The 144,179-nt window shown below is 36.9% G+C and overlaps 3 protein-coding genes across 5 annotated transcripts; 1 reads left to right on the forward strand and 2 right to left on the reverse strand.

Annotated features, from left to right (window-relative positions):
• Window positions 1-24,980: 24,980 nt before the first annotated feature.
• On the reverse strand, window positions 24,981-65,034 carry gabra4 (gamma-aminobutyric acid type A receptor subunit alpha4). Of its 2 annotated transcripts, XM_052573551.1 has the most exons (9): window positions 60,650-61,713; window positions 60,345-60,463; window positions 56,656-56,723; window positions 54,800-55,020; window positions 54,366-54,448; window positions 48,815-48,958; window positions 46,599-46,751; window positions 39,841-40,112; window positions 24,981-29,771 (listed from the first exon to the last, which is right to left on the reverse strand). In XM_052573551.1, exons 1-9 carry the CDS (start codon window positions 60,733-60,735, stop codon window positions 29,238-29,240), a joined length of 1,680 nt encoding a protein of 559 aa, XP_052429511.1. In that variant the 5' UTR covers window positions 60,736-61,713; the 3' UTR covers window positions 24,981-29,237. The 2 variants fall into 2 exon arrangements, with proteins under 2 accessions (XP_052429511.1, XP_052429512.1); XM_052573552.1 differs by lacking the exons at window positions 60,345-60,463; window positions 60,650-61,713 and adding an exon at window positions 64,961-65,034.
• An 18,270-nt stretch (window positions 65,035-83,304) lies between these two features.
• On the reverse strand, window positions 83,305-86,618 carry LOC127970883 (uncharacterized). The gene is made up of 2 exons (XM_052573582.1): window positions 84,086-86,618; window positions 83,305-84,021 (listed from the first exon to the last, which is right to left on the reverse strand). The coding sequence occupies exons 1-2, from the start codon at window positions 86,477-86,479 to the stop codon at window positions 84,010-84,012; spliced, it is 2,406 nt and encodes an 801-aa protein (XP_052429542.1). The 5' UTR covers window positions 86,480-86,618; the 3' UTR covers window positions 83,305-84,009.
• Window positions 86,619-113,999: 27,381 nt separating this feature from the next.
• On the forward strand, window positions 114,000-122,461 carry ap1ar (adaptor related protein complex 1 associated regulatory protein). Of its 2 annotated transcripts, XM_052574914.1 has the most exons (10): window positions 114,003-114,326; window positions 115,286-115,334; window positions 115,436-115,462; window positions 115,549-115,574; window positions 116,071-116,167; window positions 116,387-116,485; window positions 117,129-117,196; window positions 118,023-118,096; window positions 118,209-118,316; window positions 119,289-122,461. In XM_052574914.1, the coding sequence occupies exons 1-10, from the start codon at window positions 114,256-114,258 to the stop codon at window positions 119,567-119,569; spliced, it is 900 nt and encodes a 299-aa protein (XP_052430874.1). In that variant the 5' UTR covers window positions 114,003-114,255; the 3' UTR covers window positions 119,570-122,461. The 2 variants fall into 2 exon arrangements, with proteins under 2 accessions (XP_052430875.1, XP_052430874.1); XM_052574915.1 differs by lacking the exon at window positions 116,387-116,485 and having other exon boundaries at window positions 114,000-114,326.
• The last annotated feature ends 21,718 nt before the right edge of the window (window positions 122,462-144,179 follow it).

Here is a 144,179-nt window from a genome sequence, read left to right on the forward strand (position 1 = left end):
TACTCGCACAGGTGTGATTGTATTAAAATTAATAAAATCTTAATCGGCTATTGTTTTGTCTTTTGGAAGCTGCATTCAACTTGACTCCCCTCTGTTATAAGCCACGTACAACAAACTAATGTCACAGTGGTATCGTGTACTGTAATCGAATGTAGCCCAAGTTATTACCTGTTAAACAGTAGACAGCACACGCGGTGTTAATCTAATAAGGATCTCCATCGCAAGCAAATAATAGCCTTTGCAGATTTGCTTTCAATTCAGTGCAGTTCCATAGCCCCGTTTTCAGCGCTGCTGATATTCTTAAACGTTACAACTCTGAGTGAACCGCTTCAGACGCTCAGCTCGTGAGGCAGGGAGCTGAACGACTCATTCAAACTGATTCATGAACCAATTCACCAATTGGTTTGATCAAGCCTTTGAACAGAATTGACTCAAAAGAATGAATCATTCGCGAACGGGCATCGCTCGTTGCCCAGAGAAAAGTAGACGGCGTGTTTGGAATAAACTGAAGCATTTATAACATTTATTGCTTTAAGATAAAGTAACGAGAGGGGCGTCGGCCACAGTAACGAAGTAAAAGTACAGATTTTTCCCAAAAAATTTACTCAAGTAAGAGTATAAAGTACCCATCTTTAAATATACTCCGAAAAGTATTAGTTACCCCGAAAAATTACTCAAGTAAATGTAACGAAGTAAATGTAACTCGTTACTACCCACCTCTGCATATTGCATATTGTTTTTATGGCAGCAGGGTAATTTCTAGCTTTTTACCATTTTCATAATTCGGATCACTTTATGGATATAAGGTTAGTGTATTTTAAATGTTTTTACCTGCAGTATAGCCTAGTCGTTCCCTGTTAGCAGGATTAACAACTTTTAGAAAACACAATGAATCTCTTTTCATGAAAATGAATCTCGGGTTGTTACAGTAAAGCCTATGATACATTTATTGAAGCATTTTTAGGTCAATATGGAAAATGGGTAAAAATTGGGCCTATAAAAGACAATCTAAAACAGCTTATCCATTTATTAAATGAGCTCCAAAATGTGCCTCAGTTTTTAGAGTGTTTTCCCAGATAGTACACCCCTGATAGCACCCCTGATGTCTATATGATGTCTGCATTTATGCATTTATCTGCAAGACGTATTTTTTAGAGTGTTTGCTCATCTGCAATACGTCTATAGGGTATTTCCTATCAGATGTCAAATATATATTTCTTAGATGTCTTTAAGTTTTTTATGATTTAGAATGTACAGGTATGTAAAACTGACATCTTGCAGATGTCGGTCAGATGTTTACACAGCAGGAACTTTCCAGATCAAGCGATCTTTAACAGACATCTTGCAGACATACGTGTGCTATCTGGGTAACGATTAACTTTCATCAGTCGACAAGAATTGTGAAAAAACAGTGTACTTAAAGGTATAATAACTGCTATGTTGTCTTATTAGCTTCTTTCCTCTCAGTTTTGTCTCCCATTCAGCTCTCATAATCGCACTCCTATTGTGTCACGAATCAAGTTGTCTCCATTAGAGACATCAAGTGTCCCATAAGAGTGATGATGACACTTAATTGATGCAGTTAGTAGGGTGGAATTTGCCTGGTTGTGAGTGATTAACCTAGAAAATGCATGTGCTTAGACTGTACATAACAAAGCATGACCTGAGGACCTTTCCCTCACAACACCTTCTCGGCAGAAAGCTAATGTCTGACTTCGCAGAACAAAACGGGTGGCGTTTTGACTAAATTCGATTACAGGAGACACTCCAGTTCTGCTTTGTCGCCTCAGTGGAGGTAATTCAAAAGTGTGATCTGAAATGAAACAGGCCTGTATTTACAAGTGGTGGTCAAATGCTCTCTTTTGGTGCAGCGAGTCAAAATGATTATATACAGTCACCTGGAAACTGAGTACGAAGCTCTGCACTTGAGAAAATAAATGTGATCTTCTGTGAGCGTGGGTCCCATCAGGTCTGGCATGAGCGCTCAGGTGTTCAGCTTCACACCGTTATGCACATGTCATGGCTGGCACCGAGCATCAGACCCGCAGTGCCAGACAGACTCCAGCAGAGCCACTCGCTGACCACTAAAATGCTACGGGCCGTGCTCTTCCGGGCATTTTCGAAGAGATAGAGGCACCTGGAACACAACAGAAAGGTTTAATTAGAATTTATGAGGTTGTGTGTATCAGGTACACTGCTGCTTAATAACATTCTTTTTTTGGATCCTTTACCTTTGCAACACGATCAAGGTTGGTAGGAGGTGTTCTGCTGTAGCGCTCACACAGACACATTATATAAAAAGTGCAATGAGTCACATAGTTATTAGCCTAACATCCAGTCTTTTGAGTCACATTTGAGGATTAGATTTGAGAGTTGCAGTGAATAATGTCTATTTTTTCCTACATAAAGCAATAAGACTTTTAGTGCACCCTTTTAGAATTTAGTGCACATGTTCAGGTTTTAGTGATGCTTTTCTTTGCAGCTGTACAGCATGTTGTCAGTTTAAGAACATGAATTTATGAACATGACATGCTTTTATTCACCAAGAATGCAACTGATTAAAAAGGGACAATAAATACATTTCATATTGTCTTAAAAATCTAGTCTATTCATCAAACAATCTTGAACAAAAAAATCAGAAATGATATGTTTCCAAAAAATACTAAGCAGCACAATTGTTAACAGCTTATAATCAGAAATGTTTCCTGAGCAGCAAACAAATATTGGAATGATTTCTGAAGATCATGTGACACTGAAGACTGGAAATTCAGCTTTGCATCACAGGAATAAACTACATTTTAAAATGTATTCAAATAGAAAACAGTTGCTTTAAAGTGTAGTAATATTCCACATTATTACTGTTTTTTACTGTACATTTACTGTAGTATTTATCAAATAAATGCAGCCTTTGTGAGAATAAGAGATTTAAGAAATTAAAAAAATCTTACCAACCCTAAACCTTTGAACTGTAGTGTATTATGAAACAAACAACTTAAAAATCATTGGCACTAGGAAAGTTCTAATTATAAGCTGAAAATGAATGTTCCATGTGGGTGAACAATACAAATCCTGTCATGTATTTAAAATGCATGAGCTCTGATCATTGCACACCTTTCCACCTTTCTGCTGGAGTGAGCAGTGATACTTAAACTCACTATTACCCTCTGAGTAATGCTCAGGAATACAGGAGACGTGCCGTTGTAAACCACTGGAATCCTTCATGCTATCTAGACAATACATATGTCAGTTTTCAATCTGATATTCCTTTATGACCATATGGACACATTTGTTCAGCTTTTAACAGCCCTCATAAGATTTGTTTTGAGATGATTTACTGAAAGCCATTTGAGAGCACGTTTGGTGTATGTCTTCATCCAATTCCAGCTTCTATATTTCAGCTTAAATCCCACAGGAGCTGTTTTTCTGCACGACTCGATGCAAACGTCTTGTCGTGCCTCTGTAGTATGGTAACACACATGCTCCTTGGTTCCTGTGAGAACCGTGGGCGTCCAAACATCATCTCCTTGGCTAATAAGGTTTTCTCTTCCTCAAGCTCAGATGCAATTTTGATCTTTCCCTAATTGCATTCTCTGGTTTTCCCCCGTCTCTCCCTGAGCAATACCTCTTATCAGCAAAATCTGAAGACTAATATATGAAATCTTTTATTGGTTTCTGTCTCACGTAACGGTTTGAAATCATGGATTTTCTGTGCCTGCACAGTTTTGGACTGATGAGATGAAAGATTTTCTTCGGTGAAGTCATATGCATACACAGGCCAAAAGGTTCTTTGTGTTGTTGCTATTTTGAAGTGGAGCTCATCTGCATGTAGGCGGGCGAGTTAATTTTAGAGGTTAAAAAGAAAAAGTTAACTGAAATGGCAAACTAACACTAACCCGAATTATTTACTAGTTGTGTTTGCTATTGTTATAACTCATAAAGGTTAAAAATTCATTAAATCCTAAGCATTTTAGCATGTAACTCATCGTGTATCATTTGTCCTACCAGTGTTGTGTTAGTATTATTTATACACTAGAATTTATTAATATTTATATTTGCTTTTATTTTTATACTACTAGTACTAGGAATAATTCCACTTTTTAAATGTGTTTTTGAAATAAGTTCATTATGCACCTTAAGGCTGCATAAGGATATAAATACAGTAAAAACAGTAATATTGTGAAATATGATTACAATTTAAAGGGGGGGTGAAATGCTCATTTTCACTCAATATCCTGTTAATCTTGAGTACCTATAGAGTAGTACTGCATCCTTCATAACTCCAAAAAGTCTTTAGTTTTATTATATTCATAAGAGAAAGATAGTCTGTACCGATTTTCCCGGAAAAACACGACCGACTGGAGGCGTGACGTGTGGGCGGAGCTAAAGAATCATGAGCGCGAGTAAGCTTTTGCATTGAAAGCGTTTGAAAGCTGTGACTTTACCTTGAGGAAAAAACCATCATCCAAAACAAACCATGGCTAACAATCAGATTCAGCCGTTTATTTATGATCCAGAATCAGATCCCGAGGCTGAAACTGAACGAGAGCAGCAGCAGCAACGACTCGCTCCGAGGGGGCCCGAACCGGGGTCTCCTATGGGAGGGGACGCACTAACAAGGAGGCAAAGATATTTTAAGCAGTTTTACTCACCACCTGTGGTTCCACACAATCGTGACCCTTTTTCGTTGGGATTGCATCATCCTTAAGAAATAAACGATACACAAATCCGTCGTCAAACTGGGCCTTGTTTGTAAAACAAGCATTTTCGAAATGCAGGGAACAAACACAAACACTTGCATCAACACAACGTTAATGCTCTGTAAAAATAAACTCCATCCACTGGTCCCTTAATGCTGTTTTTTTTTTTGGTAATCTGTGCAGGGTTGTCTTGCCCTGGCAACTAAAAACACACTCCTTTTGTTATATTTCGCGACGCTCTCGCTCTGATCAGTGAAGTCTGTTGTGCTCTCAGTGCTCTGCTATACGGGAGCGCGCGCTCTTCCGGCAGAAGTGCCTCAGGACCCATATAAGGAAATTCCGCTCCATCTAACGTCACACAGAGCCAAACTCGAAAAAAACTTTCCGAAACTTGTGACAAACCGGAAGGAGTATTTTTGGAACAGAAATACTCCTTCAAACGTACAACTTAATTTTTTAAACTTTGTCCATGTTTAGCATGGGAATCCAACTCTTTAACAGTGTAAAAAACTCAGTATGCATGAAATAGCATTTCACCCCCCCTTTAAAATAACGGTGATCTATATGAATATGTTGTAAAATGTCATTTATTACTGTGATGTAAAGCTGAGTTTTCAGCATCATTAGTCCAATCTTTAGCGTCACGTGATCTTTCAGAAATCATTCTAATATCTGCTCATAAATAAATAAATGAATAAATGAATAAATATTATCTAATTTTAGACTATTTTAAGTTTTTATTTTTATTTTAGATTTTTTTTATTTGTATTTTGTTATTTTATTTTTTTATATTCTTTTGGCATTAAATTTCTATTAACAAAGTAAACTTATTTTATTTCAGTTAGTTGCTATTGGAATTTTTAAAATATAATTTTGGTATAATATTTATATTTTATTTTATTTCAGTTAATATAAATGATTTTCATTGTATTAGTTAACAATAACAGATGTGAGCTTATGATTTATCATTGTCGTAATAGATTCAAACAATTTGCCAGTGTTTATGCATCGTAGAGACTTAGAATCCACCTAGCAACCATATAGCACTCACAACACTTAAATGTGCTATTCAATAAGAGTAGACGAGGGACAGTTATTGAAGCAGAAGAAAATATATAGTGTCTTTAGGTGCCAGGATTAACCCAGAGCTCCTTCACTTCAATCAATGAATCAATAGCAGCCATGACACACACACACACACACACACACACACACACACATTACAGTCATTCCTCAGGACTTCACGTTTGTGTCACAATTTTGTCTTCATATTTAACTGTATATCTATTGTTCCTACCATTTAAACCAACCAAACTTCTTTCTTTGTGACATGTTTGGCTTGAAAAGCATTGCAGTTTCACTGCTGGTTATATGCTCTCCATATAACCATGTATGTGACAAATAAAAATCTTGAATCTCTTGAATCACTTGAGTTAAAGACATTCAAAACACTTTTGGAGCCACTGCACTGATTATCCGGTACTGGTCCTGGTCCTGGTCCTGTAATGCATGTGTGTGTGTGTGTGTGTGTGTGTGTGTGTTGTTGTGTTGTGTTGTCTGTGCTTTACCTGAAGGCTGTCTTTGCCCTCAGGATGTGATGCACCGACCCCGAACCTTCATTCCAAATGCTGTCAGTCATGATTCAATCAGTTCTCATGCTCCACTACATCAGTTCTGAGTTTAGCTTGACCACTAAATCTCACAATTACACCCTCTTTCATATGAGCAGATGCCCTGTGTGACATGAGCAGCAGAAGAATCAAGTAAATAAAACATGCACCCACAGCGGATGGGGATGTTATTCTTGCATTCATATCAAGTGAATCTCTAGAAACCTGTCAAGAAGAGTCCAGGTTACAATTGCAAGCAAAAAAAATTAAATAAATATAAATATAAATATAAATATAAATACATAGATAAAAAAATAATAGAATGAATGAATGAATCAATCAATATTTTAGGACCAATAAGTTAATCAATAGTTTCATGCAAAATATTACTAGAGGTAGAAAAAGAATAACATTATTAATGCTTAATAATAAATAGTGCACCCAACAATAACAACAACAATAATAGTAAATATGTGTAAAATATAAAGTTCCTTTTTTCTTGAATCAAATTACAACTTCTTATAGTTTATTAAACATACTCTATTAAATTCATACATACATACACACCTAGCAACCAGCAAGAACACCCTCTCCACCAGCTAGAACACCCTAATAATAATAATAATAATAATAATAATAATAATAATAATAATAATAATAATAATAATAATAAAATTCAAGGCTTCAGTTTCTTTATGCAACATTTCTTCAGATTTTTCTATTTTCATTTTTTTATATTGAACATGAAACATTTTAATACATAAACTAACACATACACACAACATTTTTGTGACATTTACACATGGCATTCTTACTTTCCAATAAATGCAGATCTCCTGAAGAACAGCCACACCTGACATATTTGCTTGATTGTAATGTTTCTCTTTTATTTTAATACTGGCTCAGATGAGTCATATTCCCACTCTGTTGCACACATATCAATAGACTGCATAAGCAAACACTGAATGTGAAATTATCAGTTATGTATGAAATGTTCTAATCATCCAATTACCCTAATTCACAGTGAGACAGGCTGCTTGACATCACTCAGGCTTTCTGTTGCTGTAAACGATAACAGGGGTGTTTTCAGGGTCCAAGCCCCTACCTGAGAGCCAAGGCCCCTGCTGAGCGCATACGGTACCTGAATACAAACACTTTGTTTGTGATCATAAGCGTTCAACTCTCCACATTGCACCACATTACATCACCGGCTGCACCACTTAACACACCTGTTTGGAATGATAATGTGGAAACTATAAAATGCTTTGTATAGCGGCAAGGGTCACGTCTGAAATAATGGCCCACATTTCTCATTTTAGTTTCATACACTGAACTGCTTCATGCAAATGACTGTAAATCACAAACCAAGCTCCTCCGCTGATGCAGCTACCAGTTATTAGGAAACAGTGACCTCTAGTGGTTTCATTAAAAAGTGCATATTAAATACAGACGGGCTTAAACTTGATGGACAGTGAAATAGGTAAAAAAAATATCCCATAGACTTATACTAAAGGAGGAACCTGAGTAATAACTAACATTATAAAGACATTAAACAACCACCTAGCAACAAATCAGATGCCAAAACACTCAAGCATTCACCCCAAACACCCTAGCCACCATGTAACAACCATCCAAAACAACCTACTGTAGCATCCACCTAACAACCAACCAAAACACTTTAACAAGTTACCACATAGCAACCAGCCTGGAGAAACAATCCAATAAACACCCTAATATCCACCTAGCAACTAACAGAACATCCTAGCAACCACCTGGGACATCCTAGCAACAAAATAACAAACATATAAAACACCCTAACAACCATCAAGCAACGAACAGTTCACCTTAGCAAATATTTAACAATAACCCAAGACACCTTAATAACCAAAAAATATCCAAACACTAACTTAGCAGCCAATAAAAACATCCTAGCAACCACCCAAAACACAGTGACATCCACAGAGCAACCAGCGGGAACACCCTAACAACCACCCAAAACACAGTGACATCCACAGAACAACCAGTGGGAACACCCTAACAACCACCCAAAACACCCTAACAACCACCCAAAACACAGCGACATCCACAGAGCAACCAGCGGGAACACCCTAACAACCACTCAAAACACAACAATATCCACAGAGCAACCAGCGGGAACACCTTAACAACCACCCAAAACACAGCAACATCCATAGAGCAACCAGCGGGAACACCCTAACAACCACCCAAAACACAGTGACATCCAAAGGGTAACCAGCGGGAACACCCTAACAACCACCCAAAACACAGTGACATCCACAGAGCAACCAGCGGGAACACCGTAACAACCACCCAAAACACCCTAACAACCACTCAAAACACAGCGACATCAACAGAGCAACCAGCAGGAACACCCTGGGCCCTATCTTGCACCCAGCGCAATTGACTTTGTACACCGACGCATGTGTCATTCCTATTTTGCACCCGCGCAAAGCGCGCTTTTCCCTCCACAGAAGCACGTCGCTAAACTAGTGAATGAACTTGCGCTCCCTGGGCGGATCAGCGCAAAAAAAGAGGCGTGTTCCGGCGCAAACAATCCCTGGTGCTATTTTGCTGTTCCATTAAGCAATTGCGCCACTGACCAGAAAAAACCTAGTCTAAAGTCAGTGGCGCGTTGCGCGCTGTTCATTATGCTATTTTAAGGGCGCATGCTTGACCTTAATCAAGTATATAGCGTGCACAACGCGCATACACTTTGCTCATATAATCTACACAGATTTTTATTAAGATTCATAAATTGTTACACTAAAAAAATATTAACACATGAGATGACGGAAATCATTGTGGTGTGCCACGAAGATGTGAAAAAATAGGCATAAATCTTGCTTACAAATTATTCAGGCTAATTGTAGTAATTAAGGATCAGACCTGTTTGCCCAATAGTGGCAATACATATATGTATATAAGGACATCTGACAAATTGGTTTGTCCGTCAAGAACCAGGAAAAAAAATCGATGAAACAGTTGTGGCTATTTCCTCCCACGCCTGTTTAACCGACGCTATTTTGGGTGGGTTTCTCCCATCCCCATACAACACAATTTCTCTGTCTTTCATTGCTTTTACAAGAACATCAGTCTCCTCGGCTGTGAACCGCTCCTGGCGTGCGCCTGGTAAATACGCCATAATAATAGCAATCCATAATGGAACTTGCGCACCTGCTCTTAAAGGGAATGTTGGATGACGCTCTGATTGGTTTATTTCACGTTACGCCCAAACCACACCTATGAATAATGAAGCTACTTCAGACCCACCCATTTTAGATTTGCGCCGGGCGCAAGAGCCATTTATCCCGCCGGGAAAATAGCAACAGCGCCGAGACCCGCCCACAAACTTACTTGCGCTTCGCGCTTTGACACTTGCGTTTCAGATCGTTTAAATAGGGCCCCCTAACAACCACCCTAAACACCCTAACAACCACCCAAAACACAGCAACATCCATCGAGCAACCAGCGGGAACACCCTAACAACCACCCTAAACACCCTAACAACCACCCAAAACACAGCAACATCCATAGAGCAACCAGCGGGAACACCCTAACAACCACCCAAAACACAGTGACATCCACAGAGTAACCAGGGGGAAAACCCTAACAACCACCCAAAACACAGTGACATCCACAAAGTAACCAGTGGGAACACCCTAACAACCACCCAAAACACCCTAACAACCACCCAAAACACAGCGACATCCACAGAGCAACCAGGGGGAAAACCCTAACAACCACCCAAAACACAGTGACATCCACAGAGTAACCAGCGGGAACACCCTAACAACCACCCAAAACACCCTAACAACCACCCAAAACACAGCGACATCCACAGAGCAACCAGCGTGAACACCCTAACAACTAGAGTTGTTCCGATTCCGATACTAGTATCGGAAATATCTCCGATACCACAACAAATTCTGGCATCGGCATCGGCGAGTACATGAACCCATATACCGATCCGATACCATTTTCTTAAAAAAGACCTAGTTATGACCGCAAGCTTTGCCTAACCGCTGCACGGTTCTTCTTCGCTGCTCAAAATGCATTGAAAACACAGGAAGTTGTGCTGTGTTGCCACAAGCAACCCCTGTTTAGAGCAGCGAAGAAGAAATGAAAACGCGTTAGCAGCCCTTATCTATATATGACTGGATCACTCATCACATTCTAAACTGCCAAAAGACAGTGAAGCCGCTACTATATTATAGATCAGTGGTTAGCAGTATGTCTCTGTAGTACCGGTAGTTACAGACTCTCGAGTATATTCAGTACCGGCAACTGCGTTCAGTCGCTTCCGTGTAAGTCAAAACGCAGGGCTCCAGACAGTAGCCGAATATATACTAGTGTCTGTGAATATTAAACTGCAAAATACTATTTAAATATTACTCCCGCAAAATCTACATCTCTGTGGGTGACTGGCACAGATGCGCGAGAGCTCGCTGTTTTGTAGTCTCTGCTGTGTGTCATGAGGACACGAACGCATAAACCGTCACTTCATGAGAATTTACCGTTTCATTTGAGAATACTGTCATATCATAAACACAGACACTCAAAGATCTTCATGGCAGCCCATTAAAATAAATGTTTGGTTTACATGAGTAAATTGACAATATATAAAGCTACTGTTGTAGCCTACAGTAATAATAATACATCTCTATAATAATAATAATTATGCCTAGATGGTTGCTTGTTTTTTACTTGTTTTTTACTTGTTAGAGATTATCTGATTAATAGATCTTTTTTTATATTCCTAGACTTATTTGTTGCAGTTTTTTTATACAGTTATATTGTAAAACTTAAATACCTTTTTTAGTTTGCGGTGTTAGATTTTTGGCTGCATTTGAAGTTCTTTTTTGCATAAGAAAATAAATAATACTGTCAAATTCATGTTAGATAATAAAAATACTGTAATAAATACAGTAGTTCACCATGTATTTGTTCATGTTTTATTGAGGGATCTGTCTGAAGCACACCATAAAAAAATTCTAGCAATTTACACAGGGCTAGTAGTATATACAGCTGTATATACAGATATACACCCAGGTATCGGATCAGTACTCGGTATCGGCCGATACCCTGAGCCCAGGTATCGGAATCGGTATCGGGAAGAGAAAAAGGGTATCGGAACATCTCTACTAACAACCACCCAAAACACCCTAACAACCACTCAAAACACAGCAATATCCACAGAGCAACCAGCGGGAACACCCTAACAACCACCCAAAACACAGCAACATCCATAGAGCAACCAGCGGGAACACCCTAACAACCACCCAAAACACCCTAACAACCACTCAAAACACAGCAATATCCACAGAGCAACCAACGGGAACACCTTAACAACCACCCAAAACACAGCAACATCCATAGAGCAACTAGAAGGAACACGCTAACAACCACCCTAAACACCCTAACAACCACCCAAAACACAGCAACATCCATAGAGAAACCAGCAGGAACACCCTAACGACCACCCTAAACACCCTGACAACCATCATTGCAACCAACCATAATCACCCTTGCAACAATCAAACAACCAATAAAAATACGCTTAAAACCCCCTAACAACCACCCTTGAACACATAGCAACAATTTACAACCAAAACACTCTTACCCTGGTTAACAGCCAGAGTACCCCAGCAACCACCCTGAACACTTTAACAACAATCTAAGAACACGAAACACGTAGCAACCAGTCAGAACAATCTAACAATCACCAAGAACACCCTAGCAACCTGCTATATCACTTTAGCAACCCCCACAGTGACACTGTGTTGGTCTTTGCATGAACAGTATGTTTCTTCAGCCAGTTGGTTTGATTCAGTGGTGTTCTGGCAGACTGCCACACATATATTCACGGAGAGCCACACTGCATTCACTCGGTTACTTGGAGACTGGTGGACTACAAAATGGACTTCAGCTGCTTCAATATATTAAACACTCATGAATAAACTCACGTGTAATACAGACAGAATGCTTTGCATTACAAAAGAATCACATCAGGACAAATGTGAAGGATACAGTGTGTCTGTCTCTCATCACATGCTCATGTGAACAGCATGGCAATCAGCTGATCTCTGCTACTGATGCTGCAGTTTCCAGCTCTGTTGCCCAGGTAACAGCATCACTCCGAGAGTGAAGGAGGAGGGGGGAGAAATAAAGAATCACTCATGCATTATCTCCCATTTAACTACTGTTAGATAAACTATACCATTATCAAATAACCATAACGGCCCTTCTGCTCAAAACCTAGTACTTAACAAAAGCTATAAATCATCATTAGAAATAATGGTCTGTGTTCATTCAAGACACATGCGTACTTTGTCATTTTAATGCATTACATAAAGTAGGAATAAAAGGTAGTGATAAAATGGAGCAGGGAATTTTGGTTAGTCACTGAAGAGAACAAGGAAGGGCAGGGGACTGGGGATAGTTGTCACGGACTGGAATCAAAAATGCAATAAATGCTTTTCTCTAGCAGTGGTTTTGTATGTTGGTTTCTAGTTCAAAATTATATAGATGACCTTCTGTGACATATGCCGGTTGTTATTTATTATTATTATAATTATTATTATTATTATTATTATTCATGGTGCATTGCTTTATAAATAATCATTCTCCACACAAAATAACACTTAGCATACTCTCATATGCGGAAGGACACTTGGTTAAACTTTATTTCAAGGTGTTCTTGTTACAGTGTAGTTATACACTGAGTAATATTAATTAACTACATGTACTTACTATATGGTTAGGGTTAGGATTAGGCTTTGCTTTAGGGTTACTTGCATGTAATTATGCATAAATAATTGTTATCATAATAGTAAGTACATGTGACGTGTAACAAGGACATCTTAATGTCCTTGTTAGTGGATCACCAGCTTTCTGACAGATAGGCAACAGTTAGTGAGACTGAGGAAATTCACATCAAACAGCTGCTCCACCACCACTGGTGCCCCTCAGGGATGTGTTCTCTCCCCTCTGCTCTTCTCCCTGTACACCAACGACTGCACCTCTAAAGACCCCTCTGTCAAGCTCCTAAAGTTTGCAGACGACACTACAGTCCTCGGCCTCATCCAGGACGGTGATGAGTCTGCTTACAGACAAGAGGTTGAGCAGCTGGCTGTCTGGTGCAGTCTTAACAACCTGGAGCTGAACACGCTCAAAACAGTGGAGATGATCGTGGACTTTAGGAGAAACCCACCTGCACTTTCCCCACTCACCATCATGAACAGCACTGTGACTGCAGTGGAGTCATTCAGATTCCTGGGCACCACCATCTCTCAGGACCTGAAGTGGGACAATCACATTGACTACATTGTGAAAAAGGCCCAGCAGAGGTTGTACTTCCTCCGCCAGCTGAGGAAGTTTAACCTGCCACAGGAGCTGCTAAAACAGTTCTACTCGGCCGTCATTGAGTCTGTCCTCTGTACTTCAATAACTGTCTGGTTTGGTTCAGCAACAAAATCAGACATCAGAAGACTTCAGAGAACTGTTCGGACTGCTGAAAGGATTATTGGTGCTCCCCTGCCCACCCTTCAAGAACTGTATACATCCAGAGTGAGGGCTCAGAAAATCACTCTGGATCCCTCACATCCAAGTCACCCCATCTTTGAACTTTTGTCATCTGGCCGGCGCCTCAGAGCCGCAAACACCAGAACAGCAAGGCACAAGAACAGTTTCTTCCCCCAGGCAATCTACCTCATGAACAGTTAAATGTTCCCTACTTATGCTTATAAACGTGCAATATCCTTATATTTATTTGTTAACCCTCCATCCTAGAACATTCCCGCATCTCACTCAATCCTATTCCATTATCATTTATAGCACAATTGTTTATACACTTATTTATTTGTCAATTTGTAAATCTCTTTTTTTTTTTTTTTGTGTTGTTGTCTCTGTGTACTGGAAGCTTATGTCACTAAAACAAATTCCTTGTATGCGTAAGCATACTTGGCAATAAAGCTCTTTCTGATTCTCTGATTCTGATTCTGATTAAAATAGTGTTACTGGACACTTTTTAAAGAAGAGGTAATTCAGCACAGAGTTCAAACTGTACTCAAGAGGAACAAATGGCAATAATATTTCAGTCAATTAAACTGAAATAACTTTATTTGCTTAATACAACAAGCATCTTAAAAGTGCCCTGACAGGCTTCAGTGATCACAAGTTTAAATGTAACTTTTTTTTTTGAAGCAAGCAGAATTGTGATTTTTGCCTAAATCCTTACTAACTAATAACTAACTAACTGAAATAGTACTTTTTTATTTTTGTAAAACATACTCCTGTATTGTTTATTTACAACTTGGGAAAAAAATCACTTTTAGTTTAAATTTAACTAACTAACTAACAAAATAACAATATAAATTGTAATTATTGAATTACTGTACATTTACAGATTATTGAAGTACAATTTACAAAGAAAAATACAATTAAGCTTTTTCTATACACTGAAAATTTGGTGTTTAATTTTGGCTCAGAAATTGGATACAAAGCAATTACAAAGAAGAACAATTACAAAGAAACAATTTTGAGAAATCGAAATGAAGTACAAAAAAAAAAAAAATATTTAATCTACGTTTTTGAAATCATAATTTTCTTGTAAAACATATTCCCACAATCTTTACCATTTAAGAAAAGTGAGACTTTCACTGTAGTTCAATGTGTTGAACTATGTTTCTTTGTAATTAATGCTTAAATATTTCTGATTAAAACTTGGATCCTTACAAAGTACATCTATACACCAAATTATGTATCATATGACATACAGAAAAACCAGGTAAAGCAAAGAAAAACATGAAAAACATGAAATCATCCCTGCATCTCCAGCAATGGTGACTGATTGGTCAGAATCACAGAACAATTCCTTATTGTTAGCTAATAAAAGCCACGTCCATCCACACAAACAATACACAGGCCCTATTCACTGATGGTGCTTTCTCAGCATTTTTAATTAATTAAATTCACTTCAGAGTGGTTTCCAGGGAAACAGTTACTATGGACTCACTGCGACTGTCAGAGTTTATGGAGCTTTGCTGCACGTTGCATCACATGATAGCAACAGACCGTCAGAAACAAACATGCTCACATATACAGTACTGTAAAACATTAGAATATCACAATTTCTGACACATCTTCTGCTGTATTATAGATCTTACTGAAATACGCATTACACATTAATATGGTTTTATGCACAAGTGTTGCCATGGAGATGCAATTCAATGGAATGAGTAGAAAGGAGATACATGAGCTGTCTTGTGTGTGTGGGTAGTTGACTGCATGTGTGTGTGAGTAGGGTTATCCTAAAGAATATGTATGTATGAAGGGGGAGAATGTGAGAACATGTGCTTGAATGTGTGTGTGTGTGTGTGTGTGTGTGTGTGTGTGTGTGTGCGTGCGTAATTCATGCACTTGTGCAAGAAGCCACATCAAACATTTCCCGCATAGAGCATAATTACCGTAAGTGAGTTGAGATTCAGACACAATCTGAAGTGCAGCCAACCTGCGCCTACTCTTGACAGCTCAGCATATGATCTAACAGAGGCAAACGCCCACCACTCTCCTCTCCCTCAGATGCCTGAACCAAGAGCATTTATAGCACAAAAATAACTTTCACAGCTGTATCCCAAGAGCCCTTTAACATCTAAATGTACAGCCAAATTTCTGTCATGGCCTGTGTGAGAAAACATGCTTTCAGGGAAACTTTAGCCTGTACGGTTAACTAGCGTTTTTTGGTCTTAATATATTTACAGATCTTAATGTATATTCTAGAGGTCAACTGTTTCACATGTCAGGCATGAAATTAGGATATAGTATACTATATATAAGTTATATGTATGAGAAAAAAATAAATCAATCAAAAATATGATGTACTAAGTCAGAAATTAGATTACAAAAAAAAAAAAAAAACATTATGAGATTAAAAAATGTCTTAATGAGATAAGGTTTAAATGGTAACTATGACATACATCTAAATTAAGATATAAAGGGCATAATCTTGGGCAAAATTATGAGACATTAAGTAATAATTATGTAATAATTCTGACTTTTTTCATAAGCAAATGTTTCATAAATGTAAAAAGTCAGATTTATGAGATAAAACGTCAAAATTATGAGATACTAAAGCATAATTATGATATAAAAAATCAGATTTTTGAAATAAAACTAAGATTGAGAAAAAGTCAAAATGATGAGAAGTAATTGTAATTGTAATTAAGACTTATGATTTAATTATGATTTTCTTATGTGGCCAAAAATACACAAAGGTAAATTATAATTATTATTATCTTCCATTGTCTTAAAGACTGAACTATGATTTCTAATTTTTTACTGAACTAATGTTGTTGCAATGCTTAGTTGTTTACATTTGTGTAAACTGAACTGCAGTGTGAAACATCTAACTCATAGCCTCTAAAATAAAACACTCATAGAACGGAAGAAATAAAAAAGGATGTTCAGTAAAACAGTCATTGGAACATAGTGCTAGCATGCTATCTTACTACTTCTGTGTTTGTATATTAGTTTGAACAACACTTGGCCCACTGTTCCAATGTTCCATTTTAATCACCGGTGTTTACAAATTAATTTTTTTACAGGCACCTTAAAATAAAAGGTTATTATCGCACATGTTCACATGTTTTTTCAGAACAGAAAACATTACAAAAGCAATACAGCACTCAAAGCTGTAGCAATGTGAAGATCAAGCTCTTTAATGTGTTTATTATCCACTATAGCACATCCACATCCTCATCTTATTACTTAATTTGCCTAATTTATGGTCATACCGGTACTGTTTAGATTATATAGTAAAAAAAAACAAAAAAAAAAACCATAAAACAAGGGAGGACAAAAGGCCTTTCTTGGCAGAATTAAGGTTGTTGCAGTACCAACTTTCACCAGTAGAGCTCTCACTGCTTTGTAAACTGTAATGCAGTGATATCAGGCACCATATACATGAAAATTCTTAGAGAGGTGGACGTTTCCTCTTCAGTTAATGGATGGCAGTGATTTAGTAAGACACTAGATTAGTTCGTGCAGGGTTCATGTTTGTGACCAATCTTATTAAAGATAGCAACATCTATATAGATACACAAAAGTTTTAACAAAATCTGAGAGCAGTTCTGAGTGAGGAAAAGACTTTCATCTTACTGAGGAGGATGGGGTTGACCCTGTTGCTAGGATATGACACATTCTTTTGAAGACTGTGATTGTTTGTCCAAGAAGAAGAAAAAAAAAACTTTTAAATACAGCCTATTTATTTCTATTTCACCCTAATCACACATCACAAGAGCTTGAATTCTTGCTGCCATTGTTTTTGTGTATTTTACACAGTTATATATACCTTATTCATATTACTGTTGACCTGATTTATTTTTCTCATTGATTTAAATTGGACAATCTTGTACCCTGTATATATATCTGTGTGTATGTGTGTGTGTGTGTGTATATGTGTGTGTATATATATATACACCTATTAGTTGCTTATTAACATGCATATTACTAGATTATTAGCCATGTATTAGTGCTAATTAAGAACATATTAATGCCTTATACTACTTGACCTTATTCTGCATCACTTATCTTACTAACTATTAATACGCAGCAAATTAAGAATTTATTGAGAAAAATGTCATAGTTAATAGTTAACAAGTGTTACCTATTCTAAATGGTTACTGAAACGGAGGATATGAAAATAAAACACTCATAATAATTAACACATTTATTTGTATATATATATATATATATATATATATATATATATATATATATATATATATATATATATATATATTAGCATTAGAAACTACTGTGACTGAAGAACTTACACATACTGATGGATTACAGATATAGAAAAAAAGTATTTTGGTAATCATCAATAGTTAGTTTAGGGCAGCTGTGGCACAAACGCTGCATTGGGTTGTGTTCTAATCAATTCGTTAAGCACTGTGTGGATAGATATCTTAACTAGGATCTTCTCTTTATTTTCTAAGGGGAAATGCCCAGAATTAGACATCTCGTCAAAATCTTTTACTATAGGGGAAATCCTTTAGACTAAGAATTTTCATGAAGGCCCTGATCGGTCAGGTTGAACATCAAACTCATATTCTCCAAGACAATAAACTCATTCAGCGGAAGAAATCATGGTGATTGTTCAGTATAGTCACAAGAACTCATTAAACCGCACTGAGGTGTACTGTATATCACTCACTAGCGCTGATGCTGAGATACTGTCACATTCAATTCATTATTAGAGTAATTACACTTACACTGAGCCAGAGAGAGAGAGAGAGAGAGAGAGAGAGAGAGAGAACAATAAACACAAGGAAGCGGCTGCAGTCCGTACAGTATGTGTATGTGTCCAGTCCTCCGCTGTCCGAATCTGAGCCCAAATCATATTATCAGAGTATAATTGCATGGCTTAAAATTGCCTCCTGCAAACTGTCCATTCAAAACAGTCACAATAAAAGCTATTTACTGTTATTACTTTGAAGCAGCTGTTGCCATGGCAGCAGCGGTTATTTTTGGAGAGGCTGACTGTAATAAAGAGGCCAGATTTGCCTGAGAATATTTTTAATGTGATAATTCTTCTCCAGGAATTATGATAGATGCTGATTGTTTGATTAATGTCTCTTTACGGAGGTGAAGCGCGCTTCTGTTGAAAGCTTGATGCCGTGAACATGCTCGTCTGTCTGGTTTCATCAGATAAAATGGTTCGCTTCTCTACATGAACTCTAATTTGTCAAATCCTTGTCTTCTTTTCTTGTCGTAACTCCCCAGAGGCACATTTTGTTGCTCAGAGGTCGTTCTTTCATTTCTCCTGAGGCTTAATGGAGTTCTCAATTAAGTTTCTGTGAAGTTACAAGATGTTACTTCTAAAATTTCTTTGGAGGAATAAAAATAGACTCAAATGAGGCAATTGTTGACGTACATTAAGAGTAGGCTACGTGTGGATACCAGCTCAGATAATTTTGGATGAATTTGAAGAGAGATGCTTGAGATCAAATCTCTGAATTATGAAAGTTTGAAATGTTGTTGAAATAAATATACAGAAACCTTTTCTTTTTTTATGGGCATTGCCCATTAAGTTACATGACAACAGTATTTTGGGGACCTTAAAAATGCAAACTTTTTAAAACAGGATTCAAAGTGTACTGTACCATTATCGTCTCCATGTAAGCTTAAAAAATAGATATAACTTGATTTTGCAAACTTTAAAAAATAAAAAGATTTTTAAACGGTAAATAAACAAAGATTATTGCACAAAATTTTACAACAACAACAACAAAAATGTATTCAAGTGTCTTCTTATTTCTCAAATTCATGTTTAAAATAATGTGTTACTTGCTGTTTCTTTGTAATTACATTGTTTCTCAGTTGCTTTGGCACACTTTTCGAAGCTTTAACATTATCTAAGCTGTAATTGCAAGTGTCTCAACTGTTCACTGAAACGTCAGAACTCTGTTGCATGTTTGCAAAATGTAGTAACTCATCTAAAACATTTAATTCACACTATGTGTCAGTGACTTGGCCAATGCTACCAAAATTGACATTGACTACTGCAATGGTCTTCTAGCTGGGGTATCTAAATCATCACTGGATAAATTGCAATATCTTCAAAACTCAGCTGCTAGAGTACTATCTGGGGTCAAGACCAGGGACCATATAACTCGAGTCTTGGACTCCCTGCACTGGCTACCTGTTAGGTACCGTATTGATTTTAAAATCCTTATGCTGGCCAATAAATCTCTGCACAGTCTGGCACCTGAGTATTTGACTGACTTATTAATCCCCTACACACCACTTCGCAATCTGCGCTCCTCTCAGAGTGTTCTATTGGTTGTTCCGAAGACACGGCTTCATACGTGGGGTGACCGAGCATTCTCTGTCTATGCTCCTAAGCTCTGGAATTCTCTCCCGGCCGACATCAGGGAAGCAAATTCATTAGTGACTTTTAAATCTCTTCTTAAAACATTTTATTTTAGGATTGCTTTTACATGAACTTGATTTTATGTGTTTATTTTCTTGTACTTACATTGTGTTTCTTCATTTGGAGTTATGCTTGTATGTAAAGTGCTTTGAGAAAGCTACTTTTAAAGGCACTATACAAAATAAATATATTATTATTATTATTAAAATAAATTATTATTATTATTTTCATTGTGTGAACCACACTGCTCAAGTATGTTAAGATGGTTTTTCACCATAGAAATATTTGTTAAATGAAATATAAATATTCATTTCAAGTTATATGTAAATTTAATTTAGTTATATTTAATTATATTTAAAGGGTTACTCCACTCCAAAATGAACATTTTGTCATTAATCACTAACCCACATGTTATTTAAAATCTGTAAAAGCTTAGTTCGTCTTCGGAACACAATTTAAGATATTTTGGATAAAAACCTGTAGGCTTGTGACTAATAGTAAATAACAGTGTCAAGGTCCAGAAAATTATGAAAGGCATCATCAGAATAGTCCATCTGCCATCAGTGATTCAACAGTAACATTATGAGGCGATGAGAATACTTTTTGTATGCAAAGAAAACAAGAATTATGACTTTATTCAACAATTCGTAATTTTGGAGAACTGATGCTCTTCTGTGTTAGCCTTCGATATGTTTTCTATGTGTATAAACACTTTGGTTTGAATGAAAACAGTGCATCTGTGTAGTGCAGCTGACACAGAAGAGCGTACTCTGCATGCATTCAGCTCATATTCTCCAAAATGGTGCTATGGTAATGTGGAGAGACACAGAGGAAATTATGTCTTTCATCCTTTTCTAACAGTGTTATTTAATTGGCAGTCTATGTGATAGTCACAAGCCTCAAGGTTTTCATTCAGAATATCTTAAATTGTGTTCTGAATATGAACAAAGCTTTTACAGATTTGAAACGACATGGGGGTAAGTGATTAATGACAAAATGTTCATTTTGGGGTGGAGTATCCCTTTAATATTTGTTATATGAATTTTTATTTATATTATTATTTTTTAAAGAACCTCTTTGTATGCTTTACAAGAATGTCAATCTCTTGTTCATATCAGATTTGAAATTCTTATTGATTTAGGCAAATTCCATGTGTTTTGGCATTCGTGCAAATGATTATGTACAACTGCTTACAGTTTGCACAATAACTAAAGGTGCATGGTTTGTTGATCAAAACAGGGTTAATTCCAGTTAATTCCTGGATTAATTCTCAGTGAAATTGGCAAACTCTTCATAAATTCTAAACCTTCTTTCATTGTTTGAGCCATCACATGCAAAATGACCCAATTCAGTTATTCAAATCTTTCAGATATGTGCGTATGCTCCATAAATATCTGATTTGGAATGGTTGTAATATCTGCTAAGTTGGCAGATGGCTTGCCATTGGGATCACAAGGGGGCAGAACATTTCCTGAAAATTTCCAGATTTAAAAAAAAAAAAAAAAAAAAAATTCTAGGAATTTTGGGAAATCTGACTTTTGCGAATTAACCAAGTTTAAAAGAACAAAGGTATATAGAGTTTGCCCAGCACAATCATTACTATTTTTGAACAAGGAGGAACATCACAACCCTAAACAGCTGCAGCTACAGCAGTGCTGTATAAATACATTTATATTTGTACATCACATTTATCTGTAGAAATGTGTTACATGTAAACTGAGAATTCATGTCGTGTTGTGGAAGAGCAGTAGTGTGTAAAAATGAACAAGCAATGGTGAGATTTCAGTTGATATAACACATTCCTACAAAATAAATGTACTGTATGAATAAAATTTCTTTACACTCAGCATTGACTTTTCTCAGTACATTTACTCTTGAAATATGTATCTAAAATGCTCAGTGTGATCCACAAACATTATAACATCTCAAGTTTAGACATCTGAACTTATTGTTTTGAGGGAAAAACTCTCATTCAAGAATTGAGCCAAAGCGATTGAGAAAAATGGTCATTGTGGAATTCAATTTCAACAGCTATTATTTTTTTTTCCAAAACAGTCTCTAGAGAATAAATCTCAGCACACAAGCTCGCGTTGAAATGAAAAATATAGAAATAAGGATCATTTAAAGACACAAGGACGTTTTGATTATACAAGACAGGTGTATGTTTATTTTTTTCTCCTTCCTCATTGGACCGTGAGCGATGACCTCATCATCGCGAGATCACAGGCACCTGTTCATCAGTTCTGAAGTAGTTTTCTTGCATAGGGCAGTAAGTTAAGAATATTATTAATAATAATATATACACTACAAAACACTGATTGTATATTTTCTCCATTTTTATAAACAGACATTCATCTACTTATATGAATTATATACAGAGGAAGCAGTGTGATTTTTTTTTCCTCCTGGTTGGAGCTTGACAAATGAATCCATTTCCGACTCAATAGCTGTTAGTCCATGTTTTCTTCCCTGTCTTTGTGTTACATCTCTCTTCTTCTTGGGCTCCATCCAGAGGAAGATTATGGATATTTGTTCTTATCACCGCCAACATGATAAACTCTGTAGGGCATGATAAACACAATCACTCTGCCTCTCTGTCTCCAGCAATACATGATGTACTCTAGTTTATCAGTTTAGACAGCTACTGGCCCCGAGACACTCATCCACTCCGTGGAGGCTTTTGAGCGGCAATACAAATGATTTCTTTTCCTGTGTTCAAAAAGTCTCATAAAACCAATTTTTCTTTGTGATAATAAGCAATAATAAGAAAATGACTGATCACAATGGTTTTGCAGATTAAACAAAGACAACGAAACTGAATAATAATAATAATTAAAAAAAAAAGTAAGCCTGTTGAAGTTTCCTTTCTAGATGCACGTGGCACACTCAGATCTGTGTTCACTGGATTTACTCTTAAAATAAAGCGTCCACTTAGAACAAATAAGGGTTTTGCAGTCTGATGCCATAGAAGAACGTTTCTAAGAAGAAACTCCTAAATTCCTCAAATAACTTTTAACTGTCTGGGTAAATCGCACAAAGCCATGAACATGTCTTTCATATTTCATAAAATAAAAATTAAAAATTAAAAAAATGCTGTCATTATGATTTTTGTGTGACCCCCCCCCCCCCCCCCCCAAAAAAGGAATTGTAGTTAATTAATTAATAATAATAATAATAATAATAATAATAATAATAATAATAATAATAATACATCTAATATTTACCTATACATACATTCTATTTATTTGTACTGCCTTTTTAAATTCATGCTGACTTAAAAAGAACAAAATAACAACATAATGAGAATCAACATATTAGGAATTACCTCAAAATAAATTATAAAAAAATGAATGAATGAATGAATGAATGATCAGGATATATGACTTACATTTACACATTCTTTTATCCTAAGTGTCTTACAAAAGATGAAAAAAAGCAATTTATCACAATTACAGCAGTGAGAATAATGTCTAACTGCAAAGGTCTTAAAAACAGGTTTTATTTTCTTAATGCAAAATGTAATTCTTAATTTTTGCCCTGTGATATTGAGGTGAATGTGACCTGAAAGTTTTTTTCCTGTCTTGCAACTGTAACTATGTAGCAACTCATAAACAACCATACAGCGAAAAGGGCTGTTTTTTTTGTTTTTTTTTTCTCAGACAAATGTTCTTTGTTGTACCTCAGATGAACTTTATCTTTGAAACTCTTAGGTTTTTCTTAAGGGTATTAGTGTGCTCAGTACGGGCCGGGACATTTCTGGTCTCTGGGTGTCTCACGTAACATGTCTAATAAAGCAATGCCTCACTGGAGCGAAAGAGTTTTCTGTGTTTGAACGATAAGCTGCGGTGTGCCGGAGGAGATGTGTTCAGGCAAATGGCCCGTGGGGACACAAAGTGGAAAGTTAACAGTCACGCATTTCTACACACACTCAAACCTAAACCACAAACCTAAATACAGACCCACACTTAATTTATATGTTATATTTAAGCCTAATTTCAATATTTTATGTATTTGATTTGCATATTAATTTCCAACCCATCAGGATCAAAGAGCTTTAGCATAAACAAACCAATAAGCATGAGGTGACACATATTTGTCAGCCAAACATAAATTAAATGGGTTAGAAACAGCCAAGATTTCTGAACTCATAAAATCAGGAAATATTTTAGAATTTATTTGATTTTATTTAAATAATCATATTTTTCAAATTTCAAAACATTTAGAATCAACATAAATCTCTTCATTGTGAAAACAATCACATTTGTTCCGTTAAAAAGAATTACTATCATTAAAATATGGCTAACTGGGGAAAAAGCGATATCCAAGTAGTTAAAATGTATGTGATTTAAACAAATTGGATTCACTGATGATAAATATATAAATCTGGTTATTTTAAAACACATTCTGTTTATTAGTACTATTAAATAAATCTTACCTGTATCATTTATGGTATGACTTGACAAATATGCATCACTCTCAGTGTATTAGTTTATGTTAAAACCGGATGGAAAATTTAAATACACCTTAAATTTAAGCCTAAATATATTTTAAATGTAAAACTGCAGCTCCAGTTAGCTCTTATTTCAGCTACTGCTGGTAATTGGACTGAGATACACATGTATGTATGAATGTATATAAACACATATTAATCATTCTGAATTGGTAATGTTGTCAGAGAGAGAACAATATATAGGACCATTAAAGTGGCAGGTTAATGAGGTGTGTGTGTGTGTGTGTGTGTGTGTGTGTGTGTGTGTGTGTGTGATGGAGGATGAAGGTACAAAGTCAGTTTCACACTAGGCTGAGTTTCCAGGGAAGCCAGACATTTTGATCACTCCATCTCACTGCTGATAGCCTGTCACTCCCTTTCTCTCTCTCTCCCTCTCCCTCTCATTCCCTCTCTCTAACACACAGTGTGTCACATTAAAACATAGACCAAAAGTGAGAAATTAATATGCAACAGTATGCAGTATACTGTGCACAGTATGCAAATTTTCAACTGACCTTTTGTAAAGACCCGCCCACTTTCATTACTATTGCTATGTCTGACAAACCATGGCACTCTCACACCACATACCATGTTATCACGCAGTGAAAAATACATCGCGGAGCAAAGAGAAAACTGACAACGTGCTGAAATAGAAGACAAGAGCAGGTTTTTGTTGGTATGAAACAAAGTCTCAGCTTTCAAATTTTGTCATTTTGTAAGACATTCCAGCAATACCGTTTTGTGGATTGACACCGAGTGGTTGAACTAGGTATTGCAGTCTAAATTCAAATATTGGAGTGTTTTTTTTTTCACCCAGCACCTCCTCCTCAGACTCAACACACAGGTTGCCGGATTGCTGACACCAACAGGAACGAGCGCGCTTGACGAAGCATGAAATTAAATTCACTGTGTATTCCGATAACTGGCAACCCTGGGTGCCGAAATACATTGGGTAAACTGGCAGTGGGTGGGTTTCACAAACCTAACAGAGTCCGACATTCCGACTGAATCCAACTGACACTGTTTTTCAAATAAACAAGTATGTTACCTTAGCATGTTTCTTAAATATCTGGAAACATATTATGGTGTTTTTATGCTTTAGTAGAGTCCAAAACTGACATACATCACCTTTAATGTGTCATGACAGATCACTGTAGCACTTCTGTAGTTCAAGCTGCAAGTGAAACAATCATGCCTTCATATTAACTAGTATAGCATGAAATAAACATGAATGAACATCAGAAGGTATCTTGTTTCAACAGCGGAAATACGTCAGTACACACCATTTTTCATGATTTTTCACCATTTTTCAAGTTCACTGATGTTAATCTACTCTTCTATTATTTATTTGTCAGACAAAATGGCAGATTAACCATTATGATGGTATAACTGACCTGTCAATCAAACTCCTGGTGAAACGTCAGTTGGTCTACTACATTTAAAAATGTGCAGTTCCATCCCATAATGAAACACACTATGAAACTACTAGTGTGCCAAAAGAACTTGTAGCAAAGTCAGCCACAAATACAACCAGCCTGATTCAGCCACAATGGATCTACCAACGGTGTCATTATTTCTGCAATTCCACTTGGTGATAATACTTGCACAAAAATGGACTGGAAAAGCAAAATAACCATATTTAGGCCAAATTCTGAGATTACAGTACAGTATGTATTCATGCAAAATAGTGAGAACATGCATTATTTATTTTCTGTCTTGCTTTCTTGAGATCTACTCACTATTTCTCAAAGCATTAGATCAGCATCTTTCAAATATTAATTATTAAGCACACAGACATTCCCAGTCTCTCATGATGTATGACAAAAAATGTAGTTGCTTGAAGCAAAACGAGACAAGATAAGAAAAGACAAGACATCCATATACACTACCAGCCAAAAACATTAATTGATTACATTTTCTTAATGTTTTTGAAAGACGTTTACCAAGGTTGCATTTATTTGATCAAAAATACAGTAAAACTGCAATATTGTGAAATAATATTACAACTTAAAATAACTGTTTTCTATTTTAATATATTTTAAAATGTACTTTATTCCAGTGATTCAAAGCAGAATTTTCAGCATCATCACTCCAGTCTTCAGTGCCACATGATCCTTTAAAATCATTTCAATATGCTGATTTGCTACTCAAATAAAAATTTTAGCTTCTTAATATCTTGTGTAAAATTCTTTCAAAAACATAAAACTTGCAATTATTCCAAACCTTTCTATAGTAGTGTATGTATTTCAAATAAAATAGACAATATACAGTATATAATGAGCAACTAGTAATACATTTTATGAGAGTAAAGTTAATGATTCATTCGATGAACTCTGATGCTTTCTTAACATGTGGAGTGATCATTCAAATTTGAGTCTAATCAGTGAGACTGTCTGTATCTCCATATGAACTCACACACAGAAACACCACCCAGAGTCGTGCACGGGTATAATAATACACATGTACCTTTGTTCTAAGTAATCAAATGATAATTTAATTAATTTTATAGATTCAATTGAATCAAACAAAATGTAGCCATATACGCTATGTTTTATGTCGTATTTCAACAGAATGGTGGAATGGATTCGTTGAAAAGCCGAATATCATGGAATCAGTTCAGCAGTTTCCAGCACATTAATACTAAACAGCAAAACACCATGAGTCAAATAAATCGAACTTTAGAGGGACAGTTCACCCAAAAATGAACTGGCTTCATGCTGTTACAAACCCGTATGACTTTCTTCACAGGAGATTTTCTTTTTTGTCACCTTTTCAGTATAAAAAAAACATGTGGCCATCCTAAATAATAAAGGTTCTTTGTTGGGATCTATGGTTCTATGAAGAACATTTAACATCCAAGGAACCTTTCCAATGCACCAAAGGTAATTTATAGTGCAAAAATGTACAATATTAAAAACTTTGTCACACTAAGATTTTTTTTTCTTTTTATAAACGTTCACTGGTTCATTGGGGAAGCAAATATGGTTCTTCTGTGACATTGCTGAGAAACCCCCTTTTTGGCACCTTAAGTTTTAAGAGCTGTTATTAAGCTCAGAGAGCAAAAAAAAAAAAAGTATGAATTTTTCATATCCGGTACTATATACTGTATACTCAGTTTCCTAAAAGCATACAATAGCTTTGTGTGATAAACAAGCCAACATTTAATTTATTTGTTGATGAAGATCTTATACCCATTCACATCTTAAAAAAAAAGGCAATGCAAAAAATGACAACTCACACAAAGCTATCATATGACTTTTTTAATGGTGCTTTTTTGTTGTTGTTGTTGTCATTTTTGGACAAACATTCGACTAAATATGTTATTTTCTTGTTCCATGGAACCATTTTTGAGTCATCATTATCTTTAACACAGATTTTAGTTTTTATTTTTGTGGAAACTAACGACTGGTGGATAATGAAAGACCTCGACCAATCACTGTTTGTATCCAATTTACACATACAGTACAAAAACAGCCCTATGTGGATCGGTGGAGGTTTTCATCATCCTCTGGCGCTTGTATGACAACATCAGTCAGTTTAACCCTCTTACTGTTCTAAATGACTCCAGAACCATCTGGCCCCTGTGGGGTTGCCACGGCACCAGGCTCCAGGGGGCCCGTCGGCACATGCTGCGTGCTGAGAACATATCAGCTATAAGACCAAAAATACTGCAATAATGAAAACGAAACCCAAATCGAACTGAACTAAAAACAAGCCATTCAACTTCAGAAACAAAGAGAAAATCATAACTTATGCTTTAACGACTTAATTTGTAACGACGTAAATTCTTATAGTCTGTTTAAAAAATAAAAGACATGCATATGTGTTTTCCCCCGATCAGGACGTGCTCCGTTCCATCATTTTCTCTCGGTGAGAGAACACGGGATAGATACCATTCATGCCTGATAGTTTACATACACCATGATGTGGTTTAAAATAGATTTCATCACAACTGAAAGAAATATGTCAGAAATACGTCTTCTTGGCAGACATCGGCAAGGTCAGTTAAGATCTGTCAGATTTCTGAAAATTACGCTTCTCCGAATGAAGGATATTTTCCGGAAGTGTCTCTATATAAAAATAGACTAAACGACACTAATATTGTTTTTTCTACTCAGTGGCATTGTTCGTTCTTCAGTGTGTCCGGTGATAAAAAGGACAAACTGGAAATATGGCTATTCAAACAGACAACAGATAAATCTATGATTCATTCCTGTGAGATTGCTTGGATTGTTTTTTTAATTGAATTATTTTGACTTATTATAATATATCCACATGCTTAATCTTGTGAACGGCCCTTTTGATTACCAACAAAAGAAGTTTTATTATTATTCAACCCAGATAATCTCTTCTGTGCGCTTGTGCAGTTTTGTCTGCTGTAGTATAATTTAGTTTCTTGGAATTGCTTGTTGACGTAATCCTTAAGAGGGCTCTTTATTTCATCTGAGTTGGAAAAAAAAGGGTGCAAACAACCAATCCTGTTCTTGTTAGCCTCCCTTTGCCTCCATGGTGTCTTTGGATAAGTAAACCACCCAGTACACCATGTTGAACGCCCCAAAGGACACTGGGAATAAAATACGTGCGTATTCATCGATCTTGCTGGCTCCTCCGGTTGGAGGAGCGGCAGGTTGAGGTGCAGCCTTGGCTTCCTTCTTTTTAATATTCTCTAATTTAGGCCCGAGGAGATGGTGAAGAGGGGCGGAGCCTGTGGGTGCACTAGGCGACGGTTTCTCGGGAACTGTTGGTGTAGAGGGCGGGGCTGGTGGCGTTGTCTTTGAGGCCGAGGACAAATTGGCTGCGTTTGATTGGCTGGCGGAACTCGGGCTGAGACGTGATTGGCTGGAGAAACTGCTGGTACCCTCTGAGGTGGAAGATGATTGGCTGGTTAAGGTTGGTTTGGATGCAGCTGATGCACCGGTCTTGCTAGATGTTTCGGTTCTTTGGGTTTTCTTGGAGTCTGGTTGAGACTGGACATTGGAGTTGACGCGTTTTCTTAAGTTTCCATTGGTGTCTGAGTTTTGCTGTTGGGTAAAAGGGAGAAAAACATAAGTATAATGCACAACAGATGTTCTCAGCTAATGCTGTTTTAGTAGCAATACAAATTTGATAAAAATACCAAAAAAATAAAAAATAAATTAGCTGAAAATATTCTCAGTCCATCCAATTTGTACAAATTTGTTTCTTCATTGAACAGATTTGGAGAAATTTAGCATTACATCACTTACTTACCAATGGATTCTCTGCAGTAAATGGGTGCCATCAGAATGAGAGTCGGAACAGCTGATAAAAACAATAATCCACAAGTAATCCACACCACTCCAGTCCATCAATTATTGCCTTGAAGTGAAGTGAAGAGCTGCATTTTTGTCGTAAACAACTATTAATTATTAAAGTGTTTTAATTTTAAACTGAAGCTTCTGGCCAAGTCCATAAAACCATGATAATGCGTTCGCCAGTAGTTAAGTCCATTCCCTGTTGTCCATTCACATCAAAATCCACCAACATATGTGTTTAGAACCGTTTTGGCTTGTAAATGGTGAGTTATCTTTGCATATTTCTCTCCTGATTCAGACGCAATTCTTTTTTCACTGGAGAAAGCAATATAATGGAAAGTTTGAAGTTAAAAACATCTCACAGTTTTTCTCAGTTGCTTTGGTGCATTCGTCAAAATAATTTATACAAACAGCACCACGCAATGGATAACCTGCAAAAGCCTGTATCTCTCAAAAGTAAGTATTGATGTCAGTGAACACATCTGTGACATCAGAATAAAAAAGTCCTTGTGTCATTGTTCACAAACAAGATATGTTAGTCATGTTGTCAATTGTACTCTGTTAGTATTGCCTGATGTAATCTATGGCAACCATTTGGATGACAGTTACTCTAGAAATGCAGAAGGCTGCACTAATTTATGTCATATATCCATTTCAAAAGTACAAATTTACACACGACTGTATGTAAGTTGTGTATTGATCGAAAGAGACTGGATAGGATACACAGTTACCCTTTTTACTAGTAAAAAAAAAACACACATTGTCATGTTACTGTCATAAAGGAAAAATAAACAAATAATAGAATGTCCATTGTCAGAATTTGTAACTCTTGTGTTGTCCTCTGTCTAAATATGTTTTCCAAATGAAGGTCCATGAGATATTTTGGTGAGCTATTTCAGATAACAAGTTTTTCATTGGTTGATCTACATACTCTTCATTAGTGAAAGTCATGATTCACCTGCACAATTCATCGCAAATTAGTAAAACGTCTAATAGAAATGTGTAGAAAATTAGTTTGACAGTTTATAACAACTAGATCAACCATTTTGCATTTAATGACTCATACAATGAACAAATGACTAGATTTTTTGAGAGATTATTGCACAGAAAACTATATAATACATTTTGAACAACATGACATTAGCAACTGATAATGTAGGAAGTTGCTGACAAATGTACATAATCATTTGCATGAATGTACAAAAGCAATCACAACTTGTTCAAAAGAATGAGAAACTGCTTTTATGATGTGCACAAGCGATTAGATGAAGTGGAAGTTGAACAAGAGTTTTGAGAATTTCATTTCTGAATTGAAAAATGCACCAAAGCGACTGAGAAAATCTGTGATTATAGATTTGTTTCTTACAAACAAGCAGCTTTTCACTTTACAAAATGTTAGAGGGACTGGAGTCGTGTGGATTCTGGGATGTTTTTATCAGCTTTTTAGACTCACATTCTGACGGCACCCATTCACTGAAAATGATCCACTGATGAGCAATTGATGTAATGCTACATTTCCTCAGCTCTGTTCTGATGAAGAAACAAACTCATATACATATTGGATGGCCTGAGGGTGAGTTTAGTTGTAAACTATTCCTTTAAAATAAACACTGACAGTCATTTTAAAACATTAAAGCAAGTAGTCCTACAAAAAAAAAAAAAAGAAAAACACACACACAAAAAACTTTGTCTTTTGTAATATGAAGCAATATGAAACCCAGTTTTGGTTTAATAATCTTTTCTAAATGTGTTGATGACACTATTGCAGAGCAAAATCTGAGCTGCCAAACTTGTGTTTTTAATGAGAAGACACGTAAGAGTCTCGCAACAGCTTCTGAATCAAACCGGTCAAAGCAAATCCATAACCCATTTGAAGAAGCAATTTTACTGCAGTCTGAATAACAACACTATATTTATTTACATAAATAATATTTATGTACATGACACGATTGAAACCATTTTAAATAAGATATTTGTAACCGAATGAAGTGAACCGTGCAGTGAGCATGTGCCTGTAATGTGCAAATGAACAGACGTCACGCTTGCAGTAACGTTCAGGGCTATAAGGAGCTTTTATGATCAGATGGTTTGCTGTTTGTGGGTGTATGGAGGAGGAGGAGGGTGGAGCTATTCTATAAACAGCTTTTTTAATATAAACAAGGACAAGAGAGATGAGTCCACTCAGTGTGTGCGTGTGTGTGTGTGTGTGTGTGCGCACGCATGCACAAGTGTTACAGATCCCAGTGATATCAAGGGAGGAGATTTTACAGCAGGGACTGATGGGAATTCATGGATGAAAGTGAATAACAGATAACACATGTATTATATATATATATATATATATATATATATATATATATATATATATATATATATATATATATATATATATATATATATATTTACATTTAATTTACTTCATTCAGTCCTAAATTAAATACTGTACATTTCTACAGATTCTCACTCAAAGTCAGCATATAAAATGTGAATAGAAAATGCAGAGGTGGATGTGTGTTTTTTATTTTTTATACTGAGTGCGGTTCTGTACATGAGATAAACATGTATACTGAGATTATAATGAAGAGAGATCTTTCTTTTTCTCACTGGACCTGATAGCCCAGTTTCACCCTGATATTTTTTTCACCATTTCCTCTGAGAAATGTACAGTTGGCAAAGTGTAATTGGTGTCTCGCGGTGTGTGGACAATATGTTAGCACAAGCTGTGAGGAGAGACAGAAAGAGACAGCTCTGAGGGACATAAACTGCGTCCGAATTCCTGCACCTTCATTCAATATACATTTCATGAAGACTTTCTTGTTTGTTGATATACATTCTGTAGGTATGAATGAATGCAACATAAATACACACTCCAGACCCACAAAAAACAATTCCACTTTTCTCAGAGCAAAATCTGTGGTGCTGTTAAATAAACAACGTCCTTTCTAACTTCAAGAAACAACTTCCCCGGTATCTACAGCCACTTACTGTACATTTATAAAGAACCCCCTGGTTCACAATACTTCATATTTTACAACTAGATACTCAGTTTTGATGGCCTCATGGGATAGCAAAGTGTTGCAAAGTTCAAATCTCAGCATACTGTATGTAGTACTCGTACACAGGGATTGAAAATGGATGCTGGGATCAAACCAATAATGCTGCGGTCAAGTTATTTCCCTGATAATTTGTATACTATACTTCATTTTTCTCTCTCTCAACTCTGTTTGTCTAGGAAAATAATATTTTCTCTTCTGTTCTTTTTTTCCAGAACAGAAAAAACCTATTAAAGGCGGCTCATTAATCCGTGGCCGTGCTATGGTCAGCATGTACGCACACAGACTTATATTGCTCCATTTTGGGATTTTCTCTTAATGTTCCTTAATGGGTTCAGATCAAGCATATAAAAACCCAAGAGGGAATTTGATAAGAATGAATTGCGCTTGACGATAGTGCCATATTGCAAGCACTGTCTTAAAATAATACAAATCCACGATAAGATGCAACAGATACAAATCCTTAAAAAAACATCCATTAAAACTTACACAAAACACTTTATTATTATTATTCTCCCAAAGGCTGTATTTCTGATCAAAAATAAAGTAAAAACAATAACACTGTAAAACATCATTATAATTTATAATAACAGCTTTCTATTCAAATATATTTTAAAATCTAATTTATTCCTCTGTTGGCGAAGCTGAATTTTCAGCATCATTACTTCAGTCTCACATGATCCTTCAGAAATCATTTGAATATGATAATTTGGAGTTCAGTTGATATTAATTATCACTGGTGCTCAATTACTTATAATGGCTCTTATTTCCAATAAAAATGATCAAAACAATTCTGCTCCATATTTTTTATGAGAAATGTAATTCCGGCTCGTCAGTATTCTTTCATGAATAGAAAGTTCAAAAGAACAGAATTTGTTTCAGATATAAATCTTTGGGGATCTGGAAAGCCGCGGTGGAGCCGGAGGGAAGGAGGAGCCTGACATAGCCTGAGGGATAGAGGGATAAGCCGGAGCCAGAGGAGTGGAGTCCCGGGCAGGGGCGATTCTAGGCACAAGAGGGGCCACGAATAATACAGAGGGGCCAATCTTGTGTTGTTTGAACGGTATATCCAAATCATTTCAAGAGTTCAGTAACCTTTAAAATCAGTAATAAACAGTGATACCCTATTATATTTTAATAGCAGTTATTCACTGCTCTAAATCAAAACAATCAAATACAATTTGTATTAACTTTTCACTTTACAAAATTGAAAGAAAAACTGCAATAAATAAAATAATCCAATGTATGAATAGTGTACAACTCACAAATAATAATAATAGCATTTATTTATAATAGCCTTATTTATATAAATGCAGAATAACATTAATAATTCATAGAAATAAATACACAATTAATATAATATAAATTTAATATAATAAATTGTTTTTGTTTATTATCCACATCCCATTCAATTTGCATAGCATCAGTTGCAGTAAATTTGCATTGACGAATAAACAAAATCTACTTATGTCAAGGCTAATTAATCTTGAGCATATTGATTTAAAAATATCATATAACCATACTTTGTTAGAAAGCTACTTGTTCAAAAAGGTAGCTTTAGTTTAACATGTAAAATATGTGGATCCTATAAAACAGTTTACAATAGCTTAATTAGTCCAGTGTTATTTTAGTATTAGTTATTTATTTTGCTATTTAATCATGCATTAAATATTTATGTATGACTTTTAATTTGAGAATGTTTCTGGGTGTCATCAAATGACCTTTTGTCAATAACGTCTTTGAAGGGGGGGAGGGGTGGGGGGTTAGCTTTCCAGGGTGCAGACAACAATCGCGGAGCACCATGGTGATTTTAGAACGGCAACTGAATTTATGAGAAATCTACAGACGCAAATAGATTAAAGGTGTAGAAAAATAAAGACCTATATGTGTATTTTGGACGTTTTTTTCACCACAAGTCTGAAAGAAGACATGTTATTGAAGACAAACAGCCCCAAATCTCAAAATTGACCAGTAAAAAAACGATTGTTTTTGCATGTGTCTCACCCATAGACTATAAAAAAAAGTCTCAAGTGTGGGGCGTTAGATAAACATTATACGATTTGTTTCGTCACCTCACTTAAGTGAAAAAAGTCGCTAATCGACTGCATGATTCAATAATGACTTTATTAGAATTGCTATAATACTTTTTTTAAACCATTGCTTTAAATTTCGTTGTTGCCTATATCGGTGCGTTTGGCCGAAAAAAAAAAGTAAATCGTAACGCAGTAAACCCCTTTTACATTCAGCATCAGAGGAGCATAGTAAGTATAATGATTAGCATCTTGGTCTGCTCTAGGAGATAACATCGTCATCGAACCTGGTCTGTCTAACACTGAAAGACATTAACGTTAGTACCAAACACTTCTTGCACTGCAACAACTCGCTAATCGAAGATTATGATTTGAATTTGTGAGTGACAGACAAGTAGAAGGGTGGGGGCACACTGGGGGGCCAATCAGTTTTCAGGAGGGGCCAGTGCCCCCATGGCCCCTCCCCTGGCTACGCCACTGGTCCCGGGGCAGCGGATGGTTGATGACAGACCAAGGCCAGAGCTGGAGGGACGGGGGAGCCTGGAGGAGCTGGTGGACTGACGGGCCATGGTGAGAGGAGGGAGCTAGGAGCCATGGTGGAGCCACTGGGTCTAAGGGCCAAGGCGGAGTCCGGGACTCAGAGGCTTGAGGCGGAGACAAGGGATCCTCTAGCCACAATGCCGATGGAGAGTGGCAGACCCACAGCGAATTCAGCACATAGATGGTGGGCTAAAGGTGAGCAGAGGGGCTGCCAGATGACAGCAGTGGAGAAGGCTGGAGCGGGTGGGAGGGCGGGCATTTTCAAGGATTGGGCAATCGAGGGCACATTCTAGGAGCTGGCACTGGAGGATTGGAAGCCATCTCAGGGCTGAACGGGACCAGCAGAGGCGATGGAGAGAAGAGGAGGCAGTTCGATCTCCAGATCAGATTCCCAGTCACTAAGATCCTCCTCCTCATTTTGGCCCTTTTGGCATTCCACAGCTCACCCGCGGTGCAGGGGGTGGAGCTCTTCAACACACCTTGACTGAGATCTTCACCAGCTCTGGCTCTGCGGTGATCTTCAGCTCTGTCGCTCAATGAGCCGATGGCTCGTCGGTCACGGCAGGCGATGGCTCTCTGTCAGCGGTGGGCTCAAGCATGAGCTCCACGCATCTGGGAGATGGTGGGCTGGACTCACAGTCAGAGGCAGTGCACAAGACACCAGCACCCACTCCACAAAGGCGGCAAAATTTCCCCGAGGGCCATCTCTAGACAACTGCGCTCTGCACTCGTCATTCAGGCTGGTCTTATAGAAAGTGTAGAGGCAGTAGTCCGGGTAGTGGGTTTTTTGGCAATTTCCACAAATAGTTGTGTGTGATGCTCAAGGTAAAGGCTCCTCTGCTCCAGCAGGAGGAGGGAGACTGTATGATCCAATGTGAGGTTAAGCAAAAACTGATAAAAAGGAAAAACAAAACGTGGGGAAACACGCTGCTTTACTTTTCACGGTCCGGACTTCTGTAACGGTGTGGTGTGGGAGAGAAGCACGTGAACGAGGCAGATGATGATAATGATGATGATACAAAGTCTTTAATAATCCACATAGGGGTAATCCAAGGATAGGCAGCAGAACCACACATACACATCGATGAGACTAGACAACCAAACACTGAATAGAATGCAACTTAGAAGGAGAATGTTAATGAGGGTAATTACAAGACACACCTGAACATAATGACACAATAACCAATGGACACGGAACACATGGAGGGAAAACACAATCTGATGAGTCCAGCCGCGTGACAGTCACTATGTGGAAATATTTGCGTAATGCCGCCGAAATGTTCACAGACAGAAAGAAGGTTTCAGTAACCGCAGTTAGTCATGAAGCAGCCATGTCAGGGAGATGCTGTGTGTATCTAGGCGAAAGCAAAAGCACTATATTTGGCCTCCCGAAACTGATGCATTTAGTAATTTTTAAGATTACTTATTACAGAACAGCAACGCATTTTATGGACAACCATTTCATGAACCTAAGAGAGGAGGAAATTTTGACTTTGCTATGACAATCTGGAACTTCTGAATCAGCGACTGGAAGTATTTCACAAGTTCACACTTACATATTAATTTACTGAAGTATTATAATGCATATTTGGAGTGCTGTCCGGGGAAGGGGCTCCGAGCTTGGGAATGGCCTGAACCTAGAGTACCCCCCCCCCCCCCCTATATAAAAGTGTAAAATGAACTCTAGTGGAGGAGATGGGGTGGAGGGGGATGCTGATAAACCGTCAATGGAGACAGGTAGGCTAATTCAGCTGTATTTATACCCTAAGGTTGATTATATTAAGTGGTTCCACCTGTGCTAATTAGGCTAAGTATCTGACGTGCTCCTCCCGAACCTTGTTATGAAACTACGTTTTGTTATTGTGTGTGTGTGTGTGAGAGAGAGAGAGAGAGAGAGAGAGAGGTGTTACATTTCCAACGAGTGCTTGCAGTGTTTGTCCAATCACAATGCACTGGGTCAGTTGGCCAATTAGAGCAGACTGTGCTTGTTGGAATGAAGGACTTCGTAAAAAACGGTGCGACTGACAGAGGTGGGGCGTAGAGGACCTACAATAATGTACAGTATTTGTAAAATAATGTGTTTTTTGAGCATTAAAGCATGTCAACATATTCTATTACACCAAATACACAAAATAATGATCTTTAAAAGAGCATCATATGACCCCTTTAATGAAACTCTAGCAGCACTGAACATTTGGAAAGTAAGCACTGAAAAATGTTGTGAATTCCCAGGTTGGATTATTTGTAACGTATATGAAGTGTACAGTAGCTCCTGCTGCGCTGTGCTCACTGCCTGAGTCATTCGAGCTCCGTTAACCTGCATCTGCTGAGACTTTCACTGTAAAGATCCTCTTCCTTCTACTCGGCAAATAGAAATGTGTGTTATGATGAGCGGAAGACAGAGAGGAAGAAAAGGGGGAAGAGAAATATTGGTGATTTGAAAGAATTACAGAGAGCCACCATTAGATAAGGGACATTAACATCTTTAACAGCCTGTAGAAATAAACGACATAAAAAACAGGCCCATAATACATCACGTCAACAGTCTGACAGACACACTCTCACTTAATCTCACAGCTGTCAGCATGTGCCACTTCTAATCCGCCATCGCAGCTTACGCACAATGTCCCAGCAAAAGACCAAATCCACAGCTCACATGCACACTCTCAGTGTGCTGTCCCGTCAGCTGTAATTAAACTTATATACGATTTCCGATGCAAAACTCCCATGATGAATCTCTAGCTGTGAACGTTCTTCTTACTCGGTGCAAAAACACAAAGATCTGAAAACAAATGACTTAACTTGGTGTTATTCCTTCTTTTTTGGATTTTACTTTTACACATCATCATACAAATAAAGCTAATGGAATAAAAGTTATAAATAAAAGTTAACTGAAATTATAAGATAAAACCAGGGGCCTTTTTTTGGCTGAATCTCATGAAAACCTGTCATGAACAGGTCCATTTCAAAATCAACCCCCCCCCCCCCCCCCCCCAAAAAAAAAATAAATAAATAAAAAGAAATAAAAAAAATACACACACACACACACACTAACACACACACACACACACACATATACATATGTGTATATATATATATATATATATATATATATATATATATATATATATATATATATATATATGTGTGTGTGTGTGTGTGTGTGTAATGTAATCACATTTTGCATTAAAAAAAACCCCAAAACAAGCCTATTTAAAGATATCAACACTCTTTGAACTGTGACATTATTTTTATTTACAAATTGTCAATAATGTACTGTGGATAAAAATAATAATACATTATTTAAAGTTTGAAGTATTTCTAAATCATGTTATATTTGATATACTGCTTTTAATTTATGGGGATTCAAAAACAAAATACCGTTAATTAAAATAGATTTTATATATAAATACTGTAACAAAATACTATTATGCACTGTAATTATGGTAAAACAAAGTATGTAATAAAAAAAAATAGTTTATGTAATAAAAAATTTTTTTTGAAATAATGAGACTCACCACTGAGAATAATATTACATCCCCCCAAAAAAGGACAAAAAAAGTTGCATTACATTGTGCATTACATTAATGATAATTTTTTAATTGTCATGTCAGTAAGGCAAATAAAAATATGAATGGCTCATGAAATGAATTTCATTGTCTTAATGCAAAATAAAAATATTGCTTATTGATTTTCATACTTATTTTAACAAATGCAATTATTTTTGTGTGCTGCTGATGAAAAATAGCGATTAATCTTGCCATAAAATACTTAATATATAGGCCGTAACAAGCTGACAGACTTGGGTGAGCGGGCTACACTTCCATCCGTCTTATTTGGCAGAATAATAAAATACATAAAGCATCAATTACAAATCTAATGCACATTTTTTTATTTTTAATGGAATTTGTCAAAGCATCTGCTTTTTCTACTGAAAATATCTTTCACGCTTTCTAAGTACCGGTATGCAGCACCTGAAGGCAGCATTGAAGGCTTGGGAAGTGAAAAGAAAAAATAAATAAATACATTTGCCAATGCGTCCACTTTTTTGACTGAAAATGTCTTTGGAGCTCGTAAGTAAGGAACCTCTCAAGAGGACCTGAAGGCAGCATTAAAACTGTGCAATGTGGTGCATAAATAATCAAATTCAATATGTCTGTAAAATAATGTATATGTAGTGTAACATCATCTCACCTGTAGAACCTCCTCTGTGTCTTTAGCTTTGCCTGACGCTGTGGAGCTCTTGGCAGTGGCTGCGGCGGCAGCGGCTTTGGCCTGTTTTCTCTTGGCTCTCTCTGCTTGAGCGTTAGTGAAGTAGTTCACAGCCGCAAACTCGATGAGAGCAGAGAAGACGAAAGCAAAGCACACGGCGATGAACCAATCCATGGCTGTGGCGTACGAGACCTTGGGCAAAGAGTGCCGTGCGCTGATGCTGAGGGTCGTCATCGTGAGAACAGTGGTGATTCCTGTGAGAAACACACATTAAGAATATGAATGAAAATAATGACTAACAACAAAGTTACTAGTGTGTGTTATGTATGAATATATGTATTGAACCACTTTATTTGATGTGCTTTTGGTGGTCTGTGATGAGCATACTGCTTTTTAATGGTAATTTCTACTAAATGATAGTACGTAATGTGTTTTTCAAAATCTTTATTGCTTATAACCAGGTTAAAATACTTCACCTCTGACTGAAAATCATGAATGTAAACAAACTCTTTGAGTATCACTCCAATCGTCCATAAGTGTCCATTAGTGATTATGCTGTTATTCTCTTTATTCCCTCGGGAGTGCTTTATAAAACTGACCACCGCACAAGAGCGTCATTTGCTGAGAGTTTAACATCAAGGAAATTTGATGAGCAAAACTATTAGCGCCCCAAAGTCCAAAACATTAGGCTAACAGAAGCATTCGGTTATTAAGACACATTAAGCTGCAGTGTAACAATAATTAAAAGAAAGCCACTCTATAGAAGTGATCTTCCACATAAACGTAAAAGGTATATTAGAACAAGGTTCTTTAGATTGTTTTATTTAAAAAATGTCCTTCTCAACAATACTTAATATTTTCAAGTTCATTCATTATTCGTAGCAGGCCAGCCACCTCTGCTTCACATTAAGAAAGAAAAAAATCTTTTATGAATACAAAGGCTCTTTAGGGCACCAAAAAATGCTTCTTCTATGGCACTGTGAAAATCCGCCTTTGATAAATAAATGCTAAAGGCCAAATGCAAAAACAAAGTCGATTTCTCCCGCAGTAACACTTCGAACCACCAGGGGGAGTCAGGAATTCATTCTTAACCTGAATGTCTTGAGTTGGAACAGAAACTCAACCCTGCCACAGAGCAGTGAGCATGCCAGACGTGAGTCACACATATACACCAACACACAGATACACACAATCACGGAGGCAGCCAGTATCCCTTCTCCTCCCACACACACACACACACACACACACACACACACACATACAGAATCTCTTTCGACTCACACATACACCCACACGCACACGCGAACAAAACATAAGAAAACACACACAAACCTCTCGCACATCAAGCCAACCCCGCACACAAGACAAACAAGCTCTCCTACATATTTTCTCTGTATTTTGGAGTTTGCAAGATGTTAGAAATAAACATGGACATAAAAAGGCACCTTCACACTATAAATTTGTTAGTTGTTAGTTGGCGTGTCAGCTGTCTTCTGTCCACTTGAAATTAATAATGAAGTCAATAATGTCAGATTTCACCTCAAAATCATTAACATTAGCATTAATCCATAAACATTACATTTTGTATCAATATGTGGGAAAGTGTTACATTTTCTTTTTTTTTAATTCTTAGAATTTCAAATTTTATTTAAATAAACTCTCTCTCTCTCTCTCTCTCTCTCTCTCTCTCTATATATATATATATATAAAATAAATAAAAAATATACATTTGTGGGAACTATGTTCCATTTTCATAAATACTGAGAAATAATAACAACATAAAATAGGATTAATTTTTCCTAATATTTCAAATTGTAAATTATTCAAAAACAAAAAAAAATATTTAATTAAAATAAGATATTAATTTCATTACATTTATTTTTTTATTACATTTTTTTATTTAAATTTATTTTATTATTAATCTATTTAATTTCATTTATTTTGATTAAAACAAGATAGATAGATTTTGAATTTGGGGTAACACATAACCTTGGCATGATATCTCTATATATACACCCTATTATATTTAAAAATACATGTCTCAAAGCTGCTCGCCTCTGCAGAATATGCCTTGGGCGAGCAGCATTCTTTGCATCTCTTTCCTCACACCTGTGGTAGACAAACACAAGTGTCACTACATGTATGTTAATTTTTGGACAAAACCATGAATAAAACAGTGAAGTTAACATCTCCACCTGAGTTACCTAGCTACAGCGGGAAACAGGTGCTGCTAGTGCTAACGGTGGATCTTAGACCTGCGGGGGCAGGCCTCGGGTTCAAACCAAATCAAACCTATAGTAGAACTGCCAATGAAATGAGCATACAGCTCTGGAGAATAATCCACACTCTCTGGAAAAATTCACACGAACACAGCGCACTCACAAACGCCCACGTGCAGACCGATCTGGAACGATCAATAGGTACATCACAGGCTACATTTAGCCAGGGGTGCTGGATGTGTTTTGCACTGCCGAAATCCACTGTGTTGTGAGAGCTTTGCTGTAGTGCTCTTGTGTGACTGGCTGAGGAGAACGAGAGAGCTCTGTCACCGAAATGAGCAAAGACGGATAATGGAGCAAACAGAAGAGGTTACAAAGCAGGACACGGCCTTCAATCAGCTGCTAACTAAGAGAAAGAGTAACAAATTTAAAGTAAAAGTTCACCTTAAAAGACAATTCTGTCAATATTTACTAGCACTTATATTATAACACCTTTTTTTTCTTTGGTATTCTGTGAACTTGGCATATGAAGATGCACCATGACAGATTTGATGTTCATGACACCAAACGACACTGGATCTCGTGTTTAGGAACTGATCGGTATAAATATAGAAAAACACAAATGACATTTGAGAGCTACTGCAGATTGCAAGATTTTTTGCCCATTATCATTTAAAATTGGATCCATTCCGCACAAAAAGCTCCCTTAATGATTGCTTTTACAGTGTTTTTGTCATTTTATGAGACTGACAGCACCTTTTCACCATACAATATATGTTTTCATTATATCATTACATTTAATTTGCTTTGAACAGAAGAATGAAAGTCAAACAAGTTTGGAACAACTTAAAGGTAGTAAATGATGAGGAAATAATGACAGCATGACATTTACATTTCTAGGTGAACTATTATTAAATGCTTTATTTTGTGCAAAAAAAATAAAAATAAAATAAAAATAAACAAATCTTCTTCAGTATTTTTGCCTTCTTTTTTTCTAGTACAAATATCTAAACATTCTTAAATCAAGATATATTTACCTGAGACGCGTAATGATTAAAATATTAAAAGGATAGTTCACCCAAAAATGAAAATTAACCCATGATTTACTCACCCTCAAAACCACCCTAGATGTATATGTATTTATTTCAGATGAATACAATCGTAATTATATTTCAAAAATGTCCAGGGTCTTCCAAGCTTTTTAATGGCAGTGAATGGGTGTTCATATTTTGAAGCCCAAAAAGTGCATTCATCCATCATTAAAAGTGCTCCATATGGCTCCGGGGGTTAATAAAGACATTCTGAAGCGAGCTGATGCATTTGTGTAAGAAATCAATATCAATATTTAAAACTTTTTAAACTTCCGCAAACTGTTGTATGCACGTTGTAAAGTACTAATGGATGACATATGTTTAGCATAAGCTCTGGTGAGAATATGCTAGTCTTGTGAAAAAAATGTTTTTTTAAAGCAAATTATGAAAAATTATGAATGGATGGACTTCTTTGGGCTTCGAAATCTTGACCACAATTCACCGTCGTTATAAAGCTTGGAAGAACCAGGACATATTTTTTTAGATAACTCTGATTGTATTTGTCTGAAAGAAGAAAATCATAAACACCTGTCTTGAGGGTGAGTAAATCATGAGGTAATTTTCATTTTCGGGTGAACTATCCCTTTAAGTCTCGTTATATTTTTTTAAGCTTAAAATAAGAAACAATGGGTTAAGAAAAAAAAAAAAAATAATGCACAGGGAAAACAAGCTTATTTTATTACAACACTTGAAGATATTTGGTGTTGTTTTAAGCATATACTTAATTATTTAATTAATAATTTTTAGAAAACATAATGTTGAAGGTAATTTACCTTCCCCAGTAAATGGATTTTGATTTAAGAATGTTTATTTATTTGTACTACAAAACAAGCCCATTAATACTGAGTTAGAAAAACTTTTTTTTTTTTTTTTTTTTTTTGCAATGTATGGTATGATTATGCAATTATTGGTCTTCATATGCTAATGTCCTAATGGTTCTGACATCATAACTTTGACTATTTCTGAACCTGACCCATTTTTCCATCTTTAACAGTCTGAGTAGACAAAAAACAAAACAAAAAACAAAGCAAATCCTTTTATTAAACACACCCAAACTAATTTCAAACTACATTGTGCTGACAAAAGTAGTAAAAACAAATCAGTAACGGAGCCATTTGGAAGCCAGCATCCTTCCAAAATACACTAGAGCCATGTGTAGAGAAAGCGAAATATGGAAGCCATCCCAGAACAGATAAACAACAGATCATTGTGGTCTCCTGCTGTGTCCATTCTGAACATGCACCGGCCATCAAAAACCCACTCTGTCATTACCCAGAAACCCCTTCACTAAGCACACTTCCATCTAGGACATGAAAATCCGCTCCTCTGGCCCGGGTCCAAGCGCACCGTTCTGTTAGTAGCCATCTGAAGGTGGGTCATTGTTACACTTTTCCAGTGGAGAATGAGAGCGTGCTATTCTCAGCATCTCTAGTGCCCCAGGTGAAGTGTGGAAGGAAACAGGAGGTGCGTGCACGAGTGTGAACGAGTGTTTGTGGATATAAAAGTATTATGTCATGTTTGCAGCCGACAGATAAGGTCACAGCACATAAGGGCGTTCAGCACTGATCAGGCACATGGTGCTAAAATGTCTGACTCTGGAAATGAACGGGACACTTCAGTGCGAAGACTAGTAGTGTAAAACTCCAAACATGCACCACAAACAAGAATGGCCTTTTCTTTTTCGGTTGTCCTTTTGGCTGCTCACAGAATAAGTCATTCTTGTGTGTTTTGTGAATGTGACAAGCTATGTCAATTATATTTACATTTACACAAATAACAACATACTATGGCTAAACTAAAGATTAAGCAAATAATTACTGCTAAAATAATGTTCTTACTTAATATTTTTAAGTTGTTTTCCAGTACATATATCTAAACCTTCTTTAATCAAGATACATTTACTGGAAAAGCAAAATGACAGAGATATTAAGTCTTGTTTTGTGAAAAGAAAGACCCCAAATTAAGTGGGTTAATGTTTAAAACATGAGAAAATAGCTGTCAGCGAGGTAAGAAAATTAGACTTAATTCAAAGAGAAAACAAGATTATTTTTCTTGTTTTAAGCATAAATTCTAATTAATTTTCATAAACTGTTGAAAAAAAAAAAGATTTAATTTATTTCTTCATTTAAGAAAGTTTAGATATTTGTACTGAAAAAAGAGTACAATGAGTATTTTTGCAGTGATTAAAACCATTTTTTGAAAATATGTTTCAAAATCTTTCACTGAATAAGATAAATTTTTTTTTTATGAAACGTGTAACTCAGTTAGAAAGTCGTATAATAGTTATAATAGTCGTATGCTTGCTTACATTGTGTTCATTTGATCCTTCAACATACAAACAAGATAATTCTCTTGTTTTCATAGTTCTGGGAATCGCCAATTACCTCATGATACGACACACATGGTGACACACGTTATGATTCAGTAGCTCGGGAGGCATCGCAGCATCGTAATTGGATCAGGACTAAAGTCGCAACAAACTAACACTTTAAAACAAACAAAATTCCTTCGGATATATAGTTGGTTATCTTGTTTCACACTTATTCTGTGTTTAAAAGAGTCTATTATGCTCACCAAGGCTGCATTTATTTGATTAAAAATACAATAAAAACAACAATATTGTGAAATATTATTAAAATTGAAAATAACTGTTTTCTATTTAAACATAATTTAAAATTAAATTTATTCCTTTGATGCAAAGCTGAATTTCCAGCATCATTACTCCAGTCTTCAGTGTCACATGAGCCTTCAGAAACTATTCTAATATGCAGATTGATGCTCAAGAAACATTTCTCACTATTATCAATGTTGAAAACAGTTGTGCTGTGTAATATTTTTGTGAACTATGATATATATTTTTTTCAGGATTCTCTAATGAATAGAAAAAAAAAAAAAAACAGTCTAACCCTAAACCTTGAACAACAGTGAACCTATTGACTTGCGAATGTGAGCATGTAAATCTGCTCTAGTTGTCATAAGATCATACTATAGAAAAATGCAAAAAAAGAAATTAAATATCCTAAACTTTTAACCACTTTGTGAAAGTGTTAAAGTTTCTGTGACTGTACAAAGTGCATGAATATTTAACGATGCCAGCTTTAAGGCAGGCTGTCATTTGCTAAACAATTTATCATTGCATTTCACGCACCACACTGAATAACTTTAGCACTGCATATCTTGGTAAAAACTGACGCTAACCCACTTTCAAAAGTGGCTTTTACCCAGGGTTAAACAGACATTAACCCAGGGTTACGCGCAGTAGAATAAAACAAAAAGAAAAAAGGAAGAGAAGCATAAAGAAAGAAAAACGGATAGAGGGAGGGAGGAAGATATGACAGAAGGAAGCAGCTCTTTTCTCCGTATTTGCATGAAAATGGTGTTGGCGGCTCAGAGGGGGAAACGGTGCAGAAGATTTGAGAGTAACACGTACCAAAGACAGTTCTGGCGGGCACGGATTCCTTATTTATCCAGAAAGACACTTGAGAAAGGATTACAGTCATGATGCAGGGGATGTACGTCTGAATCATGAAGTAGCCCATTTTCCGTTTCAAGTGGAAGTAGACCGTCATCACCACATATTCACCTGAAAGAGCAGAGAAAAAGAAACAGGAAGTGCCTTATTAGCCCGAAAGCGGACACGCAAAGGAACAAGGTCAGAATGACAGTCTGTCACAACGGCAGACTTATTTTGGCTGAACAGCAAAGTTTTCTGGCTGTTAAGCTGCTCTGGCAGATTCATCTTATTTTAACAGAATGAGGCTCACAGCCGTATTGGGAAACAGCGCTCCAGTAATCAAAACACACACTGAATGCTCCAAATCTCTTATGTAATTTTGATCAAAAAGACGTAATAAATAAACAAATGCCATTGTCTCTCCCCCCACCACCTTCTGTTTAACTGAGTGCTCTATAAAAATCAAGCCAATCTGCAAGCACTCAAGCTGACCTTTGCGTTTAAGCAGACATTAGGCCTTGTAGCATGAGTGAAAAAGGTTTTTCTTTTAATCTAGCTTACATCACTATATCAGATATTTTCCATATGCATTGATCAGGTGACTCCTGGTATCTCTCAACAGTACGAACTGTAACATAGCCTAAAGAGCCGGTTGGCCAGATGTATTTGTTACGCGCAGGATAAACTGTTAAGACATCAAATCTGTGGTAGCTTGATGTTTAAATGTAATTCTTCCTTTAGAGTTTGTGTGGATTATCATTCTAATATGAGTATAGATATAAGATATTTTATATATATATATATATATATATATATATACAGTACAGACCAAAAGTTTGGAAACATTACTATTTTTAATGTTTTTGAAAGAAGTTTCTTCTGCTCATCAAGCCTGCATTTATTTGATCAAAAATACAGAAAAAAATGTAATATTGTGATATATTATTACAATTTAAAATAATTGTTTTTAAATTTATTATACTTTAAATTATCATTTATTTCTGTAATGCAAAGCTGAATTTTTAGGATCATTGTCACATGATCCTTTAGAAATCATTCTAATATGATGATTCATTATCAAAGTTGGAAACAGTTCTGCTGCTTAATATTTTCTTCAGAACATGTGATACTTTTTTAGGATACTTTGATGAATAAAAAAAAGAAAAAAAAAAGAAGCTTTGTTTTTAAAATATAAATCTTTTGTAATAACAATATACACTACTGGTCAGTAATTTGGGGTCAGTAATTTTTTTCTTTCTTTAAAAATAAAATAAAATCAATACTTTTATTCAGCAAGGATGTCTTAATTTGATAAAAAAAATATTAGAATGATTTCTAAATGATCATGTGATCATGCGACTGGATGTTACATGTGACACTGAAGGCTGGAGTTATGATGCTGGAAATTCAGCTTTGCATCACAGGAAGTATATTCAAATAGAAAACTATTATTTTAAGTTGTAATAATATTTCACAATATTACTGTTTTTTTTCTGTATTTTTGATCAAAAACTTTAAAAATAGTAATGTTTCCAAACTTTTGTTCTTTTACTATATATATATATATATATATATATATATATATATATATATATATATATATATATATATATATATATATATATATATATATAGATTATTATTATTTTTTTTTTTTAAATGACCTATACATTTGACCTAAATTAATCCAAGAAATTTAACATATTGTAGAGTTGAGGTTTAGACCAAATCCCAGCCACATTGTTTGAGGAATATTAATACACTGCAAGCACTACACTACTGGTCAATAGTTTGGGCTTTAATAGTTAGGATACATTAAATTGATCAAAACTAGAAGAATATAAGAAATGTTTCTTAACCAGTAAATCAGCATATCCAAATGTTTTTTTTGTTTTTTTTTTAAGGATTAAGTCACACTGATGACTGGAGAAATGATGCTTTCATCACAGGAATAAATCACAGTTTAAAATATATTCAAATAGAAAACAGTTATTTTAAATTGTAAGAATATTTCCGAATATAACTGTTTTTACTACATTTCTGATCAAATAAATGCAAACTTGGAGAAGATAAGAGGCTTCTTTCCAAACATAGGAATTCATAAAGACCCCAAACATCGTATACTGTATATTTCAAGTTATTTGCAGCAAAAATGTTGGTGTCACTGTTATATGTTATGAGTGTGTCTGTACCTGTGATGGACTTCACAGTCTCGCTCGACACAGTCTGTCCGATCAGGTCGTACTGTACCAGGCTGGACGACTCTGGTGGGACCTCCACAGAATGCTGCGGCCCTTTAGTCCAGGTATAGACCATCTCAGTCTTTGGGTAGGCATCTGACACAAAAAACAGAGCCATCACAACAACACCTTCCATATATGTTCTATATCTATAGAATATATTTGTGCATAACACTGACAACCAGACCATATCTGTGGCATTATGTGTATCCCAGTGGAAATGAAAAAGACTAATAAGATTAAACAGAGAGTAAATGGACACTTCTGCTGCAGTCTCCTGATGCTCAGAAAAAAAAGCCTTAGGTAAAACGGAAACAAATGAGGCAATTGCTGGCATATTGCTGGAAACTAGAGATCAGAGGAAAATATTTGTTTGCACTGAGATTTATGATCGCAGATTTTGGTAACTTCTCAAACAAATCTGAGCGCAGTTTGCGACATCGTTGAGATTGGTCTATAGTTACATGTGAGATTAGAGTTTCATAACATTTTTAAACGACAAGCATTTTTATTATTTTGTCTTAATTTTCAGAACAAATATCTAAACATTCTTAAATAACAATGCATTTACAATTAGGATTAAGTTTATGCTTAAACTAAGAACAATTATCTTCCATTGGGGTAAGAAATTACCTGACTGACATATTTCGTCATTAGTTTGATGCTTTTTTCAGAAAACAAGACTTAATACCTTTAATATCTTGATTTAAGAAATTTAGATAATTGTACTAAAAAAAAAGACAAAAAATTGAGGACAAACAAATAAAATATGAAAAAGTTCCCATTTGTGTTTTTTCTTTCTAAGAACCAGTGCAATTTGGCAATCAGAAGACCAAAGTCGAACATTAATGATACTAATTATACTTCTTCCATGTTTTGATTTTTCTATTATTATTTCACTAAAGGAAATAAAGTTGTTAATAGTTCAATTAAACATATCTGAGAACTTCATTATGTCTCCTGAGCGATGAAAGAGCAATCTTTGAGCAATAAATCTTCCTCTGGGTATGCCTACGCATGGAACTGTGTGTATTAGTCTGCGAGCTCAGGGTCGAACGGTCGCTGCTAAGACACTGATCTTTCCTCACTGCTGCCCACTTCCTCTACTGTGCGTGCCAATCTCAAATCCGAGCCAAGCAGAACAATCATCCTGAAACAGAAATCAAATCTGCTGAGATGTTCTCCTGCTTGGAATCAGACAGATTTCATTTATGTAGGAGAAATCCATACATCAAACAGTGAGTAGAAACTGACTGCACATCCAGTAGTCCATCGGCACATTCCCTGCGCTCCTGTCCTCCTTTGAGATCGTCATCATCTCTATCTTCCTTAATACTATTTTTTTTTTCTCTCCTCCTCACTGTCTCTTTCTCCATTTCTGTTTCTGAACCCCCACACACTGGGAAATAGAGCAAAGGAAGGGCTTCCAAGACACCCACCAACAACCCCATGAAAATAGAAAGAGAGCGCGCAAGAGAGAAGAGAGAGGGGACAGAGAGACTAAGCTAGTTTTGATCCAAAGTCACGCTGGGCATAACAAAATCTTTTGAGGGGAATTGAACGAACCCAATGCAGGCAAAGAGAACGATCAGTAAAACATGAGTATAATTACAAACCATTTTCTGATGACTCAAACTTGTCAGCTTTTTTTGTCAGCAAAACTTTCTGTCACGATGCTTATGTTTGGTTTCTAGCTGCCAGGCCATTGCTAAGTGGTTTCCATGGTTAACTAAAAATAAAGCCATTTTCATTACTTGGAATAAAATAAACATTAACTGAAACCAAACAAAAACCAATCAAAACTTAACAAAACAAAACACAAAACAAGACAAGACAAGACAAGACAAGACAAGACGAAACACAAAACACAAAACACAAAACACAAAACACAAAACACAAAACACAAAACAAAACAAAACAAAACAAAACAAAACAAAACAAAACAAAACTTTTATTTCAGCTAGTTGCCAAGGCAACAATTCTCTTTCATGTTTTGTTTAACTTAAAGTGCAAAAGCAACTCAAACATAAACCAATACATCTAAATTAGTAAAAATTGTATAAAAAAAGATAATGCAAATGAAGAAAAAAAAACATATCAAATATAAAATTAAGCTTAAAAATAATATTATTTGATCAATGTTAAAAAGATAATACTGGTGGTTTCTAAAATGCCCAGACAAAATCCAGCCATTTCAAAAGGATGTTATGCAATCAGGGGTTCTGTGGGTTTTTGTCCTATTACAAAACGATATTGTAATTTAAAAAAATATTCATGTTTGTTGTGCTTGTTTGCAGGAGTGTAATTTTGTAATTGTAATTGCATTTCAGTATGACAATAAATAATAATAATTTACTGTACAGTAAAATGTCATTATTAGTCAGTTTATTTTTATATTTTATTACTAAATTAAAACATTAAACAAAATAAATACGACCTATTACTACTGAATTATATTACTGTAACACAAATAGATTTAGTACTAAATAATAATAATATTACTAATAATAGTAACAACATCAAAAATAAGATTAATAATAATAAATATTTACATTTTCATTACAACTGTAAAATAAAAATACCAATATTAATGGCTGCCTTAACTTCTTCATTTTCAAATATTAAACCAATTTGTTTTTGTTGCAGTGGAAAGAAAGAACTCAGAAGAAAGGAAGTAAGGAAGTACAGTAAACGGCAAACCTATTAACGCTACAAACCAGTGTGTTTATAATTGTGACAACATTAAACTAGTATGATAAAGACCAGTTTGCAATATCAAGCAGCATAACAAGCTGTTTTGTAAGTCTAAAAATAACTGGAAGTGGATGACACAGAAAGCCTTGCACGTTAAAGTTACAAACAGCTGCACCACTCTTCCATTAAAAATAAGGTGGATAAGTGCTTCTTATTACAAGTTTAGGAAGATGGATGTGTATAGTTGCATTCATAAATGTACATTAATGCACATTATAAGCATTCAAGTAGTGCAACATTTACTGCAAACTGCAAACACTGAAGACACCTGACTATAAGCTGCGTGTTAACACAGTGCCGCACTTCACTCTGCAACACGCAAGACAACATTTATTTAATTAAATCTCACTCTTTGTGATCTGATCACTCAGCACTTTTATTTCAATGAATCGTGCAGAATAAGCTACACAATAAGATTTAGTGTTGTTCAGATCACTAACCCCTAAGTGATTGTGACCCAGGCAAACATCACTAATACAGTACACGAATACAGAAGAAAGAGAATGACATGACATGAGAGAGCAGCAGAAAACTGTAAAGAGTGCAAAGGAAAGAGTGTAAAGTAAGAACGAGATCTGTTATAGGTCTGCTCTGTCCCGGGGCAGGAGGGAAAGCTGTGGTGACCTTCTCGGCTCTACAGGGGACGAACAGCTCTCTGTCTAGATGCTTCCCCTCCGGCCCAAAGAAAGGACAGGAATATGTATAAGACAAAGAAGAGAGAGCGAGATATCCGTCAGCACATTAGCCCAGCCGATACTAAAAAGCCAAAACATCGAGATCGTCCTCAATCACAATGTCACATTGCGCCAGCAGGAGCTCTCTGGACTGATTTTATCTCCAGATCTTCCAGCAGTCTCTATAAAAGAGCCCTACCCACCTGCCACATATTCCCATTTGAGATTACGACTTCTTTTCAGATTTCCCTTTCTGTTCTTCAACTTTTTTTCACGTTTTCGTTTTCATTTTTGCTGACCGACTGTCATGACATTCCTGCTGATATAGAGATTCTTTGTACAGTTTTTAGAAAATGAACCAACTCTGTATTTACACACTTGGAGGAAAAAGTAATTTCTCCTTGTGGGGAAAAGCTGTTTTTCAGTCCTCTAAGGTATTGGCTCTTAAATTAAACTTGTAGCTTATATCCTGTGTATATATTTATATGTATTTTTTGTATTTTTTCTCCCAAAGAAAATAATGAACGTCATGAGTTTACATTTGCTTAGCCGACTATGAAAAAGTAATTCTACATTACTATTCAGTGTTTAAACTAGCAGCCAGGGCAACATTATTGTGTTATGTTGAAATCATTTTTTGTACCATAAATTCTCAAAGATTCTATGTTAAGAAGGCAATACTAGCCTACTGCTTACTGGATGCTACACATTGTACATTGAATACCGCCTGCTATTTACATTTAAATAAATACAACTATTTGTTTATTTGTTAAATGTTTCAAAAATTATGTTTAACTTGTAAAATTACTTTAAGTGTCAAGTTGAGTGCATTGCATTGTGGGATGAAATATCCCATGCAGTATGCTCCGCTGAACACTACAAATTTAGACAAATATAGTGAACAATTTAGCTATTCCACACATAAAATGTATATACACTATTGTTCAAAGGATTGGGGTCGGTAAAGAAACTAATACATTTATTCAGACACATTCAAAAGTGACAGTAAAGATATTAATAATATTTCAAATAAATCCTGCTCTTTTGAACATTTTTCTAAATTATATATATATATATATATATATATATATATATATATATATATATATATATATATATATATATATATATATATATATATATATATTTTTTTTTTTTTTTTTTTTTTTTTTTTTACATGATTAAAATGTTAAAATTATTTCTGTAGGATCACGTGACACTGAAGACTGGAGTAATGATGCTGAAAATTCAGCTTTGCTTCGCAACATTAGATTATATTCTACAATAAACAAAACAGTTATTTTAAATTTTCATAATAATTGCAGTATTACTGTATTTGGTCAAATAAACGCAGCCTTGGTGAGCGTAAGAGACTTCTTTTAAACACATAAAACATCTAAAGGATTCATTTGCTTATATACTATGCAGCAGATATAGTATGTGCAGTGTGCTTTTCTGAATATAGCCATGTTTTGACAAACACAGTCTCAGTTTAGAATAGCATACTACTCTTACTATTTCTGCAATATAAAGATTTGTCAGAAACAGTTAGTGTATTATGGTGGTATCTTATTCTGAATCAGCCACCTTTCCAAAATGTGTTTATTGTGTGTCATAAGCTGAAGTGACATTTGCATTTGATTGGACAAATATAAATGCAATGAAATTCAAACAAGTCATTAACAGTTTTGGCCTTTTTCTGCTACAGAAAGTGAATTAAAAACTTGTATGCTAGAAGTGAATTTTGTCAGCTTTTTGGGAGCATACTAGCATATAGATGAACTGTAATTCTGAATTTGTAGGGTCTCTACACACAAAAGAAACCCTTTAATAATCAATTCTGTTTCTCGTTTGAATTGTTCAGTCATCTGACAGGGAAGAGAGAGAAAAATCCATTTTTAAAGGAGGGATTATGTCGTGCTCTTCAAGAAACGCTTCATAAGTAATGTGCTTCTCCTCACTCCAAACACGCCATTTAAACTGCCATGTTCCTTTACTCTGAAATACTGGCACAAATCATGCTTTAATGTTCTGTAGGATGAAAAAAATCAACATATATAAAGTGTAATCCTCACAGCTGCCGAACTTCAGAGGGCAGGAGTGGCCGTCCATGGGGAAATCGACGAGTTTCATTGGACATTCTGCAATGATTGTCAACCTATCAAGAACAAAAAACAAAAAAACAAAAAAACAGATGAAATGGTTAAAATATTGGTGATGTGATGTCCACCAATGCCTTCAAAGTACTTTACACCAAGTAGGACATGTTCCTGGATCAACATCCATTTCTATCAAGCAGCTCGTATTGTAGTGTTAGCCTTAGAGCAGCGTTTGAGGCTTCAACATCATCCATATCAACCACTGAACACAAGTTCTGTTGCAGGACCAACAAAAGATGATCCAGGAACACATCCTACTTGGCAAAACTCGGTCACCCACAAGCAGTCATAGCCTGCCAAAGTCTTTTCAGCATAAATCGGACTCAGGACTGCAAGGATGCGTGCTGTACCTCATGGTGTACAGGATGGTGCCGTTCTTCATGATTCGGAAGAGTCTGTTGGGTGCCGTCATGTTGTGAGCCACAGATCTTTTTCCGTTTCTGAAGAACGTGTCGGGGGTCCAGACTTTGGTCACCATCAGGTTATTTAGCCGGAGGATCTCCACCGGGCCGTCATACTTCAACCGCCTATCCACCCATGTCTGGCGGAAGAACACATCCATGGTGTACTCCTGGAGAAAACAGACAAAGGGCAGTCAAAAGTGCACGCAAATCAATCTGACTTACTCACGACAGAACGCTTCATTAAAGTGGTTCTGTAAAAAGCAACTTCTTAAATCAAAAACAAAAAAATCCACCATAATCTTGCAATAACTCTGTCTAGGCATTTACATAAACACTTCTTATGCTGACAAACTGTGCTCCTGCCAAATTCCCCTGTAACCCTTAAAAACAACATGACATCAAACCCTATTCACAGTTTAATCTTGATATGAACTCAAGGATTTCTCATCAAATTCTTCAAAGAAAGACATTTCTTGTAAAAAAAAAAAAAAAAAAAAAAAACCTCTGTAACCTGTAACCCCTTAAAAAAACGGCATAAATGCACCCTAAAAATTATTAAACTGTGCCGATTCACCAGAAAAAAGCAAAGTATGCATCTCATGAACTCTAGCATTTTCATATTCCTCCAAGAAGAATTTCCTTGTATAAAATTCCCCTGTAACTCTTAAAACATAAAATCAAAATGAAGTATTATTACTTTTTAAAGACATTCTTGTATTGCCTTGTAAAACATTCCCCTGTTGTACATTGTAAAATCATTTATTTTTTATTTACTTTTTAAAGAAATCTCTGTTATAGTATTCTACACCATTAATCAGTAGATTTTATTCTGCTAAATAACGTTTATTTTCATAATCTCACAGCAAACATCAAACTTTCTACACATATTTTTCTCCGATAAAAAGAAGCTGTAAATAAAATAAAAAGTTTGACGGAATATATTTTACAAGAAAATACCACTGAATTTATTTTACTTCAAATCTATGCATTGAATTAAATGTTTTAGGCTACCTGCCGTTTCTTTGTAATTATTTGAGACAATTGTTTTTAGTTAAAAGTGTTTCTACAATTATTTTTGTGTGTGTACTGCACTGAAGAAAACCAGCTGAATATTTAGTTTCACTTCTGGAAATATATGATGTTTTATTAACAAGGTTCGGGAGGAGCGCGTCAGATATTTAGCCTAATTAACACTCAGATGAATCAACACCATGGTATAAATACAGCTGACTTACCTCTATCCACTGAGGGTTTATCAGCATCCCTCCTCCTCCCCATTTCCTCACTTCGAGTTCATACTACACTCTCATGGGGGTACTCTTTGAGCCGTTCCTGAGCTTAGAGCCCTTCCCCGGACAGTACCCCAAATATGCGTTACCATACTTCAGCTAATTTATATGTAAGCGTGAACTCATGAAATGACCTTCCAGAAGTTGAATGCATTAAGGATGCTGTTTTATGATTATTTTTACTACAGCCTGTACCAGTCTTAGCTAAACACTGTAAGTTTGGTCACATTTAGCGCTCACATCATATATTATAAGCTCATATTGTTCTCAGGGGAAAATACCTGCTGAAATTGTTGACTCAATCTCATTTTTTTTTTCTACTTGATTCACTCTGATTAAGCAGGCAACTGTACCTTGCATTGATCTAAATGGCAAACTGGCTGAATGATTTATTTTTAATCCCATCTCAGTGGATGGATATGACACCTTATATAACAGCTGCTCGTTCACACATACATATAGACACAAATCCAGCGTGTTCACACTTAAACATTAACATCTAAGATCACTCACCATCTCTACGTCGGAAACTGGGCCAAAACTTGTGACGTAAATATCGGTCTTCACTTCCGTCACTGGACCTGGTCAGACACAGGAATCAGAATCACATTAAATCCCTTATGACTAGAAATAGATCTGAAATAAGTGCACAGAACTGATGTGATATCTGAATGTGACTCAAACCAGGTAGTACATGGTCATGATGGTGTAAAGTGTGTTTCATGTCAGAATGGAATCAAAGCTCAACTTGAGTCACAGTGGAGTGGACAATTTGTAATTATTTGCTAATATTGTGTAACCTTTATGACAATATTATGCAGTGTTAGAAAACTACTATTAAGCTTTTAGAAAGGCTGCATTGCCTACAGTATTAAAGTAGTCTAAAGCAACACATGAACGGTTGTTGGTTAAAATCAAAGGAATAGTTCACCCAAAAAATTAAAAAAATGGTTGAAAATTCACCCTCAGACCACCCAAGAAGTAATTACATTTGTTCTTCAGAACAGATTTGGAGAAATGTAGGATTATATCACTTGCTCACCAATGGATCCTCTGCTGTGAATGGGTGCCGTCAGAATAAGAGTCCAAACAGCTGTAATATCACTGTTGAATCACTCTTTACAGAATTGTAAACAGTGTTGGTCTGTGCATATTTCTCTTTAGATTCAGACAAGATGACTTTTATCACTGGATGAAGCTATTTTATGGATAGAAGAGTCTGCTTCGCTCTGCTTAGCCTCTAGCAACAGTTTGAAGTTAAAAACATTGTAATGATGGGTTTGTTTCCTACAAACATGGAGTTTTTCACTTGATAGACTAATCATGTATATAATTTGTGGATTATTGTGATGTTTTTATTAGCTGTTTGGACTCTCGTTCTGACGGCACCCATTCACTGCAGAGGATCCATTAGTAAACAAGTGATATAATACAAAATTTCTCTAAATGTGTTCTGATGAAGACACAAACTCATCTACATCTTGGATATGACGTCAGCCAAAAGGAAAGGCAGATAATGCAGATTTTTTTTCTTAAAAAAAAAAAAACATACGCTGTCAAATGCACAATATTACCATGATTGTGTATTAGGAAGGGAAATGGGCACGTTAGATTTTACTTTTCCCTGACCGAAGCCATTTATTATTTATTTATCTACTTTTGCAAACTTCTTGGGGAGGGAAAAATGAAAAAAAATGAATGAACAAATAAAGACCAAAAGTGTCACTGAAAACAGACTCAGGCACTCAAAGCTCTAAATCACATGATAATCACTGAACCCTCTCATTGGTTGAACTTGTGAGGGTTGAACTCCTGATGTTCTAGAGGCTCTCTGATAGATGCTTGAGTAAATCACTTGAAAGAGAAGTGCCTTCAGTCAAACACAAGAAAAATGTATTATCTGTCATTAAACAGACACCTGAGCATCTCTCAGTTGACAACCACGAATCCTACAGAAATATGAAAGACAGGAACAATCTCACAAACTCAGTCCACTGCACATAACAATCAAAAAAGAGATCTTAATATCTCAAATCTTGCTTCTATTCAAATGAGAATAAACTTAGAGTAAATGGAGGTTTCTCAGGTCTCCTGTTTTTAGATGCATCTCCTTTAGAGATTCAAAAGATATAACAGTCCCTCAAACTGCACAGATTTGCCAAAAGACCAAAGTACTGTATGCAATCAAAAGTCAAAGGTTTCAATATGAACTCAAACATTTCTGATGAAATTCTTTGAACACCAAGCTGCTGTTCACATTCACTTTATAGCTCTATACACTTACTGCTTGACAATTACCTCATTTGTCTCTATTGTTATTTATTTAGATTAAAATTTTCAATAAAAATCAGAGAACTTAACTTAATCTCTCAAGCTATAAAAGCAATTTTTATTTTCTCCAAAATGTAATTAAAAAGCATGAATTATTTCTTCAGCGTAACACAAAAGGATTTTTTTTTTCAATATAACAATGCATGCAGTGTATTTTTTTTGTTATTGGAGTACATTTTACAAGAAAATATTGTTTCAGTCTTTCTACATCAAAATTTCACATTTGATTCAGTGTTACTTAACTGTTCTTTGCAAAGAATTATTTGCAAAAATGACTAGCGATTCCTGAAAATTGTGAGAATCATTTGTGAGAAAATTGTTTCAAAGTAAATCTTACTCCTTCATAGTGTCATTAGTCAAGCTCTAGAAAGTACCAAAATAACCCTTTTAGGTATCATAAAATGACTCATGCTGTACGTTCCAAGCCATCTGAATTCATAATAGAGCTTGTATGCAAAGCAGAAATGCAAAGTTTAACTTGATATTTACAAGAAAATCTTTCTCTTGAGCCACTGATTCCAGAAGACTTATAGTGGACAATTCGTATGGACTACTTTTATGGTGCTTTTTTTTGTCACATGCACCATTAATCAAATTCGAAACAAAATTAAAGTGAATTTTCATTTTTGGGTGTACAATTACATAATACAACGTATTTTGAAAAGTGCATTTCTTCAAACCCAAGTCCTCACGACGCAACAATCAGACAACAACAAGAAGGCTAGTGATAAGAGACGCGCCCGAGCCCTGATATCTATCATCTCTGAAGCACTGCATTCTTTGGCAAGGGCAACTCATGCGATCCTACTAGAACTGTGAACCCACACCATCCTGCTGAGAGCTGATCAAGCCCCTCCAGCCTGATCCAGCTCTGCTCGAAAGCTCTTGTCATGTGAAGGTGGGTGTGCTGCTCTGTTTGGAGAGATGTGTTCTCTGCCTCTTCACTAAAGTTACATAAAAAAACAGAGCTTCATTCCCTGAGCTCCAATCACATCCTGGCATTACACACAGAGATCCACAAGCTTTGATTTGATTATTTATTTCTTGACTAAAAAAATGAAATGAGGAAAGGGGGATAGCGGAAACTGTGACGTGTACAGCAAGTCTTGATGTTTTTCTTTATATAGTAACTTTCATCAATAAGTCATTAATCAAAATTATATAATGTTTAATACATCACTAGCTGGTGCGTATTGGCTGAACATATTTAATTCAATTTCCAACAATCTGTATGCACACTAATGATCTTTGAGGCAAATTATTTTAATGACGATAAGTTAGATTTTAATAAATACACACACGATTTTTTAAAAAAAAAATCTTTCAAGCACACTTTAAGGGGTTAATTCTAAAGTTTCAAGCACTATGACCACCGTCAATTTTTCCATGCTGTTGTACTCAGAACAAGAGCTACATTAAACCTAGTCGATGCTGACCACCAATTATACAGCAGCAAACCATATGGCATCGCCAAAACGGCTAAAACGCTGATGCGCGCTGTTAAAAGATAGGAGAGCGTGGGGAATGTGAGCGGTTTACGCGCACAAAGCGAACATCTGTACTCTTCCTACTTAAAATATGCATTAAGCAGCTTTCTCGGCGCGATTACATAACCAAACTCGCTTAAACAAACAAAAGGCACCCATCCAACAGAGGCAGAAAGAAAGTGACAGCAAAGGGACATTTGGAGTTGGCATACACCTCCATCTCCCCTCAGAGGACACCAACCCTCACCAAACAAACAACACTTGGTAAACAGCATGCGACCTGCGTAAAAACACAACACTTGGAGAGCACGATTTGCGCGAGAAGCTTTAAAAGCAACCCGCGCTTTATTTTTGACCAAATGTTGGGATGATTATGGCACGTACCCCCAAATCCAGGTCGGAGTCTGTTATCGTATCCATCCAGAAGTCGGTCCAGAATGCGTGTGAAATTTTCCGGATATAATTTCTCATCCTTTCTGATCTGTCCAGATATTCTCTTTATGCTAAAAAAACAACAACAACAACAACACAAAGTAAACTGAAGCATTTGACATTGGACACACAATAAATAAATGCCTATTTTTCGTATCAATCAACCGCACAACAGTTCAAAAACGCCCGGGTTTGTCGCTTGTAACCTCGAGGCGAAGAGATGCCATGCGCAACGCTCACATCCAGTTGGAACTCACCAAGCCGCCACACACAGAAAGTAGAGGAGAGTGGAAATAGAAGTGGGGTACATCGCAGTCACCATCTCCTTCTTGGCAGAAACCATGTTTACATGCCATTCTTTAAACCTTCTTCACATTTCCCTTCGCCAAACGTCCCGAGGAAAGATCGAGGAAACGTGCGGTAGCGCGCAAGACGCGCTTCACCATCACCCGCAAAGCCGTGCCAGCGAAGGATCCAAATCCAGAACTCACTCTGCGCCCGATGGATCGCCTACATCCAAACCCCAAACTCAGTTGTTAAGAGAAGCATATGGTGAAGCATCCTGTGGAATCGTGCGTCGCGCTGTGAGGAGGTTAGAGGAGAGAGAGGAGGACGCGCTTGGTTCCTACACACTCGCCTCAGTGCCAAAACTGGGACATGCGTCCGACGTGCAGCACACTCACGAGCGCACCTAAGAGAAGTCTGCCTGCGAGCGAGATCACTTGCTACAGTGATATACTGTAGCTAGTGCATGGTGGCATTGCGCATGAACTCACTTTACGCAGCAGTTCTCATGTCCGATCTTGCCCGTGGTAAACTTTGACTTTGGGGGACGGGTGTTAATTGATCTTGGCAACTAAAAGGTGCAAATTTGAATTCTACCCTTTTTGGAATATAATTAAACCCGCTTGCATTGCAAGATTAACAGCTCCTGCTTTCTCGGAAATAATTTATACGGGCGTGTAAATATTACAGCATATTGAAATGGGTCAGTGTTTGTCGCAACGTTACACACATGCTCGCGCACAATCCGAGGTGCACTGTACAGGAAGTAGGACAAACTACATGCAGCTCCTGTACACCTGGGACAGGACAAAGTCTTCGATGTAGTATGCGTGCGCGCGCGTGCGTACGGTCCTGCGAAGAACATGCTTGGTTTCCCTCCTGATCCGACACTCGATGGTAACCGTGAACAGAAAAGCTAATTAACTTGTCCAATTGTTTTTGATAGCAATCATACCCAGCGATCCTTATCAGCACAAGCTGACACACTGCACATGCATAATAACTCCAGTCTGTCACTATCACAGCCTATATAAAGCATCCGTGTTGCATTTAGTTGCCTATAAAAAGCAAAACCTTATCCTCAATCAGCACTCTCGCTCTGCTTTATAGCGTATGATCTGTGGGCAGCTGGTGGCGTATTCACCGGCCTTATTCACAGGTTGTTCGCGTGCGAGAAAAGCGTATAGACCTACTAAACAAAATGAGCTAGAGGTGGCAAGTAACATCACATTATTAATATGTGGTAAAATAATGAAGAACGGAACGAATAATAATTTTGGTCCACCATGTGCTTTTGAGTGAAGAAACCAGCTTGGAGTTTGCAAAGTTGTCATCTTTATTATTAATTAGAGAAAAATGTTTAAATGCGCTACACTTTATAGTTTCATGTCACAATGCTTTTTTTTTTTCCTATAGTGATTATAATGTGAAGAGAATGAAGCTTTGGAGGCTTGTCCTAATTTTGATTTAAAATAAGTCAGCACAACCTTTTCTCTTTAGCATGAAGCAAAGAGTCTGCGCACAACAGAAAATCTAATAGTGAAACAGCCAAATAACTTCTGTCTAGGTAACTTCAATTTTTGCATTGTTCATCAGTGCACATTGTGGTAGCACTTTATTTTACAGTCCTGTTCCTCATATACATACTATGTACTTATTATAGCAATTACAATAACTATGCAATAACTAGGTACTAACTCTGAACCTACCCCTAAACCTAACCCTACCCCGTGTAGTTACCTTGTATTACCAGAACTTTCTTAGATAAATACACTGTAAGTACATGTTAGTACACGTACTGTAAAATAAAGTGCAACCCACATTGTTCTGAAAGTATTATAAGTATTTGTGTAAACCTTCATTAAAACATAAAAGTTCTGTTCTGTTCAGTTGAGGTATCTAAGGCTGCATGTGTAGGGAAAAATAATAGCAATATTATTAAAATCCAGTAAAAACTGTATGAAATCATGTCCTAATTTTGCACATCATGGAACTGAAATTACAACTAATTATATTTTAATGTGAAAAAGGTCAAAATAATGACATGGGGGTGTTCAGGAAACCTGTGTGAAAACAATAGTTATTTATGCACTTTCATTTGGTGGGACTAGATGGACAGAAATGACATAATTTGCCCTTAAAATAAGTTATGAGATAGGATGAGACATTATAGGCTACATTTGCTGAAGAAGTCAATTTATCTACATACAGTACACCACAACCACTAACTTAACTACATTTTGTCAGTAGAAGAGCAGTATCTTAACACTTTTCATAATGCAGTGGTCATGTACCATGCAACTTTTTTCAACAATTGGTGATGTAATGAAAAAAAAAATAAAAAATAAAACAGTTTTGATGTTTTTCACATAGAATTGAGTAGAATTTCTTTAGTCAACAAGCACTCATGAAGCTCTGATTTTAGTGACTCCGTTCATTTGTTTAGATGGTCAATTAAGATTAATAGTTCAAATACAATTCACATATTTATTTTGATAATTTATTATTTTGTGTTTTCTTCGGGCTTGTACTGTGTTGATATATATATATATATATATTGCAGAAAACTAAATAAATAAACATTAAGAATTTTATAGAATTTTTCCCCAGCCCACAGTTGACATCACTTTTAACCAGTGTGCATTAACACTCAGGTACATGCAGGAACATTTGGGGAATGGCGTATAGAGGTGTTAGCGAGTGTGAGAGTGTGGAGAGAGCGCCAGAGAGAGCGAGGATAGAGGACGAGAGAGAAACGAGAGCAGGGAAAAAGAGAAAGGCCAAGAGAGGAGAGGGCCCTTTTACTGCATGTTTTCCGAGCTCTTATGGAAGGACTGGCAAATGAAACTAATGACTCAGAACTGTGACTCAAACTGTCTGTAATCAAATCCTATCCACAGAAAAGCACTTGACATGAGCAAACATACGCACACAGATGCAAACACACACTCAAAACATGCCACATTTTCTTGCGATCGCTATTGCCCCTGACAAATCCCTGTATTATTGCGCTGAAAAAAGCCCATCCGCTTCCCACAATCATTCTCCTACACTACACACAATCTCTAAAAGCCACGCTCCAGCGTTTCACAGCTTCACAGCTGTCCTGCTTGCGTTTCAGACATCCTATGGCAACCTCTGTTCTCATAGCAAGGCGGCAGTCACCGTGTTATCGTTTTGTCCAGCTCATTTTGTAAGATCCATGGTGTTTTGCGCTCTGGCTGTTGGCAGATGCTTTCTACAGCCACTTTGTGTTTTAATGCGTTTTATTGCAGAGGTTCTCAACTGGTGGGTTGTGACCCAAAAAAACAGGCTGCTGGTCTGTTATGATAAAAGTCGTTTAAAACAGGAAAAATAATTTTGCTAAAGGTAAATCATAAATTGCAACCACACAACATAGCCCTGCATCTTGAATCTGCTGATTTGGAAAAATATTACCTAATTTGATAATGATGAATTTGTAGCAATGGCCAAAAATACATTGAATGAGTCAAAATAATTAAATTTTCTTTTATGCCAAAAATCATTAGGATATTAAGTAAAGATCATGTTCCATGAATACATTTTGTAAATGTTCTACCATAAATATATCAATACTTGTTCATTTTTTAAAAATTAGTAATGAACTTCAGTTGCACAAATTCAAATGCGATTTTCTCAATATTTAGATTTTTTTGCACCCTCAAATAGTTGAGTCTCTGCCACATATTGTCCTATTCCCAAGGACAATATCCTAAAAACCATACATCAGTGGAAATTAGTCAGCTTTTAGTCTAGTCTAATAGCTAGTTTAGTTATTTAGTCAGCTTTCAGATGAAGTATAAATATCAGTTTCAGATAACGGACCTGTATGACTGGTTTTGTTGTCCAGGTCACATATACTGTATGTAACAGCTTTATTGCAAAAAAATAAAATAAAAAATAAATAAATAAATAACTTCCTATTTTAACTTACATTCAAAAAGTGAAATCAGATTTAGGCATGTGTTCAGATTCATTCAAACATTGGCTGGGAATTAAACAAATAGTGGTAATCTGGCTCAGAGGGAGATAGAAATCATGTTTTTGTGTCAGTTTTTCTGTTGATTAAGGGATAATACAATGGTTACAATGGTCGTCATTTTAAAAGCATAATATTTTGTGAGAAAGGGGTGACATGCTCAAGCAAAACAGGCATTTTTGGAATCAGCAGCCCAAAATTAATTTGAAACAAGCACTGGATTTCATTCAGCAAAAATTATGTATAATGGTGTAATCATGCATATTAGGTGCATATTAGATACCTGGATAAAGCTGTCCATGAGCAAAACAGTTATCTCAATGGAGTTGCACAGCTGGCGCAAGAGCCCTGGAAAAATATGGCATCTTTGTTCATGGGTCTTTAGTTTACCAGGTTTATTTTGCAGCTATCATCTGTAGCATAAATGGCATAAACGTGATTATTCAATCTGGAGACAGAGGAAAACGACATCATGACAACATAGATTGACTGATGGCACCATAAGATCACTGAGATCATAATGGGAAACAACTCTTCTAGGCTGTCAAAAACAGCAGTCAGTGAGAAATAGAGAAAAGAGCCTCCAGAACAATTTATGCTCTGGTGAAGCCTCTACTACAATCAAACATTTTTTGCTAGGAAGAGAATGCATGGCTATTGAATGACCATCAATGGAAAAGATTCTCTTGCCAGATGGTACAGTTATGGTATCTAACAGCAGGGGCTAGCAAGGTCATGCTAAGAGGTTTAATCTTATAAAAAGCCAGCCTACCAAGTTTTAAAAGCCAGTAGAAAATGCTTCCCATATGTTTTGTTGTTGACGTCACCGGCTGCACGTCCAATCAAACTCTACAGTATTTTGGCACAGATTGATCTGAGAGTTAGAAGCAGCCAAACTAGACAGATGCCAACATGGACAGGTTGCGTGATACAGCCTTATCCTTGAAAACCATGAATAAAACTTCACAAGGTACAAAAATACAACCCAGACCATATTAAAAATAGATCGCAGCAAGGATAAACACGGTTTGTGTCGAGCACAACCTCTTTTCTGTAGTGAATTACTGGCTGCCAAACGCATGAAACCCTTTAAATTCAAGACACATTTAGGAACCAAAATCATCACTTGTCAATTGACTTTAAGGGTATATTTGTCTGCTTTTTTTGGAGCTGTGTTGGTCTCCACATCTGGGTCCTGAAGCAAAACCCACTGAAAGCCACTGTTGTATTATGAATCTCTCCATAGAATCTCAAAGGTGAGATTGTGGACACACTGCATCAACAATCTGTGATCTGGCCTCAGGCAAAGATCGAGCAGCAGGACAATATGCTCATCTGAAACCTGCAAAACAATTCCATAAAAAAGAGACCATAAAAAAAAAAAAAAAAAAAAAAAAAAAAAAAAATGCAAACATTGTCCTGTATGTACTTTTGAGGGTTTTTCTGATGGGTGATGTTGCTCCATCGGGTTCAGCGCCGTTTTTCTCTGCTCAGCAAAAGCCCCAGAAAAGTGCTGGGGCTACATCTGCTGCTGTTGGCAGGGGGTGGTGTCACCACAGAGAACGCAGAGGAAGTGATGTGGGAGCACACAGAGAAAAAAATTCCATGAGAATGAAGGAATGAAAAAAAATATATATTGTAAAAAATTACAAAAAAAAAGAGAGTGAAAGAGATGGCCACGCAGGGAACAATTAAGGAAGAGGCATATCCGCACACTGAAGGGCATCGAAAACACCGCCCACCTGAAATGAAGCATGATAGATATCAGTAACCTTCAGAGAGACACACACTCAAAACACAAAAATCTTAACAACTTCTGCAATTAGGGCTGTTAATAGAGTGAAATAATTCATCAAAGGAATGTGCTTCTTTGCAGTTAATTTCACTCTTTAAATATCAGTTATTCTTTTAAATATGATTATAACAGCAGCATACATACAGCTGTCTTGGGAGCTTTTTTACTTCTTTTTATTTTTTATTTTATGTTTGTCTTAGACTTTCAGTTTAACAACAAATAATTGTTGCAAAATGTAATTATTTACTGCAAAATTTACATTCATTGTATGAAAAATGGAAAAAAAAAAGAATGAGAATGTAAATTTTGTACAAATTTTGTTTTTTATACAAAGGTATAATTATGTATGTATCTATGTATGTATATATTTATTTATTTATTTATTTATTTATTTATTTTTTTTTCTCTCGATGCTTTAAAAAATTCTAACTGACCCTCTGATGTCACATGGACTACTTTGATGATGTTTTTCTTACCTTTCTGGACATGGACAGTATACCGTACACACAGCTTCAATGGAGGGACTGAGAGCTATCGGACTAAATCTAAAATATCTTAAACTGTGTTCCGAAGATAAATGGAGGTCTTACTGGTTTGGAACGACATGAGGGTGAGTTATTAATGACATCATTTTCATTTTTGGGTGAACTATCCCTTTAAGACTTCTCTCTTTTCCTTAGTAAAAGTTTGTCTCAGCAGCTTTGTGAATAAGTTTTGAGAAAAAAACCTCTTAGATAAAAACTTTTACTGCTATTTAGGATAACTCTTAGAGGTTAGATAAAATGTTTTGTGAATGCGGGCCCTGGTCTCCTCGGTCCGTTCTCCCCCAGTAGCACAGTGACAGTGACACTGAAGACTGGAGTAATGCTGCTAAAATTCAGCTTCGCATAACAGGATCTTAACACATATCTTAACATATATTTATATAGAAAGGAGTTGTTTGAGATTGTAATACTACTTAACAATATTACACTTTTTGGATGATATAGTGTATGAATATGCATATTAAAGAAACATTAAATAATTCCATTAAATCATAAGTAACCTTCATCAGAATAAATAAATGAATAAAGACCCATCTGTATTTGCCTACTTATACATACTTGCCTAAGTTTAAATTTTCTCCTATACAGTGTCTCGTGCCCAGTGTGTGTAATTTCCCAGATTAGATGGTCCTGTGCATGCTTGAAGTGGTTTCAGACCCAGATAGATCTTAGACTATGAACCCTGGGGATCTAAGTGGTCTATATGGTTGTAAAAGCAACCCTACAGCATCAATTACACTGATGGAACTCATTAGGGGTGTTGATTTTCCTCACAGGAACCTCAGGAAAAGAGCGCAGCACAAGAGAAAAACGACATGGAAGACATGGATGTAAAACCGGGGAGGAGGGGTGCTTAAATATGTCACCTAATTAAAAAGAGTTGCCTGGAAATCAAGCCATAGAGCTGCAGTATTGTGCAACAGGAGCGTGCGGAGATTACTGGATGATTTACAACAGAACTGCAAAGCCTGCAAGACTAAATATTTCATTCTGTTTAAAAAAAGAAGAGGAGAGCATGTCAAACAAGAAGTCAAAGAGGACGAATTCTTGTCTAGAGTTGTGTTGCTTTATTTTTCTTTTTACAGTTTAAACAATTAACTCTGATCATCTGCCTCAGGACAAGGCTAGAAATGGACCCAGTTGACACCTGTACGTCTCTGCGGGCGCATTAAAGCGGTAGTGATGAAGCTACTGTCAAACATCAGAACTTGACTCGATAACCCCAAATCAACAGGAGGCTGCTTCCAGCTGTCTTCTGCTGCAATATTCAGACTCTGTGTACGAATACACAAAAGCGGAGGGAGATAGAGTGATGAAAACACGAAAAAGGCAGAAAGAATCCCTACTTTACACAAGCGTAAACCCCAGACTTATATCTCTTGCCCTTTCATCCAACAGCATCATCTCAGCCTTGTGTTCTTCCACCTCCCCATCTCTGTTTCTCTGGCCTGGGGCAAGAGTGTTTGCTGTGTGTAAACGACCAGGGTTTGTTGACGCCTCATTGCCGCCCATGTTAAAGCAATAAATACCTGCCACCTACACAGCCCCTGCAACATACGCAAGATCACTCGCTGTGTTGAGCGCCCTGTACACATCAGTCAGTCTAAATCCAGAGTAACAGCTCAGCTCTGTCCAGATACTTCACTGCACTGAGATTATATCATCTTATGTCCCCTTTCTTACACTACGTGTCCCGATAGTCAGCTGTCTGTAGACTTTGTTCTGTTCTGATGCTCAGGGTAGACAGAATAGAGCAAAAAGAATTTGTGATTTGTGTTATGAGCCAAAAAAAATATCAGGAGATTCTCTGCTGAGTATGTGGTGTCGGACCAGACTGTAACAGACTTTGGGTATTATTGTATTGCACAGTTTAATCTAAATTAAATGAAGGTTCTGGATTATACACGCCTTATATTGAAATGGTATTCGCGACCCGTTTTATATTCGCATAATGTGGCAGTTTTCTGAGCGAATCTGAATATATTAAATGAGAGAAAAAAAAAAATGTAGGACGGGATTTGATTAGACTGTGAGGGGATGTTCCATATCATAACAGAGGCAGATCTGGATGCAAGTTTGCAAAAATGTCTATTGGTTAAACATTTTACAGATTTGGTCTGAATAATTTGTTCACAGATGATCTGATTGCAGCAGTTTTATTTTAGTAATATTTATATACTATCATAACAGTATTTTTAATATTACGTTTATCTAATTTATTTTCATTTAAATTTTAGCTTGATTAAAAATAAATGTAAATGATTTATTAATAAATGATAAATGATTCTGTCATCATGTCGTTGTTGCTTTTGGATATTTTTATATAGCTTTACTTTTATTTTAGTTTTAGTCAGTTCGGTACTTTATCGTAAACTTATTGTATTTCAAGACAACATTTTATGTGTTTGCTTACATTTAAGTTAAAGTTTTAAGTTAATATTTATATTTCAGCTTTATTTCAATTAATTTTTTTTTTTTTACAGTTTTTGTTTCAGTTAACAATAACAACATGCCTTGCTCTGGTTAAAAGAATAACTTACCTAAAAAAAAATACAATTTGCTGAAAATGTACTCACCTTCAGGCCATACGAAATGTAGATTTTTATTTTATTTTATACATTTAGCATTACATCACTTGTTCACAAATGGATCAGCTGCAGTAAACGGGTGCCGTCAGAATGAGAGTCAAAACAGCTTTTCACTTCACGAGGCATTATTTGATGGACTAGAGTGGTGTGGATTACTTGTGGATTATTGTGATGTTTCTATCCATTGTTTGGAGTTTCATTCTGACGGTACCCATTCACTGCAGAGTATCAATTGGTGAACAAGTGATGTAATGCTCATTTCACAGAATCTGTTCCAATGAAGAAACACAATTAATCTTTGATGGTTCATCCAGTTTTCCTTGTAGTGTGAACTACGTATTCCTTTAACAGGTCATTGGAATTTTTTTTTTCATAAAATAACATACATTTTTGATCCATGCACAAAGCTATTGTATGACTTCAGAGGACTTGAAATAGAGCACACGAGTCATACTGCCAGCATTAATGATACTTAAATGGTGCTTTTGCATTCTTTTTTGCAAGCCTCTGTTCACTGTAATTGCATGGAAAAGTCAGATAAGTACATTATTTTCTTGTTTGTGTTCCATGAAAAAAAAAGAAAGTCGGAAAAGAAAGATGGATTTGGAATGAGATAATGATGACAGAATTTGTAATATTCCTTTAATGCTGTAACACACATCTAAATGTGCACGTTAATGCATGGGCTTAACTAAATGTGCTTGTGTGTGTGTGTGTGTGGTAACTCTCTCACCTGATATAATATCCACAGAGGCCAGATGTTTGTATTAAGGTCAAAAACACTGTGTACTGTAAATCACTGGATCACACAGCAAATGAAAATCCATCATATTGTCACCAGGCCAGACACGCGATGGGATAACCTGCGCTAAAGTTAACAGACATATTTTAAACAGCTTCCAGTGTTGGCTTGGATTTATCTGAACAATTGGAGTAACTGTAGATTTGCCTTTTCTTTTCTCTATTAGAAATTCAAACTTAAATTATTTGTGCTTAATACGCAGATCCACAAACAGCTGCACGTAATTGTAAAAATGTGTTTTTTTTTTCAACGCTCTGTTTCCTTTATTGCTTGCTGATTTGTGGGGCAATTTTCAATGCAGTAGATTTGAGTGTTGACACACATGATGTATGAGGAAGTGCAATGTTGCTCCGCTCTGCGCAGCTAAAAAGATGCTTTAATCTCTGTGGGAAAAGGGGGGAAATGAAAATAGGAAATATGTTAGTAACTACATTATCAAGAGGCTCGGAAATCAACACTCATTTATCAGTGTCCCAATGGAAACAAAGTGTCATATTGTACATTGTAAAACATGATCGGAAGGGTTTTTAAATGTGTAATAAAAAGTGCTTTTTAAAAATGGTGTGCACAAGTACAGTAGCTGAAATACAAGTGTTGAGTAGATATATAATGATAACTAAAGAACATAAAGTGAGTATCAAGGGTTCACACTGAAAATCTGGAACTGCAAATCTCATTCAAAGCTCGGAAAAAAGCACAAGTTGCTCTTTAAAACATTCTCAAATCATGCTGGAAAACATGCTCTTTAAGCTTTGTTCACATCAGCTTGAGTGCTGCCGTCATGAAAGCAAAAGGGGGGCTAAAAGAAAATCATCTGTTTCAATAATTAATGTTCATCAGTTGTGATGCTGATGAAATAATCTTTAATGGAAAAATGCGAAATAGAAGCTTTCTTCAAGTGGAGTTTTAAACCTGTATATGCTTTGTATGAAAATAATAGGCTATATTTTAAATAAAACTGTAAAATTATTTGAAAATAATGCCAGGGATTATATTATCTATAACAATTTTTAAAGCTGAAGTAAAATGGACAAAATAAATACCTTTGCATCAGGTGGCTTCGTCCTCACACCTGCTGGGATCTCAACACCTGGTTCTTCCTGCGTTCTGGGACTGTGGAAAATCGTTGTAGTTTCTGAGGGAGGAATAAGTGTTCATTTACAGCACTGTGCAGCCCACTGACCAAATCTCTCATTACAAAAAGCGAACGATTAGGAAGTTCACCCGCAGGGGACTGAAGCAGAACACATTCACAGAGAGGAAGCAGTAGGCTTTCAAATGAGCCTGCAGTAGCAAACAAGAACCTGCGTTAGTTAACAACAGCACACAATATTGTGCCACTGCAACCATGAATCACACAGAAAAAAATATATATATTTTCATTCCTTATAAATCAAGTATGATTTTATTAGATGGTAAACCTATAGCAATACATTATATACCATGGTATTAAATGATTACCATAATTATATACCATGCTATTTCCATGATTTACGTATTTGCATCAGTTAACTTTGGACTACAACTAATATCATTTCCAAAAAAAAAAATATATATATATATTTTGCACTGAAAGAACTACATAAATACCATATTTATGTACCACAGCATTTACTGTACATGATACTAAAAGGCACATCAAAGAATTGTAGCATTTGGACCAATCAGACACACAACTATTTGTTATATTAACTAACCAAAGGGTCTATGGAACCACCCCCCAAAATTCAACTATCACCTTAAAAAAGGCAGAACAGGCCTCTGGTTCCATAGCAACCGTAGGCACACTATCTGATAACACTAGTTTACGACGCCCCAGGAATGTGGCGAAACAACTCTTAACTCAAGTCTCTCAACAACAAACACATAATACACATAAAAAGGCACTCTTCTCTAATTAATTAATAGAAAATACTTTCTTTGAATTAATTCACATATTCTTTAGAGGAATGTGTATGCTGTTACTATTCCTATATATGGTGTTTTGTGTATTGCATATGTTTTATACATGCTTATAATGAATCAATAGTTAATATAACCTCATCTATATGATGTTTGGTATATATGAGTTCATATTTTCATAATTTAAATGAGAGTGTATATTATATGTTGATGCCTATGCAACACATTAGTTTTATAAGAATCTTAAAGATTCTTCTCTTGAACCCCCCAATCTAATTGCATATGCAAGACACCATACTAGATACAAAGAAACAAAGAGTTGTAAAATTTCCCTCCAAAAGGTACCATTCCTCACTGGCTCACTCAAATGGGTGTGACATCATCCCCCATATAGATCACTGATCACCAGATCAGGGCGGTTCTTTTAGATTCAGGAATTCCAGGAGAAGATGCTGAGCTAAGAGCCTTCAAAACCATGCTTAGCTTGCTCCAGGCCCTCGGCCTTGACTTCCCATTCATCAGGATCCTCTGATTCAAACTGGTCTTTCTCATCAACTCACTTCAGCAGAGACCAACTGGAGCCCCAAAGTGCATCAGGACTCTTTTTCAAACAGGCGAGAGTTGCAAGTATCAAACTTAGTCTTATTAAGTGATACATTAAATATTAAAGGTACAAAGGTGTGTTTGAAATAAAAAACTGATGTTTCCTTCAGGCTGTAGATCTGTTGAATATCAAATTGTACCATAGCTTTATTATTTTATTTATCTTCTCTTTACTGCTTAAGCTTTAATCCTTTTTCCTATGCCCACTGTATGAGTGTGTGTGTGTGTTTGTGTGTGTTGGAGTAGTTTTAAGTGTTTATGTAGTTAATAAAGTCTTACTTGTATCACACTTGAGGTTGTTCATTGTTTGCTCATAACTAAAGTCCCTAATCATGCAGATTTTTGCTACATGCTAGTTTTTTTAGTAGTTTTGTACAGTAAGAAAGTTGTTTTCCTTAAACAGTAAAATAAGGTTCATAGAATTGACAGACAGTTGACACTGAGATGTCAAGTAAATACTTACAGAGGATCTAAATATTTATAATTAATAACATAGTTATGATGCATTATTTATATTTCCCCCTCGGGTTGATTCACTAGTACAGAATTTATATATTTTTATATTATACATTTATAATAATCTATGTGTGGTACCATATCTGAAAACAAAATAGAACAAAGTAAGGGAAAAATATAAGGAGAAAGCTTACAAAATCTCTCAAGTGTATTGTGTAGGAAGTATATTTTTTCTTATTCCTGTTTCTTATATTTTCTTATCTTTAAATTATTGAATTATTATTACTGAATTATTAATATTTAGAAGAACAGACTCTGCAGTAGATGTCTTGTGGACATGTCTTTGAAAATCAACCCTGGATCTTCCCGCACTGATAATCTCTCCGGTCGGGACGCTGGTCCCCCTTACCAGCTCCTCTTCATTCAGGATCCTGTAGTATAAATAGGAGCTCCGAAAATAAGCATCAGTTCTCCCAGGGAGCTCTCCGGAGATGGACTCATGGATGGCCATGTTCCCAACCAGCCGCTCAAATTTCCAAAAAGGCCACACACACACATACACAACATATAAAAAAGAGAGAACTAATAAGTTTGAACAAAAGCATTTCAATTGAACTGAGAGCAAAATTAGACATTTGTGTAGGTCCTGTGTGGATAACAGTGAATCCTGGAATATTATATAGCTACAATACATTAAAATAATGTTGAAATGTAATATGCCTTAAAGGTCACGTTTTTCATGTTTTTTTAAGCTTTGATTGTGTTTACAGTGTGCAATATAACATGTGTTCATGTTTCGCGTGTAAAAAAACTATATTTTTCACACAATTAACTTATCTGTATACCGCTGTTTTCACTGTCATAAAAACGGGCTGATGACTTTCTTGCCTTCAGAAATACGTAACGAGTTCTGATTGTGCCAGCGGTTCCTGTGTTGCGATTCGACAGCAGCTGAGCACACGCGGCCCTCCTGGAAACGCGATTGGGCTAGTTTTGAGAAGCAAATGGGTAGGATTTGTTTTGAAAACCTGGCAATCCTGATCTGAACCATAGACAGTAAAAGAATGCACGTGCTGGAGATGTATTTATAAATCACAGGAGCGTTTTGACTGACGAGATGCACATGAAAATCACATTTAATTTTTTTGCACAGCCCTAACATCTAGTTAACAAAGCTAAACAGCGTTGCCCTTTGTGTAATAAGTTACAGAAACTGTTATACGCACCAACTTAAATAATACAGTACACTTACCTTTTGTTGTCCATAAACAACGCCTTCTCCAGACAAAGAGGGAACTGCTCCATCTTTCAAGAATAATCTTTGTGCAATCTGGCATTAAACTGATTGAGATTGAGGAAGCTGTCCTCAGTTTAAAGGGATAGCTCACCTAAATAGCAAAATTATGTCATTAATAACTCACCCTCATGTTGTTCCAAACCCGTAAAACCTCCGTTCATCTTTGGAACACAGTTTAAGATATTTTAGATTTAGTCCGAGAGCTCTCAGTCCCTCCATTGAAACTGTGTGTACGGTATACTGTCCATGTCCAGAAAGTTAAGAAAAACATCATCAAAGTAGTCCATGTGACAACAGAGGTCAATTAGAATTAATTCAGCATTGTCTTCTCTTCTGTGTCTGTTGTGAGAGAGTTCAAAACAAAGCAGTTTGTCATATCCGGTTCGTGAGCGAATCATTCGATGTAACCGGATCTTTTTGAACCAGTTCACCAAATTGAACTGAATTGTTTAAAATGGTTCATGTCTCCAATAAACATTAATCCACAAATGACTTAAGCTGTTAACTTTTTTAATGTGGCTGACACTCCCTCTGAGTTCAAACAAACCAATATCCCAGAGTAATTTATTTACTTAAACAGTACACTGACTGAACTGCTGAACAGAGAACTGACGATTAAGACAGCTGACACTGTGTGACTCTCTCTCTCTCACACACACACACACACACACACGTGCGCGCACACACACACGCGCGCAAAACTTCACATTTACAGTAAATAGCAAATACTTAAACTAATTATAAAACATACTTACAGTAGCTGATTCAGTAGCGTCAGATTGTCGTAGCAAAGTCAGAACAACCACCTCTACTAGGTTCATGAAATTGTTATCAATACAATGCTTTGCTGTTCTTTTGTAAGTAATCTTAAAGATTTCTAAATGCACCTACTTTCGGAAGGCCAGATAAAGTGCTTTTGCCTAGATACACACAGCATCTCCCTGACATGGATGCTTCATGACTAACTGCGGTTACTGAAAGCACGCCTTCTTTCTTTGCGTGAACATTTGGGCGGCATTCTGCAAATATTTCCACATAGTGACATAGACATGTGGGGGCGTGTTTGATAAAGAATATCTCTTTGGATTTGAGACTTTAGTCTTTGCAACTTTATAGATCTTCTTCTTCACCAAGAGCTTGTAACACTCCAAAGAGAAAGGAAAAATTGTAATCGCATCATATGACCTCTTTAAAGATCTAAATGAAAAGTTAATGCTCCAAAAACTAATATTATAATTGCTTAAAACAAATTGATATTTTTCAGGGGAACCTTGATGCCGAGCCCCCAAGTAAAAAAAAAAAAAAAAGTTTTCATGGTAATGTATATAGATAGAGTAACAAACTATACTAGACATTTCGTGTAATTTTACAGAAAAATATTGGTTTGGAAGTGAAAAAGAATGTATAATTTACTGTGAAAAAAAAAAAAACCTTCCCAGAATTCCCTGCATTGCATTTCAAATGTGATTTTGTTTCTTTGAAATAACTATGTTTCTTAGTTTTTCTAATCAGTTATGCGGTTGCATGTTACATCTAATGTTGTTAAATTAATGTTTATAGCATATTTCAGTTTCATGGTTGGTATACTGTATTAACGTTATATACAGTACGATATGTCCAGGTCTGTGACTCTCAATTAACATCTCTATTTGCAAGAGCATTCAGTATGTGTTCACATAAGACAGCACCAAATTGTGTCTATTCAAAGCTTTTTGTCACCAGGCTCTCACCCCATTCCAAACAAAAATGCTGAAGTGAGCAATAGATTCATTGTTTCACTGAGCTGGACAAGCTGAAAAGATTTCAATGAATGTTGCCGGTTTGAAATGCTCACTTGTTTCCTGCTGTCCCTGCAGGGCGAATGCAGCAATAAAAACATACATCAAGAAGAGAAAGCTGTTTGCTTTCAGTTCGTTCCCAAATTAAAAGAGAATTGAGTACAATTGGGGACAGTCATGCAAAAACAACCTGCCAAACAGATGTGATGATGCCTCCTGCTCTGATAATGGCTGTGAAACTGCAAAACAGTTTATTTTAATGGAGCCTGAATAGGGTTTGATGTATGTGAAGAGAGGATGTTTACAATGATGTCACTTCATATTGCTCTCACTTCATAAACACACATTCATGCATCAAAAGTAGGGTTTGGGGGTGCTGTCACTTGAGCATATAACCGATAAATGACTGTATTATCTTTGTTTTTGTGGACAGAGCACATTAGTTACGACCAAATTAATATATCATTTAGTAAGTCTACCTTTCTCACTCTGCGTCATAAACCTTGCCGTTGTCATGGCAATCAGTTCATGTCTTTTCCAAGCATGTTGTAAATGCTGTAGCTCCAAATGTTTGTGAATTTTTTTGTAAGTTAATTTACGCTGCATCTGTGCAATAAAACTTTTGTAGTAAATAGGGGGCAAAATTAACATGCAATTATGGTCAATGATGGTTTAAGTGAAAAATTGATGGTGAAGTCCATACAATAATTGTATTAATAGTAGTCTTTGTTTATTTACAACTCTTATAGTTTATTTAGAATAAATGGTTTAAATTGCAAGAATCACAGTCTGGCATTTACTGTTTTGTTTCAGTTTATGAAAACTAATCTAACGTATATCTACTCATTTAATTCCAGAATTTCAGTATAAATGAATTAATTTGGGCCCCAGTGTGTAAAGCTTCAGAAGACTTAATGATATGCACAAATACATACATATGCAACTAGAAAGATTCATACACATGCATGTACAGTAAACCTCTAATGATGCATGCATGTTAACACAGACACATTTAGCTGTGTTATTTTCTTGTCGTTTCCACAAGCTGCTGCTTTTCTAACACAGGAGATGCAAATGGATTTTATTGTTGCTTAGAAACTCCTTGAAAGACCAGGAACAACTTTCATTTGATAATTACAAAGGAAAAGGCAAAAGCATCTCAGTCATTAAGAGCCGAAATGGAGGGTCTTTGGACTTCCTGACTTGCTGCATATCTGATTTAATAAATGACGAGAGTGTTTCATCTTGAATGCTTTAGTTCAGAAAGCTTATGGCTTATGAAAATGCAAGAAACTAATCAAAACTTTATTATTTTTATTTTTTGCCCATGATGTTAGTTTTAGGCTAGTGTGGTTACATACGAAAAGTCTATTCACACCAGGAGAAATGCAGCAAATCATTGCCAATTTCTTCTAATTTGTGTCAAAAACATTGACATAAAGCATAACATGAATTTTCATCAACTTCTACTACACAACCCCCCTCCCCCCAAAAAAATGTATATGTGAAAATTTGCATAAAAAATATCCACATAAGCATGATATCAATTTACTTTTACCCCTTTAGCAAATGCTTTCATCCAAAGTGACTTAAAAGTCAGGAACAGCACAAGCAATTTATCATAAGTGCTCGCCAAAGAGGTGTGTTTTCAGTTGTTTCGCTATTTTCCTCTTGAAGGTCATGATGGTGTCAGCGGATCAGTTGGAAACTTGCAGCTTTTTCACACCACAGAGGAATAGAAAGGGTTTATTATTGTTGATAACAATTTGTCATCTGCCTCTGAAAAAGCCTGAATGAAAACAAAATCTGCTGTTTGTTTGTAGAGACTTCAGGGATTGTTTAGGTTAAGGCTTTATAGATCCTTTTCATATTACCAGGGTTCTCAGAAGCAGAAGTTTCCAAATCTGGAATGCTGACTTTTTTTTTTTTTTTTAAATAAATATTTTATTTTGCACAGAAGAAAGATAGCAGTTAGGTTTATAACAACATGAGAATGAATAAACGATGATAGAATTCGATTTTTAATTTCTGGGTGAACTATCCCATAAAAGTCTACATAAAACCAAAATTGTTCTTATTGAGAATAATTCATCTGTCCAATGTTAAAAAGGATTTTCATAGTATAATTACACACACACACACACACACACACACACACGTTTGTCTCTGTGATTGTGGGTACTTTCCATAGACTTCTATTACTTCTATACTGACCAAACAATATTTTCTATCCACTAATCCAACCCTAAAGTTTTAGGATTTACTATCCTTGTGGGGACATTTGGTAGCATAAACAAGAACACATACAAACACTTAAACAACTTAAAGTTTCTCATCCTCAAACAACTTTTCTTTTCAGATAATGTCTCATATAGGCAGCACGGGTGGAGAAAATAATGTTAAAACAAACTCGCATTTAGTTGTGGCTTTAAGCTAATATGAAGCCTCCACGTTTCTTCACATATAAAATCAATTACATTTCACACTATTTCACATGGTGAAAGTAAAATGGGTTTCAAATTGTGAACACTGTTTGATTTTAAGTGTGTTTGTTTTGACATGACATTTCAGAGTCTCTGCAATCTGAGATAAGACCACGTATCTCTTTCTCTCTGTCTGTCTCACTCTCTTTTTCTTTGTCTGTCTGTCTGTCTCTGTCTGTCTTACTCTCTGACCGGCTGTCCGGCCAGCAGGACCAGATGAGCACTGATAATTACCAACTGGCAGTGTGGGGCAAAGGACACCTTCAGTGTGTGCGTGTGAGTGTGTGTGTTTACGTGTGAACAATGGATTCGGCCGGGGCGACACATGCCCCTTTCAGTCCCAGAGGCAACGTAACGCAGTCATTGTGTGTTAAGGACGCAGGCTGCATCCCAGCTAAATGGGGATGGGAGACGAGGGAGACAACTGCAAAGATGAACGATATGATACAGGGTCGGATGAGGTAAACACCTCAGTTAAGAGAGCAGGTGTGTGTGGCTCTGATTGAGGCTGCAGCAGCTGAACTTAACCTCCAAATCTCTCATGGTTTAAAACATTAGCAGTGTCAGTGTATTTGTTTAAGTACCCTATTCATTGTGCAATCAGTTATGAGTTTGTATCTCACAATTCTGGCTTATTTCCCTCATGAGTTTACATCAGACTTCTTTCTCACAGTCGTACATTTCTATCTCACAATTTTGAATTTTCCCTCACAATTCTGATATAAACTCAGAATTCTGAAAAAAAAGTCAGATTTGTGAGATATAAACCTGCAACTGTGAGAAAAAGAGACAGAACAAAAAAAAATTAAAAAATAAAACTATTTTTATTTCACAAAAATAGTTTAATTTTTTTAAATTTTTGTTGTTGACAGAAACAGAATAAAGAAACTTCACCATAGCAGAAAATCTTTTAAATGTCACCAACATGTCATGGAATAACACGTAATTTCAACATTTACTCCCCCTTTCCATTCCTATGCAAAGCATTCTGGAAACTGGAAATCTGCACTGCCCAATTTCCTTAGTTATCAAGACAATTTCATTAAGTTACTACAACTTGGTTTAATCATGGTTTAATTACATCAATAAATGAGATTTGTATCTTGCAACCATGCATTTAATTAAAGGGCGGGGAGGGGGGGGGGGGTGAAATGCTATTTCATGCATACTAAGTTTTTTACACTGTTAAAGAGTTGGATTCCCATGCTAAACATGGACAAAGTTTAAAAAATTAAGTTGTACGTTTGAAGGAGTATTTTTGTTCCAAAAAAACCTCTTCCGGTTTGTCACATGTTTCGGAAAGTTTTTTTCGAGTATGGCTCTGTGTGACGTTAGATGGAGCGGAATTTCCTTATATGGGTCCTAAGGCACTTCTGCCGGAAGAGCACGCGCTCCTGTATAGCAGAGCACTGAGAGCACAACAGACTTCACTGATCAGAGTGAGAGCGTCGCGAAATGCCACAAAAGGAGTGTGTTTTTGGTTGTCAGGGCAAGACAACCCTGCACAGATTACCAAAAAAAAAAAACAGCATTAAGGGACCAGTGGATGGAGTTTATTTTTACAGAGCATCAACGGAGTTGTGCAAGTGTTTTTGTTTGTTCCCTGCATTTCGAAGATGCTTGTTAAGAGTAAAACTGCTTCAAATATCTCTGTGTTGTTAATTTAGCTATCAACGCTTAAGCACATCAAGTAAACAACATGCGATGTTGTCATCAAACTGCACTTTCCACATGTACAGCTTAAAAAAAAAAAAAAAAAAGACGACATAAAGTGGAACTTAGTCATTTTCCAAAACCGCTAAGCAAATATATACAGTTTCAGTACATACCACATAGAGACGTCGTTGCTGATGCTGCTCTTGTTAAATTTCAGCCTCTGGATCTGTGTCACAGCTTCCAGATGCTCTCAAGGCAAAAGCTTACTCGCGCTCGTGATTCTTTAGCTCCGCCCACACGTCACGCCTCTAGGCGCTCGTGTTTTACCGGGAAAAATCTTTCTCTTATAAATATAATAAAAATAAAGACTTTTTGGAGTTATGAAGGATGCAGTACTACTCTATAGGTACTCAAGATTAACAGGATATTGAGTGAAAACGAGCATTTCACCCCCCCTTTAAGTTATAAGCAATAGTAATAGTATTTACTCATGGATGACTTGAGTAAAACTGAATGTTATAAACTGGACACATTGCAGCAGAATTGCAAATAAGTTCATGCTTTTGAAAATCTTAAGTCTAGAAAATAACTACATACAACAGCAGCTCACACTCTGAAATGTGCCATTACAATATTGGAAATAACTTTTTACAATTTTCATGCAAATGTCACCTAAGGAAATTTCACAACTGTTTACACAAAATGGCAAGTAATACAATAATCATGGACCCATTAGCCCCTGCTGGTAGATGCTGTAACTATATTATCTGGCTGCAAGCAACATATTGTATGTATCACTAATATTCCTTTATGTTTCAGTAGATGTCCTGTGGCAGCCAAACAGCTGCGATTGAGATAAACAGGAATGCAAAAGGATTGGCTTTCTCCAGGCCTCCTTGCACACAACCTGGTTACCGCCTACTGACGCCTTTGCTGGATCAAATTTAGAAATCTTCCAGCTAACCATTTACATTAAGCATTTGGCAGATGCATTTATCCAAAGTGACTTACAGTACATTGCATTTTTTTAAATCAGTTCATGCAATTTCTGGAAATCGAACCCATGAACTTGACGTTGAAGGCAGCATACTCCAAATTGAATCTTTAATTTAAACTTCATCTTGCAAGCTAGCTGCTGTGATTTAATCATGGCAAATAATGCTTTTGTGCTTGCATAAGGAGAAAGTAATGTAGTAAGTAACGTTAAGTGTTTTGGAACATTTGCCACTGAATTAGATATTTTCTATAATCTGTCAAGCAAAAGCAAATTAAGCTCCGAAAGTGATTTCAAGAATTTTAAATTATTCGCTCTTTCCAGCGATGAAGAGTTTCTAGTGTTCATTCTCGTCTTGGATCTTTTTTTTCTTGGTCCCATGGCTTTATGGTCAATTTATTTTCTTATGTCTTTCTAGTCTTTGGTTGTGTAAATAGTTGTTGACAGATTAATGCATTTTTAAAATTCATATATGGACTGCCTGCTGTGAATGAGCAGAAATGACTGAGAGGTAGAATGCTTTACATTACAAATTTTCACATTTTCTCTTTATTTATTTCTTTTTGCTTCTGCACCTATACATTAAAGCAGGAAAACTCTAATATGATTTGCTAACTTTATTGCATGTACAGAATGAATGAATAACAGTTTTCCCAATTGGAAGTTTTTTGTTGGGCCCAGTGTATATCATCATAACCCTAATGGTGCCTGAATGGGTATATTTACCATAATATTACGGCAATATATTTTATTTTTTCAAGGAAAATCTGGTGACGTGAGCCTTTTACCATTCCTAAACCCATCTTGAATGGTAAAGACACGTTAGCAGCCTGTCAATCTGACCTTATATCTACATCCACACTCGGCTATAAACCAAATGAAGGCATTTTACAGTGATATATTGGCAGTGGACTCAAATTTCATATGCTTTATGGTGAGTCATAGCATACGACAGCAAATCAGGCATAAAATAGAAATAAAAAAGAGGAAGAATGCTTGCTTCCATGAGGAGAGAAGGATCGGCTCCAGTATCCTGTTTCTCCTGGTCTCCAGGGTTTGAACACACTTCAAGTGGGACAGATTTACATGAAGCCTAATGAAATAGGGTGCTATTTTTAAATCAGTATTAAAACCACATATGGGACTGTGAACGTCTGCTTATGAACTTACTGCAACTTACAATCTTTATAAAAAATAAAAAAAAAAAAAAAACTGATCAGGATTTATTGAAAAAAATTGAATAATTGAATATTTTATAATTAAATAATACAAATATACTTGTAAATGGAATGTTTTGCATTATATATAATATTCTATAATATTTGAATTGCATAATTTTATTATAGTTATTAACATATAGTTTTTATTATTCTTATATCATTTTATGACATTGCCTTTCTATATATATATATATATATATTGTCACGGGGTGAAGAACCACTCGACAAGAGGTACGTGAAATCAAAAGCCCCGGAGGGTGGGTTTATTGAAAAGTGAAGGGTGCCTGGTGAAGTGTCCTGATCTGCTTTCCGCTGGTTGGTGCTCCCCGTGTGCTCTCCGTGCTCCTCTGTGCCAATCAAGGGGAAAGTGGGTGTCCAGACGTGCTCCAAAGGGTGTGGGCTGTCGGTCACTCGCTGCTTTCTGTGGGGATAGGAGAGAGGGGTTAGTCCAGCTTCGCGTTCTGTTTGAGAACCCCTTCTCAGTGCAAGATGTGCTGCTTTTCAATGTGCTGGCTGATGGGGAGCAGCTGTGACCGATCAGCCGGTGACGAGGACGTGCAGGTGTTTTGGTTTGGTTTCCAGGGCGACGCTGATTCCTCTGGGAGTGCTCGTCACATCCCCCCCCCCCTAAGCGTCGTTCTGGTCCTGCGAAGACATGTAGAAAGTAGGGGTGAGATTAGGGGAGGGTGGGGAATGACCCCTGACAGACCTGCATAAGCTGTCCAGATCCGGGAGAGGCCATCGGCGTTCGCGTTGGCGGCCCCAGCTCGATGGCGGACTTCGAAGTGGAAGTCCTGGAGCGCTAGGAACCAGCGAGTCACCCTGGCGTTGGTGTCCTTGGCGCGGGCCATCCACTGTAGGGGCGCGTGGTCGGTTACCAGGGTGAACTTGCGGCCCAGGAGGTAGTACCGGAGCTCCAGGACTGCCCACCTGATGGCCAGGGCTTCCTTCTCCACAGCGGCGTATTTCCTCTCGGCGGGGGACAGCTTCCTGCTGATGTAGATGATCGGATGCTCCTCACCTTCCTGAATTTGGGAGAGGACCGCTCCTAGTCCTGTGTCGGAAGCATCCGTCTGCAGCAGGAAGGGGCAGCTAAAGTCCGGGGCGCGGAGTACCGGCGAGGACGTGAGTGCTGCTTTCACCTGGGAGAAGGCTTCTTCCGCCGACGGGGTCCAGCATACTTTCTCCGGCTGCCCCTTCCTGGTCAGGTCTGTCAGGGGGGCGGCTAAAGAGGAGAAGTTGGGGATAAAACAACGATAATAACCCGCCAATCCCAAGAAGGCTCGTACCTGGGTCTTTGTCTCCGGTCTTGGTGCGGCGTGGATGGCCTCAACTTTCTTGTCTTGCGGCCGGATGAGTCCTCGGCCGACTTGATAGCCCAGGTACTTGGCCTCAGAGAGGGCTAGGTGGCATTTTCGGGGGTTGGCGGTAAGTCCAGCCCGCCGGAGCTCCGAGAGCACCCTCCGCAGACGATTCAGATGTTCGTCCCACGCCTCGGAGTGGACCACGACGTCATCCAGGTAGGCGGCCGCGTAAGCTTGGTGAGGCCGCAGGAGGATGTCCATCATCCGCTGGAACGTCGCGGGGGCCCCATGTAGGCCGAAGGGAAGGGTCCGGTACTGCCAGTGGCCACTGGGGGTGGAGAAGGCGGTTTTCGGCTTGGCGGCCTCGGAGAGCGGTACCTGCCAATAGCCCTTGGTTAGGTCTAGGGTGCTGATATACCGGGCCCTTCCTAGCCGGTCCAGCAGTTCGTCCACCCGAGGCATGGGGTACCCGTCGAATTCGGAGACTTCGTTCAGGCGGCGGAAGTCGTTACAAAAGCGGAGGGTGCCATCCGGCTTTGGGACCATCACAATGGGGCTGGACCACGGACTCCGGGATGGTTCTATTACCCCCAACTTTAGCATCTGTTGGACCTCTTCCTCAATAGCCTGCCGACGAGCCTCCGGGACTCGGTAGGGCCGTTGCCTAACGACGACTCCTGGGGGCGTCCGGATATGGTGTTGAAGCACGTTGGTCTGCCCGGGCTGAGAGGAGAACACATCCTGGAACTGACTGACCAGGTGCTGCAGCTCCGTCTTCTGGGCAGCCGAAAGGTGGGGGTTGATATCCACAACCACGGGCTCGGTGAGGCTTAGGGCAGCTACTTGGTCCCGGGTCCCCACCCATTTCTTTAGGAGGTTGACGTGGTAGAGTTGCTCCGCCTGCCGTCGTCCCGGCTGTCTCAGGCGGTAAGTGACCGGTCCAACCCTCTCGACGACCGAGTAGGGCCCCTTCCAGGAGGCCAGAAATTTGCAGGCGGAGCTGGGGACCAGGACCATGACGCGGTCTCCCGGTTGGAACTCCCGTGGCTGGGCTGTCCGGTCATAATGACGTTGCTGCGCTTGTTGGGCCCTGGTGAGGTGTTCCCGGACTAACGGCATCACTCGGTCGATCCGTTCCCTCATTTGCCGGACATGTTCGATGACGGTACGATGCGGGGCCGGCTGCTGCTCCCACGCTTCCCGGGCCACGTCCAAGAGGCCCCGGGGTTGACGGCCAAACAGGAGCTCGAAGGGGGTGAAGCCAGTTGAGGCCTGGGGAACTTCGCGGATCCCGAAGAGCACGTAGGGGATCATGAGGTCCCAATCCCGCTTGTCCTCCGCCGCCACACGTCTGAGCATTTGCTTGAGGGTCTGGTTAAATCTCTCTACGAGGCCATCAGTCTGGGGGTGATAAACAGTGGTCCTCAACTGCTTCACCCGCAGCAGCCGGCAGAGGTCAGCCATTAGCCGGGACATAAAGGGGGTTCCCTGGTCAGTCAGGATCTCTGAGGGGAGGCCGACTCGGCTGGCCAGCAGAAACAGCTCCTGGGCGATGGACTTTGCGGTGGCCTTCCGCAGGGGGACTGCTTCTGGGTACCGGGTGGCATAGTCGACGATGACCAGGATGTGCTCATGCCCTCGGGCAGACTTCGGCAACGGCCCCACTATGTCCATTCCAATCCGCTCGAAGGGCACCTCGATGATAGGCAGCGGGATGAGCGGGCTGGGGGGAGGAGTCCGGGGCGACGTGGCCTGACAGGTCGGGCAGGCCTGGCAGAACCGCTTTACCTCGGCGTCCAGGCCCGGCCAATGGAAATGGTCGCGGATGCGTTGGGCAGTATTGGCTGCCGCGAGGTGTCCTGCCATGGGGTGGGAATGGGCCAGCTCCAGAATGGTCTCGGTCTTGGCACGAGGCACAACTAGTAACTTTTTCTCCTCCCCCCTACGCTGGGCGACACAATACAGCAGGCCATTCTCTACGACAAAATGTGGGAGAGGGTGGGGCCGGGGGAGGACGTCCTCTCCATCCACGACTCGCACCTGGCTCCAACAGTGCTTGAGTCGGTCGTCCTCCCGCTGTTCCTTGGCGAAAGAGCCCCCTCCAGCGGCCTGTTGGTAGACATCATAAAACAGATTAGTAGATTGGGAGGGGGCCTCACCTTCTCTCCCACTGTCGGAGACGAGCAGGGCCGGTCGGCGGCGGGGTCCAGGCGGCCGCCTCGGTCTTCGACGGTTCCCCTTGGGGCTGGCAGGCTGGGTAGCGGCGGACAGCAGCTTCTCGAAGCCGGGCCAATCCCTTCCAAGCAGTACGGCCACCGGCAGGTCCTTCACCAGGCCTACCTCCACTGGCCAGGTGCCTTGGGGGGACGAAATGACCATTTCACGGGCCGGTACTTGACGAGTGTCTCCGTGCACACAGGTAATCGGTAGGAAGTTTTTCCGGCCGCTTCGCGGGGCGCACAGCCGCGCCTGGATGAGGGTGACCGCACTGCCTGAGTCCAACAGGGCCCGGAACCGTCTTCCATCCGCCTTCACATCTGCTTCGGGGGTTCCCGCCGGCACCCGTTGGTGAAGGATGCAGCCTGCCAGCCAGGCTCGCGGAGGCGACGGTGGTTCGGCACTTGGCATGGGCTCATCTCGCGGTGGGGGAACCGTCGGCCTGCTGACGGGTCGCGCGGTGCCTTCGAGCGGGCGTCGCTCCTGGACCACCCTCCGGGGGAATGGCGGCAGCCGGTCCCCTGCCCCGCTGGGATGAACGGCATCCGCCAGCTCGATCGCCTCCACTAGTTCCCGGACGTCACGTGGGTCCCTCATGCCGACGGCCTGTCGGTGGGCGCGAGGTAGTGCGCGCAGGAGGCGATCGACCACCACTCGTTCCGCTACCTGTGTTGGTGTGGGGTTTCCTGTCAACAGCCAGTGCTGGGCGAGGCGGCTGAGTTCGGCTGCCTGGGCACGGGCTGGCACCCGGGGCTTGTATTCCCACTCGTGGAACTGCTGGGCGGCACTTACAGGGGAGAGGCCCAGCCTCGCCAGGATCTCTCGCTTCACTTCGACATAACTGTCGGCACTCGTCAGGGGAAGCGAGAAGTAAGCCCTCTGTGCTTCACCGGTGAGTAGGGGTGCCAGCGCACGTGCCCACTCGTCCTCTGGCCATCCCTCTCGGTGGGCAGTGTTTTCGAAGACCTGAAGGAAGGCTTCCACATCGTCATCGGCCGTCATCTTGGGCAACAGACGGGTGGCTTGTGCCCGAGGCTCAGGTAGCGGAACGCGCTGGGCCGCGGCCGCCCGGACGGCGGCGAGTTCATCCTCCGTCCTGCCCAGGCGAGTGGCGAGGTGTTCCGCTATTTGCTGCTGGCGGATGCTAACCTCAGCGAGGCGTTGTAAGACGTCCTCCATCGCGGGGCCGCACGTGCCGCCTTCCGTGGTGCTGCTGACAGAAAGCAAAAAAAAATTAGGAGTTGGGGCGGTGACCTTGTCGGTGATTCCTCACTGTTTTGCCCGCATTCTCCACCACTGTCACGGGGTGAAGAACCACTCGACAAGAGGTACGTGAAATCAAAAGCCCCGGAGGGTGGGTTTATTGAAAAGTGAAGGGTGCCTGGTGAAGTGTCCTGATCTGCTTTCCGCTGGTTGGTGCTCCCCGTGTGCTCTCCGTGCTCCTCTGTGCCAATCAAGGGGAAAGTGGGTGTCCAGACGTGCTCCAAAGGGTGTGGGCTGTCGGTCACTCGCTGCTTTCTGTGGGGATAGGAGAGAGGGGTTAGTCCAGCTTCGCGTTCTGTTTGAGAACCCCTTCTCAGTGCAAGATGTGCTGCTTTTCAATGTGCTGGCTGATGGGGAGCAGCTGTGACCGATCAGCCGGTGACGAGGACGTGCAGGTGTTTTGGTTTGGTTTCCAGGGCGACGCTGATTCCTCTGGGAGTGCTCGTCACAATATATATATATATATATATATATATATATATATACACACACACATACATATACATACATACACACACACACACACACACACACACACACACACACACACACACACACACACACACACACACACACACATATATATATATATATATATATATATATATATATATATATATATATATATATATATATATATATAGAAAGGCAATGTCATAAAATTATATAAGCATATCATATATATATAATTCAGCAGGGGACCTCAGCACAGTAAGCCGAAACTCTCATAGCTCCAGGACACGGCCATTTGACTGAGTCCTTGTCAGAGAGACATTTAATATGTCAAGGTGAATAAGAACAGCTTCTTTTGTGCGTCTCATTTGTGTCCGAGCTCAGAGGAAATTGAGCGGTTCTTGGCATAATAAGCTTCAATGCCAATTAATCTTCTTGGAGTGTTTTATTAAACGTTTCCAACTGAAATCCATTTTCAGCACTTAGTTTCACAGTAAGGCACTAGGCAATTTGCAGAAGGTCAAATATTAAATGAGCTCTTATTGTTTTCTGTTATTATTATTATCTAATATTTTTATCCTATTATTTCAGCTCACAGTCACATGAGGTTAAAGCCGTCAAAAACGTGATGTCCTCTAAAAACAACCCGATCAGTTTGACGTCCATGAGTCACTTGTGCCAGTTTAACCTCCTGTCACTATTTTCAGCGCATATTTCGGAGGGTCTTATAATAGAAGCCCAAAATAACAAGCGGAGGTTTATTATCATTGTCTATTTAGTGAGGTAAGGAATTGGTTTTCTTTGCATCTCTGCTGATTTAATATTGATGAAATGTGTTTACATTTTATCTACTACACAATATTTACAATAAATTTTTCGATATGACAAATGTAGCTTATATTTCCATGAAGTCTGAGGAAAGTCTATTGAAGGTCAAAGTGCTTCTGTTAACCCTTATGTTTTGTTTGGGAGATGAGAACCACTAAGGCTCTTTTTTTTTGGCAGATTGGCTCTAGATGACTCTTAATCTTATGAGACTGAAAACAACATTTTAATTTAATAACATGCTGCAAATGTCCTACATAAAAAGAATTGTGCTACTTATGTTAGGGTCTCAGGGAGTGAATAAATGCAATGAATTTGAACATGCAAACATTCTTGAATTTGTTTGCACAGTATAACAGTTCACCCCAAATTTTTTTTTATATTTTATATAGTATTTGTTTCTTTATTATATACACCACCTCATCTTTCCTGACTCACAGCATTCAAACCTTTCAAACCACGGAAGAGATCATGCAGTTACTATTTTTTTTTCAGAAGTGGCTCTATCATAGCCCAGGAGATTCATGTCAATTTCAGGTATCTTTCATTTAAGTATCAACATTATTTCATATTTTTTTTCTCCTAAATATAGTTAAATCTATAAAATGAATGTGCATTTTAAAGTTTCTTGAAGTAATTGAGTGTGTTACCTGCTGTTGCTTTATAATTGGTTGTGAAATTTACTAGCAGATTTTAAAAGAAAATTCTATCGACACATTTATTTTTAGTGTGGAAAGCTTCACATTGAACATTTGGTCTTTGACGAGTTCATATGGAGATCTTTTGACTTTTGATTGCACACTTGGAGTCTTGGCAAGTCTCACATTGTTGAGAAAACATTGCCGAGATCCCCGAGAGTTAAATTGGCTCCTTTTCTCATGCAGGACAAAAAAAAAAAAAAAAAAAATCTCATTGCTGCCTAGGAGAAACAAGATATTATTTTATATTAAGATGTCTCATTTATAATTCTTTCCTATGGGATTTGATCTACATAAAAATGAGCATCCATATCTGACAGCCTAACGGGGATGTTTTATTATAAATATATAATGTGTGCTTATCCAGATATGTGTTGTATTTGAGGTTGCAGGGACTGTGGGGTAGCGGCCGTGGCATCGCGGGGCATCCGGTGGGCTGCAGTGAGTAGTTGGAATGATCAGGATTTGAGGTGGAGAGACAGGTTGCATGACCAGGATCTGGCACAGGGTGGAAGTGTGGTCAGTCAGGTGGGAAACTGTGGACTGGCACTCGGAATAAATTTGAAGGTTGGAGACCAAAGGCACAGTACAGGTGGAATGCAGGATTTTTATTGCTAAGTGCACCACGATCCAAGTCAACATGAAATCCAAATGAAACATTCCTAGTTTTATTGTTTTATTATTTCTTCACAGCACATTATTTAAAACAGATTTTATTTTTTATTTTTTGTTATTGGAACATTTGCAGAAAATTTGCTCAACCTTAGTATATCAAAAATGTTTGGTTTTTTATTCACTGGAGCAGATTTGGAGAAATTTAGCATTAGACACTTGGTAACCAATAGATCCTCTCTGCAGTGAATGGGTGCCGTCAGAATGAGAGTCCTAACAGCTTATAAAAACATCACAATAATCCACAAGTAATCCATCAATTAAAATCTTGTAATGCAAAAATCTGTAGGAAGCGTTATTATGGATTATGGACTAGTATTTTGGTCAGAAGCTAAACACATTACTGGTGATTTTTGTTTTTACAAAACACACAGCTTTTGCTTACAAGACATGAACTGGTGGACTGGAGTGGTATGAATTACTTGTGGGTTATTGTAATGTTTTGTTCAGCTGTTTGAACTCTCAATCTGACGGCACTCATTCACTGCAGAGGATCCATTGGTGAGCAAGGGATGTAATGCTATATAAAAATTCTCCAAATCTGATTTAATGAAGAAACAAGATTGGAGGATAACCATTTTAGAGACCAGATTGTTGATATCCTACTACTACTATGAATCCTCTTAGTCTCTAGACAGTAAGGCAGAAGGACAATAAGACAGCCAAGACCCAATGAGCAGACGATGTGAACATTATGGAAGATAAAATTAAATAGAAGTGTTTTATGCTCAGATTGTCAGCTAAAGGGTTTTGGAAAGTAAGTCAAGCTTGGACAATGGCACACATTGTGTCGTGATGCTCTAACTGGAGATACTTATAAGAAGCTTTGTAAGAGAACGAGATTACAGTGTAATTGTAATCATTTTGACCACTATAACAATAGGACAAAGTCAATGAGACAGGACAGTACATGCAGATAATGACAGCAGAATCAATGTGAACACACACACCGGGTTCATTTAGACTTTGACCAGGTGTACTGATTCCTTTATCAATACTGACTCGGTCTTTATCTAGTTGTGTTAAACTGTAGCATTTGTAACTAAATGACCCTGCTAATGATTATTGATCTAGCATTAATCTAAAAAAATGCACATAAAAGTTGCTTTGTCTCTTGATGCGATAAAAGGAGTAACTGGAATGAGCATGTGGTTTTCAAATTCCTGAAGAGTAAAAATCTCGAGACTCTCAGCTAATCCGCCAAAAAATGTTCTCCTGGGAGATCAATAAATATATCTATGCTTTCTATCTATAAATGAAGACACCCTAACAAGGATTTTCTCAAAGCTTTTTCTCAATGCTCTGCGTAGAGGAAAAAAAAAAAACAGTGAAAGTAAAACTGAATTAAAGTTATTGAGAAGAAACTCCAGGAATCCTTACAGGCCTGTTCTGTGTTAATAGGTCCATTAGAGCATCTGCTCACTGAAAGATTTAACTGGTTTACAACAAGTCCTTTTTGCTTGCTTTTTAGTGGTGCTGCTGAGGCAAGAACCAGTATTACAGTTTTTCCTTCTTTCTGTTAGGGATTTTACTTAAGCATAACTCATCCTGCAATGTTTGTGTGGCTTGATGTCGATAAACAACAACAACATTTACATTAAAGAAACAATCTTATGTTTTTTTTTATATTTAGACATATTTATTTTATATTTTATTTTGTTTTTATTTTGTTTTGTGGCAGTTTTGTGCTATGTGCTATTTCTTACTGTGTAAGTGTAATTTTATTTTATTTTTCATCTTAATCTCAGTTAACAAAAGGAGATTGTTGTTTTAATAGTTTTAGAAAAGGATAATAACCCTGGTCCTGACTTAGCAATCAGTGCTTTTAATATTATTTAGTAAAGTACGTAGTTTTTATTTTCATATATATATATATATATATATATATATATATATATATATATATATATATATATATATATATATATATATATATATATATATATATATATATATATATATATATACTTTTCATAAAAAAATTTAAAGTTTTAGTAATTTTGTTGTGTTTTTATTTTTATTATTATTATTTTCCTTTTTTTAATTTCAGTTGAGTTATTTTAGTACATTAGTTAAACTAAATTAAATCAGCTATATCATCTTAGCAACTGCAAAAAGGCATCCTCTGTTGGACAGCACTACTCACATTTTTTATAAAATATGGAAATGTACTCATCCATATAATTTTTTTATGCATTTTCCTTTTTTCTTTTTTTTTTCAGGGTAAATATCATCACATCTCTAAATCTAAGGGCTAATCTAGGGTCAGTTTTGCCTTATCCAGAACGGAAGTGATCCTGAAACGGACATCTGAGACTCTAGATATCCATATGGACCCAGATCAGCAGGGGGAAGTGAGTATTCTCACCAGAGAACATTCAATGCCAGTACGACTTCACCACTCGCAGCCTCGGAGGGAGCCGTTAATGACAATTCACAGCCAACTTCCATCTCTTGGGCTGCTGAATCCCTGCGTTTAGAAGCATCTAAAATTCATGACAGATTTGTTATAATCCCAGGCAGAGCTACACAGCAGTGTTCTCTAAACTCAACTGACAGCACACTGTACAAGAAGAGTCTTTAAAGACCTCATCAACAGGCAGTGTGCTAAATACGGCACACAATATTTTTTTTCCCCTCCTCTCCCAACCTACATATAGCCATGTTTTTGTGAGTATGAACCCTTTTTTCCCACTTTGATCTCTGTGATTGTGGAGGGGCCCTCCATCCATGTGATAAACAGCAGCTTGACTCCCTTCGCCAGCCCATGCATGTGTTTCTGGGAGCGACTCTGACCCCTTGGATGTTAAAATCGCTGGTGTGTGCGTAAATGTGGGGGCCGACTCTCTGCTGTGAGATGTACAGGGTCATACATGCATGTGTGGGTGGTATTATATATCTGTCTCTCTCTGTTTCTGCCAGCCGCACTGTACTATGCAAGAGAGAGAGAGAGAGAGAGAGAGAGAGTAGATGCGTTTATGATGAATCTTCTTAAAAAAAATACTATATGCATGAGCACATCAATAAATAATTTGTGTTATTTAAAGCATCAGTAGTAATTACTCTCTATTGACATGGAAATTACTTTTTTAGAACCTGTTTGAGGAAACGAGGAGACTTACGTAATGTGGTAAAAGCACTCAAATATCTGCCAATGCCACCTGGTGGACTCGATTCAGGGAGGGAAAATCTCGTGTTCTGATTGGACGGTGACGTGTGTAGAAACATCTGGTGTTGTAGAAGGGTATTTGTGAGGTCACGGGGACGACACGGCCAGATGCCTGAAGGCGCTGCTGGAGACTTGGACAGGAAGACAATCGCTCTGATAACTGCCGCAGCGAGCTGGCCCTCGACTCTGTGAATACACAGCGTACATTTCCTTACAGAGTTACACATATTTCTGATGACTGATGTGCATTTTGAGATACAGTGTTAAGAGAATATGATGAAAACGTACTATACTTGGGGTTAGAGATTGGAAAACACCCACACTTAAAGCAAAGGTCACACAAAATAAACATTTGTCGAAAATGTAGTTCAAACAGCTGATAAAAACATACACAAGTAATCCACACAACTCCAGTCCATCAGTTAATATCTTGTGAAGTGAAAAGACGCTTGTTTGTAAGAAACCAATCCATAAATCATTGCTTCTGGCCAAAATACCAGTTCATAATCCATAATAACACTTTCTCTGTAAAAAGACTATCCCCTGTTGTCCTCTTACATCAAAATCCATAGACATATTTGTTTAGATCTGTTTTGGACAGACACTGCCTGATCTGTGCATATTTCTCTCCAAAAACAGACAAGATTACTTTTTCATTGGAAGAAGTGATACTATGGTTATAGGACTCTTATGTTAACCTGGAAGCAATGGTTTAAACAAAACAAACTCATCTATATAATTGATGGCCTGAGGGTGATTAAATTTGGGTTTAATATGTCCAATTATGTGTCTTATCATGGAGAGTGTGCTAGTTGAAGAAGTGAACAGGGTACAAACTTTAACTAATAGATTTCACCATATTTCCATGACTTATTACATTAAGAATTGCATAAAAATGTTTTTAAATATCCGAAATAATATGCGTAAATACGCAAATGAGGCAAGGTTTAAGTAAGTATGCACTAGCTTGTATACGTTTCCAGAACAGCTAAACATTGGATAAAACCAGGTTCAAATAGGTTCAACAGCCATATATATATTATAAAAAAAGAAAAAAGAAAGCAAGGAAATCACCATGTTTTTAGAAATGATAAAAGGCAAATGATATATGAATTAACTCTTCTGTGAAGATCATCAGAGTAGATGGGAATACAAATGTAAGGTTTGGTGTTTGTAAGGAAAGCATGTGCACGAAAAAAGCCTTTAAGGTGTAATACAGATGGAAATATATAATAAATATGCAATAATAAACAATTGTATTTTGCACTTTTAAAAACAAATGTTTTTTTTTATATATATTTATCCTTTCCACTATTCTGAAAAAAAAAAAAAACATGTTACAAAAAAACAAATACTCTAAATTAACCAGTGCATGAAATATGATTTTTTTTGCCAGTAGTGTCCTGTCTTAAGTGATTGAATAAAAAAAAATAAAAAAATAAAAAATTGCGGAAATGGGCAAAATCACATACATTTTCATTGAAGGAGGTCATAATTTACCAATCCAGTCTAGCAGAATATAATTTGTGGTTGTGTCTTTTCACTTGGATCACCTAGCAACTAGCCAGAACTCCCTGGCATCATGTATGTCACTTTTGAATGTGCAGAATTATCAGAAAATGTCAAAATGAAGTATTCTAATAATCACATTTGAATGGCAAACCTCATTTAAATCAACACTGTACCCCAAATTTATTGCACATACATATTTTTGTTGGTTCAGATGGCTCCATCTGTTCATAAGCATCATGCCATCAGCTGACAGAAAGAGGTTTCCTAACACATTTTTGAATCTCAGGGCCTGTTTCCATCATGCAATCTTTGGGCCAATCTGTCTTTCTGCAAATGGGAAAGAAAGTGCTTCATTTCTCTGACAAGATTGTGAAAACACAATGCATGTCAACCGAGATTTCACTTAGCACCAATTAAAAAGAAAAAAAGACAATGTGAGAGCCATGTGTAGGAAGGAGGCATTTGAAGGATTGTCTGTTGTGCGTTGCTAGTGAGTTGTACTAAATTAAGCGCTCTATTACCATGAGATGAGAGGTAGTCAAATGATGAGTGTGTACAGGTGATAAATAAAACTTTATTTAGACTTTTAAAATCCACATATTTTACTGCAAATATTCCTCCCATAAATGTGTGAGTAACACATAGTCTCGCAAGCTAACAGTTCCCTGACAGCATGACATTGGGCCATGAGAATGACAACCGCTGAGGAATACAGCTAATGTAAATTTGTACATTTATCGGATGTCACTCAGACTAAGCTGAGATCCTCAGGTGATCTCACAGGTGAACATAAAAAAAAAAAAAAAAAAAAAAAAACCTTCATCTGACAGACCATGAGCCCCTGTACTGCTTTAAACAGGATTAACTCTAGATGTTTAAAACGTTTCTTTAAAGGAAAAGTACATCAGAAATTAATGTGCCATCATTTACTCAGCTTCATTTTGTTATAAAAACCCGTTCACAAAAAATAAATAAATAAATAAATAAAAATAAACACAAACAAACAAAAGGTTATTACTCTTTTATTACAATAAAACCACGGGTACTTTTCTTAAGGGGTGTCGAAACATGTGAGATATAAACTGATAATAATAATAAAAAAAATAATAAGAATTAAATAAAAAAAAACAACCAAACATGGTTTTACTACACTATGGTGTTGGTAGTAAAACTGTGGTTATACAAATGGTAATCACCACACACACACACAATACTTTCCTGTCTGCTCTTGACTGTCCTATCTAATAGAAAAGACATACAAAATAAAAATAAAAACTGTCCACAAAGAGAGAGAACAGCAACACATCCACACAATCGACGCATACGACTGGAAAATAATGAACAGAAAGAGAGAGACTTAGATACACAAGTAAATAAGGGCAACAGTACACACAATGAATGGGAAAAAAGTGCAAAATAAAACTACATAAATGCATCATACACTTTGAATAAACCATGTTTGATTTTCATAAGGGACAGAATCACAAGAACAAGACAGAATTGTGATATATATATATATATATATATATATATATATATATATATATATATATATATATATATATATATATATATATATATATATATATATATATATATATATATATATATATATGTCCATCCTGTGGCAGGAACAAGCCTCCATATTTAAGAAGAATGATTATTAAAATTGTATATTTACAGTTATCTTAATTTTTATGAACAGGCCATAACCGTCTTTTTCTTTTCTCCTGTAGAACAAAAAATATCCATGAACATTCATTCAAAGAGCCACGTGAAGATTCTTCAAAAGTCCTCCCTTCATGTCCCACAGAAACAATAACAAAATAAAGGTCTGAAACAACACGAGGGTGAGTAAATTCTGACGGAATGTTCATTTCTGAGTGAACTATTCTTTTGAAATCTATGCCGTGAGCGTGCTAGCATGGGAACACAGAAGACTTCAGCAGCAGCATATTGAGGATGTGGCTAATGGAGTTGAACAGAGCAAGTGGGTGGTTGATGGTTCTAAATTTTTTTTCATAAATGGCACTCATAACCACATAGAATTATGACTGAAGGAGATTCTTGGTTCTTAATAAAACCTGGACTTATATAATATTATGGATAATCTGTATTGAAATGTAGCTTTCGCTCAGGGTCAAAAGAGCATGTGGCCAGAGAATAGAGCGTGTTTGCAAGAATCAGTGTTCAGCTTAGACAAGAAAACAGAGAGACTGATTTAACCAAAAATAGAGAGCCATTCAATTTAAATTATTATTATTATTATTATTATTTTTGAGATGCCACATATAAAATGTCCCAACTACATGACAGATATCACTGAAATAGGTGTCTTGAGAAATCACACCTGTCGCTGGCTCTGTAAACAGCTAAAAACGCATATGGGAACAGCACATACTTTTTTTTAGCCAATCAACGCTTACAGTCTGTTAATCTTTTAGCACGTTGTTGACATCAGGTTGGCTGACACATTCTTGTCATTTATTTGTCTTTTTTTAGGGTCAGGTTTTGGATAGAGGCCGTGTGTTTAATGCAGTATGATGATGCAATTCAGTCGTTAGGCCTGGCTGAAAAAGGGCTGTATAATTTATTCTCACCAACAGTATTATTTTCTGACAGTGACAGTGTATATATCATTCAAAAGTTTGAAATCATTAAGACTTTTTAATGATATTGAAACAAGTCTCTTGTGCTCAACGAAGCTGTAAAAAAATACAGTCAAATGGTGACATTCTGAAACATTATTATAATTTAAAATAGCTGTTTTCTGTTTGAATATATTTTAAAATGCTATTTATTCCTGTGATACAAAGCTGAATTTTCAGCATCATTACTCTAGTCTTCAGTGTCACATGACCCTTCAGAAATCATTTAACATTCAGACTTGGAAACACTAGTGTTGCTTCATATTTTGTAGAAATTGATAAAAAAAAAAAAAAAATCAGAATTATTTGTAGAATAGGAAGTCACACAACAGCACTGATTTGAAATAGAATTTTATAATCTTATAAATGTCATTATTATAACTTTTGATCAATAATCTCATAAATGTCATTATTACAATTTTTTATCAATTTAAAGCATTAAATATTTATGCCATTTTATGGGACATATAGACCTTTAAATATATTATATTCAATTTATATATATATATATATATATATATATATATATATATATATAGAGAGAGAGAGAGAGAGAGAGAGAGAGAGAGAGAGAGAGAGAGAGAGAGAGAGAGAGAGAGTCATTACATTTAAATATTATATACAACTTTCTGATACTGATTATATTCGTTTCATTACAGAATTGTGGTGGCAAGTGAGCCAGATGCTTCGGGGCAAGTTGAGGCGCTGGACTATTTCGAGAAGTCACATTTCTCTGGACCTGTCATTTAGATCCTTATCATTTAATTTGATAGGAGACATTCTGAAATATAATTAGGTGAATTAGTTTTACCTGTCTCCTTTCTCCTCCTCGCCTGGAGCAAAACAATGCAACTTAAAACTAGCTCTTCTTACCCCACTCCCCCCTTTACAACGTCCAGATAGATGGAAATGAAAACGACTGATATGTAATAAAGCAATAAACCACTGAGAGATGTTGTATTTCTGTGATTTCACTAAAAGTAAATGGTGTTTTTACCTAAAAACATACACCTAAAATTACAGTAATGCAAGACCTCATGTGGTTTATTGCTTCTATAAAGATGATGAAAGTCACAGATGTTTGTTAAATAGTTAAATCCATTAATAATTGGAATTAACCATTCTTATGTCAAATAATATAATTCATTAGTTTAGTTGTAGGCTGTTTAGTGTCATTAGTGCCAGAGCGATAAGCAAAGATTCACCCCGGCTGCTTGTATGTAAATATACTTAACGTTTAGTAATCGGTTAGGGCAGTACAGTAGATGTACACTTTGTGTGAGTAATAAAACCCTGAATGTGAGGGCAAAATTGCTTCGCCAGAGAGAGAGCGACTAACATTGACCTGTATTGCGCAAAGTAGGCTACCAGCACCGCTAGGGAACTTGGGTAACGATCTCCAGTCTGCGTCAGAGGGGCTTTCACTGCCGCCCTATCTCATCATCTGCTATAAAGACAGGGCAGAACTGAGGAGAGAGAAGGAGCAAAAATAAGAGATCTCATGCTCCACTTTTTTTTTTACCTAAGACCATTGATTGTATCCATGGAAACCACAAAAAAGCAGAGAAGATGTTGTTTTTATAAAGTTTGCATTTTTTTTTTTGTAGTGACTAGAGGTCTTCGATGCATCTTTGATTGAAAATGTTTCCTCTGAATTCACTTTTGCCACTTATTTACTCATAAAACACCAGAATGCAAATGATAAATAAAACAGCAGACACCACATTGTGGCAGTTAGCTAATTTCCATCATCTAAGAGATGGTTTAGGGTTTGAGAGCACCTTGAAGGGATGGAGGTTCCCCATGAACATTAGTTCCAGCGCTAAATGACCTATATACTCAGTAAAACGGTGTCAGTCTCAGATGTCTCTGCGCGGCTCCGCTTACATGCGCAGCTAAAATTTAACTTCACACTGCACCAGGGGGCCTTTCGTATCTTTACATGGACACAAGGTGGTAAAATTAAACTGTGCAATTTAGGTTGCCACTGGAAATCCTCAAACAGTGCAGGTCGGAATATTTCACCAGAGGAAACCTCATTTATCTGATATTGAACTATGATGGATGTGTGTCATTTTAAGACACAGATTTACTTTACACCGATGCTGTTATTGCAGTCTGTAAAACATTCAGCATGGTACAATTGAAATAAATGCTGACATATTAAGGTGAATCCCTAGAAAAATGGTCGGAGCTGTGGCATATTAGTCTGTTAAACCTGACATACTGCATAAGTTTGAGTTCGTTCTAGGTCATGTCCCAGTCCAGTTCCCCCTCAGTCTCCCTTTACTGTTAGTGCTCTACTGTTCTACAATATATATATATGTACATAACATATTATTTTCTTATGTATTTGTTAGATTTTATTACACTATTTATGAATTGCAAAACATGAATGAACATTTATTTCATATAGTTTTTAATTTCAATTATGACTATGGAAAAAAAGGTAATGAAATTTGGGGGAGTGTAATTTCTCAAAGTTCCATTAAAAATGTCATAATTTTAGACATGACTCTCAAATAGGTCCTTCAAGGTATCTTGGAGAGATGAGATGTCCAAGTCACGGTATCTTATTACTGGAGTACCTCAGGGCTCAGTTCTTGGACCACTTCTCTTCTTTGTCTAAATGGCATCGATTCTGATATCAGAAACATGGCTTTTCATACCACTGCTATGCTGATGACACTCAACTCTACCTTTCATTCCATCCTGATGATCCAACAATAGCTGCTCACATCTCAGCTTGCAGACATTTCTTGCTGGATGAAGGACTATCACCTTCAACGCAACCTTGCCAAGACAGAACTGCTTGTATTTCCATCAAACCCATTGTTTCATCACAATTTCACCATCATCCATAACTTTTTCAAAAACAGCCAAAATCCTTGGAGTTATGATTGATGATCAGCTGACTTTCTCAGACCACATTGCTAAAACTACCTGGTCCTGCAGATTTGCTTTATTGAACATCAAGAAGATTGGGCTCGTTCTTTTGGAACATGCTGCACAACTACTTGTTCAAGCTCTTGTTCTGTCTAGGCTTGACTATTGCAATGCTCTCTTGGCAGGTTTTCCAGACAGTTCTATCAAACCTTTACAATTAATCCACCACAGAGCAGCAAGATACATTTTCTAATGAGCCAAAAAGAATGCACCTCACACCTCTGTTTATCAATTTGGACTGGCCAATACCAATAGCTGCTGGCATAAAAAAAAATGTGCATTAATGTTTATCACATCTCTTTCATTTTTATCTGACCCTCTAACTAAAGAACTCTCTATTCTAAGTCTTAAAAAAACACTTGCCACTTTTAGAATTTAGACACTATTATAAACTATATTATAAACTATATAAACACTATATATATATAAAAAAAAAACTTACACTGACACTTCTTTTTGTGTTATATTTGTTTTCTTTTAATTCATTAAACAAAAAAGGCCTCTAACAAGCTTGCTCTATTCTTTCTGTTTTATTTTTTTATATAATAATATATTTTTTTCAATTGCTACGTCTTCAGCCTTAGACTAACTGAGACTTGTCATAGCAGTTGCATATCATTGCTCTTTTGTTGATTATGATTGCATATCAGATCCCAACCAGACAAATTAAAGAATTGATCAGGACTGAGGTTGAAACACAAGCCGAATTCCTCAGAAAGGCAACAGGAGGTTGTAAATCATTCCTAGTGCCAGAATCAGAAGCAAGATAACCTACCAACCAACTCTTTCACAAAACAGTTTTCAACATTAACACCACTAGAACAATTATTGACAATTTTAATTCGGAGAAGAGATTGTCAAATTTGGGTCAAGTAATCAAGATGCAACGCCGGCCAGCACATATGAACCCATGAGAGTAATAAACAAGATCCTTGGATTGACTTCCCCCCACCTAGCAGAACCAGACTGAAATTCTTAAGGGGACCATTTAACCTCTGGTCCCCATAGAACATCTTTTGTCAGATAATTTCTAGATACATATGAAATTAACTTTAAAATGACTTCTAAATGAATATCAGCCCATCACTTAACTCCATATTCATTTATATGTAACCCACACATTTGAAAATCATGTCTATAATCACTTATTGTGTATGTCTTTTAATAACTACTGTATGAGATAGCTTAAGGATTCATAATCATGTTTAGTATGTTTGTGTTTCAATCTGCTTGCTTGAGACATTCCTGACCATCAGTTATTTGTCAAATGTATCATATTCTTGTTATAGGAATCATGTCTAAAATTATACCCTGCAATAGCGGGAAAATTCGGACCACGTGCTTGAGAAGATAACATATGATTTATGATACCCTGAGCAAATGGTCAAGACAACATTTGAGGTTTGGCCAACAAATGTTAATTTTAGCTTTTAGCTTTGCTTCTTAGCTTTTGCTATCAGTCATGCCTGCTTTTAGCTATAACTTGTAGCTTTGCTTTTAGTCATGCTTGTAGTCATCACTGTTAGCTTTCATTGAGCACATTTCCAGCATGCTTCGGCCTGCACGCCTGCTGCTACTTAGCCACGTTGGGAAGAAATACCACCTAGTCTTGTCAAACTTTACTTCTTTTTTTTACTTTAGTTTCTTTTCTTTTCCGTTTGAGGGTTTCATGTTCTGAGTTAAGTTTTATAACGCCATGTCTCTGAGTCTAACCTCGAGTGCCCGTTCAACTTCAACCAGCCCACACAAGTCGGGGAAGTCGTGGCCTAATGGTTAGAGAGTTGGACTCCCAATCCAAAGGTTGTGAGTTCGAGTCTCGGGCTGGCAGGAATTGTAGGTGGGGGGAGTGCATATACAGTTCTCTCTCCACCTTCAATAATGCGACTTAGGTGCCCTTGAGCAAGGTACCGAACCCCCAACTGTTCCCCAGGCACCGCAGCATAAATGGCTGCCCACTGCTCCTGGTGTGTGTTCACAGTGTGTGTGTGTGTTCACTGCTCTGTGTGTGTGCACTACAGATGGGTTAAATGCAGAGCACAAATTCTGAGTATGGGTCACCATACTTGGCTGAATGTCACTGTAATGATAAAAACTTCCTATTCATCGGGAAGAAGGAGGCGGGAACCGGCGCACAATCAAAACATTTTAATATTCAAAATAAACACAAAACAACGCACCAGCCCCTCACGGATGACTGGTGCGCATGGATAAAAAGCAAAACATAAAATAATGTCCCAGGCCTGGTCCTCTCTCGTCCTTCACTATAGTGGCTCCAGTTTTATATCCTTCCATCTCCTACGTGGGACTCGATACCGGCGGTGGGGCGCAGGTGCAGCTCATCTCCAATCACTACACTTGGCCTCACTCCTCGTTCCCACGCCTCTCGGCCCCGCCCCACTCGCCACATACCCCCATCGCCCCTCGCAGGCCGGGGGGTACTCCCGAGACTGCGCTCTACTCCCCCCCCCCTTCCCTCCGGGGGGGACCGCTCACGGGGACCTGCGGGAACCTGGGGTAGGACAGATGAGGTGAGAGAAAAGGAGATGGAAGCCCCTCGCTCGCCACATACCCCCATCGCCCCTCGCAGGCCGGGGGGTACTCCCGAAACTGCGCTCTACTCCCCCCCCCCTTCCCTCCGGGGGGGACCGCTCACGGGGACCTGCGGGAACCTGGGGTAGGACAGATGAGGCGAGAGAAAAGGAGATGGAAGGAGGAGCGACAGAGACGAGAGAGGGGAGAGAGAAAAAAAAAATCCGGTTCCCAGACGCACTGGCGAACGGCGCCGACTCCTCCGCTCCCTCACGGACGGCAGCCACCCCTCCATATCGTGGGTGGCCGGCAGCGAGCTCGCCCATCCCCGGCCCACCGCCTCGAGCGTCCATGGCGGCACATACCTCGCCAGCTCGAGGGCACCGCGGATTCACCACAGCGGCGAGGGATCTTCAGCAGTGCATCCCTCCTTCTCCATATTTCCATTCTCTTAAACTCATTCATCCCTAACTTTCTATCTTCCTGCAACTTGTATGAATGTGTGAGTGCGTGTGGTTATGTGTTAGATTAGTTTATATGTCTTCGATTTATCTAAGATAATTGGCACTATTTGCCATAAGTAATTAGCAGAATATCCTGCAATTTTAACATAGCATAAATAGAATTTAGCCATATGTAGTCTAAATAGCACAAAAAAACTGCTGTTTTCACTTGAAAAAATGCTATTTTAAATAGGCTCTATCACGCGAACACCGCCCCCCCCATCCCCCCTGTGCGTGCAGTACCCCAAACCTAAAACAATTCTCTATGGCACCACTGGTTTCTGTGATTTTCTTAGGCTTGTTATGCTTCTGAGAAAATGCTTGACAGGTTTGTGAGATTCACCTATAAGTCTATTCATTCTCAGATTTGTAACAGCCCTTATATATGATTAAACCATTTGCTAGAATTTTAAATGTACATCTCATGAAAACCTCATTTGATGTGGAGTTGAGGGACACTGGGATGGCATAATACTCATTTGTTTGCCAAGAAGGAGTGTTTAATGTCTTCAAAGTCTGACTATAGGAAAATATCATCTATTTCATTTCAAAGTGATCCGGGTGCTTTGGCTGCTCTCTTTATGCTCAGACCCAAATGCATAATTACATATTTAAATCATTACTAATATATTTGATGAACAGAATGGAATACTCTGACAGACTAAATTAGGTTTGCCGGTTCTTAACTAAGTGCTCAGGTTCACAAGAAAAAAGTTGTAGTCATAATTCTCCTCACCAGTGTGCAGGTGTGTGACACCAACTAATAATTACGATTATTGTGAATTTTGAAGTTTGAATCTGCTCCCCCTCCCTCACAGATGTCCTGAGGTTGTTCTTTTGAGGAGGGCGACAGTCTGACAGCTCAATTTGGTGGCGACGCCCCTGAGACCCCCCATTAAACTGAGCTGGAGGTAACATCATAACTCTCCCATGATCCCCGAACAGGCCGCAAAGAGCAGTGAGGACAAACCAGAGCCGATGAATCAGTCTGCTACCTTCCCCAAACGCTCACAGGATGACCTCTATGGGCACAAACTATAGAAGGAAGTCCATCTGCTCTCATTCATTATTAGTACTTGTTAAAGCAAATATAACTATTATTATTATTAATACTTTACATTTTGAAGCTAGTTGTTCCTACTGGATGCTGTCAACATATACAGTAATTTATATATTTTAAAAAAAGGTACAGAAGTTTTCAGTGTGTTGGTATTCAAATGGTACTAAAATGTAGCATTTAATAATTCAATACATATTCAATATAGAGTCAAAACAGATTGTTTCAAAGCAGCTTCGCAATAATAAACAGGACGATTACAGAATCATTAATGCAACCTTACCAAATATGAGACCAAATATGACAAATAAAAATGCTGCTGTAATAAGACAATAGTGTTATTATTCAGCTCAAGCCAGTTCAATTTAATAACTGTAAAGTTAATAAATCAAATATTAAAAAAGCTCAGTACAGTAATAAGCAGCTCTACAGAAAACAATAATCCTGATATTCAGATTAAGTCAGTGTTGATTCAATTCAGCTGAATTGTACAGTTAAAGGGGTCATGACATATGAAATCATTTTCTTTTGGCATATAAGAGGTCTTTGTACCATTAAAAGATCCTGCAAGTTTCATAGCTTAAAATATCTTCCTAATCAAGCTCCAGAAATGGCTTGTTTTGGATCTGAGGTGCAAGATGATGTCACCTGGGCACAAAAATTCGCATGAACACTGTCTCCAGAGCAAGACATTGATGAATAGTCATCTTCTCACAATAGGCCACGCTTACTGGTCTTCGCTCTCTTAATGGCTGACATTTGATCATGAATGACAATTGATGAATACAAGTGTTGCATCACGTCAATAGCAAATATAAATGACAACCACTGTTGCTATCTTGTCTACACTGGACACAGTATAGAGATGGCATTCACTTAATAACACAGTTCACATGCTCGAGTCTGTCGTCAGGACAAATGGAGTGAAAGAACGTATGGTTTGATGATTTTGGTTTAAATAGCTTGTTTGCATCGTTATATAGATGTTGTATAGAAGGATCCCAGCGTGAGGAATAAATGGATGGTTTATTTTTATCCCGGACCATGTCAGAGGATTGTCCTGAGGATTTTGTTTTGTAAACGAGGCAGTGTCATGGAGAGTTCACAAAAAAACAAAACTGATTTCATAATGCTTTGTCTGGACGATACTATTTTTTTATTTGGATCATGTTATCAAAACATGCAACATAACCCTTAAAACGTGTCATTTTAAACAGAAGGTCCGAACAAGGATTGAAGATAATAATTTTTCCAAATTTTTATTTATTCATCCAAAATTCCATGTCATGACCCCATTAAATTAATATGGCTATAGTTTTTGATATCTGATCACAAACGGCTATTGCTGGTAAAAATAAAGCATCATTCATTATTCATTGTTCAACCACAAATCAGGTTTCTTGCTGCTAAAAATGAGCATCATGCAATGGAAAGTGTTTCTATGTCAATTGCTGTAGTGCATAATATATTATAGGCTATCATGAACAAGATGAACTATTATCAATGCATGAATCAAACTCACTCAGGATGCTGAAGGTTTCTGACATTTTTCCGTACATCATTTTTAATGATAACACCAAATGTGGAGCTGAAATGAAGTATGGGTCAGTGAAATCACTCACTGTAATATTAACGTCTCATATGTGACATTTTGTCTGCTGACAGGAGACAGACCATGCGACATCCACTGACTTCACAGAGCGCAATTCTCTGTAAGTGAAAACAAAAGACCTACTGTGAGTTCTAAGGTTGTTAATCAAAGGTAATTTATTTAGTTGAAAATGATTTTTTAACAGCTGAATTTGAGGGAAAAGACTTCATTTTCTTAAGCAAAATAAATTTTCTTGTTTCTTTCTTTTGATTTTGTGGTGAAATATGACCCTTGAAGCGTTTCCCAGCGGCGCCAATGGTAATCACCCAGAACACCCTGGTGAGATTTGCAAAGGGTGCAAGCACTACTCACATTGTCTGAAGAAAATGTAATAATACAGAATATGTATTACAATGTGTTTGAAGTTCGCTATGGGAGATATTTAGTTTTTTGAAACTTCATTATATTTTTTAGAGAACACTGATCCAGTTTTCTACAAACTAACAAGCTTCTAAACTTTGCTACTGCTGGCTGATGATTAAGTAAACTTACAGTTGGTTTTAGTTCTCTTTTCATCAATCAGGCTAGCATGCGTTATTAAACCTCTCATGCCCACTTACCCGGACATTTAAAGTCTGCGCGCTGGGGTCTGCAGCCGAGTACACCTGATGGATTAGGACAGAAGTACGGAGTGATGAAGAGGATGAGGGAGCCAGGGTTATATTTGGCCTGTCTAAACGAGAGATGTGGATTGCCTTCTGCGCAGATTTGTTGTTCCGATGTGGGGTGGTGGCATCTCTCCAGGTTTCCGTTATGTGCCACTGACTGCGGTAATGAGAGTCGTTTATATTGTCATTTGTTTACAAGGCTTGCAGTGACCATGTCTGCCACTGCCAGACAGGGAGCAGAAGGAGACGCTAATATGAAGATGTGGATATGTTGAGTCTGTGGCGGTGTCATTAAAAATGGATAAACAGAATAACACTTAACAAGGACAGTAAGTTCAACAGATTAATGCTTTGTCAATTAGCAGATGCTTTTATCCAAAGTGACTCACGGTGTATTTAACTATTACAAGAACAAACCTCTGAACGTCCTGAGTACAAGTGTCTATCTATCTATCGTTTAAATATTGGTTAAATATCATTAGATATAAAATATTTCTAAACATTAGTTAAATATCAGTTATGTGAATTCCTTCGAATGTCATTTGAATTAATTCTACTTCCTTATATTCAGTTTCAACTAACAGTTTCAATTCTGCATTCTGTTTGCTTCCTCAATTCATCTGAATTCAATTCATGAAAGAAATTCAAACTTTGAAAAATGGAATCATTGAACGAACAAAAATGTTTTACAGTCGTAAGACCTCGCCAACGCACAAATCTAAGCACAATGTTTTCTCTCAACAAACCTATTGAACTGTGTGAGCTTATTATAAACGTAATGCTTGTCCTAAAGTACTTTCTGTCTCTGAATATGAACAGTTTCATCATATTCTTCATATGCTTTCAATGGAGCATCTCAAAATGTCTCAATCAGTCATCAGAAATATGTGTAACTCCGTAAGGAAATGTACGCTGTGTATTCACAGAGTCGAGGGCCAGCTCGCTGCGGCAGTTATCAGAGCGATTGTCTTCCTGTCCAAGTCTCCAGCAGCGCCTTCAGGCATCTGGCCGTGTCGTCCCCGTGACCTCACAAATACCCTTCTACAACACCAGATGTTTCTAAACACGTCACCGAAAGATAGACAGACCGGTAGATTGCAACTTTGCACAAATACATTTTCACTAATGGCCATCCAGCCATCAATTTCCGCGACCTGTTATTCAGACTGTGTACAGTAGCAGCACAGTATTTATCCTGCTTCATAAAGACCCAAAACACTTTCATCCCACTGCTACCTTTGAACTGAAGGTTTAGTTGCCATGGAAATGGCAAAATGATCTTCTATTTGATATATATATAAGCACTGTTCAGAAGTAATGTTTTCAACTAAGCTATAAAAAGCAATAGTATGATCAGAAAGGAAAAACAAACCATTGCACAAGAACTAAAAGCCTGCAACCAAACCCTGACTCTAATAATTGGCTAAAAGTCAGTTTTTTTTTTTTTTTTTTTTCTGTAATCGTCGGCTGTCTGCTGCGATCTCCCTCTGACTGAATCGTTCAAGGATGAAGATTACAGTAGGAGAGCAGTTACGAGATGTTTTGTAGGTTCAGTGGAGAAATCTAACTTTGATGTGTGGATATTTTCCATGATGCAAGCTGGCGTGTGTGTGCTTGTGTGTGAAAGGGACCAGAGGAGGAGGATCAGTGCATGGAGTAGCACAGGAGGAGGAGACCAACCCAGATCTGCGGGATGCTGTGATAAAAAGCCATGAAAAATGATCACAGGAGGACTGCTGAAATATATCACATCTGCTCCACGCTCCCCTCAGCATATACTGATCCATGAGGGAGTGAAAGACAAAGAACACTTTAAACATATATGTGCCACAGAGTTTCTCTTTACACATTCACATCAGAACGTTCTCTCATCAGCACACTGGAAATGACATCAAGCATGGTTGTTTGATCCTGTTTGCATGTCCTGAGGGTTACTGGATAGGTACATATTTAAGTTTTCTTGAGGCAATAAGTTTTCTCTCACTTTAGGAGAGGCAACAAGGGCAAAATGCAAAAAAAAAAAAAAAAAAAAAAAATGGAAAAAGTACTGATTAGATTTTGATCTTCGACTTTTAGAAGGGAGAATTCTCACAAAAGACTTTGCTTTTTAATTGCACAGAAAAAAACAAACAAATAATAATATGTTACAGTATTTCTCCTTTTTTGTTTTAAAGAATAAATAAAGTCATGAGGGTGAGTAAATGATGACACAATTTTAATTTTTGGTTCAACTGCATTTCAGAGATCTAAATAAGAACAAATCAAATGATCTGAGATGCAGTTTTTATTATTTCATAAATATAAAGTTTAAAAGAACATAATTTATTTGAAACAGGGACCTTTTGTAACATTTTAAATGTTTTTGCTGAATAAAAGTATTAATTTCTTTCAAAGGATAAAAAAATAAAACATAAAACTCTTACGTTCTAAAATTCCACCAGAATATTATCTAATAATTTTATGATTCTTTCCATTAGCGATATAACACAACACAATTAAATGCAAAATTCGGAATACAGGTGAAACATGATATATAAACTATAACACTAAATATATATATATATATATATATAGTGTTATAGTTTATATATTTCACCTGTATTCCGAATTTTGCATTTAATTGTGTTGTGTTATATCGCTAATGGAAAGAATCATAAAATTATTAGATAATATTCTGGTGGAATTTTAGAACATTTTAGACAGGGTTATTATCATTAACTAAAAATTTAACTATAGTAAAAAAATAAAAATAAAAAAATAAAAATAAAAAACATGTTCATTACTTGATATAAAATGTTGATATAAACATTTATAAACTGAAATTCAATTGGAAGAAAAAAAATATTAAGACAACTTTCTTCATGTATACATGAAGTACAAAAATAACTAAAAGTAAAACTGAAATAAAAATCATTTTAGGCTGAAGTTTCTGGACTGGATTACTCTCTGTGCTCCGGTTGGATGTTGACCCCGTGGGATCGTGGTGATGTCAACTTTTCTGATTACATCAGGATCTGTGTTCTTGAGGAACGATTTAAGTAACTATGGCAACAGACGGCAGAATATTACAGCAAACTTAAACTTCACGTCACTCTGCTCTTGGAGGCTTTTGTGAGATTTACTATAATCAGCAGTTCAGAAGCCTCTCTGCTGGTGCATCAGGATTAGACATCAGCTGGGGTTAACGACATGTTCACACCACGTCTGACCACATTCTCCATCTGTCATCTCCCTGAGGTCAAATCACCCAAAACATTTCAGTTAGGAAACGCTACAATTCCTTGATACTGGTCTTTTACTCCTAACACACATATTGACCTTCTGTACATAATGCATCACACATTGTGGGATGAACTGCTTTATTGTAGTTAACTAAAACTATAAAAAAAATAAAAATTAAAAACTCTCAGGTTACACATGTAACCATGGTTCCCCAAGAGGGAACGCGACGCTGCGCCCCCTCACCATACCTTCAGCCTGCCTGTTTATACACACACACACACACACACACACACACATTAAAACTGCTGTAAAAAAAGCACCTTATTTGTTTAAAGTGTTTGCAAACCAAATGTTATCACACTTTTGTTCATATAGCAGTACTTTTAAATGAAAAACATGCACAATACACTACTTTTGAATTCATTTTTTGAATTTTGAACATAATGCAATTGCAGAAAATCATGCGATTAATCATGATTAAAATATTCCATTGCTGCCCAGCACTAATATATACTGTATATATAGTTGATGTACTTAATTAAAACTGTTATAAAGCATTAAAATTATAAAAATTATTAAAATGACAAAATTACTAAAGGTAACAAAAATAAAATAAAAAGAAATAAAAAGAAATGTACCATACTGTACAAAAAGTTTATCAAATGTATTTTCTAAAAAGGGAAACATATTTGTCGTTGAAAGCCTCATTTAAATCAATTAATCATTATTCAGATATGAATAAAAACTATATTGATATTTCAGTGATACTAAAAAAAAACTGCTATGAATATGATATATATTCTTTAAATGATGTGATTTAGTGAGGAGTGGTGAGCTATAACTATCTAAAAAAAACTAACCCTACTTTAACTACAAATATTGCATATTATATATATATATTTTTTTATGTGTTAGAAAGTCTATTTTGCTCACAAGACTGTTCTTATTATCAGATTTTTTTTTGCAGCTAAATCATTTCGTGGAAACAGTGATACAATTTTCAGTTAGATATATAAATAAATAAATAAATAAATAAATAAATAAATAGATTGATTGATTGATGGAATGAAATATAAAAATTTTGTAATACTATTATTATTTTTTTTTAATTCTCAAAAATTTGTATCTTACAGACATTTTAATGGTATTGTATGTTTGTGTAATAAGTAGTTATTTAGTGTAGGCTATATATGGTGCATATTTACATAAAACAGCAACAACAATAATATTAATAAAATCCAAACTTATAAAATGTATTCTTGCTACTTTCATATGATGTTTAAAAGTTTCTTTAGAATGTAAGATTTTAGAGTTATGCATTCATAATACAAAGATATGTTAATGGCCGATTGACCAGTCATATTGAATTCCAACGATGGTGTAATAAAAGATGCTAATTCTTGCTCTGTGTACTGTAGTCGTGGTTTGTCGAGCTTGAGCATCTGTGCCTGAGACTCATCCGGTGCAGGGGTCAAAAGGAAATCAAAGGATGAATGTCAGCGTGCCTTTCACCCACAGCAGGAAACACTTAAGTCTCTCTCCAGTTTCCAAAGAAACAGCAGTTCTTGTTTTATGCAGTGCTGGCATGATGCTGTGACCCTAATTAGTTTCTCCCCTAAAAAATTTTATGGCTCCCTAAAAAAAAGTATTTTTAGCATTTTTTTTCTTCTAATTTTAAATCTGATTTGAGCTAGTGCACAGAATCCAAAAGGATGAAACAGCAACTGCTACGGCCGCAGGCTGGAAAACTGAGGAAGGTCTCATTAGTCTTTGCAGGTTAAATGATACGGGACGTTCACCAATTGCAGAATGTATCACACATGCTCTAATGCCTGCAGACACATTTAGTTTGCGTCTGTGAAGAATTAGAGACATTTAGCAAATCCAGTTGAACAAAGAGCCTCATAATGCTTCCATACGCAGCCATATGGAGAGCATTAGCTCTATACGGCAGAAAGCAATGAGTCATTTTATGTGTTCGGAGGTTAACCTTCATGGTAAATGACCAACGGATAACCAGCTCCACAAACATTCCTAAAACTCTGACACTGTTTTTCCAGCACCTTTGCCAAGAATTTGGATCACAACAGTTGTCCCACCTGTGTCATGAGTACAGCGGTCTTCTGTCTACAGGTATAATCTAGTTTTCATTAAGAGCCTCACCGGCCTGCTGACAGGAGCAGGTGTACAGGTATGTGTGGATTTATCTGTATGGTTATGCGCGTGGAAAGGTGTAGCGTAATCATAAGTGAAGGTTTCAGACCGGCGGCCCGTACAGGTGGGATTGCCATGCCTTGCGTGCAATCTGGGCACGCGGCTTTACCTGCTGGTAGGAGCAATTTGTGCTCCCTGAAATCAAGCATCAAAGTACGTTGGCTAATATGATTTTAATCCTCCTTGACCTCAAAAAAGCAGCAGGGCCTATATAATACATAAGACCTCATTGTTTCAGAGTCAGAGGAGACACATATGATCCTCCATATGTAGGTGTCTGAGATCCAAATAACTCTTAGATGTTGGACACCTACAGTGCAGATTAACATTGTAATATAAAATAATGAAACCATGGTAACTCCAAATACCTGCCAATGTACCATAGTTTCAGGTAAAGCATATTTAGACCTACTTCTGCTTGTAAATGCACTAGGAACATGTATATTCTATATTATATTAATTTTTACATTACATTTACATTTAATCATTCAGTGAACAAATGAGAACAATAGAAGCAATCAGACCAACATGAGAACAATAACAATATACAAGTGTCAGTTAGTCTAGTACAGAACACGTAGCCATTTTTATTTTTCAAGAATATGATATACAAGAAAATAAAAAGTAAGTGCTAGTATTAGTTCATTTGCATGAACAAATATATATTTAAAATATTATGTATTCTTAATTCTTATATATACACACATGCATAAAATATAGCATATATTAGTGCTGTCAAAATCTAGCAAATTAACACAGGCAATTCATTTTTCCAGTTTAACGGTGTTCAACATATTTAACTCAGTTAATGGAGGGCTGAGCTAGGGTTGGCCACCCCACCCATAACTGCTGCTTCTCTTTCATTTTGACCAGACTTGGGTTTATATAGACACCAAATTTCTTTACGACCATATCATTCAGTAAAACATAATATTTCCTTTTCTGTTTGCCACTTTACTGTACTCGTAGTGCATCTTCAGTTGCACAAACAAATACGTAAGATAATATGTTAATAATACAGCAGATTCTGCCATAATCATTGCCTGGGTGTACTGATGTGTTGGGCAAAGCTATTAAATTAGGGTCGAGACCCTTTTGGGGTAGGGCATTCAACAATGGCTCTTAAAGTAATAGCAGCCAAATAACCTAGCTGCTGCAATGTCTGTTAATAAAAGAAGAACATTTTAAATATTAAATCAATAACTTTTGTAGTTTTAGGATTCATCTATATTTAATTTAGATTTTAGTGTTTGATAACTTTTTTCTGTATTTTCCCTGAAGGGCACAGGTAAATATGACATTTAGTATAATGAGTTTATGTGAAAATTGCTTTGAGTTCACTTAAATTAGAAGTTGTTGTTATTATTATTATTATTTTTAAATAAACATTAACTTCCTACATTTTTTATGTCAAATGGGAGCATGAAGCTTGGATCGCAATATTTATTTACATGATATTTACATGGCCATTCTATACTATAAATTTATTCAAAGGTAAATGATATGACAGACAGTAGGATTTCTAGAAAAGAAATCCAGAAAGGACACAGAAGGTGTCATGCAGATTTGAAGTGACATAAGGGGGAGGCACTGGTGATGGAACTCAGGTAACCAGTGTAATTTTAAGTACGGATGATCTCTGTCGGCCCCTAGTGTTCGGTCGCGTCATTACAGTACTTGACCCTCGCGACTTGCCGTAGTTTAAACATTAATCACATGTATGAGTTGTCAGGAAGAAGATACAATAAAGGCTTTTAGGCCAGAGCTGAGCAGGCGAGCCATGGGCGATAAATGATGCCGCTGCGAGAGCGAAGTGTCCACAGGTGACTTACCTGCGCGAACCGGTCGCGTGCCAGAGCTCAAAGTCATGCAGAATAAAGTCCTCGTGTCCAGAGCAGTGCGCAAAGAAGCAGGACACGGATCCGGAATGGAAGAGTAGCTGATACATACACCTGATCCGTGCATGCCATGGGGAACTGCTGGGCTCAATGTTTTGGGCTCTTTAGAAGGGAAGCAAACAGGATACAAAGAGGAGGAGGGTGAGTCATTCATGGGGAGTGTTATTTAATGTGGGAAAAAGAAAGGTATCTGTGATCTTTGGCGGCATGATTCGCCGGCTGTCAGGTGCATTTCATTGGAAAACAACCGAACAGCCAGTTAACAGCTGAGAAACCCTAGATCTTTTTAAAACAATTGACTCAAAACCGTTAATACAACTTTACTGTTACATTAAATTCGCAGAGATTGTATTCGTAGAAAGTAACTGATAGCAGTCCCATTAGTGATGTTCATTGCAAGAACGAATTGTTCTTTTGGAAATGATTCTCTTTCTAATTATTAGAATTCGTCGATTCGCATTGTGTTTGAGAATCACTTCACTCTTTAGAAGAATTAAGTGGCTCCTATTGTGATCAAGTATGTAACAACACATACTTAGTTTTTGCTATATATATATATATATATATATATATATATATATATATATAAATATATATATATAATATAATATAAAACGAATTAATTTCAAAGTTTTGAGCGATGATTCAAATCCTTTTCGAAACGATATGTTCTAACGAACCGATTCGCTTAAATGATTCAGATTCATCAGTGCTACTCCAGTTTCCGCATTAGCTGATGTCTGATCTCAGGACCACGCCCAGAGTCCTTTTGTGAATCCGCCCTGGGACGTTAGTCTCGTCGTCATCATGTGTGTCTTCAGATTCCATAAATTAGATCTAAAATAGAAACCAGATACATTATACACTCAATAGTTTTGAATGTTCTTTGTAGAGTCTTAGATCATTACTAGTATAGTTTTGAGAGTCTCCATCAGTATAGAATCTCAGAATCTTAGCTACAAGTGATGATGATATTGGACAGTACTGTTACTTAAATCATGTTTTGAAGTGTTTAAATACACTCTCCAAGGAGGAAGTGAATGTTACCTCATATGTAACGTGCCTGGCCTGATGACTAACTATTCCTTTTTTGACATTAGATCAAAGTACTTCAGAAGCAGCATAGCTGGGGAACACTATACCATTGAGGTGCAGCCATCATAATTCATTTAAAACTGATTTTTTATAAATAAATAAAAAATAAGTAAATCACTGTGCAGTTTGAGTGACTTCTATACATTTGGTTACAGTTTGAAAACCTCGTGGAGAGCGATGAGGTGAGGACAAACTGACAGAACCACAATCACGATTTTACAATATTCCTCATTTGCTTAGACGCCAACACTTTTGTCTTCTTTTTCAGGGTGAGAGTTCACAAAGTTGCCCCAGGTATGATATTATTTAATCCGGGTTATTTTATCTGTATTTTAGTTTTAGGTTACTAAACGCTTTTTAGCACTGGATCTTGTTCTCATCATAATCAAATACTAATTTTGCTGCATAATGAACTCATAATGAAGATATAAATTGAGTCTAAATTTGAGGACCGTGAAATCATTTTTGTTTTATCAATGTATTGCAAACTGTATCCAAATTTCACTTAAAGGTATAATCCAACCAATAATGAATCATTTACTCCCCATCATGTTGTTCCAAACTTGGAATGCAAAAGATATTTTGGTAATTAAATGACTTTGGGTCCCATTGAATTCCATGCACGAACAAATAAATTACAAGGGAAGTCAATGGGACCCTAAGTAGATAGTAAAGACTAGCCATTTTATGTCCAAGTTACAACTGTTATTAGTCACGTTCCTCTCAGATCAGCATTTTGATTGGTTGATGGAGGCTGTGTACTCAACTCTGTCTTCTGTCATTGGTCCAGACCCGTGAGTGAAGAGGAGATTGATCACTTGAAGGAGCATCGCTACGCTGCCATCTCAGACAAACAGGCGCTGATCGATGAAAAGCTGAAAGCAGAGGTACAGCAGGTCATCATATGGGAAATGGATCAGTTTCATGATGACTTTCCAATAGTCCAGTTCAGAGCATGTTGCCACAAAACAATGTTTACCTTTAAGTTAGAGCTTTTGAGTTTTATGCTTTCATTTTTTTTTGTGTTCCATTGCTTTGGTTTTTCACCCCTGCTTTTGTTTCTGAGTTTAGTTAACCTTCCCCTTTTTGTTGTGATTTCTGCCCAGTTAGTGGCAGAAGAGGAGAAGTTAAGGCTAGAAGAGGAAGCTGTTTTTGCAGCCCAGCGCGAGGCAGCGCGGCTCGCTAAGGAACAAAAGCTAAAGGAGGTGAGGCGTTCGTACTGAGCACGCCCAGCCCTTCTCTTAACCCCGCCCACTGATCTTCAGGCACACCCCTTTCATTTATGACACTCCTTCAGCTCTGTGTAATGGCAAAATTTGAGTCTGTAAGCTATGCATTGTATATCATGTTTCTTATTTATTTGTTTTGGTTAAAATTCGACTCAACTTTGAAATGTGCTGTATATAGATTATGACTTGCAATGAATCGTTATAGACAGGATTGAAGGCCCTTAACGTTGGTCCATCGTCTAATATTGATCAGCATCTTTTGAATAAACTCGGCACTTATTTGCAGATAAAAGTAAAATCGATCTGCTTCCAAGAAAACCTTCTCCACTTAAAACTAACAAAACAACACATCTCTCATTTCCTCCTGTTTTAGTAGCATTTTTCTTAATTTGCCCTCATGTCCTCTGTTCATTTTTATTTCCTGTTATGTTGCTTTTACCATGATTTGTGTGTTTGACCATCTGCTAATATTGCATTTGGTGTCTGTTTCCCAGTAGGGCACTAAACTTTGGCACAAACAGTTTTTTTTTTTTTTTGAAAATCAGAGCGATAGCATAGTGCATGGTGAAATATTAGAGGAAGTGAGTCAGTGCTCATTTTTAACATGTTGTGTGTTCAGGGAAAGCAGCCGCTGCAGAGGACCAAACCCAGATCAGAACCAGAGAGCAATGACCCTCGGCACAAACCGTGAGTATAACGTACGAGTGTCATTGCATTGCAAACACATGAAATTGGACTTTTCTTCAAAATCAGCATCCTTTTATTTTGAGCTTTACATAGAATTAATATTATGTTTTAGTATATTTATTTTAGTACCTTTTGAAAAGTATTATATTAACTACTAGCAACTTTTTGAAATGGTAGTTATAAATAGTAATAAATACCTCCCAGTTTAGCTGTGCTTGTTTGTAAGGCTACACAATTTGGCCAAAATGTTGTGATTTATAATATCAATATGGCTATAAAATAATAATATAAATAATTATCATTATTATTTGTACTGATTATACTGTTAATAAATATAAAAAAAATACTAAGAGACAAAAAAATATCAGACTTGTAATATTTGACTTTTAAAAAAATGTAAATATTTTTAATGAAATCGCACCCTTTTGGGATTTGATAATCACACTAAGCCGTATCGCAACCTTAGCTTTTCTGACATGAAAAAACATGAAATATCTAGTTGTTTACCGTCATGTCAACAGAGATTCGTGGATCTGTTGTTAATTTATTAAAATATTAACTCCAAATCTCAGTAGGGAATCATTTTGAAGTGGTTCAGCTCACACACAAAAAAAGTAAAGTGTGCTAGTGGTTCTTTCTTGTGGTGTTTTTGAATTGTTAGGAATTGATAAAATCACAGTGATGTTGCACCAGAATGATCATCCGCATCTGCAGTTTTGCTGTAAAGTGGTTCATAATACTGTCATGCTATCCACTACATACAGTAGATCTACGGTGATAACAGAAGTCTTGCAGATGGCTGATGTAACTGTGTGTGTTCCTGCAGCAAAGCTTCAGATGCAGAGTTTGAGGTCTACCTGCAGAGTGTGAAGGCTCAGTCTGAAGCGTTTCGCAGTAACAGTGAGTTCCCATTAACACATTTCAATTAAAATATTACAGAATACACAAATTTAAATGAAAGCGTATTAATCTCTAAATGCTGAAATCTGATCTTTTTTTTCTGTGTGTTTAGGACTCAGCTCTGAGACTAATGTGGTGACCCCGAACACAGAGAGCAGCTGGGACTTCACCAGTAAGACTGATGCCACCTCACTGGACCTGGAGTGGGAGGATGAGGAGGGTGAGTCACTTCACTGAAAGTTCTTGCCTTCAGTTAGCATTTATTATATGCAAGTGTCAAGTCAAAACATGCCAGTTTGAGTTGAGCTTTAAATGCCACTTCCAAGTCAGGTCTGGCTAAGCACTTGTTTTCCACATTTCAGTAGCACTTTGCATTATGGTTTTATTTGTTGGGATTGGTTAACTACATTAGTTAACGTGTAGAGATGCACTGATCGACTGGCCAAGGACCGGAATTAGCCAGTTTTCTGCATTAGTGGTCCGGACCGGTGAGAGAACATCTAACTTTGTCCAAAGTGGAGGATCAGTAATGTTTAATAATTTGCTAGGTTACTTTTTTTGTTATTTTGCATTAAAAATAATTAAATAGTTTTGAATTGCAGTTGGTGCATATCTATTGACATTAACAGTACTTATGCAGCATTTATCTTAGTTCATGTTCATGTCAATAATTCAAAATATGAATAGTTTATTAGAATATATAAGTGATGTTAAAAACACAGGTTGGTGCAAAATGTAACATTTTATTAATTAACTTATGAAATCAGCATTTGTCTTATAACAGCAATGCAACATGAACAAACTAGAACAATTAGTATGTTTTTCCTCACATTAACCAACATTAATACATTTAGTAAAAATATGGTGTTCATTCTTAGTTTATTATCTGCTGTATTAAATATTACACAAGATTTTGTGAGCATTTGAAATGTTCTCAAATATTTTAAAGAAGACTTTTGTACAGGTTTTATAAAAACGTGTTTGTATTATATAAAACCGTAATATTCTGAAGTATAATTACAATCGAAAATAGCTATTTTCAATTGTAATATATTTTAAAGTGTCATTTATTCCTGTTATGCAAAGCTGGATTTTCAGCATCATTACTCTAGTGTCGCATGACCCTACAGAAATCATTCTAATATGCAATTCATAAATTCTAAATAGCTGAGTAATACGTGGCATTGTACAGGAATGAATCGGATGGGTCCTGCATGGGAGCGTTCCAAAACAGAGGAGGACATTTTGCGTGCAGCCCTTCGTCCCGGTGGGAAACAGCTGGACAGTGGCCCCACCTCCACCTCGGAGGACTCCAACGCTCTGGAGTGGGAGAACGACTTTGTCAGCGCACATGCAGAGGACAGCGGTGACCACGGTGATGAAGACTTTGAGGGATTTGTTAATCCAGTAGTGGACACACCCACTGAAGAGGCGGAGCAAAAGGCCAGCTCTGACCAACAGCAGGAGAGATAGTCTACAGCTAGAGACAGTGAGACTACAGCAACTTCAAATGCCTCATTCAGATTCAGTGTAATATGACTACAGACGGTCCAGATAACCTAATGCAGAAAACTTAATTCATAATGCATAACAAGGAACAGAAATGCCTCATATTTTCAACTTGGTCATGGGTTCATGAATGTTTGAATGCCATGAAATTCTGGTCATGATGGTTCCCATATATATATATATATATATATATATATATATATATATACTTTTTATTTTATTATAATTTCTTTTTTTTTCATTTGTATTCTCATTACTGTAATGAAGTCAGTGTTTTAATTTGAGATTTATATTTCAAATTTTCAGTTATTTAATACAAGAGTTTCTTATTTGTTTTTAAATTGGCAAAAAAAAAAATCATTACAATACATTTAAGCATGATATTTCTCAATTTAAAGGGATAGTTCTCCCCAAAACAAAAATTGTTATCATTAACTCACCCTCATGCTGTAACAAACCTGTAAGAGTTTCTTTCTTTTGTTTAATAGGAAAAAAGAAGGTATTTAGAAGAATGTTGCTAACCTGTCAGTTGTTGGTAGCCATTGAGTTCTAATAAGAGTTTTATTTTTTTATTTTTTTTTATTTTTTTATTTTTTATATGGCATATCAGGTTGACATTATGGTAATAAAATCTGGGTGGGAAACAAATTCAGTGGTCCAAATTTTTAATTCTTAAATCTTAATGGACCTAACCAAAGACTTCATTTTCTTAATGCAAGATCTAATTTAATTGGGGATGAAATATGACCTGGTCCTGTTCTTGACCAGATTTCATGAGATTCACTTCATTAGGTCACCGATTCATTAGGATTTGTGTTCCACAGGTTAATTTGCTCCTGTGTTGGGTTATTGGACTCATCTGTGATTTTATTTATATTCATTTCCGTTTGGTAACTGGGTTGAGTTTTTAAATTAACTCTCGAAATACTTCATGTGATTTAAAAAAAAAAAAAAGAAAAATATTTAGTTGAGCCTTATTTTAGAAGTTTTCATCGGGGAACTGAATCAAGTGCAATTTTAGAAGATGAGGGAAATTTCTCAATAGCCAATTTTTTTTTTTTTTTTTTTTTTTTTTTTTTTAGAACCATCCTGTGTTTTTATTTGTATGGTTATTGTGATGGGTCATATCATGGGCCATCTCTCATTTAACGTGTGACTGTCAGGGAATGAGACACTTGACAGTTTTAAGGGAAAGACCCTTTCTCTAAAGAAATATTGCCTCAAGGATAAAATGCGTTGGAGCACATTTAAGTTCCATAAGTGCTTTTAAATTGGTCACATAACTACATGTCTGCCTGATGTCTGTGGGTTAAAGGGTTTGTGGTGGATGCTTCTTGGAAACAGCTAGTAAATGAGCCTGTTGTTCATTCTCACAACTGCATTCTTGGACAAAATGGGTCTTAAAGAGGGAACATTCTTTGTGGTGAAACATAAATCTTCATATGCTACCTCTGGTTTTGATAATCCGGATGTTGTTGAATGCATTCATGCCTAGAAATGATCAGTGATTTGATTTGGGCATCCTCCTAATCTTTCAGGAGCATGTCCAGGTTGTATTTAAAAAAAGCATTTTTTATTTTTTTTCAGTTGATTGACATTATTTTTTTTTTACTAAGCACATTTTATCACCAGTTCTTATTGCTGTATTTCCAAAACATCTTATTTTATTTCCTGTAATGTGAAAATAAGTCGCTTAAAATAACACACAAATAATCACAGTAGATAAAAAAAAAAATGTGTATATGATTATTATTATTATTTCATATATCGTGGAGGTGAAATATAACCTGGACATGAGGGGAAAAAAAACACTTGTATTGTATATTTATGGGGATTTATGGTATTCAATATTTTTTTTCTATTTGATTTTGGGGTTACATATGACCTAGACAATTTTCACTGTTCACACAAAAGCCTAATATACAATGGTTTTAGCTAAATTAGTTTTGTTAGAATGATTCATAATTCGGTAAGGAATCAGCTTTATGTCAGTCGCTGAATGCAAATTGACTCGTCTTCATCTTGTTTACTACTGTCTGCCGAATGAACAACCTCATCCAGTGATCCCCATATTTCCATCCGATTGGAGTCTGAATCCAACCGAATGCTTTTAAATAAATGCTGATCTTTTATATAATGGATTGTAAAGCAGATACTAAAGGCCTTTATAAGAGCAGTGGAGCCTCGTGTTTGACGAGGCCGAGGTCTGTAATCTAGTAGTGTTGTCTAGAACATCAGTGCACAAGAGCTTCTGTACAGCACAATCATGTCACGTTATTTTCTTATTCTCAAAAGAGATGTATCCACGTCATCTGAATGTAAAGTACGTGTGATCAATGCGGTGTTTTTTCTTTCTGTCTTTTGTGTCGATCACATAACTTGTCCTGTTTGAAGAGTTTGGGAGCACATATGCAAAGATAGATGAATGTTTGTCCACTGGTCGGAGTTGAACAGGCCCGTAAATATCAATTGTGTGCAAATGATGACATTTGTTTTTGTTGGTGTATCTAATTTAATACAGGGTTAACCGCAGCTTTAACAGATTCCCAAGTTAACATTTGGGACTCTTGATACTATTACCTGGCCTTTTTTATGTATTAGAGCATGTGTGTATGTTGTGTGAATGGATCAGTAATGGATGTTCTCAATTTAAGGATAATGCTGACCATTCCAGGAAAGGGCCTGGAATTTTTCCAAAGCGCTTCCCAACTCTTCAACAGAGCTTTGTTGAACACGAGTGTTTGTGAAGAACCGGTCTTATTTCAGATAAACTGAATGTAACTACAGTTTTCATAATTACAATCTACATGAAACCTTGGGTTAGATCTGATTGCTAATAAACAAATGGCATCATTACATCCCGTCTGTTTACTTTTATATGAGGGAACATTTATTTGATGTAATATGGAGGTCTGTTTAGTTTGGGGACAATATGTTTTGTTTTCCCCTCTCAATTTTCTTAAGTATTTTTTTCTTCTGCGGTTAAAAATTGTTAATTTAATTTCCTTTCAATCTCATGCCTTTTCTTTTTCTATTTTCACTCTGTTATATTTTCCTTTTTTTATTATTAGTTTAGGCTTCAGTTCAGGCTCTAGTGGGTGTGTTGACATAACACCTGTGACAAACTAGTTTATTGCTGCTATTTTTAGTTTTTTTGCATATTTTATCCATATTGGTGCCTTGTTAACTAAATTTCACATTTATATTGTATTATACTTCCTGTTTTTCCTGCGTATTCTCATTTCTCAATAGTTACGTATACAAGATCTCATCAAGGAAATAAAACGGAAATGATTCTTCACATTAAAAAAAAATAAAATTAAAAAAAAAAAAAAAAAAAAAATATATATATATATATATATATATATATATAGAAAAAAATAAAATGAATCATTTTATTTCATGACTGTTCATTTTGCGCCATAGTTACGATCTGGCAGTAATATTTTGACTTAATTGATTTCTGTCATATGATAAATGGTAATTTCATACTTAATGGTGTAATGACACACACTAACCTGCAGGTGGCGGTGTACTTCCACAAATCGAATGCATGAATCAAGCACACATGCAGGATAAGAGCTCTGGACATCCCTAGAGTAGCCATGGTATAAAAACTAATGAAAATAGTTGTAAATAATCAAATATATTAATAATAAAGTTAACCACTAAGAAAAATAAAAAAATAAATCAACACCTGCATTTCATTCAGATGTGCAATACTTCAGTATCTAACTCGGTGTAAACGATTTATAGGTAGTTTTTTCTGGGTATTGAGGGTTCTCAGTCGGAGGTCATAGAGTTTTCTCTTATCTTACAAGTGCAGTGATACAGGGATTTTTGTCTCTTTCACAAGACGAAAGCATTAGCCCAGGGGAAAGAGCCTTGAGGTAAAAATAAATTGCTCTTTTTCTCTCCTGTCTGCAGCTCCAACAACACACGCTCAGAAGGGAAACCAAAATGAAGATATATGACACACACACACACACACACACACACACACACACACACAGAGAGAGAGAGAAAGAGAGAGAGAGAGATTGCCATTAATGCTCTTATTTGATCAATAGCATCATTGTGGTCTAATGAAATGCAACCGACGCCACTTTCAGTAACAGATATTTTATGATCTGTTATTTATTTCTTCCGAATGAAAGTGTACAGCCTTAGATCAGCGCTTGAGGAAGGGAAATGTACCGGCAGAGATAACAATGTGTTACGCTTTTCTAATTTCCTGCTGTTGAATATGACTAATGATTTAATAGTGATGTGGAAAAAAAATTAAATAAGGAACTTTAATGAAGGCTTTCAGTTGCCGTGGTTAGTTTGACATCTTTGTTGAAGACTACAAATTGTTAATAGTATTCAAAAATGATAATTCTGCCATTCAGACAATATTTACTCACAATTTTTTTAATTCCAAACACAACCTTTTCTTCGGTCATCAAGAATGATGAGAGGCAGAAGATATTTAGCAAAGATTAACAAACAACACTCAAGTTTTAACTTAAAAGCAGAACAAGTGGACAAAGAGATCCGTAAAGAAGTCTTAATGCGTTTATGTGAAGCTGATCTGCTTGGTGTGGCATAACAGTTGTCCATGAGAGATCTAAACAGACAAAGAGTCACGAGAAAGCATACAATGTGTCATGCTGAAATTCACTCTACAGGAATCTAGGGGTGTTTAATAGCCAATGCATTAGTTATTTAAACCCCAATGTGATGTGGTCAAATTTGGGCAAAAGAACTAAACTCAAGCCACCTTTATCTCAAGTGTCACACATCAGAGTCTACCAAGGAACAACCTGTAAGAGAACTTCAATTTTCACCTCATAATAACCACCATCCCTTTACTTCTGAACTGTGGGCAGGATTCACTTTAGTTTTTAACTAAGAAAGTTTTGAGTTTGGTATATGACAGCATTTTCTTAGTGTCTAGGTCGATTTATTATGCAATATATAAGCATGCAGAACAGTGTGCTGGCCTATAGCATTATCAGCAAGATAGCAACAGCAGTTATGGATTTTGAGATTAAGATCATATCTGTTTAATAGATAGCTTGGGGACACACATGAGATTTAATCCAAAAGACAATAAATATATATTATATTTCTTTTGGATTGTGTGTTTTCCCCTTTTTGTGCACAATAACTAAGTCAGATACACTCCTGTCAGAGCTGGAACTGCAGGGCTCATGAGTTTAATGAAAAGTTAATAATTAATTAAATCATAAAAAATGTAAAAATATATATATATAAGATCTAACCTTTAAAGTCTAATGAGTTAAAAAAATATAATTTTTCATGATATCTATAGCCCTGAAAGCAACAACAGATAGTTTACCTCAGATATTTAAAATAAATTAAAGCAAAGTTTTTGAGCTCGTGATCGTATCAGTCACTCAGTATGTACGTTTAATGATGTTTAAAGGGTTAGTCCACCCCAAAATTTAAATATGGCTTGATTTTTGTTGAAATCTGAGAGCTCTCTGACCCTGCATAGACAACAACACAGCTTAAATGTCCCCAGATCCAGACATGTGGTAAGGACATTGAATAAACAGTCCTAACATCCATGTGACATAACCATCATTGTTTATGTTCAGCATGCACATGAACATTCGCACATTCAAACTTTTAGAAATGGTGGAGAACAGCAACTTGAGGGGAAGAATTGTTGGATAAGAGTACAGAAATAAGTACAAAATGTATTCTCGTTGCTTCACAAAATTGAAGTTGAGCCATTGTTGTCACATGGATTATTTTACCGCAGTACGAGTTTATCTCGTAGGACTCATGCATTCAGGTGCTGTATTCTTGCCTCAGCTCTTTTTAAAGATTGATCACTATTGATAATGAATTTATGTTCCTCTTCTGAAAATGTGCTTCTGAAGGTAAAAGGGTCTGTAATGCTAGAGTAAAGGAGTGGTGTTTGGGCCTTTGGGTTTTTGCTGATGTCTGTGATCTTGTAATAACTAAGATCCATTACAATGTCGACAGTCAGACATTCTCAGCTTCATTCTCCTTCCCTCAGTTTCATTCTATCGTGTTGGATTAAATATTGATGGATTCTGAAAGTCCAACCTTGTGGCTGGAACTAAGCAGCTGTGATGGCCAAGCGGCTAAAGCGATGGTCTCAAATCCAATGGGGTTTTACCGCGCAGGTTTGAATCCTGCTCACATCAACATTGGATTGTCTCCAGTTAATACTGATGAATGCGCATGTGTGGCGAGTAGGTGGGTTTCACCGTACAACATCGTAGATGTGAGATATGGCTGAATATTGTCAAGGCTGTGATTCGGCTGTAGGTAATCGTGCATTTATACAATAGTTTGATGGCACAAGTATGTAAATACATAAACAAAATCACAACAGTTTTTGAGGAGAACTACTTCCTTTAGCCGCAGATCCAAATTTCAGTTTGACAGTTAAACCGTTTATAAACCATTCAAGCCTTCGTTACTAATTCCAAAACGTCACATTAGAACTAGTAACGAATAACATCTGCTATGGAAAGCCTTATTTTTGTCTTAATGTTAACATCCTTTCATCTGTTATTTTTATTTTTTTCAATGGAAAAGTCTTTACTGCTGACTTAGTCTCTTGTTGCCATCTAATAGCGGAACTATATAACTAAAATAATTATCACAAAGACACACTGCTTCTCAATACTAAACAGTATTATTAAACACTATTATTTATATAAAATATTATTTATTGAATAATAATATTTAATAAACATCAACAACAGCCATCAAAAAAGTTGCTAGCCAATTCAGTCAAAAGTACAAAGGCAGTGCTATGATATACACATCATTGAATTTACATAAACATGAGATTTTGCAAAAAGATTCTTGTCTGGAAAAAAGAAATATAGATTAATGCAGTGGTTCCCAGAATCATGATATACATCTGTAAATAAATACAACTTAAAATCACGTGTCGCTCACTTTGCCCTTTAAATGGAACATATAGGCTGTGTCCGAAATTGGCATACTCAGGCCCTGTCCAGAAGAACGCAGGTATTTTCAAAACAGCAGCTTTTTCTATGCGGTTTGGCCATTCATCTACACCCAAACACAGCACCAAGTCACTGAACCCGAACATTTTTGAAAACTCCTGCCAGGCTGAAGAAAAAAAAAATCACAATGCAGTGTTATCGTGTATACATTGAAACCGGAGATTTTGGCTTGTGACATTGGAGCATGCACGGTTATCTCCACCTACTGGAAACTTTTTCAGGCTTCTGATTGGCCAACATGGCTTTACGGTTGAAATTATATCGCCACCTGTTGGCTTGGTATGCTCTTGACAGTGCTTCATAGCATGCATTTGCATTTTCATGTGGACAGACATTTTGAAAAAAATACCTGCGTATGTCTTCATGGCCTTACATATGGACAGATGCATTTATGCACTTAATACACATTTAATTGGTTTACCGCATGCCAGCAATCCACACTGGTTTAGCTTTGACTGAGAGATAAGATCCAATAGGAATGGCACTGGGAGTGTGTGTTGAGTGCACAGCATTATTCAGGACTGAAGAGAGTTCAAAGATGAGGGCCATGACATGGAAACTAAATATAGAACAGACTGCTGAAAGTCAAGAGCCTTGTTTTTCCTCCCAGAGAGACAGAGAAGTGGAGACAGACAGCTCTCTCTCTCTCGGGGTCTAAAGGTGAGAAAACAAGAGGAACATTCATCCTGCAGTACAGCCACCATGAACATTAACAAGTATTTATATTTATGAAGTTCGAGGCAAATGCCATCAGCAGGTCGGATTCTCAATTATACAGCACTTGAGGGATTTCCTGATCTCACATTTCAGAGCAGGTTTTATAAAGTGTAATACTGCAGAAATATATAAGCAGAAGTAAGACCAGTAGGGTTGTATCAGTGGTGTGCAGTGGTGAAATGAGGAGGCATTATATATTCAATGTGAAAATGTCTCCCTTGCCTCAGAGGAAATGACCCTGGGTTGTATACAGTATGTCATATATTATGCATCAGATAGTTAATCTGTTAATTGTGTTATCTAGTGAGAGCTAATCAATCTCTCATTGGTTGATTGTTCTAGTCTCCACCAATCAGAACACTTGAGCACTTATTGATCACAGCTGCTGGTAGAGAGGTTATACAGCTCCAGTGGTGGATCAGTGTTAGGAGATTAATGAAATTCAGTCTCCTTTCTCTTTGTTTATCTATTTTTCCTCTTTGTGGTATGGTCATTTAATGTTTCCTTCTTTGTTTGTCCTGCTCTTTGGGGTTTTGCTTTAAGTGGTTAAAGATTGGGCTTCATTTTGGGCTCTCATGTGGGTGTTTGTGTTCTTATTGCACGTTTTAGGAAACCACTTTCATTTGAGGTTGTTACTAGTTTCTTTTGGAGTTTTTTGCCACCTTACATTTCATTATAATCTAAATGACCTGAGTGCAGATTTTCCATAAAAATGTGGTTGCTTGAAAAATGGTGACTTGATCACAGTACACTGTAACAAATGTTCAAAGTTTCAACTAAAACTTTTTTTTTTTTTCATATGAAAAGCAAGAAAGAAACATTTTGTTCAAATCATCCTGTGTTTTTCTCCCCAATCTTGTCCCTTCTTTAAAAATCAATTGAAAACCCATATTGTTTATTCCGCTATTGAAATATTTATGCAATCTGACTCTTTCTTCTGATTGCCATCAATTCATGCCACATTTGTTAGGAAAACTGTGGAAAGTACATAATAACTCCACTGCAATAAATCACTTCCCATGCATTTTCCAATAAGGGATAATGGATGCATCCAGAACGTGCAAAATGAGCCTCCACTGACTGTTCTAATCACAATTGAGATATTTTTTTTAATGAAATATGCTTGTTTTTGAATCAAAATGTACACTGTTTGTTTACTAGAAGACACAATAATATCATAATCTTGAAATGAAATGCCAAAGGTGATAAGGCTGATAACCCTCTTCTGAAGGTATATCTTAAAGTATTTACTCAAATGCGTGTTTACTAGAAAACCTTTAGCTAAACATTTTAATCTGAGTTTTACTGCTTGTTTTAATTATGTTTCTCAAGTATACAAAAATACGATTTTTATACTTTTCCAGGCAAAGTTGCCCTACTTTTCTAAAAAGGGTATATTTATTCAAGTAGTTTGTCTCTTTATTATGCCTTCATTCTTTTACTTCCAGTTGTTTTCTAACATGCATTGTGAAGTGTCCTTGGGTACTTGAAAAGTGCTATTGAAACACAAATCAGGGATATGTGATGGAGGAAACTCATAAAATGGATTTGATTTCATTGTATTGAACAGACATGAAGACACAGTCAGACGTCATATGACAGCAGCTTCAGTGTTGGACACAATTGTGTTGTTCTGATAGATCTGCTCTCTCTTTTGTTACTCATATCACTGAGACAGTCTACACAGAACTATAAATCACACATATTCACTGTCAAGATGGACTCAATCATGACCACCCAGCTGAAAATGAGACGTAATCTATTCATCAGTGATAGTCAGAGGAGGAAGAATACAAGAGAAAGACTCTGAAACCAAGATTAAAGGAGAAACTTATGGCTTCTAGGCAGAGTTTAGAAATGCTGACGTTTTTAAAGTGGCTCCTCGACAGAACTTGTGTTAATGGCTGATGATGATGTTTGATTTTGTTGTGTCGTTTTGTTCTAGGTTTTTGAAAATGAGGGCATGTCACACATCCTGTCATTGCTGACATCTGTAAGTTCAAGTAAAAGTCTGTCTAGGGAATTTGATAGCCTCTGACGTCAATGACGGAATATATGAGAAATGATTTTTCCCTCCCTTTTAAAAGCCTGATAAGCCTGTTTATTTTCCTTGCCTGGCTATGCATGATTAAATTTGGTCACAAAGGCCATTTCTTGCTGACTTTTTACATTTATTCTGTTTTAAAACATCTAAAATAAAAATTGTCATGAAAAAAAAAAAAAAATATATATATGTATATATATATATATATATGTATATATATATACAGGTGCATCTCAATAAATTAGAATGGCATGGAAATGTTCATTTATTTCCATAATTCAAATTGTGAAACTTGTGTATTAAATAAATTCAGTTCACACAGACTGAAGTAGTTTAAGTCTTTGGTTCTTTTAATTGTGATGATTTTGGCTCACATAAAACCAAAACCCACCAAAAAATAAAGAGATTCGTTGGCATTCCTGAAAGTATGATCATTTACTACATGTACTCAGTACTTGGTAGGGGCTCCTTTTGCTTTAAATACTGCCTTGGCATGGCATAAAGGTGATCAGTTTGTGGCACTGCTGAGGTGGTGTGGAATCCCAGGTTTCTTTAGTGGCCTTCAGCTCATCTGCATTGTTTGGTCTCTTGTTTCTCATTTTACTCTTGACAATACTCCATAGTTTCTCTCTGAGGTTCAGGTCTGGTGAGTTTGCTGGCCAGTAAAGCACACCAATACCATGGTCATTTAACCAACTTTTGGTGCTTTTGGCAGTGTGGGCAGGTGCCAAATCCTGCTGGAAAATGAAATCAGCATCTTCAAAAAGCTGGTCAGCAGAAGGAAGCATGAAGTGCTCCAAAATCTATTGGTAAACGGCTGCAGTGACTTTGGTTTTCAAAAAACACAATGGACCAACACCAGCAGATGACATTGAACCACAAATCATCACAGACTGTGGAAACTTAACACTGGACTTAAAGCAACTCTAGACTCTAGGACCTTGGTTTCCAAATGAAATACAAAACTTGCTCTGATCTGAACAAATGACTTTGGACCACTGGGCAACAGTTTAGTTCTTCTCCTTAGCCCAGGTAAGACACCTCTGATGTTGTCTGTGGTACAGGAGTGATTTAACAAAGAGGAATACGACAACTGTAGCCAAATTCCTTGACACTTCTGTGTGTGGTGGCTCTTGATGCCTTGACCCCAGCCTCAGTTCATTCCTTGTGAAGTTCACTTAATTCTTGAATCGAATTTACTTGACAATCCTCATAAGGTTTAAGGTTACAATCCAACCATAAGTTATCTTGATTGGTTGTGCATCTTTTTCTTGCACACTTTTTCCTTCCACTCAACTTTCTGTTAACATTGAGTTTTCCCACGAAATTCAAATTTATTGAGATGCACCTATATATATATATATATATATATATATATATATATATATATATATATAGAGAGAGAGAGAGAGAGAGAGAGAGAGAGAGAGAGAGAGAGAGAGAGAGAGAGAGAGAGAACAGATACACCTGTTTATTTTCCTTAGCTCCTTCTTAGCTATGCTGTGTTTGCATGATTAAAATCAGTTGCAAATGCTGTTTCATGCTGAATAAAAGAATTTTTCTGCTAAAACTCATCTTTAGAAAAAATAAAATAAATAAATAAATAATGCCCTCTGATGCAAATGAGAAAGGATATGAGAATGATGATACGTTTTAATCTGATATCCTGCTAAAACTCAACTGTGCACAAAAAAAATTAAAAATATTTTTTTTTTGCTGTACCAACCCTCAACATCTGGAGGCGCTGCAGTGTCAGCTTTATTCAGGTTTTATTCAGGTTTTCTGTTTAGAACCATCCCATTTAGCACCTGGGCCTTGTGATCACTTTTTTTTCAGCTCAGCCTTGTTTGGAAACTAAAACAGTCGAGACTTTTCCATCAGGATTCATTTAAGCTGATGTGCACCAAGCTATTGCCCATAAAACACACAAACTGCGGCTTTCATGAAGCCATCAAAACACTGCGATCCACTTAGTGTTTATAATGTAAAATAACAATTTTCAGTTGCACAAGTGCTGCAGAGAAACAACTGCAGATGCTAAGAATAGAATCATCAACAAAGCAACCAGCATTACATAATGAAGGGATGAGTGAATGTATTTGTCTCTGTATGGGTGGTCGGCCACACAGGCCCACAGCGTGAGGATCTTCTTACGGCGTCTCTCAGGAGAGTCTCCTGCACTATTCAGCTCCTTATCAGAGCATCAGATGTTTACAGTCTTATATTTCATGCAGCCATTTGGCTTGCCTTTTATTTCACTGCAAAGAGATAAAGATTATAGCATGGACAGAGGGATTGGGAATCAAAAAAACGGAAAGAAACAGTCTAGAATAATGCAACACAAGACACGGGCACAACAATAATACAGATAAAAGATATGGAAGATTGTATAGGGAGAAAAGATGGAGGCTAATTAAGAAAAATAAATAAATAAATACATTTCAGTGCTATCAGTAAAATCAACATCGTTTCCATTATCAGAACTCAAAGTTGGAATTTCCAACTTCCTACTTGGAAAACTGCAATATAACACTACTTAAAAAGTGAAATCCGACTTGGAAACTCCTGTGGAAATCCAAAAAAATAACTTTGATGCATGACGCTAGTTTGGGATATTACATAAAAAGTGCTGCAAATGCAAAGATGCAAATAAAATCTCCGATGGCTTTTGGATTATTGCTGAAAATAATCTCTGTGGCTAACAAAGTTTGTGTTTCATGGCTTCTTCAATATAATCTTTATCTAAAAATAAAATAAAATAGTTTGCAAGAGCTTGATTATGAACGCAATGAGGTTGTGAAAGTGAGTGAGTTTATCTGCTTGGTATAATGATATTTAATGTCCCCAAAGACCTTGCGTATTTTTCAAGACAAATAAAAGCTTTTAAAAAAAAGTCACAAGGGGAATTAGTGTTGAATTATGTAGAATTAAAAACATTGTAGATGAAGATGAAAATATAATGAGCTTGTGTTCACCACGGACATTATTTAAGGCATTTAACCAAGAACCCTTTCAAAAAACCCCACTAATTTAAGACTAGAAACCAGAAATGCAAGCTCATTTCGGATTTTGGCCTTCAAAAATACATCTTCTATGCAGCACTTTATTCTTAGATGTAAATAAAGTCAAATACAGTGATGTGACTTTGCCATGTGACCTATGCTTTGTGATTTTAAATTATATTCAGAACTCAAGTCAAAGTTCCTACAGGGAGGAACCTGTTTAGCATAGATTTGTGCAGAGAGATGGATGAAGAATGTAAAAAAGAACTCTCTTCATGAATAATGTGCTAAACAAATGCTAACATTTCATTACATTGTTTATGCATGCAGTTGTTTGCTAATTGACTTATTTGACAATTTAACGTAAAGCTAATGGTGACTCATATTATACAAATGTTCTGAGTATCAAACAATGGAAGTAACTGGATCAAAATGATCAAAAGTCAGGAATATTAAACAGGAATATCCGATATTGGGAGCAGCACTAAATAAAAGGATGTTTAGTTCCCGCTTAAAAATGAAGTCACATCCTCTTGTCAAAAGAGTTAATTTAAAGAAGTCACTTGTGCCTCTGTAACCTTCCTCCTGTCTCTGGGAGCTATGGATTGAGGCACAGTTTTATTAAAGAATGGATTTTCTTTTGATGTGACAACTGATGGGCCTCTTAATTTATGACTGAAACTTGAGTGTTCAGTCAGAGGAGCTCTTATAGAGCTCATACTGTGCTTTGTGTCAGTTTGAGGTCGACACACAGGCATTCTGAACTGAGATTGTTTAGAATAAGAAACTTTTATCTATGACAGGTTCAAATAAACAGATATTAGTGTACACTGTAGGCCATCTTAAAATATGGAGAAAACATGTTCCATGGTGATTCATTCATAAAAAATAAAAAAATAAAAAACTTTTAGTGTCAACTCATGAATAAATACATTTCAAAGGTGTCATTCTGTTATTTAATATCTATTTAAATAGGAAATATATATGAACTATTTATGTTTTTGCTATAATAATTAGGCTTAAAAAGGCAATTAATTGTCCAAAAAACATTGTTAATTTTACTGTACTTATACAATTGGATGGGAAAGGAATTGACCTGCAGCATTTTTTAAATACATGTGATGACTTTTAATAATAATATATATATATATATATATATATATATATATATTATCTAATCTTCTTTTATAAAAAAAACTAAATAAAATAAATATCTTTCTAGTTATGTTATATTTTATGTCATATAGTTTATTTTTGTTTTATTTATTTATTTAATTAAATTAAATTTTATTGTTTTTGCAGTATTATTATTTTTTCCATAAAGATTTTAAATTTTGTATGAATATAAACAAATACTTTATATAAATAAATTATTTTAAATAAACAAACAAAAATCTCTCACTTTCATCTAGTATTCTTATGTAGGTATGTATCTTTAGGTTTTGTTTAAAGTATTCAAATTGTACTTTTATGAATCATAACAATGCCGAGATGTTAAAAATACTTAAATTACTACTTAAACTTAAAAAAAGTCAATTGAACTGAATCCAAAAGTTTGTATACAACTTTTTTTTTATGACCTACATTATGTGTTCACACATGCATCAACATAACAGTCCTTTTATGAACCACAACATTTTAAACGGCTCCTTTTAGGCTCATATAAAAAATGTGTTTGTGAAACCAATCCCTGTGTGTGTGTGTGTGTGTGTGTGTGTGTGTGTGTGTGTGTGACGAAAAGAGAAGAGTAGAATTCCTGAGATCTGGTCTGTCACAGGAAAGGTTATACAGGCAGTGGTTTATTTCCCCACAGACCCACCGTGACTGAGATGGTCAGCAGACTCACACCCTGCCCGATATAAAACTAAATCTGTCTGTCACCTCAAATGACCCCCGTCTTTTTCTCAAAAGTCACTTGAGAGACTGTTTTACAGGCTGTTTCTTACATTTTAGGACACATTTCACTGCTGCCATCATGACTTTAAAATGTCACTCCTCTTAGAATCTGTATCGATGTCTTGTTTGCTCTTAAATTATATCAATAACCTGCACCTGCTCTCACAGAATGCATGCTTTATTTAATTTGCCAGTGGCACCAATATCTGATAAAGATTTGACAAACAAATTTGAATCCATGAATTCCGAAATTGCAAATATTGATCACTGTTTTCTTAAAATCTTTGCATACTTTTCCACAAACATAAACACACACACAAACACACACACACACCTCAACACACACAGAATCCTGATAGCCATCTCTGCCCTCACTAATGCTACTTTATCCTTTAAAAGCAACAGACTAAGGGCAGAGGCACAAACATCCCCTCCAGAGTGATGAATTAATAACCGGGGTTAACCTCCCGCCCGGAGACAATGAGAAATACAGCACACGGTTAAGACATCTCCTGATAACACACGCCTCTAAATGCAGCCACCGTTGACAGACAGATGAGCTCCATCTCTGGACAATAACACTGTGTCAAACAGAACCCTGCTGAACTATACGGAAGTGTTTTTGTTTTGGTATAACGGGGACTGCATTAAACTGGTTCAGATCTTAGATTTCTGATCACATTCATTTAGTTTTTATTTATATCCACAGATCAGAGGTTGGTCCGGTTAGTACATGGTGCCCCCCAGGGCTTAGTTCTTGGTCCCTTGTTTTTTTAGCATTTATATATTTTTTTTTCCACTTTGTCAACTATTAAGAGCTCCTGACCTTAAATACATTTTTATGGCAATGACACCCAGAGTTATGTGCATTCAAAATGGGGGTTGTGTTAACTGCTATGAAATGTAATTTTTCTTACTATATAATTTTTTTTCCCTTTAAAACATTACTTTATTCATAATTGTTCTCAAACACAATATCTTGGTAATTAAGCTTTCTTAAATACCAGATGGTGTGTCATATTTCAAACTATCAAGACATATCAACACAGTACTGAACAAGAATGTCAGTGTAGATCAGACACACTGGCTAGCTTTACGTTAAATTGTCAAATAAGTAAATTAGCAAACAACTGCATGCTTAAACAATGTAATAATATGTCAGGATTTGTTTAACACGTTTTTCATTATCAGTAAAAGAGTTCTTTTTTTTTCATTCTTCATCCATCTCTCTGCACAAATCTATGCTAAACAGGTTCCTCCCTGCAGGAACTTTAACACACTAACCAGAAGTGTTTGTTAAAAAAACAAACAATAATAATCCTGGAAAAATACAGAGATAAATGAGAGGATGTTTTCAGAAGATGTCTTAACTATTTTTATTATTGTTTGCTAAGACAAATTTTGCTACTATTGTTTACACTTGTGAATTTAATATTAAAATGCATAGTAACTTCTTGGTGACCACACAAAACTCCAGCTCCATGACAGTTTTCTGGGCAACACCACTCACACTTTCTTCAGAAAATGTACAAATCTGGTGTATCTGAACACACCCTCCTGTCATCTCCTCAGGCCACACAAAAGCACGCTTCCTTTGTGCAGAATAACCTGTGTTTTGACAGTCAGGATTTTCTTCTCACCTCTAAAAAGTAGCATCTAATGCTTGCTGTTCTTTAGTCTTCACACAACAGTCTGTTGTTCTCAGACCGTGTGGCAGAATGCAGCTGAAAGGAAAATGCCTGAGGTGGAGAGAAGAGAGGAGCGGAAAATACAGTGAGTTTAGACAACTGAAGAAAGAGGAAAAACTCATGCTGCCTCTGGATGTCATATTAGTGCATATCAGAGCCACACAACTCTCCAAAGCTATTTTAAAATATCCTTGAAAAAAGTTTCCGAAAGCAGTGCGGTCTTTAAGTCACATTTCGATGCAATGATACTATAAGTTTACCCCATGAATTAATCTAAAAACATGTTGTTCTTAAATCTTGGTACTGATATGCCAGAGAATTACTTGACAATTTAGTGATTTTGAACTGAGGCTTGTCAAGGTTTAGCTGGCTAGCATTGATCAGTTAGACGTTCAGCTGTAGTGGTGACATGCTAATGCACAGGTAAGATGAGTTTTTGTATTTTACCCCATAAACCACAGAAAAAAAAAGAAAAAAAAAGGAAAAAACTTAATTTGGCAGTTCCAACATCATATCTTTCATTTGTTGCCTTTAGACTTGCATTGTTCTTCATAAGAGACAATTTGTAGAGGATTCATAAATATCACTGCACCAAACCATCATCCCCTCCCTTTCTGCACATTCTGCTGTTCATTTAGCTGTGAGACGGGTTGGTATCACATCAGTGCTGCGACTGCTGGCTCAATCTGCTGACTTCTGCTTCTACCACACAGCTATATAAATATACAGTACAGTATATATGTACAGAACCTTATGACATCAATGCAACAAGTGTAAAACATTTTGTGACTATGTAGTACTAAAACATCTTCTACAAACCTAGTGCACTCAGGGTCTTTTCTATAACAAGTGGAATTTTAGTGGCTTTGAAACATGACATTTGCAGTTCATCTAATATTTATGGGCTAAAAAAACAGCTCAGAAATACTCTGTTTGGACAAACCCCTTAAGAAGCAAGTATTTTCTCTAGAAAATGAATTATTTTATTAAACTCTGAGGCTGAGATCAGAGTGTTCATACTGTTGTCGAGATGTCCCTGGAGGCTCCGTCTCACCGAAGAAACAAAATCCTACAACTCGCTTAAAGAAACCACTCTCATCAGCACAGACCTATTAAAACACAAATCTCATCCTTGCCTTTTTACTTCCTCTGCTTGTATAATCCAGTTCAGAATTCTTCAGGAAAACCGCATTGGGAATGGAAAATCTTTGACGTTGCTGTTTTACTTTCCTGAGAAAAAAGAAAAAGAAATATAAAAGCAGTGAAACAAAGAGGTGTTCACTAGAGCACACGATCAGCTATCCATTTCAGCAGTATAGTTTAAGAACTACAATTATTACTTATTCCACATCAATATTCTTCAGTAAATGGGACACAATTAAAAATGAAAATCTGATTTTTCTAACATGCTTGTGTAAGGAGAATACATTTTGAAATTACGTGTTATATTGCTAATTAATCTAAAGTTCTGTCATGAAACTCTAGATGGCACAGTCCGATAGGTCTAACTCAATCTGACGTAATGACTTCAGTATTCACATGGTGCAGCTGATTTGTTTATTTTTGTACTAACAGCCAATGAGCTTTGCATGCTTGACATACAAATACTTGAAAAGTGTTTGTTGTAGCAGTTGCAGAGCACTTCGGAAACCCTCCACCTTCCCCAGCTCCACCTGGATAGATCTGCTACGAGGTAATTTAATGTGTTATATACGGGGTTTATACCCAGATTGCACGTCTGATGGCAGATGGAGTATTCTGACGATGACATTTCATACCTTTTATGGACCTTGCATTGTTATTTACTTGGCAATCTATGGGACAGTCTTATGCTGCGTTCACAACAAACGCGAATAGAGTGTCAAATTTGTGTCTACCACGTCTAGTTTGCCGCTTGAACTTTTTGAATGCATTCATGTGTCTAGAGTGAAATAGACGCACGTAGAAAGCAAGAGATTGAAGCGAAATTGACGCGCGTCTGAGGCGAAATCCGCTTCATGTGGGAGGGGCAAGTGGTAGGCGGTTATCTGTTTGCAAGATGGCTTATGTGTTGATGGATCACTCTGGGCTTTTCCACTTTTTCCTGCAAACGTCCTCTTAATAAACACATTATCTTGTTAGTGAAAAGTAGCTGTAGGCTATATTAGGGGGAAAATAGTTGTAAAAAATGGTGGGAAAGCAGCGGGTCGATAAACGTGTACGTGACTCAAAAGTTAAATGTGTATTCACAACACACTCTTCCAAGCGAGGTCCTTTTTATTCCTGAAATATGAATTTGTGTATGAATTGAAATATGAATTTGTGTTATAGCTCCGGTTGACTGCTCACTGACAACCTCAATTATTCCTCCATGTTGAATGAGTGACTCGAGAGCAGGCTCCTGATTGGTTAACGCGGCGCAAATTGATGTCAAAGTTCACATTTTTCAACTCGGGCATCAGTCGCCAATTCGCGTCAAACGTGTAAACGTACAAAAGCATCATTCACGCATAACACGCGTATTACGGCAGATGCTCTCATTGAATTAACATTGAAATCATTCGCACCAGACACTCTATTCGCGTTTGGTGTGAACGCAGCATTAAGCCTCCAGGTTTTCATACAAAATATCTTAATTGTGTACTGAAGATGAATGGAGCTTTTATGGGTTTGGAACGACATGAGACATTTTCGGGTGAATTATACCTTTATGTTTTCAGAGTGCAGAAGACAGAGGTGTAGAGGGGTTTTAAGTGTTGTTTAGAAGTCAGCACACAATTACAATGAGTGAGGGGGGAAAACTAATAGCTGGATTTGGTTTTATAAAATCTGCAAATGGCCAGACTTGCATCTTAAAAGTGTGCCCACAAATTCCCAAAGCACCATTTTTTTTTGTTTTTGTTATATTCAGCACTTATTAGTCAACACACAGATTCCACTGATTTCTAGTGAAAGCTCATGCATCTGTAGCTGAATGTATAAAAAAATGTATTCTTTGATAAATGAACGGAAGTATTCTCTTTTTTGAAATTATCATTTTGGTTATTTCAAGGATTTATATTATGGGCAGTAAAAAAAAATAAAATAATAATAATAATATACACTGTACATGTTGCATGTATTCAATTTTTTTCAGCTCTATTCCAGCAGCCAATAACTTGCCATTTCAAAATCAGCCAAATTATGTAACGAGAGCACAACACAGCCTGAGGAAATTCCACAAGAGACCATCATCTACACTCCCCAGAGGATCTCCATACATTTGAACAACCTTCCTTCTGTTTTTGCCCTTGGCCATAGATAATTATTAGAGTAGTTTTACTTCTGCTGTCCTGGGGGCTCGGGACTCACTTTTAAAAAGTTTGCCTACACCATGATAAAGATAGTGAGTGCAGAAGATCTTAACGGACCTTTTAGCTGACTCTGAATGATCTAATTAGGTATTTGCAATAAACGGAAAATACCATTTGCACAAATACTACAGTCACTTAGTACTGACCACATGGGTACATCTGAGAAGCTCTGAATTTAAATCTAAAGGCATTTATTTAATGAACTTGTAATCAAGCACAATGATTTATTTTTACTTGTTCATGGGCATTTGTGCAGCATGTTCATGAGCAGGGTTTTGATTTGCACTAAATAACAGTATAAATCTCTGGGAGAAAATATACTCATTAGGTGATTCTGGTAATGGGCCATGTTCCCATGTCTCTTTTCTTGTGATGGAGGAACTGTAGGCAAGCGGTACATACTTGGCTGTGTCGCTTCGTTAGACACTTTTTAATTAGCATAAACAAGTCTTATTCATCAAATGTTCAGGCTCATTAGTGACCCATCTCAGCTAATTGTTCAATGGCAGAGTGGAAGAACTGTGTGTGTGTTAGAAAGAGGAATAGAAATGGCTCCTATGGGACGATATTGCAGTTTCCCTATGATTATGATAGACGTGATATTACTCAACCTTTCCCCAAAACTCCCTGCTGGATGGGACCTTTGGTCTTCTTGTATCTGGGCTCACTAAATGGCTTGTATGTTTATCACAAAATAAGAATAGAGAAGAGGGAAACACAGACTGACCCACAAGAAGGAAAAGCAATGAGATTAATGGGGAAATGGAACATTATTTAAAATAATATGAAGACAAATAGAAAAATAATGACTGTTTCAAACTGGTTCCAAATAGTGATTGCCTAAAATGATGCTTAGCATCTCTTAAGTGTTTACAGTTCTTTTGGAAATCAAGATACAAATGACTTATTTTATCTTTGCAAGATAATACAGTATTTTAACATTGATTGTGATTTTCATTAAATCTTTTTGCAGGTAAAATAATCAGCAGGTGATGACATGTAACCATTTTATACGAACGAGTCAATGAATCGTCGAATCAACCAAATCATATTCATTCAGGAACGATTCAAGTGACTGTCTATATGCGTGAGTCACTGAATAATTTAATCTGATTTAATCTAATCTTTAATCTACACCGATTCGATCTAAATGCCTGCTTCAGAAAAGAAACAATTGAGTATCCTTATTAGCATAGATATGTATGTATATAGATGCCATATTCAACCGCTCCAGATATGTTGATGCTTCCCCCATTTTGGCATGGTCAACTTGACGTCATTCATCATAATAATCAATGAATATTCAAAGATGTACATGCATATAACTTGCTTTTGTAGATTCACACAGTCAACTTGTGATTGAGGGTTTTCCAGACCTTTCCAAAAATGGCGGATGGCTTATGTATCATGGCCCATAGAAACTATGGAAACTATTACCTTTGCTAATGAGGAAGTGCATGCTTGAACCATTGAATCAACCGAGTCGTTCAAAGCACTGATTCATTCAGGAACTACTCTGTGCTACTCAAAGACCTTGCTTCGGACTTATTCATTCGGATGAACAAAAATACCTAAGGTAAATGTTTCACTCATTTTATGATGAACCTCTGAGCAATGCAATTGCCCTCATGAAAAAAATTCCTTTAGAAGAAAGTAAGACATCAGAGACAAAGGTTTTCAAACCCCGTCACCATGACTCACAGACCCATTAGTTTATAAAGTCATCTTTTATGATTGGAATCCTGTTTGCATACTGTGTGTTTTATGATATAAGAGTTTGCAGTATTTGTCATTCAGATAGTAGTTTGAGCTTCAATCATCTTTGTGACTCCATCAGAGATACAGTCGTAGAAATTGGCTGTAAAATGAAATGATGTTGATGCTTCCCCCATTTTGCTTCCCCATAGGAAAAGATATACAAATGCATGAGTGTATGTGTATGTTTGTGTTATTGTGTCTGTCGACGTGAGCTGAATTTAAAAACACTACCCCTTGCTCTCTCAGTAAACAGCAGTCCCTGGCATGTATATTCAACATTGAATCTAATTAGCATTCATGGTGCAGAGCAGTAGATTACACTGAAAATTCAGAAAGAGGCCAGAGGTCTCTGACCCCTCCTTTCACTCCTCAGCCCCGCCCACACATTAGCATAGGACGCAGATTTTAGTGCTGATAGGGAGCACGCGCAAACAAGATTTATGACGGTGTGGTCAGGCTGTAATCAGAGACCTGAGAGCAGACACTGTCATGAAGGATAAAATTTATACAGCAAATAAAATGCTATTACTTGCCCTGTTATGGGGCTGGGGGGCTGGTCGGGGTGCTTTCTTCCATGTTCTTCCACGGGTCCCAAATTGGGAGTAATTGTCATAGTGAAAGATAGCTGTGTGTTGTTTTGTTGCTGTGGATCTCCATAATGAATAAAAATGGCTATGCACCATTAGCAGATTGATCTCTCTTTTTATTTAAATCATTAAAATGGGTTGGAGGGAGATTAATTTATGGAGTTAATGTGTTTTTCTGTCACATGGCTTCATGTTTTTTTTTTTAGCCTGTTATTGCACTTGGTAATAAAGAGAGTTTTTGGCTGTGAGCACATCAAGACATTAAGTGGGACTGTTGGGGTCATAATAGTGCTATAAAACACATTTCTGGATAGAATAGTAGTGTTTGTAATGTTTGTGCAATGTGCTAAGTACTAAGATTCACTTCCCGCAGAAATAGTCATCCACGATTACATGAAAACATTATGAACATAGAGATGAACAAAAGATGTGTGTGTATATATATATAAATTCATTAAAAATATTTATTTATTCCTGTTAATATTAATTCATCTATTCCCTCCAAAAAGTATTTATATAAAAAGTAATTAATTCTCATTAAAATGTATCTTTTATTCTCTTAAAATGTATTCTTTTCAAGTTATTTACGTATTCATTCATCTATTTATTTTATTTTTGTGATTCATTTATTATCTATTATCTATCTAATTCATGCTAAAGCTACATGTATTTGATTATTTGCTTTAAAATCAGTGTGTTCATTTATTTGTTCATTTATTCTTGTTAAGAATATTTATTTATTAGCTTATTTATTCTCTTTAAAAATTATGAATGTAAAAAAAATACGTATTCCTTCATTTTGTAATAATTTGTTATCTATCTGTTTAATTCTTCATGCACTATTTGTATCTGCTTATTATCTTAAATACAATCTGATGATTAACAAAATACTTAAATCAATCCTAACTCAATTTCATCTTTGGAGTTTTTATTTTATTATTCTTTTTTATTTTTTATTTTCATTTTTCCTTCACAACCTATTGTCAAATCATTTCAAATTGTAATCTTGGAGGAATTCAAGAGTAAAAAACCTGCATGCCAACATTAATTATTTTGGATCTCAGGACAGAACTGATATTGAAAATGTTTATGTGTGTGTGTGTGTGTGTGTGACATATGTCAAGAAAATTATATCTCCCTTGTCCATTCTATCCAATCAAAAGTGGAAGACTCTCAGGAGTGGAAGAAGTTGTCAGATCAGGCACCAGGTGGTGTCTTCCTGCTCATAGCAACAGAAAGCCTTCAGCCCTTGAGCGCTGAGGTCTCAAAGCAGTGAATAGTAGAGTGTTTCTGTGAGTGATGGATTGAGCGTGTGTATGTGTGTGTGTGTGTGGTTAAAGTGTGTGTGGCAGATCTTGTGTGCTCCCCCTTTTTTGTTTTAATTGTGCCACTGTAGCAGTCGCCCTTCTGCCTCTCTAACCCTTCCTCTCGTCTCCCTGTCACACATGGAGTGTAATTAGAGAGAGAAGATCTTCCACACCACCTCGACACAAAGCTTGACTGACAGGAGGCCTCTTGAGATGTATCTGTGGTACACTCTCAATAAATATAGTGTAAGGTCTGTGCACCAAGCCAGTGACGACCATTAGTTGGAAAAGTCACATGTTCTTCTGTTTTTTTTCTGATTGATCTCTCAGTATATACAATACCTGTAAAAACCTTTTAAGGAAACATAACTATTTTATGATGTAGTAATTTCATATGAATTCTAGAGAGAGAGAGAGAGAGAGAGAGAGAGAGAGACATAAGGATGAAGGTCCATCCCTAAACCTAACCATCACTGGGTTGTAAGAAGATCATACGAAAACATCTAAATTTTTATATATTATCTGCCAATTTGACAAAGAGAAACTTAGTTATGAATTGTAATAAGAGTGCGTTGTGCAGGCAGTCTATGCTAGAATTACTATAATTATATATTTTTAAATCGATTTCTTTTTAAATGATTTATGTCATGATCAGGATTACATGAGAAACTGAAATTATGAAAGGTCCAGCTTCTCTCACATATATTGTAACATATAGGAAAACAAAATGGATGAAGCGGTTACAATTATTGTAGACAGCAGATTTCTACTAATTTTTTTGTCTTTTTTATAGCCAGTGTTTTCACCAGGTGCATTTTCTTTGTTCTTTAGTGTTTTTCATGAGGTAAATGAATGTACTGCACTTAATGGATCCACTTTGGCATTTTGTGTTGCCACAGAAATGAACCATTTCTGAATTGAAGGATGAGTTGTCGTCTCATAATAACATTCATTCTAAGATGCATTACTTTATTGTTGTTGAGCTCTAAAGATGGCTACAAGCATCTTTAAAGTAGTCCATACAAAGCTGAAGATGTAATTGAAAATCTTCCACTTCAGATATAGTATGACATTTAGGATGCAACTGATTGTTGTGAAGCAGCTTTCCAGCAATAAATGGGGACATAACAGTGTTAATATTGAAAATTGATCAGTTACTAGCAAACACTAACCGCAAGGTACCTTAGTGTTAGTATTTTGCTCTTTTTGGTGAATTACATA

The sequence above is a fragment of the Carassius gibelio genome, chromosome B14 (genome assembly GCF_023724105.1).
Source record: "Carassius gibelio isolate Cgi1373 ecotype wild population from Czech Republic chromosome B14, carGib1.2-hapl.c, whole genome shotgun sequence".
Classification (NCBI taxonomy): domain Eukaryota; kingdom Metazoa; phylum Chordata; class Actinopteri; order Cypriniformes; family Cyprinidae; genus Carassius; species Carassius gibelio.

Bases quoted from the DNA above. Each gene is read 5' to 3' on its own strand.
- gabra4 (XM_052573551.1), bottom strand. From the start codon at position 60,735: ATGGTTTCTGCCAAGAAGGAGATGGTGACTGCGATGTACCCCACTTCT. The intron at 56,724-60,344 runs GTACGTGCCATA...GTGTCTGACCAG, and splicing joins ACTCCGACCTGGATTTGGGG to GTCCAGTGACGGAAGTGAAG. The intron at 48,959-54,365 runs GTGAGGATTACA...TTTTTGTGTCAG, and splicing joins CCCTCTGAAGTTCGGCAGCT to ATGCCTACCCAAAGACTGAG.
- LOC127970883 (XM_052573582.1), bottom strand. From the start codon at position 86,479: ATGGTCATTTCGTCCCCCCAAGGCACCTGGCCAGTGGAGGTAGGCCTG.
- ap1ar (XM_052574914.1), top strand. From the start codon at position 114,256: ATGGGGAACTGCTGGGCTCAATGTTTTGGGCTCTTTAGAAGGGAAGCA. The intron at 115,463-115,548 runs GTGAGGACAAAC...CTTCTTTTTCAG, and splicing joins ACCTCGTGGAGAGCGATGAG to GGTGAGAGTTCACAAAGTTG. The intron at 118,097-118,208 runs GTGAGTTCCCAT...CTGTGTGTTTAG, and splicing joins TGAAGCGTTTCGCAGTAACA to GACTCAGCTCTGAGACTAAT.